Raw genomic sequence first — 135101 nt, 5'->3', positions numbered from 1 at the left:
GTTGCAATTCTGGGAAAAATGGATGCTGTGAACGAAAATGGAAAGTCAAAGCACATAATTAACACATTCTTTAGAAAAGAAAGCGTACAGAATAAGCTAAGGAAATTACCAGTTAGGTTTCGCAATCCGAAGACGTCTAAAATCGCGCAGACCTGAATGCAGAATCGGAAACATCTAACCTGTCAATCTCACGGTTTCGCCGTGAGTCTCACGGTTTTTGACATGGAATGACGGTCTCATGCTGACTAGTAATTTCTCCCACGCATTTTCTTCAAAAAAAAAAAAAAAATGAAAAAAGTAGTGTTTGGATTACATTAAATGTTGTATATTACTACCGAGACGGAGGGCTGTGGTTTTCTAACCTAAATACCACATTACCGAAACTGTTTTACGGTGGTAACAGGGATCATATTTTCCCGCAACATCAATCGGTCCGGATATAAAAGTATCCGAAAATGTCGTGGTCCGAAATCATGACAAATTACGTTAAAATATATTAAATAAGGTGGTAAATACATGTACAAGTACAATTCCCATAGGCATTTTTTTAAACGGAACGAGTTTTCTCAAATGGTTTTATCATTTGGTATTTCATTGTTGTTTCGTGTGCTGTTTTATCAGACTTTTTCATCGTTGTCAATATTATTAATCTGTGAAAGTCTATACCCATGTTTTAAATTGTTGTCGACACAATATATCTTACAAACATGCACTGAACCAAACAAATGTATGTGCGTAGGTTGGCTACTGACAACAACAAACCAAATAATTAAGAAATAATTTGTTGTCAAATAACCCACGTCCGATAGTTTAGATGCGCAGGGATTTAATCACCAGAGCAAAGCATTTGAAACCACGAATCTAATTTTCCGGCCGTGAGTTATTCAACAACGAAGTACAAGAATTATTTCGATTCTAACACGGTTTTACTAAAGATTATTCAATGTATTTTATTTTTCTGTGCACTATTTATGTGAAGTTCCGCCCATAAAAATAACTTTCGGCTGTTCTGTCGATCAGATCCGCGACTTTCATTCATAATTTTATTACCGGATTATTACGCTGGTGGAAAATGTATCGGCATGTTTGGTTTAGTTACAGCGCGTGCATCAGACGCGTCTTTTCGGGTGCGTCTTTAATCCGCTGTTCACAAGTTTTTGATTCTTGGTCTAACGTGCAATAAACCGGTCCTGACCGGTTTAGAGACTGCAGTGAATGGTTTATCACACATAATCGAGATAAGAATGTCATTAGGGTGTGTTAGCATGTCCACTGGTGTAATCGATTTCATGACATGGGAATTTTAATAGCAAACAGAATCGGACCGACTGTTAGGGATTTTCAATCAGTCTTTCATGACCCCAATCGGTCTAGGACCGACAAAACCGAAAAAAATATGATCCCTGGGTGGTAATGTATCATTATCACTACGCCACCGGTGTCTGTGTAAACAAAAAAATCTCCTGCAAAATGTCAGCAAGTGGCTCACCAGCGAAGAAAATTTTTCAAGCAAAAAAAGGGCTAATTTCAGACAAAAATAGTCTTAATTTTGCTCAGGACATTTTCAGGTGGGGCATGCCCCCGGACCCCCCTAGGTTTGGCGACTAAGTTTTTTTTCCTTAGCGCCAACCTAGCATTGTGTGAATATGTTTTGACACTGTGACCTTGGCCTTTGACCTAGTGACCTGAATATCAATAGGGGTCATCTGCCAGTCATGATCAATGTACCTATGAAGTTTCATGATTCTAGCCATAAGCGTTCTTGAGTTATCATCCGGAAACCATTTTACTATTTAGGGTCACCCCGACCTTGACCTTTGACCTAGTGACCTGCAAATCAAAAGGGTCATCTGCGAGTCATGAGCAATCTACCTATCAAGTTTCATGATCCTAGGCCTGCGCGTTCTCGAGTTATCATCCGGAAACCATTTTACTATTTTGGGTCACCGTGACCTTGACCTACTGACCTGAAAATCATTAGGGGTCATCTGCAAGTCATGATCAATCTACCTATAAAGTTTCATGATCCTAGGCCTAAGCGTTCTTGAGTGATCATCCGGAAACCATTTTACTATTTCAGGTCACCATGACCTTGACCTTTGACCTAAAAATCAATAGGGGTCATCTGCGAGTCATGATCAATGTACCTATGAAGTTTCATGATCCTAGGCCCAAGCGTTGAGTTATCATCCGGAAACCACCTGGTGTACGGACCGACAGACTGACCGACATGTGCAAAGCAATATACCCCCTCTTCTTCGAAGGGGGGGGCATAAAAATAGCAATATATTGGAAATTCAATTTTGTCTAGAAGCCCGGATGACAAAACCCTGTTGTCGGATCAAAAAATTGATTTGCGTTTCGCAATTGTCTCCCGCAAATGTCTCCAGACTTCGCAATGATCAATACACAAATAAACATAAAATTCGAAGCGTTTGGATTGAGAAATGAACAAAATGGTGTTTTATTATTTGAAAAAGCAGCAATAATTAGCATTGTATCGATCTTAGTACCATCAGAATTTACTTTGTTTACCGTCAGGGTTCGACACTAAGGCACGTCCGACAGACATTGTCTAGTAAGATCGGTGGTCGGGCTAGTAAAACTGTGGGCTAGCTTGTCCGACTGGTCGTACATACAAAATCTATACTGATTCATATAACTATAACTAACCGAAAACCTTTTTCTCTTGATGTGTAAAATAACAATTGTATCCATTATTTACATCAGAACAAAACTAGCGTATATAAATAAACGCGGAGCATTCACATGATTCATCGCTATTTATAGACGCGAAGGAGAGCTTCCCGCAGAAATAGCTTGTTTCCATTGGTTGTCATGAATATTAACCCTTTGCATGCTGGGAATTTGTAGTCTGCTAAAATGTTGTCTGCTGAATTTTTAAAATTAGCATTTTCAATTTTTTTCAAAGAATACTATCAGAATAGCAAACAGTTTGGATCCAGATGAGACGCCACGTTCTGTGGCGTCTCATCTGGATCCAAACTGTTTGTAAAGACCTTCAAAATTCCTTTCAGCACTGAAAGAGTTAATGATTTTCTACAGTGTCATAGAACTTTACATCATGTTTTTACGACTTCTATCCAAAATCGCTATCGTCGATGTAAACATTTTGGTGACCGCGTAGCAGACGAGAGAATGTAATTTAAAGAATGGCTTTGTTCAAGGTTGGATTTTCGTCCGACAAATAAGTTAATAAAGAAGAATCAGACGGTAAAACTGACACAGATTATGATGGAAGAGGGGCCTTGGAGCTGTGGTAGCATGGAGCACAGCGGTCAAGGAGGCTAGAATTTGATAACGTTTAATAAATGTCACCTGCTGTACAGACATCATTTGTTTAACTGGTGATAAACAGTGAAATTATAACAAACAATTTATGTTGTTAAATAGTTTTATATATTTTTTACTCTGTGCATCAAATAACTTTCTTGTGTTCACTATTAATTTTCTGATGAAACCTGATTAAACAGTTACACAACACAATTCTGTTTATTTGCTATGTCATTAATGGTCTAGTAGACATCAGATTCGGGCTAGTACATTTTAAGAGGAGCTGGTCCGATGGTCTGGCTGTAAAAAAGTTTATGTCGAACCCTGACCGTGCAAATTTACAATGGAGTGCGCCGAATAATGTTTTGATATCGCAGGAGAGTAAGCGTATGTATTTTCAAGATTTTCAAGTTTTCGCAATGTGGAATTTCATTCCAAGGGTGGTTGAACCTCTGCCTAAAAACCTTAAACTAATGAAGAGAAGCTTGAAGTACAGAGAAAATATGAAAAGGATAAGAGATAGTTTAGAAGATAGTAGTTTTCTTTTTATAAATGCACAATACATTGTGAATAGTCCGGAAAGTAAGCTGAACTTTATGTCAAATAACATTGTCGGACCACTTGAATCTTGGAGGACCAGTAAATTCTGAAAGCTGGTGGTCCTTTGGGTCAGTACGTAAAAAAGTTAGTGTCAAGCCCTGGTAGAACTCATCAAGGTGCATCTACATATGAAGTTTCAAAGTTGTAGGTGGAAGCACTTTCATTGTAGAGTAAAATGTCAAGGTTTTAGCATGACACAACACGACGAGCTGGCTATGACAAACCTCGGGGGTTTTCTCCGAAAACATCGAACTAATAAAAAACTACCACCGAGTAAAAATCTTACAACCTTAAGCTTGGATAAATTGGGTTATATTATAGAATTTACAAACAGGCCTTTTTCTGTCTATTCTGGGAAAAAGTACCTGGAAAAATTGGGATTTTACCAGTCCCGGTTTCTTCCGAATTGGGAAGAATTTTCATGGACAAAAGCATTGTTTGGGAAATTATTTTTCTTTTTTTTTCTTATTTTATGAAATGTTTTCATACATAGGTATTGCCTAAAAATGCTATTTAAGTATTAAACTCTTTTTTTACCATGCAACAAGCAGCTGCAGCAACAGTCATTGTCCACTGCTAACGTAAGTATGAGTATGATAATAAAACACAGTCTTTGTTACGTTTGAAGTTCAAATGATATACATAGCTTGATATGTCATTAAGTATTTTTTATGAACATTCAGTCGAACGACCTGCATCCAACATATTGTTATTCAAAATTCAAGTTGCCAAATGTCTGAAGGCAACCATTATTTGAAACACAAAAGTATAGCTAAACATCATAAATGTATAGTATTGAAATGTTAAGAAGCTGCAAAGGGTAGTGACTCTGAATCTGGCAGTGGAAAATGAGTCATATTCTTGGTTAAACCGTTGAGTAGACTGATTGGCGGTAGTATTTCCCCACAAAACATTCAGTTTTTGTGTGTCTTTCAGGTCATTTTTTTGTATTTTACTTCAATAATACTTAGAATTATGCGACATTTTTTTAAACTGCGTCAGATTTCTGTATTTTTTTACCTTAACTTACTCTTCCGAACCACAGTAACGTTGCAAGTTAAACTAGTCCACATTTATTTACCTCAGGCCATTGATAACGATTCTCAAACAATTTACAGTAATTAATGCGTACACATTGTTATCAATTGTTGTATACATACCTGATAATTCTGAATAATCCAGCACTTCAATATTTAAAAGCTAATTCTGACCGAAAATGACCGTAAATGTGTCTTAAGAAATGCATAGACACAAGCGTCCGTCATTGTTTGTCTGAAGTCTCAAGATCCCAAAATTGCATTATGGAACGCTCGATACTATGACATTTTACGCATTGGCATGTTAAAACACGGTGCCCAAATTATTTAAAACACAGTATCTACTGAGAAACGCATTTTTCGGCTCCATTATTTCGGTTGGAAATTGGGAATTTTTGTTTAGATAATTGCGAAAAAAACATCCATATTTGGCATTGGGAATGGGTCCGACTATCGTACCTGTGAGATAGGCAGAAAAAGGCCTGACAATGTCCAAGCTACAGTGCTTAAGTTCATTTTGAAATATTTCAAATTAATTTAGCTTTTTTCCAATAGCTTTCTCTGGATTAAACTATTTAAGATGTAAAACAAGTTTTAGTGTTGGAAGGGGAAGCTTGGTATTAGTTTATAGCCGTATGGATACATATGGCTGAATGTTACTGCTTCAATATGATTATCATAAAGTCTTTAAAGAAAGCTACAACAATCCATATTCCATTAAAATTTTCCTGTACATTTTTGCAAAGAAATATTCAACTTAGTCCTTTATAAAGGACACAGAGGGAAAGTTGAGAAAAAAAATCGGTTTAAAAATAATACAAGGCATTTCACATGAACAATTCTAGGGAACAGTTAAGCATTTGAAATGTTTGATTCCATTCATAAACCCATGTGGGACAGACAGACACAGTGATTCCAGTATACATTTAGCCCCAATCACTTGTGGTAGGGGAAAGCCATATAAAAAGATTCAGCTTTTAAATGGAGCAAATAATGGTTATAACATGTAATTAACCTTTAGTTTATGACGATTTATTGCAATTTCTCCCCAAAAGTGCTGGTCACATGGTATTTTTCCCCTTTTGAGAGGCTAAGGCTGTATCCCAGGTTTAATTGTTTGTTTGCCCTTTTTATTTCTTTAAACATATACAGGCAAATACATATAGTGCCAGCTGAAATTGAAATTAATAAACTTCTTTAAATGACTTAAGGTCAAGGCTATCTGTCAACAAGAAATACCTTTAGGTGGAATTGTATCCACACAAAATCCACCAAGATCTGCATTCTTTTTTATACTTCCTCTGCCACCAAGTCTGGATTGGTTCTTTCGTCTTTTCTTCTTTTTGACCGCATCTGTTTATACATACAAGGAAAACCTTCACATTCCTTGGTAGATTTTGATACAAAGAGGAATCTTAAATAATGCATGAGCCACAGTGCAATCTCCAGGGATTTTCTTAAGAACTTTTCTTCCACTTGCACTGGGGGCAAGTCACTATGAACATCTACTTGCCCACAGCGAAAACAGGTTGTCCACTTTCACAATTATGCTTATTAAAATATACTTTAAAAGATAAACATAAGAATGCAATCTGTTTATTTTATATCATGTAATCAAGGACAGGTTTTATCTCCTTTGTGACCCGTCGAAAAATGGTCTTTTCCACTGGAATTTTTTTCCCCTCAGCCGGTAAATTTTTGCCTCAATTTTTGTTTAACCTTCAAATATATAAGTAAACCAGATCCAGTGTAGAAAATAATAAAAATATTGCATAGAACATTAACCAGCTTTCATACAACTTGTTAACAGTACCGGCCAACTTCAAGTGACCCACTTCATTCAGAGGTTGGGGAAGAATGACCCACAAATACAATGTCCCTGAACCAATCTCTCAGTTTAAATTCAGTAATTTGCAGAATAATTTTAAACTAAACATATAAATAAACTTAAACTAAGATTATCACCACCAATATCAATGGGTAAACAGCAATAAATACGGCCTGGGGGCAAATACAATGCAATACAGTATATTACCTCGTGCACAAAAGAATCTGCTAGGCCCGTATTCACCAAACAATTCTTAGACTTAAGTCTAAGAATAAAGAAAATTGATTAGGTCGAGTCCGTCACGTCGAGTCCGTTAAGTCGGTCATGTCGGGTCCACTGTCCGCGTCGAAAAAGAGCATGGCTATCCCAGCAGGCATAGCATCCATCCGATTGGTCGCGAGCCCCATTGGCGGGTTTTCTACAAAGTTGTCGTTCGTTTCTTTCAAAGTCCATTCGGAATGGGAATCAGACAACTCGCCCCAAAGAAAATCTCACCCCAAGACAATTCGCCCCTGAAATCTGAACAAGCGTGAAATGTTAAACGACGTTTAATTTGACGGCATGCTTTCATTTTCTGTTCAAAGATTTTTTAATCAGACATATTGTATGATAGTTTGGTTTAAATATAGAAGAATAATTGAATGCTTTTGTGTTAGTTATGTTTTGTAAAAGTGTGAGTTGATGAAAATTAATTATGCCGACATGCTTTGATTGTCTGGACACAGATTTATGAGTAAGACATATGGTATCACAGTTTGGCGTGATAAAAGACTACATAAGGTTATTAACAAGCTTAACCAGACAACAATGCTCTTTTTAAAGTAATTGACCACTCGCCAGCTGTCAATCAAACTCACGTAATAATCAATCAGATTTCGTTTATTGCGGCCACATGGTCCGACAAACAAAGACTTACGGAGTAATGGAATAAGCGTTTTATGAAAACACAACTTAGTGGGCGGAGCGATTGCGTATTTGGCGACTGATCATTTAAGAGGGCTGTCTGTATATAAAGCGGGCAGTTTTCAGTGAATCATATGCCCCAGACCAGACCACGATACTAACCTGGCATATTACAAAAACACATAGGAATGCTGTCTTTGCTTTTATAACCAGAAACACTAACGTGTGCGCTCTCCCTAATACCAAATTTACTATCATCTCAAACTCAGCCCTCTCTTCTTTCATCAAATAAATGACCTATCAAAACTAGTCTGGCCCTTACAACACCACAGTCTCACAAGACACTTAACACAGCAATAAGAAAGAATTTACAAAGAAATTTTCTACCCCCAACGAACTAGTCATCGGCCCAATCAAACAAACATAGTCCCTTTCTTCTATCATCAAATACATGATCTTTCAAAAACTAGCCTGCCCTTCGCAATAACATTCAAACTATATACCAAATAGCAACAGAGAGAGCCCACGTTACCGTAAGATATGACACAAGACAGCAGAACTACACATGTATATAAGTACCGATACTAACACTATGTACTAATATGTCCTCCGCGAGAGACGTTAAACGGGGGTGCAGTGTATCGGTGCTATACACCGGGCACTTAAAAGAACCAGGGGCGCCTCTGGAATCGGGGCGTTTCCTGTATCCTGCTCGAACCCCCACTAACACCTCTCATGGGGCGGAGAGCACAATAACCACACTTGGGTAAATGAAAGCTAGAATACGGGACATAAACTATAATACTATGAGTTTTACAAATTAATATAAAACATAAATAAATCATATGATATAACAACGGCATTTTGAGATCATTTATTTACTTTACCTATCCAATTATAATAGCAAATATAACATAACTACAAAATAAATACATCCCAGCTTGATACATGGTCTGGATGTTTGGCAGGTGGGTGGGAAAGAACGATGGTGACTCCGGGTGGGGCTTTGGGGGGCTCCATGGTTGGTTCTTGACTGATCTGTTGTCGCGCGCAGCGAGAGGGTGGATGAGGGTGCTTGTCTCGAGGGTCTTCAGCGGTTGGGTGCTAGGGCCGGGGCCGTATGCGGGCGCGGGGGGGGGGGGGGCTCGGGCTCGCTCGGCGTGGGTGCGCTTGTGCGGGGGGCGGCGTGTTCTGCGATCTGGGAACTGCAACGATATACAGCCCTTCACGACTGACCGACGACCGTAAATAACCGACAGACATCTCCTCTTCCGCTCCAGACAAATGCACAACAATCACATACCACATACTATACACAACCATACACAGATCAACATCAAGGGACCCGGAACACATGGGCGTGGCACTCTCATACACATCACCCGTTATGAGTGGGGGGTTGTGAGAGCGTTATGTGTGTGTATTCCGGGTCTTACTTACCGAGTGGTGTTGGTATGTGGGTCGCGTTGAGTGTCTTGTACATAAGTAGTGTGCGGGACACTCGGCGGGATCCGCACCTCATCACCACCTTACGGTAAATAACACATTAAGGTCTCATTGGCCAACGTGCACGAAACTCTCTTTAAAATTAAATTATTTGGCGAATACCCGGGAAGCCGGGGTAAATTTGACCTACTTTGGCTCTAAATTAATCTTTTTCCCCTGAGAGGTCACAGGGGCAGGTCGGGCTACCATAACCTCGTGAAGAGGCCAGTAGGACCTGTAAATAAACTCTGAAACACACACAGTGAATCATAAATTGAACTAATTTATATAAATATTTCAAACATTTGTGCTTCTTAAATGTAGGATACAATAATTTTACTGTGAGAGTAAGTGAGTTTTGTGTTTCTGCAATGGCAGAAGTGGTAAAGTGCATACATTGTGGAAAGACAGTTGGGCAGAGGCAACGTGCTGTTTCTTGCGATGCCTGCGAGCGATGGCAACACTTAGGTTGTGATTCTGGTAAGTGAACTTATAATATAATTATTTGTTATGACTTACATTTTTCAGGTCAGGCATATAATGTTTTCCCATAACTTATGAATCTAAATCATTTGATACTTGCATATTATCGGGTAATCAACCAATGTCCGTTAATCCGTTGACACATAACAGATACCTGATAACGATAATAAAACATGTCATATAAATGTGGGAAGTCGCTTGACCGTTACCTTTGCGTTATATCATATGGGTAATGTACACCGCTGCTACACCCGATAATTAATTAAGCATTGTTGAAATCCAACATAAAGTGCTGATTACATAGGATTTAAAACAATATGTTTGTACTTTTACCTGAAATAATGAAATATGAATGAATATTATAATATTATGTGCATTTTATATTTATGATAAGAATTTACATCTTAACGTTTTATCTAATTTATACATAGTAAATAATCGTGATTATTTTTAACTAGCTTAACGCCCTTAACAATATTATTTCAGATATAAATTTTTACGTTTCGCACGTCGATTTTGGTATTTTCTTTACGAGTGAAACAATATAGCCAATACAAAATATCCTATTGATTACTCAAACACACTCTTTTACTATATAACATCGTGCATTTTTAACCATGGAATATTTTTAATATGTTATATAAGACTACTTGCTATACTGTCAGTGCGGAAATTGACCTTATTTCTTTATATCCACCTTCACATTTTATTAGCGCCGTCTTTAATTAGGCTATCTCTAATAAAGAACAGATAACTGTGAAATTAATAACAATGTGCAACGGTGATGTGGATACATCCTCGTTTTTAATTTTACATGTACACAACAATTTAGCCATAAATGAAATCAATTATTTTGGCAGTAAATCCAATTTTTCCAGTACAGTAGCCAGGTGCCTGTGTATTTAGCTGATAAGATATATTCACCACAGCAGGTTGCTAATACACAGTGTAGACTTCCCCTGTTTTATTATTGTATTTGTTATTTACCTGATTGGATTAAATGAGTCGCGTTCTGGGAATAATGGGCATAATGCATGTGCGTAAAGTGTCGACCCTAAATTGGATTTTTGCTAAAAAGACACTTCATTTAAACGAAAAATGTCATAAAAGCGGAAAGTGCCGTCCCTGATAATTCGTGCGGATTGTACAGGCTAATCTGGGACGACACTTTAAGCACATGCATTATGCACAGTTTTCTCAGAACACGACTCAAATAAAGTATATTCATTCGGGTCTGCTAGCGTTATGTTAAGGGTCATTTTATTTGAAAAGCTGGGTTTCTGTCATAATTTCCATCGTTTTGCTTGTATACACAATTTGATGAATTTATTGGCGCGATGGAGTATAAAACATGCTGACAGAATAGTATCAGTTTTTAATTATGTGTAATTTAATTCGCATCTTTCGCTTAACTCGAAGTTCAATGTCACGCGCACTTCACAAACATCACGTTTCATTGTATTTATTTTTATAAATTATGTACAAATATTAAATGTTATATACATAATTATGTTTTGTTTATTTACGTAACTAGAAAGAAATAATAAAACATTGCTATATATAAAGCGCTTTACTTTTGCAAAATTCTACAATAAATAAAGACATATCGTATTTTATTAAGTGCACGTGCTTGACATTATAAAATATTAGTATTTTATTGTAAAACAATCGAAATTTGACCTGAGATTTGATGCAAGTCACAATTTATTTAGCGGCCGGTATTCTGCTCTCGGCCGCTGATGGTGTATTGTAGTTTATACAATTATGATAAGAAACTGTAGCAGGCAACAGGCATCAGGTTGATAAGAAGAACTGATGTATTTATTGAACGCGAATAACATCAACAACTAATAATGTTTTGAAATTATAAATTTGCCCATAATAATTGTATAACATTATTCATCAAGCGCAAAGTGCATTAAACGCTCGCCCGCTGTTGGGTATTTTATATTTAGTAACACCTTAATACCATCATTTTTAAACGGAGAACTCTTTTTGTTAAGTGTACGTGCTTGAAGTAATGTTGCTCTTATTTATATAAGACTACTTGCTATACAGCCAGTGTCATGCGAAAATAGATCTTATTTCAGTAAATAACATTACTTCGGCATTGTAAAATTGCGTATTGTATGATTATAATATATAGACATTTATTTAATGTACTGATATCTAAATCAACTTATGATTTTACCGGTATTATGGCATTGAACGCGTGTATAAAAGGCACATATACTATTCTTATTAAATCATATTAATACTTATACTAATTTAAGTCATCACATAATCAGATTGCGCACTGCGTGTAATCAGATTATCACCTTAAAACGATTCCGATGGATTATTAAATCGAGCTTACTATTCAAATCAGTGATTCCTTGTGGTACAATCAAGCATGGGATAATGGCAGACATACCCATGGCACAGTTCATGATTTATTTTATGTAGCTCACAGCCGAGGATCGAACCAATGGTATCTGATATTTTGAAGCGGATATGTTGCCACTAGGCTATACGAGGTTTCAAGAATGAACATGGGTCAGTTACTCTATCGGTATAGAATCTGACGGTGTTTACAACATGATACAGAAGCATAAATATTACGTATCTGAACATCATTCTTTCATGTTAGTTTGAAAAAGTATGTGTATTTCTAGGTCTTTGATGTGCTGATTTAATTTTATTTGTTTACCTTACAGACTCTGGAAAATGGCCCTGAAGCAGATGAGACGAATTCCACACCAGAAACTGAGGAAATGTCAGATAACCGTTCACCAGACTTGAGTTTCGAGAACGAGGCAGATGGTTTGTTGGTTGAAAGCAGTGCATCACTACTAGACGTATCTCTAAGAGTGAGTTGTTTTATCGTTATACAAAATGTTGTTGAATAAAGATAATTTGAAACAAGATGCGTTTGTGAAACACAATGTCCCCCTAAATAATGTTTGACCTTGAAGGATGACCTTGACCCTTCACCACTCAAAATGTGCAGCTCCATGAGATACACATGCATTTCAAATATAAAATTGCTAGCTTCAATATTGCAGAAGTGACATTACATGAGCAATTTTGACCCATATATTTGACCTTTAAGGATGACCTTGACCTTTCACCACTCAAAATGTGCAGCTCCATGAGATACACGTGCATGCCAAATATCAAGTTGCTATCTTTAATATTGCAAGTGTATTCATAAAATAAGCGATTTGGGCCACATATATTTGACCTCTGACCTTGAAGGATGACCTTGACCTTTCACCACTCAAATTGTGCAGCTCCATGAGATACACATGCATGCCAAATATCAAGTTGCTATCTTCAATATTTCAAAAGTATTAATAAAATAAGCGATTTGGGACAAATATGTTTTACCTCTGACCTTGAAGGATGACCTTGACTTTGACCTTTCACCACTCAAAATGTGCAGCTCCATGAGATACACATGCATGCCAAATATCGAGTTGCTATCTTCAATATTGCAAAAGTATTCATAAAATGAGCAATTTAGGCCACATATATTTGACCTCTGACCTTTCACCACTCAAAATGTGCAGCTCCATGAGATACTCATGCATGCCAAATATCAAGTTGCTATATTCAATATAGCAAAAGTTATTGCAAAATGTTTAAGTTGGCGCAAACCAACCAACCAACAGACCAACCAACAGACAGGGCAAAAACAATATGTCCCCCACTTCTATAGTGGGGGACATAAAAAAATATTTGTAGTTCAAGGTCGCGGTGTTGTAGTGGATGAGATATCCGCCTAGCGATCGGGTGTTAGTGGGTTCACTCCTTACTTGGGAAGCATTCTAATTATCTCCTCCATGGACACCAAGTACTGGTTCTTCCCAGGAAACCGACTCGATAATGTCCATGTCTGCCTACCATGCTCGAAAGGGCACTTGGCAGTATAAATAGATAGTTGTTTTTCATGCTCTTCCCATTTTTAAAGAAAAAAACTGAAGAAGTTATCAGTTTGGTGATGCCTTAGTAAAATACAGAAAGACCTATAATCTTTACTTCAAACTGCATTTACTTTGCTTGTAAAAATGTATTTATTTATTTCAGCTCCATGACTATGGAAGGTTTACACCAGTACCCGCCATAATCCGTCATCAGTGTGAACAAGTGCAACCGGAGCTGATTTCTGTGGTTACTCAAACCGACGATACGAGAGTTCCCAGAAGTATATCAACCCAGACTTCTACTGAAACGTCGACAGTTGGGATACAAGTGGATCGGCCTAGCTTCACCTTTGAGGATATAAGGGATGATGACGATAAGGTGTTGTTCTACACTGGTATCCCAACTGCTGGAACTTTTGAGTGTTTATTTGATGAGGTCAGTGTTGGAATGAAAGCAGGGTTAGCACGAAAAACCTGTCCCCGGAAAATAAAGTGTGTTTATAAACTGAAAATAGTCATGCTAATATAAACTGGAAAAGTGGCTCCTTAAAACTAGTACAAATTAAGTTTGATAAGAAGCTGAACAAGTGAACTTTGTGAGAAATTCAGTATACAATTTAACTAGAAGTGTTTGACCATTGCATGTATGTATAAGTAATATACTATGTAATTATGTGAATAATACTTAATTTCACATTTTACAGTCAGCTTTCATTTGTGAAAATAAAATTGTTACTGATTATTATTTTCTTGTCTCATATTCCATACAAACATTTTCAGGCAAAAAAAGAAAATTGTGTTTCTGCGTTTGTGTGTTTGTGCCAATATATTTATACATGTTTTCTTGCTTGAAAGCAGTTTTGTAAGACCAAACAAATTATAAGACTGAAATTCTGATAAATATTGTACTGGATTCAAGTTTACATACATTAATTGACACAGAGCGTTGAAAACACAGATTTCTTTTGTATACCTAAGTAAATGTTTGTCTTTAAGGTTTAGTACTGCTACTGAAGACTTAATCAACAGTTAATTTATAATTGGGAGCAATAAACCCGTCAAGAATATTTATGCCCCCGAAGGAGGGCATATAGTGATCAGACTGTCTGTCGGTCTGTCCGTCCGTCACACTTTGCGTTTAGGTTTCGAAAAATCCTCATAACTGCTATGTCGCTTTGGATAGCAATTTCATATTTGGCATGCATGTGTATATGGACAAAGCTTTTCCATACGCACACAAATTTTGACCCCTGTGACCTTGACCTTAAACTAAGGGTCCGCGTTTAGGTTTCGAATATGCATTTAGGTTTCGAAAAAAGCTCATAACTTCTATGTCGCTATAGTGATCGGACTGTCTGTCGGTCTGTCCGTCACACTTTGCGTTTAGGTTTCGAAAAATGCTCATAACTTCTATGTCGCTTCAGATAGCATTTTCATATTTGGCATGCATGTGTATATGGTCAAGGCCTTTCCATATGCACACAAACTTTGACCCCTGTGACCTTGACCTTAAACTTAGGGTCCGTGTTTAGGTTTCGAAATATGCATTTAGGTTTGGGAAAATGCTCATAACTTCTATCAAGCGTATATAGGGGGCATAAGTCATCCTATGGTGACAGCTCTTGTTTAAAACCAAGATTTCTGATACAAGTAGCAACACCTGCAGAGTACTTGTCAGATGTAAAGCAGAAGTCATACCAGCAAAGCTTCCAAGGTGTCTATTAACTCAATGGGGTTCTGAAATGATCTATACTTGGACAAAAAGCATTGTGCACAGATTTTTAATAAGATGCAGCTGTTGATACCTCTGTGTTGATTTTCTTAATTTGGTTCATGCTTGCCACTCATTAATTTCATATCATTTTAACATTTTGAAACAGATTATTATCGTAAACCCTTCGGTTTTTCTCCAAACACAGGTAAGGTAATAAGTGATGGATAATAACATAGCAAAAGTTCTTTTTATGATTTATCATTTTAAGAGCAAATCAATTTAGCGGAATAACAATTGACAATCACGTTGTGATGGTATTAATGAACCGTACACAAATCGTTGAAAAGCATTCTACATGTACTACTGTAAAATTCATAATATGAACAGTTGATAAATATTTATACATTCATACACTTTTATGTACAATATTTATATGCTTTGTAGAGCTAAATGACTATTGAAACATAAAAAAGGAGGGACCTCAATGATGTCCTGTACTGTTGTTACTTAAATTATTTTCTGATCTGGCGTTAACTTTTGTTATTTAACCCTATTCCACTTGGAAGCACAGTGAAAACAGCATAAAACCAGAACAGCATGCTAGTAACTCGCAGTCTGTTCAGGTTTTATACTGTTTGCTGCTCATCAGTATTTAAGGGTTGGAAATGAAGCCTTTAAAACTTAAATTTAGTAATAAAGGTACTTTATTACATTTAACTTTTTAAGGAACTACAAAAGCTTGAAAATACATATTTAAGAAGTAAAGGGTTAATCTCTAGAGAAAAGTGAGACATCAAAATTATAAAAACATATTCTAGGAGCAAGGGTAAGCTTGCGAGAAATTCACAATTGTGATCTTAAATTCATATTTGTTACTATTCTTTAAAGATTGCACTCAATTTCTTTTAAATCTTTCAGTCTCTTGTTTCAGTAAAATTACTTCACCAAAATTGGATGCAGTTACACGTAATTTTCTTTCATCTTCCCAAAGTACGTTCTTTCCCTGACCTCTGGTTAATTTTTCAATACTTTGGCATTCAAGTTCATCCATTTGTAGCATATCCATCATTTTCGACATTTTATCCTTCACAGTTTCACTATTCAGATCTACGCTATCACTAAAGTTATATCCAATTTCTATAAACTTTGGTAATTTCACCTCTTCCTTCTCTTCTACAAAGTTCAAAAGCCATCCAGCTGTTGGGTTGCATATTTTCGAGTTTTGAACGGAAACTGTTCTCATTTACAGAAATCGCAAGAAGTTCTTTTCTGGTGTTATTTTCGACTGGCTCTAATTTTGACTCAAAGGTATGTTTCCGAAATGTAAATTCGCTAGACTTTTTAGGCGTTCGCTTTCTTTTCCGGGGATTATTAAATCTGTCCCACACGCATTTTTTTGAGGTTGATCTTAGAGTGCCGTCCTTCTTTTTAGCAGTGAGATCAGAAAGGGCATACATAAATGCACCAATATGGATACATGCTTCTCCGCTCCTGAAAATATATAAACATAATAATTAGACATACTTTCAAACTGCACTTTTTTTTTTGCTCGAGCATCTAAATTTTGATGAAAATTTCCCAGAAACTGGTCCATCCCGAGAATAGCTTGTGACCAGTATATAGATCTATGAAAATGATTGGTATAATGCCGATTCGGGGATCGTAACTACTAGTTCTTCTTGAATGCTCTGAGGGTTTATGAGTACATTCGTACACCTCACAACCCAGAGGGTAAATATAGCTGGGAGTTGGATTATTGCAACTAGGATTGTAACAGAGGCATGTCTCTTGATAAATTATTTATAACCTCGTTTCAATATTGCAAGAACTTATATGAAAAACTGTGTACACTCACCCGGCTGTGCAATTACATTCCGCTGAATGAACCTGTCCAGTGACCTTTGACAGACAGAGCCACACACTGTGATCTGGGTTTTCTTTCACATTTGCACTCGGTAGTGATGGTAATACTTTGCATTTAACAAAACAATGTTCCCATTTGTCACTTATGTCATGGTACAAAATACTGTGTTTATGTCTGTAAACATAATACAATTTTTTGATCTCAATTGTTTTTGTGTGTTCATTTTCAGCACAAAATAATTGTAGATGTCACTATCTATTAATGTAGGAAAGTCCATTAAGTCACTACTCAACGTTTTTAATACATCTGGATGTGGCAGCTTTTCACCGAGTGGCGTAAAAAGTTTTTCTGTTTTCCTTTTTTCATAATTTACTTCCGCATTCCTGTGCAGCTGTCGATCATTTAATCCTAGCTTTTGTACGCCTTTTGTCCTCAAGACAAGTTCATTCTTATTCCCTGACACATAATGATTATGAAATCGTAAATAATCCTTCAATTGTGCAACACTTAATTTGTCAATTTCGATGTCAGACAGATAACGATCGTTTTCTTTCTCATTCGACGCCATTGTTACTGGAAATCAATACTACCCAGCGATTCAATCGCACATTCTCGGCCCTTTCCGTCAAACATCGGATAAGTATTATGATAATCTGCGAGGGGTACCGAATGCCAGCGATTGAGAACCTCCAATTCCGGAGAATACTCAGGGGAGATATGCGACTTTCCGAAAAGGGCTCAGTGGCCTCCCTTATTCTAGAAGATGCCCAAGGGAAGTAACTGCCGTGAGGAGTTTGATCTAAAGTTTGCGAATGGGAGATATAGGCCCGACAATTCGAGTAAAATTACATACGCAAATTTGAATTAAAAAATAGTCATGAGGATGTTAAGCAGCCTTTTATTAAGTGGGTCTTCAACTGTCGGGTCCAAGTGCCCGATAATCGACTTTGGGACCCGACAATCGCTAAAGACCCAACAATACGGCGGTAAAATGGACGTTTGACCCACCATTTTACCCAATCTGAAACTATATATATATAGTTATATATATATATATATATAGTTATATATATATATATATATATATATATAGTTATATATATAGATATAGTTATATATATAGTATATAGTTATATATATATATAGTTTTATATATATAGTTAGATATAAACTATATATAACTATATATATAACTATATACATATATATATATATATATATATATAGGTATATATATATATAATATATATATATATATATAGATATATATATATATATATATCTATATATATATATATATATATATATATATATATATAAACAAAAACGCTGTATTTAATTTTTGCCGAAGCTTTCGACCTCACGGTCTTCATCAGCGGCCATTTTTTATTTACAGATGTTTTATTATGAACGGAAATGACGTCGTGAATTTCCGGCGTCAACGTTGTTTACGCGCCCTTTTATTTCATCAGTCGCGCAAAAGCAACGTTATCCGTTATTTGAGTTGTCATCATAATATAATGTTATATAACAAAGTCTCTATTAGTCTTGTTGTATTTAAACAAAAACGCTGTATTTAATTTTTGCATGTTCATGATGACAATATATATATATACTTTCAAATATTCATACATCACGTAAATCTAATATTCATTCAGCAACTTATTTATAATTATTTAATTATTATTTATTATTATTAATGCATAATTATTACAGAAGATCGTGTGTAGCATTTTCTTTTACAATGACAAAAATTAATTTATCACAAAATTCACACGACAGACAAAAGCACTCCCAAGACAGCCAATTATTAAGTCAATTATTATGAATGCTTGCTGTGTATTATATGCTTAAATACTTATGTATCGCTAAAAACAAATCTGAATGGGTGTACCATATAAGCTATGTGATTCAAACTATGTTTGCATAATGGCGTTAATTTAAATGTCAAAAATGGTCAAATTAAAGGAAAACAAATCAAGCAGTCCACATGAATTCACCATGAATGGTGACCTTCTGAATAAGTCTCAGTCCTAAAGTAGATAAATGTCAATGTCGAAGAAGGTTATGTAATGTGGGAGAGTTGAGAGTTCTTATACATGACATTTATTTAGATATTTTAGCGCTGTAGCGAGCAGTAATGATGAAAGGCGAAATGCGTAATTTTAGATTAGCGAATCATTTGGACCAAGAGTAATGTCACGGCCCGTAGCAAAACGGGTGATATGGGTATATTGATGGTGTTAAAACAGCATACTTGTAAGTATAATTTCTTTGTAAAAAGCATTATTGACGTTAAATTAAACATGTCTTCTAGGATGATGGATGAACGGACAGGCCAATGCTATATGACTTTCGGCATCAATAGATCCCGGAGGATAGGGCATAAACACATAACTGATACAACTTTAGAACATTCATATCTTATAACACATCAACGAAACCTTGATTAACAGAGTTTAAAATCTGTAAAGGTAAGGGCACATGTAAGTTGGATAAATAAAAATTAACTCCCCGACCATTTTCTTGGATTGTTGCATTAATATACATGTAAAATGGCACGGATAAGTTTGCTTGACACTGGGTCGCTTTTATTACTAATGACCAGATCAGATATTATCGGTGTTTTATGTAAATAATAAAAACCCAAGTTATGAGCTTCGTCTGGGCGAGTCTGGTTAACCACTTAAAGGGGCCTTTTCGCGTTTTGGTAAATTGACAAAATTAAAAAAGTATTTCCAGATTCGCAAATTTTCGTTTTAGTTATGATATTTGAGAGGAAATGGTAATACTGAACATTTACCATGCTCTAAAATATCCTTTACATGCACCTTTTGACGATTAAAAAACCTGAAAATTAAAAAGCGTTGCTCCGTTAAACGATTTAATAAATTGAAAAGTTCTGTTGTTGTCGTCATATTTTGTGAAACTACGAGGATTGCTTATATAAAGTAAAAAATACATACTCTTAAATCATGAGCACGGTTGGCCGAGTGATCTAAGCGAAAGACTTTTTACTCCAGGACTCCAGGGGTCAGTTGTTCGAGCCCAGTTGAGGGTATCTTATTTTCTTTTTTTATATATAGTATTTTTGTTGTTTTTTTTACTGGAGATTTGTATGTCCAATGTTTAAATTAATACAAAACATTTAATGACAAGCTTCAATGCATGCAAAAATCTGTGAAAAGGCCCCGTTAAGACTCCCCACTCTATCTAGCGAAACCCAGGTGTCGCAATTCTTGTAAACAAAGAATAGAACAAAGTAATACAATTCATTAAATTAAGTTTATGTCGATCTCATCACATTATATCTGGAATAATAATAATAGGCCGATTTCTAAAACTAAGTTCAATCGTATTGTAAACGTTTATTTTCAAGGGCTAAAAACATCACGCGTTGTTGTTGTTGTTTTGCGATTTTTCTTCGGTGCCCTAACTAATCCAATTAGATCTAGTGTCAGAAGCTGGTAATCCAGTCCACTTCTCGGCCTCTTTCAGGACAGCCGAGCTACATATCAATCAAGTGGTCATTCGTGATACATTTCGGTATAATTTCGGAATCCTCCACAAGTTCTTATTCAGAGTGGTGGTCAACGTGTTCGAGATGATATTGTTCTCAATCGTTAGGCTTACGGTTTATTGAAACATTAGAGTAACCATAGTCGCTTATTAGACACCAAACATACCGTGGCAATATTCGGGACAGGGTAGCTCCTGAATGCGAGAATGCGCAGGCTGGTTCGGGGCCGCGAATCCGCAGTTTACATAAGACCTGTTTTCACGGCCGTTAATCATTGGCGCAACTGTTTTTGGAGATGCATTTTCAAATTAGAAGACGATTATTCCGATGTCGTGCTAACGAACTGAAGTGTTTAAATAACGATGGAGAAATCTAGAGGGTGATACCGTTTCATATGGTTTTTTTTTAATTATGTTTAGCCTTTGTTTTGACGCCACATCCTGTTCTTAGCGCCACAAAAGCGGCCACTTCCTACGCATGGATTCCATCTCATTTGGCGAAATACTGAAATATCTAGACAAATCGACTAATCGACCAAAAAAGTACAAATGAGCATTAATCCGCAAAACTAGTCTCAAATCCTTTATAACGATCACATACACATTGCTCAATTTCATTAAGCTGTGAAATTTTTAACCATGAAGTTAAATGGGAGTTTAAACAATAGTAATTTTGCAACTACATATTTTGTAGTGGACAAAAAGACAAAGGGTGTTAATTTTACCAAATCTGGTCGCATTCTAAATTCATTTCATAACTATCACATAAACATTGAGGGCATGAAAGTGTTAAAGTTTGAGCAAACGCCAACACGTATTTAAAGAGGAGTTTAAACACTAAACTTCGGGACTATATGTTCTATATTGGAAGAAGAAATGGCCACTTTTTTGCCAAAACGTGTTGCAGCTAAAATACTTTTCTCTAAGAACAGCGATACATAAAGATTCATTAGTGAACGTAGGTTCATCTAGTCATTAAATGGAAGTTAAAACACAAACACTAGGGGATTATATTTGTAAGTGGAACAACAGACTGAGTGCTATAATTCTGATAATTTAGTCGCGTTAATTCCTTTTGCTTGATCATCTACACATTAAGAACATTCACCTTTGAACGTTTGAGCATGATCCACCTAGTATATAAAGAGGAGTTGAAAACGCAAAAGTTCAGGCATATGTATTCTAAAGTAGAAAACACATACAAAGGATCAGAATCGTACCAAATCATCTACACATTGAATGGCATTCAGCTGTTAAATATTGAGGGATAGTTACCAGATAGTTACAGAGGAGTTAAAATACAAGCTTAAGCGGTACACACAGGGACGTGACGAGGGAGAGGCATGGAAGGCAATTTGAACCGGTTGCCAACATGAGGGGCGCCTGAAGAGGGTTTATTATATTCGTGTTGGAGTTGCTTTTTAATAGAGATGCTTTTGCTTTTTTCAAGGACGATTGTGAGAAATTCATTGGACGCTCGCCTTAGTAGAATAGTTGTAAGTAAGGCTCCATTGATCCGAAAAGCATTACCGAAATTTATTGATCATGTAAAGTTAACAAATTGTAGCCACAAATAAACATTCAGGTCTCATGTATTTCGTGTAAGTTATGCTGTGGAAAAAGGACAAATGACCATAAAGTTATTACGATCACTGTTACGCGGGAATATGAATCCTGACGGAGGGCGAGATTTGAAGCTGTTAAGGCAATCTTTAAGGGATTAAGGGAAATAGTGGAATTGCTAGAGGAACTATAAAAACACGAATCTGTCAAATGACACTTGAACTGATTCAGACAGGTTGCCTGTGAATGTTCCGGAATTCAATTTCCTCGTGTTACCGGCAATCTATTTTTGGAACGACATTCTAGGAATAATTGGTCAGGTTTAAAAACGTCTTCATGATCCTATCATGAATTTCAAGGATGCAGCATCTGATCTTTAAGCATTAGAAATACCAATTTAAACTCAACGCGTTATGGGTTGCGTGACAGTACAAAAATAGGATGTGAAGAATGAGGGATTGAACTTCAAAGACAAACCACGAGAAGGAAACGGATGCGTAAATGATTGGCACGATATGCCGGGCTTTCTACAGAAGAGGAGATTTTGTGCGTAATTACGATTGCTTTAGATAGATCTCAAGAGGAAGTAACAACTAGACTCATTCACCTTAATGACTAAAACTAAAAATTTGGGTTTTTACTGATGTTCGCAATCTTGTTACAATCAAAGATTTGAATACGCTTCGCACAAATTGCTTTGATTTAGCAAATTTGTATGACACTGTTGTAGAATGCGACGAACTATTTAAAAAGATTCCAGACTGAAAAAAACTTACTTACTACGAGGGGTGATGCCTTACCATCGACACCTTTGGACTTATGTCTTTGAATATGTGGTATGGTGATGATGTCTTTCCCAATTTCCGCTTTGCTCAGCTAATTCTTTTACATGGCAGTATCGATAGCCGGTTGAGAGCGTTGATTCAGAAAGCTGAAGCTCATTCTCTTATATCTATAATCATCGATGGGACAAGATCGTCTCTGTAATTGTGTACTTCTCAGTATAGAGAAGGAAACCGTTGAAAATTAGACTCTGATGCTGTCATTGACAAAATTGAAGGCGAGACAAATCAATTGAGTATGATGATTTGTTTGGAATGGGTGGCTGTTTATATAGACTAACCGTTAAGATAATTTTTGTTGTCGTTGTGATTTTCTCCAAATTATCTTCTTGTTGTGTCTTTTTAGCTCACCTGAGCACAGCGTACTAATCGTGAGCTTTTTGATCGCCTTTGTCCGTCGTCAACATGTATCGACTAATGTGCTCTTATATTTCAATGGCACCGATGTTTCACAGTGAGTAGGGGGAGGGGGAAGTTGCACATTTTATACATTGTGCCCGGACGCCGAATACTGTCGCTACGTCACTGAGTATACCGTAAATACTGTTTAGTTTTCAGACACAACATTGGTTTCGTATCCGAAAATTAAGATACAAAAACTTTTTTAAGACAGGTGTCCGAAACAAACTATGCAGGTTTCGAGACTTAAGAGAGACTACAATATTGCATTGACGATTGGATATTGGTATGCAATGAGTAAGGCGTCACTTGAATCAACGAATAAAAGCATGCGCTTTTAAAATAACATTCCGCATAGTATGAAGAGCTTTAAATACCGGTATACCGGTACGTAGTTATTAACCCAACAACACAATTGTTATGGACCATTCGTCTACCAGGTTTAGTTTCCTTAAATTTTTAATCTGTGTAAAAACGCATGATCGAAGCGCCACAAGATAAGCGCAACTGGGCAGAAATCCGGTAAAATAGCATTATAAAATAAACTGTCCGAAAATTTAGAGTAATTTATCTCGGACGAAAATCCGTTTGTCAGAAAATTTAGACTCAGAAAACAAAATATATGTTGGCGAAAAACTGGGATGGCCAAAAAATTTGAGTCTCCGATTACGTAGAGTAATTATGGAATATGCCAAGACAAAAATACATATTTCTTCCTCGCAGTTAAAATTTCGTTCTTAAAGGTTGATTATACGAGTTTGTCAAATATTTATGAATTTATATAAAATGTGTAAAAAAACTTATTATAGAATCTACATATATTTCAATATAAATAAAAGTTAAAAAGAACATGCGTCGAAAATGCGAAATGTGCCAGATATTTAATTCAGAAATAGAAAATATCTGTAGAGTCGAATTCGACAGCATGTATATCATGCATGTACGATGCGAGTCTAAATTAAGTGTACGTGCAGATACGTTCATACGACACAAAGACACAATTTTATTAACGGATCGTTTTAATTTCCAACAACGATATCTATTCATACGACACACGCACACTAACTCCGATCCTAATAAAAAGACGAATGCTTCGGTTATTGTAGGAAAATATGTACGAAATATCTTAGTCACAATCGGCTCGGGGCGCTAAGTTATCTTTTGCAACATTTTTTTTAATTAGTCTTCAGTGTATAATTTTTGTTGCCTATTTTGTGTTATTGTTATATATTTTTATACAATTTAACACCTATAAAAATCGTACAATCTCCCTTTAAACACTATCTACAATTTGCAAGACTATTTATTTCGTAATTAAAGGCCACATGTCCAAAATACAATAAACAGACATGTCACTATGTACATGTATTAGTTGTGGATAATTTTATGTTTATACTTTTCTCATTAAGAAACACATATATAATGCATTGTTCTTCAATGTCGGATCATTTTTCGTTTTCATCAGATTAATAAAATCGATATATTCTGTTTCCACTACACCAAGAAAACGGTTAATGCTACGTTCTTCATGAAACTTATAATAATTAAAAAATACATGCAATTCGTTTTCAGTACCACAAGTGTTTTGTACATTTAGACGATGTGTACAGTACCTTGGATCACGTTCTATTCCAAGATGTCGTCCAATTTCAATTAAAAAAACGTGCGGTTGGAACATCTTAAATTTGCAATTGCTTTTCTGTAATATAAAGGTATTTTAAGCGGTCACCAGACGTTTTCACCCCAAACCATTTCCTTACTGTGGACGTTTCCATCCCAAACCGTTTCCTTCCCAAACCGTGTCCTCCCAAGACGTTTCCTTCCCAAAATAATTGACATGCGGACTTTTGGTATTGGATTAAGAAAAGATAATAAGGTATGTTGGTGCTTTTTATATTGGATTAATTAATGATAATTAGATGGTTTTTGGTGACATTTGATCTTATTATTCATGATTATATGGGTTAATATTTATAAATTGTTTTGTAAAATTAATTTGTTTTCCATATAAATGGGGCAATCAAAAAAGCATGAAAGTAACAAAAATATTAGGTTTGATACAGATATTTATTCTCTTTTTAATTATTACTTATTATTTATAAAATCAGAGACGTAGATCTACGTCTCTGATAAACAATGGCTGTTTGTAAAACATGCATGCCCCCCATATGGGCTGTCAGTTGTAGTGGCAGCCATTGTGTGAATACGTTTCTTGTCACTGTGACCTTGACCTTTGACCTGAAAGTCAATATGGGTCATCTGCCAGTCAGTACCTATTAAGTTTCATGATCCTAGGCCTAATTATTCTCGAGTTATCATCATGAAACCATTTTACTGTTTCAAGTCACTGTGACCTTGACCTTTGACCTGAAAATTAATAGGGGTCATCTGCCAGTCATGATCAATGTACCTATGAAGTTTCATGATCCTAGGCGTAAGCATTCTTGAGTTATCATCCGGTAACCATTTTACTATTTCGGGTCACTGTGACCTTGACCTTTTGACCTGAAAATCAATAGAGGTCATCTACAAGTCATGATCAATGTACCCATGAAGTTTCATGGTCCTAGGCGTAAGCGTTCTTGAGTTATCATCCGAAAACCATATAAGCATGTAATTAATCTGCATTAATTTCTTCAGTTTATATATACAATTTGAGAGAAAAAAAATACTTATTACATGTTTTAATATATTAAGAACGCATGTGATGGCATTAATTACATATAAACAACTTACACATCAAAGAAACACCTCAAATGGTTCTTAATTGGCTATAACGTAAGTTCACATTAACACATTTTGAGTAATGAATGGTTTTAAGTTTTATTTATAAAATTATTGTTATTTTAATTATATAATCATATACAAGTGAAATATTATTTGTAATACCCAATATTTTTTCTATTTTTGTATTAATATTTTAATTTTTTATCACTTAATTTGATCTATTTATTTCTTTTAAATTACCCTAAAAGGCCCATTAGATTTTTTTTTTGTCATTTTCAATAATTATAACAATATAGTGCAGACGTTTCCACCCCAAAATCTCAACATTTTGGTGTGGAAATGTCTGGGGAGGAAACGTCTTGGGAGGAAACGGTTTGGGGTGGAAACGTCTGACATTCTTTTAAGCGAGATATTTTACTATTTCTAGCAATGATTTATACACTATATGTTTCATATTTGGACGAGTCAAATAAACTCTCTAGTTTTGCGTCTAAGAACAAATAAGGCAATCTTTTAACATTTGTAAAAACTACATCAACATAAACATTCACAGTTTTTTAACAGAAATTGCCCAATGTGTCTTTCCGATTCAATCCTGGCGTTACAACTTAAAGTAACAGTTGACATGAACATGGCATTCAGCTGTGAACGTTTTAGTGAGCGTCGTTGAACAAACGCACAGCGACCTTTACTCATTTTTACGGACAAGCGCTATAGTAATCAATACACATCAGTCTTTTAGACATTTCCTAAAGAATATCTGACAACCCCGTGGTACAGAGCATTAAACTTCCTTTCTTTTAAGAGGGGCGGGGGTTATCAATAGGTCTTCCAGATCAAATCTGACAAGTTGGACAAATTCAAGTGGGAGTATTTTGCTTTACTCGTTATTTAAATGTTGCAACTTCATTTACATAAGCAAAACATTGCACTTTTCATTTTTTCTCCTTTAAACTATGAGGTTACTTTCAATTTATTACAGGTTTATAATGTAGTACACCAAAAAGAAGAGAAAACAATGCTGCTAAAATATACCGGTGTATCAAGCACTGTATTTGTAGATGAACAAATCTTTGACATGAATACGAACAAATAATGAATACTTAACAAGTACATGACTTCTTTAGCTTTATTCATCATAAGCACTTCTTGATGCAATCATTTACACATGTACATACTTTTGAAATAAATATGGTGTTTGTTTACTTAACATTTTTAAACAAAAATAACATTCTTATTTACCATATGTTTACAATAACTCACCAATCAATGTATAGACATTCATTATGTGACATGCATTAAAATGCCAATACATCAGTAACAATGTAAAAGCATGCTATGACAAAAGTTCATCAATTTCTTTCATAAGTTCATCGTGGTCTTGATTTTCATCCAATTGGAAATCATCGTCACTGAGATTCAGCAGATCATCGTCCAAATCCAACGTGACTGACAGCTTGGCCTTCTTTTCTTTGGATACACTGTTATTATAAACAATACCAACTTTAGAAGAGTGGTGTTCCAACAACAATGTCAAACTTATTTACTCAATTACTGTCAAACGGATATTTTCAGCAATAAAACTAACTTTCTTTGAAATATTTAATTCATTTTTACTGCAAACAAGATTGATGTAAAGCATCAGAGAAAATTTTGGACGCTCTATAAGGTATTAATTCCTATTGAATTGAAAAAAAAGCAAGGACTAAACAATGAAAATGTATGATAAACATTTGTTTCTCATCAGGCACTCTTTAAGTTTACAAAAAACGTATCATTACTTTTGGTTTGTGAACAAAATCATTCATTTGTCATAATGGTCATCCAACATGAAACGAAGTTTTTTATTATTCAATGAATTGTAGCTTTTTTTTCTGAATAGATATAAGGTGTAACTCTCTGGAACATCCATTTTTAGCTGGATTATCTTGTTAAAAAGAACAACAAAAACTAGCAAGCAAACAATTTTGTCGCAGGATTATTTTGTAAAAAAAACACAACAAAACTAGCAAGCATATAATTTTGACGCTTTCATTAAAGAAGTCAACACATTTGTACCTTTCAGTGACCGGTTGTTCAGAGGCCTGCCTCTTTATTGCTGGGGCTGACACAACAGTGGGGGGTTCACTCTCTGTCACGTGTGGAGTTCTTGAGGGTGTTTCTAAAGTCTTTGCATTTGATGACAAATTTTCAGTGGTATCTTTAATTATAGTGCTTGTTTTAACTATTGTGGGTACAACAGACGCGTCCATCTCAGAGACTATTACTGGTGAAGTGCTCTCCGACTGTGTTGCTTGCTGTTCATTTGATTTGTGCCTCTTCCACCTAGAGAGTTTGGATTCTGTCAGGACTGGTGTCTTCTTGTTGACATTCCGTGCCTTCACTGGACTGGTGAATGGCTGGTCAGTACTGATCTTAGATTCCCCATGAGATGGCAGCTCTTGCGGTGATAGCCGATCAGCAGTTCCAGACTTTGTGTTTTGATTGGAATCTAAAAGCATTGAAACAACTTTGTAACTTTTGTATTCTTTATATTAAAACAATATAATTTGAGGAATATTATCAAACTATAGCAATTGTTTTTATAATCCCAACACAGACAAAGTTTATTTTTTAGCATACCAAAGAGATATATTATACTTCATATTTGTCATTTATATTTGCCAAGTTTATGTTTAGGAAAACTACCGGTAGGTTCCTTAGACAACATGACATAATGTCCCAACATGCCATTTAAAGCCACACACCTCGCCTCTGACTTTGAAATAAAATACATGTTAATCAATACATATAGATGAAATTTGAAAGTGTGCAAAATTGTCATATATCTATAGCCTAGTTAGCATGCAATTTATTATTTTCCAACGGTACCACTTTTAAAACCGGAAGTACGATTTCTAGACGTTTACGTCCATTCAGTTCGACAAGCACGATTACTTTTAAGTTTTAAAGCCCCAAAAAGATGGATTTCTACATTGTAACCACCAGATATATTCTAATTGGTAGAGAGAAAATATGTTTCTTAATTATACTTTAATTTAATTTGCCAAATAAGGTGTGAGGCTTTAAGTCTAAAACAAGCATGGCTTTTGACCTGTTTGTGTGCTATTAACCTTTAGGGAAGGGCGTCGGTTGTTACACCCAACATGTTATGTGATAAATACACATTTATGCAAAGTTATTTTTTAAGTTAATCTATACATGGCTTAGATATGAGTGAGACTGGCAAATTCAAGATATTTTATGGTGGAATGTTACATCTAAATGAAACTTTGACCTTTGAGGCAAGACGAATCTCTTAACTATATACATGTGGCGGTTATCTGTGGTAAATCATTTAAAAATTGCATTATGAATTTACCGTCAAGACATGCTTTTTTATGGCCAATTTGAACTGAGAACTTGTGTGACCATGACCTGTACTGGAAGGGGGTAAGGTGTTACATGCCACCCGTTGTTTGAGGATTTACTTGTGTACCACTTTACTTAAAATCCAACAATATACAGCACAGTTTTGGCTGCAATAGGAATTCTCAAGCTATGATGTAAGGAGATAAGTTTTTCACATGACCAGTCATGACCATGTAATGGTTGACATTTGTGATATGTTAGTAAAAAATCAATCAATGTATGGCAAATCCATGGCTGAGATGGGAAGTTTCACAAAAACTCACAGAAAGACAGTGCAGACGGTGAGACATGCCACCTTCTTTAAAGGAGGGCATAAAAACCTATTTACAAAAATAAGGTCCAACAAAGCACTTCCAAGACATGGCTCCGGACACAAAAGTGCCTATAGTAAAAAGCATTTTTTTAAGATACAAAGGGCCATTACTCTGTTTATAACAGATGGTGCACAATGCCATTTGGCATGCATCATCCTCTTATGCATATATATACTCATACCAAGTTTCAATGAAATCCGCCAAAGCACTTCCAAGATATGGCTCCGGACACAAAAGTGCCGGACGGATGGAAGGACAGCCGGACGGACAGCCGGACGGACGGACAACGCCAAAACAATATCCCTCCGCCTCTGGCGGGGGATAAAAACAGGCCTTTGTTTTATAGTATTGTTAAAACCCGTGTATTTCAGATTAAAACAAATTTTTTAAATAAAATTCATTTTAATTATTAAATACTTACCTGTTATCGTATGCTTATACTTTCCAAGGGGAAATAACTCATCCGGAATTTTAACTGGGAATCCGCCACCTCAATACCGTAATACAGGCCAGGTTAAACATAGTGCAATGCAACCTAGCCAAAAATCGGTAACCAACCCTCAATATTCTTTCAATATATATACAAAAATATTAATCGAATAGCGGGGTGGGAGGTGGGACTTACCGATAACAGGTAAGTATTTAATAATTAAAATGAATTTTATTTAAAAAATTTGTTTTAATGTCATAAATACTGACCTGTTATGGTATGCTGATTTTGCAGCTGCGGTGGGAAGGTTCGTATATATTTTCCCAACACAGTAGAACCCATAAACAGGGTTATCAGCTAATGATATCAAGTAATCTTCGTTAAAACGGTATTAGTTATGACTTCTCGGACAGAGTAATATGTCTATGTCGTAAAGAAGACACTACCGTTAGTGAAACCACAACAAGCCCAAACGTATACAAATTGTATTGTTGGCACTTCAGAAAACGAAGATAAAAAGATGACAAGGTGGTCGGATTCCTCCAGTAAACAGCTTAGAGCACGTCAAAAAGTGGGGTGTGATTAATATATGCCCACAAAACAGACAGAGCTCTTAATTCATGCGGTCAGATCCTAAAAAGGAATGAATCCTTAGATAGGATAAGATTAACTTTCCTTAGTCGAGGTCTAACCCCGAGAAATAGAAGCCGCAGACACATCTCCCCCCCCCCTTTTTTGGGGGAAATGAAGAGTGTCTTTGAGAACCTCGAATGGACTTCTGACTAACACTGCTGAGATAGAACTTCAAAGCCCTGATTGCCCAAAGAAGTTTATCCTCATCTTCATGACTACCAGTTTAAGAAAACTTGGAAACTTGAAGGTAGAAGCCATATAGAGGACTTGATATTAAGCAAGGAATCCTGGCTGACACAACAAAGTGAAAACAACAATAGATCCAACTGGAATTGGTCGTATTCAACAGAAAAAGCATGAATTTCACTTCTCCATATGGTAAAAGCCATAATAAGAAGGAAAACCGTCTTAAAATTATATTGGAACTGTTAATAAGCCTGATGAAAAAGGTTCATAGGGAGCTCATTAAGCATCCCAACATGTTACACAAGTCAAAACCGCTTAAGAAGGTAAAGGAACGAAAAACATAGTGTTGACGTTCCATAGTTTGGATCAGTTCCAAAATAGGTAAGACAGCACAGAGTTGCGATGACTTACACAAAACAAGGTATACGAAAGCATAATCTCTATCCTTTGATGAAGAAAAGAACAAATTTCTTATCATCAAGAAAAAGATGAGAAAAACCTCTATGTATCTAGCAGAGTGATTAAGGTAATAACTATGCTCTCAATTACCCAGTAAAAAAATGAATTTCCATAGAACCTTTATACAGTTCTGATGGAATTATCCTTGCACAAGTAACAAGGATTGAAACTCTAACAGAAAAACGTTCTTCTGTAGAGATAACTAAAAGTTATTAATGGCCAGACATGAAGTGGCACATGTTTTGGATCAGTAAAAATATGTCTCAGTGAGATATGATATTTGACCTGTGAAGAAGTTTCCTGAAAATAATTGTACAGGAGACTTAAAGGGGCCTTTTCACAGATTTTGGCATTTTTTAACTTATTCATTAAATGCTTTATATTGATAAATGTAAACATTGGATCGTAAAAGCTCCAGTAAAAAATCAAGAAAAAAATTAAAAAAAGGAAAAGAACATTGCCCGAAGCAGGTTTCGAACCAGTGACCCCTGGAGTCCTGAAGTAAAAACGCTCTAGCCGACTGAGCTATTCCGCCGAGTACACATTCTTGACGTATTTTATACATTATATAAGCAATCTTCGTAGTTTCACAAAATTTAACGACAAAAACAGAACTCTCCAAATTATTCAATCGTTTCGCGTTGCAACGCTTTATAATTTTTAGGTTTTAAAATCGTCAAAAGATGCATATAATGGCTATATTAGAGCATGGTTAATGTTCAGTATTACTGTTTCCTCACAAATATCATAACTAAAACAAAAAAATACGAATCTGAAACAACTTTTTTCAATTTTGTCAATTTACCAAAGCGTGAAAAGATCCCTTTAAAAGGTCGTAGAACCATAATACCATGGTTCATTAAGTATATTTCATGAAATTATGGCAAAAACTCAGTTATTGCAAAAACTCACCAAGAAGGCAAGATATTCCAGATTATGTCAATGGACGAATGTATAACAATCGCACACCCTGCTGGATCGATTTCTGTGAACTGCATTGTTGACGTTGTTCAGCATACCGGTATACACTGCGTTATACGATCGCATAACGCTAATAACTAGCGTTTGATGATAAACAACATTCTTTGATATACTATGTACACCATGCAACTCGTCTGCAACTTCACTGCCGCGCATGCGCAATTACATTATTCAACCCAACGGAAAAATAATTTCGAAAGAAAGAACTGCAGGACAAAACGTCCAACAGGGCGTTGAGACGAACTGGTATGAGAAAGACGATAGAGAAAATTTGTTGTTCTTGCAAAGAACGAATAAGTTCCTGATTTCCAGTTACAAGGAGTGATAATATGATCACCTCCGTGTCTGTAAGTAAACCACGACCGATGTGTGATAGTTGAAACCATTACAAAGGAATCGTGAAAATGTGTTGTAAATGAAAAACAGCTAAACAGAATTTTCGCTTTTCAAGATGTAGATGTGCAGGTGATATTCGTTAGGATACCACATAATTGAGAAAATCAAGATATGTTGTTCTATGTGATCGTCCATAACCTTATCTGCTCACATCTGTATAAGATGTAAGGAAGGTTGTGGTAGAATAAACTATATTCTTGCCAAGATAATCTTCTAGTCTAGACACCACTGAATAGTGGTAAATAATGACAAAAAGATGGAAATCTGTGTCATTAAATAATCCCGAGATTAATACAATTATCTTAAAAATAAAGCTGAAACGGACGTAAGAAAAGACGTCTCAGCAGAAGGACCGGTGACCGGACCGGTAAATACCGACCGGTGACCGGAACCATTTGTCAAGGATGGGTGGGCAAAGAAACCACGGCAAGCCGAACTTTCCCACTCCAAACACACTTGAAAATTGGTAGAATAGGACAGTGTTTAACACTTATAAGTTTATGACCTATCTACAGAATATAGCCTCTTCTTGAACCAATAACAGGCGCCTTTAAAATCCTGGATAATACAGGTCGCGAAGTCATCGATTTGCGAAGTACGGAAATATGATTGATAGTGGTACCTCCTGAATCGGAGGTGTGATGGCAGAAAAGTGAAAACCCTAGGGGTAACCTTAAGCGGGTCCACGCTTGCCGGTAGAATGCATGGAAGTCTTAAATTCTGACTTGATTAATCCATTTACTACAAGACTTCTAACCGGGACGAATTCCGAAAGGAATACGACCAGTTATAGGAAGACGGCCTGTTATGGCCAGAAGTGTAATAGAAGAATAACTTTAAGATTGAGGTCCCTCCAGATCCTAGGATCTAAGATCTGAGTTCAATAGGTCCTAAGCCATCTACAAGACTGTAGCCGCTATGCGGTCAATCTGATAGGAAATCCTATGTATCTATCGGAACTCTTGTTGATTCCAGTAACTTGAAAATATGCACTGCCGTAGGAGCAATAGAAAAGCAGAAGTCGATACAAATGTCGTCTTGCTAATCCTGCTAGCGTCATTAATGTGTCCCAACTGTTCCGTGACACTGACTGCAAAGTCTGTAGCCGACAGGTAAAGGCGGTTAAAACAATTCATCCTTCGGGTCTCGAACATAAAATTAATAGAGGTCAAATAGTAATGTTCGACCTCAATGCTAGTCTCTGAGCCCACTTCAGCCGATCTATCTGCAAGACCAGTAGTCTGCATGTAGCCGGTTGAGATAGAAGTACAAATAACAGATATAGCATGATTTGGTAACCGTCGCCAGTAGAACATCAGTATTGAAAAACACAAAAAGTCATGTAGATTGTTGAATCCATAAAATATAGTATTCAATACAATCATAGCCAGGGGTTTACAACTATGTAATGTAGACGATACCCGTGATACTAAAAATTGACCGATGAAAACACAGTGGAATACCGGTAATTGGTAAGTGGTGACCGAACCGGACCGGTCAATGACCGGTAACTGTAGCCCGGTGAACGGACCAGTCATAATATGACCGGTGACGTTACCAGTTAAAGACCGAAAAATGGTGGAATCCATATGGTCTGTTATCAATGTCAAGCACTGCTCGGAAAAGAAGATCATGCCAAAAAAATCCAATCCGATGGCGATGAGACATCATTTATTCTGACCGGTGATCAGTGATCGGTGATATGACCGATGAATGGTGACCGATGTCCGGTGATCGGGACCGGTATAATATAACTGCGTCACAATGGAACTATCTGGTGCAGAAGAATGACCATCCACGAAGTCATCTGATAATGTTAACCGGAAAACAACGGTAGATTATCAGTATTAATAGGCATAAGTGTCCTTGTAGTCGTAGTGGAGAAAAGAACAGCTTATCCCGAAGCCTGAATGTTAAACGAACTAGTGTTCGTATACAACTACGGCTCGGTGACTGCAACATGTGTGAATGCCATAAGAAGAATCATCACACGTGGAATGGAGACATGATATTCCTAAAGGAACAAGAGCACCGCCTTGCGGGTGGAGACCGCTCATCTATTTTCTTTTTAAAGGTGAAGGGACTCTCATTTTCAATCACAAAGGAGGGAGGGGTGGAGTGAAGAGGGGTGCATTGTGTGGGGGTGTGGACATTTATTACATTATCTTCCGAAAATGCGAAAAAAAGGAAAAAAAAATAAATTCGGGAGTGGGGGGGGGTGGGGGGGGTGGGGGTGGGGATTCTTGGGTGCGATGGTTGGACGGTATTTCAAACATAAAATAATAAAAATAAATATTTGTGTTGTTTAACCGTTTAAAAAAAAAATTGGGGGGGGGGGGAGTGAGGTGGGGGGGGGTATAGTGTGAGGGTGTGGTGGTAATTTGTGAGATGATTTTGAAAAAAAAAAAAAAAAAAAATTAGGGGGGGGGGGGGATTCGGGTGGGGGGGTGGGGGGGATTCTTGGTTGGACGGTATTTCAAACATAAAATACTCAAAATAAATAGTTTTGTTTTTTAACCGTTTAAAAAAAAATTTGGGGAGGGGGTGGGGTGGGGTGGGGGGTATAGTGTGAGGGTGCGGTGGTCATTTGTAAGATAATCTTAAAAAAAATAAAAAAATAAAATAAAAAATAGGGGGGGGATTCGGGGGGGGGGGGGGGGGGGGGGGGGGGGGGGCACGGGCGATGGTTTGGGTGGAGTCTATTGTGGTATGTCAGGTAAGAGTAGTTTTGTCAAAGTATCAATCAAATCTAATCATAAATAAAGAAGTTATGGCAATTTTAGCAAAATTTAATAATGTAAGGTCATTCAAAGGTCAAGGTAAAATTCAACTTGCCAGGTACAGTAACCTCATGATAGCATGCAAGTATTTGAAGTTTGAAAGCAATAGCCTTGATACTTAAGAAGTAAAGGGGATCGAAACACAAAATTTAACCATATATTCAAAGTTACTAAGTCAAAAAAGGGCCATAATTCCGTAAAAATGACATCCAGAGTTATGCAACTTGTCCTTTTACTGTACCCTTATGATAGTTTGCGAGTGTTCCAAGTATGAAAGCAATATCTATGATACTTTAGGGGTAAAGTGGACCAAAACACAAAACATAACCAAACTTTCAATTTTCTAAGTATAAAGGGCCCATAATTCCGTCCAAATGCCAGTCAGAGTTACATTACTTTGCCTGCACAGTCCCCTTACGATAGTTAATAAGTGTTGCAAGTATGAAAGCAATAGCTTTGATACTGTAGGAATAAAGTGGACCTAAACACAAAACATAACCAAATTTTCAATTTTTCCAAGTATAAAAAGGGCACATAATTCTGTCAAAATGCTAGTCAGAGTTACATAACTTTGCCTGCACAGTCCCCTTATGATAGTTAGTAAGTGTTTCAAGTATGAAAGCAATAGCTTTGATACTTAAGGAATCAAATGGACCTAAACACAAAACTTAACCAAAATTTTCAATTTTCTAAGTATAAAAAGGGCACATAATTCTGTCAAAATGCATGCCAGAGTTATCTCACTTTGCCTGCCCAGTCCCCTCATGATAGTAAGTAAGTGTACCAAGTTTGAATGCAAAAGCATTGATACTTTCTGAAAAAAGTGGACCTAAACGCAAAACTTAACCAAAATTTTAAATTTTCTAAGTATAAAAAGGGCACATAATTCAGTCAAAATGCACGCCAGAGTTATCTTACTTTGCCTGCCCAGTCCCCTCATGATAGTAAGTAAGTGTACCAAGTGTGAATGCAATAGCATTGATACTTTCTGAGAAAAGTGGACCTAAACGCAAAACTTAACCGGACGCCGACGCAGACGCCGACGCAGACGCCGACGCAGACGCCGACGCCGACGCCGACGCCAAGGTGATGACAATAGCTCATAATTTTTTTCAAAAAATAGATGAGCTAATAAAATGGAGAACGTCGCTATGACCAGTAGGTTCATTAACGCCTACGTGAGAAGTGGCGACATCCATATAACTTCGATGCCTAAATATTGTTCGGCTACGCTGGAAATATTGTCTTCTACAATATTGTCTCCGTGAGCATTGACATGATCGCTTACGAGCGTATCAATGCCGAGAACTGCTCAATGAAGGAGAGGTATGTTCGATAACTATCCAGTGGTGCTCAATGCAGTCCGCTGATGTCTACGTGAAGGTTGACGACGTCCTCGTTTCCTGCGATGTCGAGATCTGGATCGGCCGAGATGTGAATCGGCTGCGATGAGACCGAGATCTTCTAGAATAACGTCTCCGTGAGTGACGACGTGATCGCTTACGAGAGCCGCGACGATGAGAACTGCTCGACGAAGAAGAGCGTGTCCGATGTCTAATCCTTGATGAAGACGATGTATTCAACGAAGAATAGGAGAATAATTCAATGAAGAAGACCGAGTTCTTCTTCTTGACCGGTGACTGGTGTTATCGGTGGCAGGCCTAACTGATGACTGTTGACCGGTGACCAGAGCGGTGATCAATGACCGGACCGGTGACCGGACCGGACCGGACCGTTGACATGACCGGACCGGTGACATGACCGGACCGGTGACATGACCGGTGACCGGACAGGTGACATGACCGGTGACCGGACCGGTGACATGACCGGTGATCAATGACCGGACCGGTGACCGGACCGGTGACATGACCGGTGATCGGACCGGACCCGTGATCAATGACCGGACCGGTGAGAGACCGGACCGGTGACATGACCGGTGACCGGACCGGTGACATGACCGGTGATCAATGACCGGACCGGACCGTTGACATGACCGGTGACCGGACCGGCCGGTCAGAGGTCGATCAATGGTCCGTGATCAACGTCCCCGGTGACGTACCGGTCATATCATGACCAGTGTTGTCACCGGATAATGACCGTATGGCGGATGCCAAATGGTCGGGCATTGGTCGATGTCCTTGACCAATGCCATCGGGCAAAGACCGGCTGACGGGTGTCGCCATATGGTCTGATGTTGACCGACTGTCTAAGAGACTTAGCATAGTACGGTCGCGATCGTGCCCGATACCCGGTGACTGATACTGCAACTATCATCCATGATCTGCGAAGTCACTGGGTATTTATCCACTCCTGTTTCTGCGACCATCATGTAGTCGAATATATGAAAAACAAGAGCAAAGCTTATTCAACCATAAACTGGTCACATACCAGATTATCATACGGCACATAAAATCATTATTTGACCATAATGAAAATTATAATAATACTGCCGTAGATCATAAATTAAACAAAAGTTTAATTCAAAACAGATTTAAAATAAAATGACGATCAATTAGATTATCATACGGAACGTTAAAATCATTATTGCACACAATGGCAAATGATAAACAATCTGTCAATAGAAGAACACGCTTTGCACCATCTCGTAACACATTAGAAGAACATGCTTTGCACGTTCTAGCAATGTATTAGAAGAGCACGTTTTGCACGTGGTCGTTCGCGCCTGAAAACACCCAGCATGGTAGAAATAAACCATTGTTCGATAAAAACAAGCATGGCTTACCTTTTACAAATGAAACAAAATCCATTAAATCCACACAAATTAATCCGAATGAGAAATAAAAAGATAAATAACACAATTTATCTATTCAAAACCCCAATCAACCAAGTGAAAAACAATATTTTAATTCAGAGCCGTAAAAGACACGTATACACCTGGTTGATCCGGAAAGAATATTGAGGGTTGGTTACCGATTTTTGGCTAGGTTGCATTGCACTATGTTTAACCTGGCCTGTATTACGGTATTGAGGTGGCGGATTCCTAGTTAAAATTCCGGATGAGTTATTTCCCCTTGGAAAGTATAAGCATACGATAACAGGTCAGTATTTATGACATTAAAACCATACCATCATCGTCCAGGCTGATGGGTCTGAATGCTTTCTGTGGCGAGGCCTGCTGGGCCAGCTGTCTCTTCCGCTTCTTCTCAGCCATGATCTCAGCAAATGTCTTCACCGTGGCATCTTTCACATCCACCTGCACACACAGAGGCAGACAAGTTTTATACTTCTTTTTTAATTATATTTATCCAAGTTTTCAAAAGTATTTCCGTCAAATCAGATTCACGATTTAAACTCCACACATTTTTTATGCTGGATTAACAGTTTTAGGTGCTTATAGTAGTGTAGCAGTAGACAAGTTCAGCATACTAATTCATGTTAATATCTAAGGGTATCCCATCATGATTATGTAATATGAATTTGTTAAATCTTTGCGCTTAGTGGTATTGTAAATATAGGACTCCATAAGCTTATGCTGCAATATTTTAGTTTTGTGTGTGACAGTGACATGAATATCATTCGTTAGTCTTAAATGAATAATGTTTAAAACTGGACCATATCAATCCCATAAATATCACTTGGTATTAAACAAAATATGCTTAAAACAGGGCCACATTGACAAAACATATTCAAACAAGCAAATTCGTTGAATTGATATCCCCTGCCAATATGCTTCTGGTCACATAAGTGTTATATTTGAAACTCAAAAAAGCGTTTTTTTCAAGATACGAAAGGCCATAATTCCGTTATTAACAGATGGTGTACAATGACATTTGGCGTGCATCATCCCCTTATCCATATATATACTCATACCAAGTTTCAATGAAATCCGCCAAAGCCCTTCCAAGATATGGCTCTGGACGGACAGACAACGCCAAAACAATATCCCTCCCCCGATGGCGGGGGAGAATAAGTGTAATTAGAATTCTTCCCATTATAATGCCACGCATTGATCATTACTTGTTTTCCTTACTTTTGGTGGTCCTTTTTGTAATCGGAGAGGCGGCCTGGTCTCTACCTCTGCGCCAGCCCTCGATAGTTTGATACTTGTGGATGTTGATGGAACAGTAGTTTTCTTTGGAAACATGTCACTGTAGTCTACGATTTCTCTGCTGATTTTCGGCTTCACTGCAGGCTTCACAGGCTCATCTGAATTTGTGAGATATTTTGATTGTAATATTTAAAATAGAAATAAACAAGACTATTGTAAAGCAATATAAGTCCCCTACCGGCTCTACCATTGTCAGATTTTTTTATTGATTTTTTTTATATTTTTGTTGCCATATCAACCAGAATTTTTGACGTAGGAACGAAATGAAATGACATGCATAATGTCCTTATTGCCATCTATCCATGTTTCAAGTTTCATGAACAAATATTAAGAACTTTTAAAGTTATTGCAGGATCCAGAAAAGTGTGACAGACTGACTGACTGACGGACACACAGAGCGCAAACCATAATTCCCCTCCAGTGAAATCGGTAGGGGACTAAGAACATGACAATGTCAGTTCCACGAGTATGTATGCCTTTTGACATAACTATTTTGGATCAGCGTGATATTCCGCATGCAATAATAAGTATATGTTTTAAATAAAGTTAAAGCAAAAAGATGACCTTAAGTAAGTATTTAAAAATGTATATAACGTAAAATAAATGAATTTAACTGTCAACAATTTCATTTAGGAATACCAGTAAAAGCGAACAACAACATTCAAATAACATTTGTTATGATTAGAAGAAACAAGATCTATCACTGATAGTGATTCATATCCCAATATACATTTTTGAAACATATGAAGAGCTGGATGATCAGAGCTATTTATTGACTGATGATGTTCAAGTCTGATTTCAACAATCCATCAACATATCAATACAATTGCAAGAGAAAAGTGTATGTACTGCTCTGTCCTTTATTTGAAACAATTGGCAAGCATCATTCTGTTTATATGGATTGTTTGTCATTATTAACGCTATTCCTTTTTTCATAGCAGCCAGTTAATATATAGCAGTTTCCTAGGCAAGTAAGTTACCTGGGCTAAATAAACATAAGAATAAACAGGGCAGTAGAAATGACCAATGGCCACATGTGTGCTGACTTGGACATTTGGCATTAACAAGTCTATTAACTTTGCTAGCCTGTAGGACAAGATTTTTCTTTCAAATACAAGTCAAGACAAGGGACAAAATTGTCACAAAACCAGGTTTTTAATAAAAATGTGACCTTAACCTTGGAGATATTGGCGTAATTCTTTCGCATGACACACCGTCCAATGATGGTGAACAAATATGCCAAATGATTTTAAAATCTCACAATGAATGACATAGTTATGGCCCGGACAAGCTCTTTATGGCCATTTTTGACCTTTGAACTCAAAGTGTGACCTTGACCTTTGAGATATCGACATAATTCTTGAGCGCGACACACCGTTCAATGCTTGTGAACAAATGTGCCAAATGATTTTACAATCTCACAATGAATGACATAGTTATGGCCCGGACAAGCTTGTTCCGCCCGCCAGCCCGCATTCGCCAATCTAATAACCAGTTTTTTCCTTCGGAAAACCTGGTTAAAAAGCACAATTCCTACCAGTTTTCTTTGATGGTGGTACATAGATCTGACGTTCGCGCCTGGCCTGACCCAATTTCACAACATTATTGGCAGTCTGTGGCTGATAGGGATCAGTCCCAAGTCGTGAAAGTGTTCTTTTTTGCAGGGCCTCTACACTTCCAAATGTGACCCGCACTAATGGCTCAGGGTTCTCAGTTGACCTTTGTTCTTCCTTGTCTGCAAACAGTAAACGGTGTTTATGATAACTTAATTATTGCAATAGTAATGCTATCACAATTAGGTGACATGCCATATTGCTTAGAACAAACTTGAAGAAATATGTGACAATAAAAATGAAACTTTGTACTTAAAAAGACATACAATTTGTTACAATATGGCTGTCCATTTAAAGGTCTGGGTAATATTGATCTGTAAAGCATGTATGAATTTGTTTTCAAAATTGAGGGGACAACAAGAAATATGGCAATGCCATGAAATTAAATTCCATGTTCAACACATATAATTCCTAGCTTAACAAGAGCTCTGCGGTTGGAGACTGATGCCGTCCAAACAGGGCCTTGACCTCAGAATTAGTGACCCCAATTCCAATAGGGGTCATCTACTGTCAAATGCAAATGTGAAGTATTAGGCCTATCTGTAAATTCGTTGAGTTATTGATCAGAAACAATTTTCACACTTAATGTGACAGTGACCTTGACCTAGTGACCCCCAATTTCAATAGGGGTCATCTGTTGTCAAAGGTCAATGCACATGCTAAGTATCAAGCCAATCAGTCAATCGTTGTCAAGTTATTGATTGGAAACAATTTTCACCCTTACTGTGGCAGTGACCTTTGACCTAGTGACCCCTTTTGCAATAGGGGTTATCTACTGTCTTTTTAGCAACAGTGACCTTGGCCTTAATCTAACAAGATATTCTATTTTAAGCTACAGTGGCCTTTACCTGACCTGACTAGGTCCACAAACAAAATCACAAAGTTTTATGATGTTGTGATATAAACACAGGTTTTCCCATAATACACACTGTTATAAACTGGTGTAAAATAATAATAAAAACAAAGTTGTGTGTTTTTAGTTTTTTACAATTATTATTTATCTAGTGTACGATTAACTTGGAAACAGCGTATAAATGGTCGTAAAAAATGTCACCAAAACATTTGTCATACAGGTCTTATAAGATTTTGCATTTTCTGCTAGACAAATCATACTGTCTATACCATGAGATTAACATAAAAGTGTTGTATAAACCTACTCAGAACTATTTTCCGCTCATTTTTGACAGTTGATATCTTTATGGCTCCAATGTCATCACCTGCAGAACAAATACTTCATTATAGAAATGTAAAATGTATGCAGCAAGACTGCAAGTTATGTTCTCCAGAATTAAGATTGAACATTTTGCTGTAGCAACACACATGTTACTAAGCAGAATTCTACAGTAACTCCAGTAGTTACCAGTCCTCAATCTTATGACTAGCTCCTACAGCTTGAGAATATGGAAATGAAATAAGCGAGGCTAGAAATACAGACATAAATAGTAATGAACAAGTCGATTTTTTTGTTTGGATTTTTCTCCATTCTCAACAGTATTTTAGTCACATCATAGTTGTCCATTTACGACTTTTCATGGGTCCGCTAGTTAACTAGTAGTAAGTGCACAGACCTATGCTAGTATCGGTAATAATGTACGAGAAGGTAAATACTTGCAGCATAAATCATATTTATGACTAATCTCAACACAATTAATGTGGCCGGGCCTGGAATCAAAGCTGCCGGTCTCACATGTAGTACAGCCCTTAACGAACTGAATCAGCGGGCACACCGGAAAATGTAAACTTCACTTTTTTTGCATAATTGAATTACTAATTGGGTTTGCGGATTGAACACTGATAAAGTTAACCTAGATACCCTGAGCTCTCTTGCTTGCTCTCTGCTTCCTGATCTCCTCCAGGGAAACGGGCTCCAAGGCCTCCTGTAGACGGGCTCTCTTCTCCGCCCGCATCTGCTCTAGCTGCTCTAAGGTCTTACCAGATAGGTCACCCACCAGAGTTGGGCTTACAGCTGTGGAGATCAAAGACAGAAAGTGTGTCAGTATAGTATAACCACTGATAACTAAAGCACATCTTTTATCAGTTACCTTTGAGGTTTTTACTTTAAACATACCTTGCCATTACATATTTTTTATTTGATTAAGTATAAACTTAAATTTGATAAGCTACATTAACAGTAATACATGATTTTATTCAATTAATCACTAAACTAGAGCATTAACATGCTAGCACCGCATTGAATGTCATTGAATTTTTCTACACATTGTTCCTAATTAAAATCATACATTTCACATCTTCTGATTCTTGTACCCGTTCCACAGACTCTTGTTTTGATCCTGATGTAGGATGTTCTGAAATGAATGAGGAAAGTTAATGTTTCAAATGGTCATAACAATTTGACATTGTTGTGCATTAAAGAACCAAATATCCCCACAATGACTCAGTGTATAATGCTGTAAAATGGCTGCTACAGTTCATTTCATGCAGACAAAGATATCAAATACAGTTTAAAAGTTTTTAATAGTAACTGACAACTATTTAGGGCCTTTTTCTGATCTGTTTCAACGCACACAAGATATATTAAACAGGTTTCTTGTTGAACATTTCAATGGTCCAAATATATGTACATAGTTAAACAAAGGATAATGCCTAATATTCAATTTTTAAGAATTATTATTAGTTGTAAAAGAGTGGTATGTATTCCACATATGTTTGGTCTTAATGTTTAAAATTTTCTATTTTACTATTTCAAATGATATCCAAATAATCATCATGTGCATTGATTTATCTTTTATATTTTCTCTACTACAAATTTTACACCTCATACCGTTGGGCTCAGTATTTTCCTCCAGTTCTTCCTCCAGGTACACCTCCTCCTCCTCTGCCAACTCTTCCTCCTCCTCTCCATCACTCCAGGCAGCTGCCACACTCACTTCCTCACCTTCACTGACCCTCCCAGAGTCACCTAGAAACGAGACATGTTATTGTGAACAAACAAATGAGCCGCGTTCTGACAAAACTGGGCTCACTGCATGTGTGTAAAGTGTCGTCCTAGATTAGCCTGTGCAGTCCCCTCAGGCTGATCAGGGACGACACTTTCCGCTTTTATTGTATGTTTAGTTTGAAGGAAGTCCCTTCTTACAGAAAATCAAGTTTAGGCAGAAAGTGTCGTCCCATTAATCAATTACCCATTTATTTTGGGTAACACAGTAAAAATAATTATTAAAGATATCTCGGATAGCTTAAAAAACGCAAATATACAAATAGTAATAAACAGCAAAATGTTTCTTCTTGGTGACACAAACGTAAATGACAACTGCTTTATTCTTTTCATGGAAGTTAAAAAGTACATTTTTGAATGCAAAAGGAAAGAAGTAATTCCAAATTTTCTGGGATTTAAGGCTAGCCTAAAATTATCTTTAAAATTAAATATATATGCAAACACAACAAATGAATCAAATAAAGGAATTTTTTAGATAGTTATAAGATTAATATGTAATTCATAAATGCATGAATAACAAAAATAACTGTTATTAACTGGCATTATATATGAAACTTGCAAAATGTGTTTTCTTAATCAAGTGTCACTATGTTGTCTGCATATTGATCATAAAGTTTATATTGATTGTGTTGTGAACTGCACTCTAAGTGTAAAATCAAACTTTGTTAAAAAGATCCATTTTTAATGACACTAGCAAATGTACTAGGTTTTATCTTTTTGAACACTGTAACCATAGTAGTTGTAAATCTGACTCTTTTCTTGTGTTACTATGTTGTTTGCATATTAATCATAAAGTTTATATCGATTGTGTTGTAAACTGCACTATAAGTGTTAAATCAAACTTTGTTAAAAAGGTCCATTTTTAATGACACTAGCAAATGTACTAGGTTTTATCTCTTTGAACACTGTAGCCATAGTTGTTGTAAATCTGATCCTTTTCTTGTTTAAGAATTAACACTTAATATTATTGTGCTATACATAAATAATTATTTGGTTTAAGTAAAAAAGGTAAAAAGGTTGAAGGAAGTATGATCCTAATTCAGCTTGAGTAATGATTGTATTAATATCGCGAAAACACATTACATATGGTAATTTAAGTATATGAACGATTATGCCTTTGTAAATTGTGTGTATATTTATATATTATGAATGAATAAAAGCATTTAAACAGGAAAAAAAAAAAAAAAAAAAAAGAGAAAGTGTCGTCCCTGATTAGCCTGTGCGGACTTCACAGGCTAATCTGGGACGACACTTTACGCATATGCATTAAACCCAGTTTTCTCAGAACGCGGCTCAAATAATCAACAGAATGATGTCATTTACTTACTGACATAAACTACTCAAATAAGTAGAACTTGTGCAGCTGATGTTGTTAATACCCATGCTTATTTAGCTTCATTCAAAGACACATACTAAGTAACTCAAGAGTGGGTAGATCGTTTAGCTTGAAAGAATCTTGTACGTCCGTAATTCACACTGACAGTGATGACATGTTTGAAGATTTAATTGAATCACTTGAGAAATAAAAAAGCTGACATTTTTCCCCATTTTGTGAATGGGGCGTGGCTGTTATGATTGGGAAATATCCCATCGATATCACTAAATTTCAGAATTTTTTTTTGGCATTTTTTGGCTTACACATACTACAAACTTCATAATGGAAATAAAGAGTTATTAACATTTCATTGACAATGGTTTAACTGATCCAGCTTCAAATCAGATAAAGTAAATGTTAACATTTATATCTTTATTGTTATTGGTTAAAATTTCAATTGGCAATTTTGGCAGTCCTTTGGAATAAATAATATATACTACCGGTATACGAGATTGGGAAGGAGGCTGAATAATGGCCCAAAATGTGACCCCCCCCCCCCCCAACTCATACTAAAAGTATTTGCATATTAGCCATCACGCAGCGAATGCCGATGAAAGACAATAAACCAAATGAAAAGATGACGATGTGTGATCAACATGCGTATTTATCACAAATTAATAAAGAATATTTTAATTGCTGTTTGTTGTTTGATTGTTTGCGTTTAACCACACTTATTACTATTTTATATGTATCAATTTATTTATTTTTAAATTATTGACACTATTGATTTATATACCGGTAGTTTACTTTTTAAGAACAAACACACACATAGAGTTTATAATTTTAATGTTGATATCAGAATAAAAAGCATTTTATTTGAAACAAGAAATATCTTTAAAAAAGATATACGGCGTTGATAGTTCAATGAATGAGATCAAGGATAGCGAATGTCTTTTTTTCTGTGCAGTTCTTAGCTGCATCACACGCAGTACGGGATGTTACGCGGAGTTTTCGCGGCTTATTTTACATTATTACATATTGCTGGTCATAAACCTATAGATACAAAACAGAAAACCAAAAGAAGAATGGAAGTGAAATTAAAACATACGAGTCAACCGGCCACACGAGAAGTATCCGTATTTATAGGCGCGTTCTTCGAACAAACCTGTTTTAGTGGTTTTAGTGGCATTGCTATTTGATTCGATTATTAACAGTATCGATAATCATCGCGCTCATGCTTAATACATTTGTCAATATGGTGGAATAATTATTGTTAAATTAATCAAAAATAATATTTACCATTGTATTGTTGAAAACCCATTAAGAATCTACATATTTCTGGTCTAAAGAAAATTCCAGGTCACCTAGTTCACGGATAGCGTATTTATTATATAACTATTATTTTACTGGCCGCGAACTCCGGTGATGACCTGTATATAAACTCTGACATCCATACACTGGCCGCGAATTGACCCGGGTTGAAATGCAATGTATTAAAGTGAGGCCTCGCTTCCACTGCTCTTTATACTTTTACATGTTAACATGTTGACAAGAATATGGAAGTAAGTACTAAATATGAGAACATAGTCTTTAAATATAAACGCGTTGCGCTGGTAATTCTCTGAAAATAAAAGGTGTACGCACAAACTGTATTGATGTCGAGAATTGAGTGTAAAACTGTTCTATCTATTAAGCCTTTTCATTAGAAATAAAATTGTTTCATGCAGTAAAACAGTGTTACAAAGACGCGGATATGTTTCCAATGTTCTGGTGGAATACTCAAATCAGCCAATGGAATAAATGAAGTGTATTCATTCGTACCTAGCCGCGGGAAATTTTATTTGAATTTTATTGGACACTTACAAAGGTCAGGAGAGGTGAAAAGCTGGCTTAATACAGCTTACGCCGAAAAAAAACAACAATCTGGAACCTCTTTCGTATAACACAAACAGTTTTTAAACGGTATTGACAGCATTTTAATAAAAATCATACCAACTAAAACACATACCCAAGAAAATAAACAAAAGTGACTAGTTTGATTTGCTATTTGATAGAATAAGACTAATTGGCAATTGGCTTCGTTGTAACAAACATTCGTTAACGGTTATTCGATCCCACTTGTCCGCTAATCATAACAATGAACGTGTGAATGGCATACATTAAGAGGGTCCATTACTGTCCCTTGATAACAAAAGACTAGTTAATTGGCATGTGACAAACAGGCCCCACCTCCTGCAGTGATTCTCAAGTGTGTTCCCGCATTCGTACCACGATTTTTCGCAACTTCGATTGATCGCGAATATGTATTACACACAAATCGGACATTGACTGACGCATTTTTTAAAAATTCAAAATAAAAAATCGGCGAATTTAAGTGCTGACGAAATCGTCATTTTTATAAAAATTACGAAATTTTGTGCTGTCGAAAATAAATGGTTTCACAGTATTTAAATGTGAACAACCAACTGACTATACCATTAGACATCTTACTAACATCAAAGTCAACAGTGGCAAGTATTCCTTGATCATATGTGAGCTATATTTGTATAACAACTTCTTGGGAGTCTTAAAAATACAAATATACAAAACTTAAGTACATGTAGCATTATGATTAAATGGGGATCTGCATACATGTATTATTATTCACAACTATAAAGTGCTTTTTTTATATATTTTTTAAATGTACCTTTTATCTTTATCCTTCTATTTTGGCTGTCAGATTCATCATTCTCACTCCTCTCTTTCTTCTTCTTAATGCTCTTCTTTTTCTTCTTTCGAAATTCCTCATATTCAGCCTCTCGTCCCTGTTGCTGCAACAATTTCTTTAAGAGCTTTTTCTTGTCCCGTTTTGACAGTTCTTGAAGCTCCTCATATGTAACATCTATGTCCTCTTCTTCTATCAACTTCATCAATTCCTCATCTAAGTCTCTCTTCTTTTTCCTGTCTTTCCTTGATTCAGATCCATAATCATTAGGATCAACTAATCCAAGTCTCTCTTTCAAACTTATTTTTTTTTTTTCTTCTTCAACAAATTGATTTTTTATAGTTATCTGTGGAACCATCAAAATATTTTTATTTTCTATTTTACCGCGACTTTTCTGATTATCACCAATTTTGCCGATTCTCGACAAAACACTTCCCTTATTAGACACTTTTGAAAGTTTGATAACTCCGCTTCTTGGTTGAGAATCTCCACTGGGTTTAAGTCCAAGTCTTGCTTTAATTGACACAGGCTTTGCATTTTGACTTTGATTTTCTTTTCTATCTTTATCAACACGGGCTGTGGTTGATTTAAGACCTAGTCGAGACTTTATACTAGGTTTCACTGCAAGAGAATATATACGACTCAAACAGCATTCTCATTTTGAAAAAGATGATTAGTGCAATCAAATTCAGAATCCACAAGTGGCAAAAATATACCTTGTTGTGAACTGTTGCCCTTGGTCTTTGTATTCGGCTTTGAAGATTTTTCAGCTGAATTCAAAGAATATACAATGTACATATTGCATCAGCCTTTTTCTTGACATTACAGGATACATTAAATGGACCCTTTCTAAATGCAGACAATTTCGTTTTCCCTAATTTGAATAAAACAATTCTAACATTAACAGAGACAAATTTCTAATAACAATCAAAAATTTATTGAAACATTGTAACAGCATAAAAATAAAAACAATTAGCTAAAACAAGAGCACCCCATAACCGGTGCCACGCTCGGCTACGGGTGCAGTTTTGAATAAATGAAAGCTTGTCAGATTTTTTTTATTTTTATTAGAGGTCACAGTGACCTTGACCTTTGACCTAGTGACCCCAAAATGGGTGTGGCATGTAGAACTCATCAAGGTGCATCTACATGTGAAGTTTCAAAGTTGTAGGTGGAAGCACTTTGATTTGAGAGCCAATGTTAAAGGGGCCTTTTCACAGATTTTGGCATTTTTTAACTTATTCATTAAATGCTTTATATTGATAAATGTAAACATTGGATCGTAAAAGCTCCAGTAAAAAATCAAGAATAAAATTAAAAAAAGGAAAAGAACATTGCCCGGAGCAGGTTTCGAACCAGTGACCCCTGGAGTCCTGCCAGAGTCCTGAAGTAAAAACGCTTTAGCCTACTGAGCTATTCCGCCGAGTACACATACTTGACGTATTTTATACCTTATATAAGCAATCTTCGTAGTTTCACAAAATTTAACGACAAAAACAGAACTCTCCAAATTATTCAATCGTTTCGCGTTGCAACGCTTTATAATTTTTAGGTTTTAAAATCGTCAAAAGATGCATATAATGGCTATATTAGACCATGGTAAATGTTCAGTATTACTGTTTCCTCACAAATATCATAACTAAAACGAAAATTTGCGAATCTGAAACAACTTTTTTCAATTTTGTCAATTTACCAAAGCGTGAAAAGATCCCTTTAAGGTTTGAGCACGACGCGGACGACGAGCTGGCTATGACAATACCTCGAGTTTTCTTCGAAAACGCAGAGCTAATAAACTACTTGTAGCAATATGCTACTAAATGTATTTCTTGCAGGCATCCAAAGATAGGTTTTAAGACGGAACATTCCCAAATGATGGACATGGGGGCCCATTCACATTAACCTAAACAAATCTCTGCCAATATTTCCCTGAGCCAAACCATCACTTGCAGCCTACCTTGATCCAGCTCGTCTCCACCACTCTCCTCTCCCATGTTCTCTATCTCTCCCTCCGCTATTTCCACATCCACGTCTGCCGTGAAGTCGATATCAGATCCATCCCCACTACCGGTCTCACTGGAACCATCAACCTCCTGCTCAGGATTGTCACCTCTCTCATCTACAGATGCTTGGGACTTCTTCTCATCCTGAGACTCGGGTCCAGATTTGTCTGACTTCTCAGATTCTGACATCTTTTTACTAACATTTTCCCACCTTTTACGCTTGTTTTCTAGAACTGAAGGATTTGACGTCAGCAAAAATCATTTAAGGAATTGAAAATAATTCTTCAGTGCATGAAAAATGTACCACTTAATAACAATGTCAGTATGATTTACATGTCTGATTTTTGAAAGAAAAACTATTTTACTTCAAGCAACATACATAACACTTATACTGATTTTCAAAACTTGTATTTTCCTACTTTTCTTTCGTTTGGCTTCCATCATGGAAAGCAGTGCCCTCTCTCTATAAATCTCTTCCAATGATTTAACTTCCTCCTTCGCTGCTTCATCTTTGTCAGCTTCTAAAAAAATCATGTTTGGATTTATTGAAGACATGACCATTTACACTTAACAATATCACAATTATATTCATTTTTGTATATAAAACGATGTTAATCCTTTTATTTCAACCAATTTTAAGGAGTTATCGGGGAAAATACCAAGCACTAGTTAAGTACCACTCCTTTATAATATAGAGAATGAGCAGTATAATAAAAATACAAAAAATGGTTTAAAGGACATTATATGCGAACAGACTACCGGGTACTACCAAATGGTGATTCCAATTAACCTTGAAACTTGTTAATGGAGGTATAAGTAAAAGCCTAATATTGTGATGGCAGTTGTTGACATTAAACATTTAGCCAAGAAAGCAAGCCCAAAATATGTTGATAAGATTTGGCTTTGTTTGTTTACTTCGTATTTTTCAACCCTATATCAGTCATATCACAGCAGTAAATTTACCAATTCATATTTTTTCCTGAAATAGATGGTTAACCAGTACTAAGTGCACATAGTACACCAGTACTGACAACTGCCCAACTTGAAACAGAGATGGGGCAGCATAGCCACAAAAAGGATTTCACAACCATTCCCCTAACTAAATACATGGCAGGCCCAACGAAACCTGCAATCCTAGGATAACAAGCAAATTCATTTGTCAATTTGGTATCCCCCGCCAAATAAAGTCTGTTTATGGATGGGTGTAGAACTAAAAGAAAATGTATTAGTGAAGGGTTGTACCTTTTGTCAATTTTAACTCATTTGTACCTGTGATGGGTTTGCAGACAATAAAATGCAGACCACTGCCTGATAATTGAGAACAATTACATCAGGACATTTTGAGAATCGATTTAAGTATGGTAGAATCCTTACCAAATTAGACATATTTAATCAAAATGTGTGATTTTGACCTTTAACTGTGACTTTGACCATGACCCTAGCAACCTGGATCTTATATTTGAAACTCAGTTAGATAATGGAGAACAATTGTGCACAGTTATTACAAAATCCCTTCATGCATAGTTAAGGAATGACTAAATAATGAATAATTCATCAAATTTGTTGACCTTTGACCTCAATGTGTGGCCTTGACCTTAGCCCCTAGGATTATGGGTGTTGTATATGAACCACCCACAGATGATTGAGAACAACTATAGCAAGTTTCATGGCTCTGGCTCATATGTTAATGGAGATATAGCTCTAGGCTTATATAAAAAAGCATTTTAATGTCCCCCACCACTAAAGTGGGGGACATATTGTTTTTGCCCGGTCTGTTGGTCTCTCTGTTGGTCTGTTGGTTTGTTTGCCCAAACTTTAACATTTTTCCATAACTTTTGCAATATTGAAGATAGCAACATCATATTTGGCATGCATTTGTATCTCACAGAGCTGCACATTTTAAGTGGTGAAAGGTCAAGGCCAAAGTCATCCTTCAAGGTCAAAGGTAAAACAATACAAAAATCAAAGCGGCGCAGAAGGGGACATAGTGTTTCTGACAAACACATTTCTTGTTTCAAGATACAATCGTCCATAACTCTGTTATTAACAAATGGTGTACAATGCCATTTATCATGCATCATCCTCTTATCCATATATATACACATAACAAGTTTCAATGAAATCCACCAAAGTACTTCCAAGATATGGCTCTGGACACAAAGTGCCATTTTTTCCAGATACGAAGGGCCATAACTACGTTATTAACAGATGGTGTACAATGCCATTGGGATTCATCCTCCTCCTCTTATCGATATATATACTCATACCAAGTTTCAATGAAATCCGCCAAAGCACTTCCAAGATATGGCTCCGGACACAAAAGTGCCGCACAGACGGAAAGACAGACGGACAGACAACGCCAAAACAATATCCCTCTGCCTATGGCGCAGCATTAACAACTGCGTATCGCACAAGCTAATCTGGGACGACACTTAACCCTCATGCATGAAACCCCCTTTTCACAGAGCACAGCATGGCTAAAATGTATTACATTAACACACACCTTGATCTGGACCCTTGCTGACAGTAACATCATCTTTCTTCTCACCGTCAGACTTCGTCTGCTCATCCACTGACTTCTCTTGCTGGGCGCTCTTTTTTATGGAGATAATCTTGCGTCCGGTGACCTTGACCTCCTCCAGCTTGGGCTCTCTAACTTCGCCCACCCAGTTGCGACTCAGTTTGTCTTGAGGCCCCCCACTACCTCTCCCCTTGTCAGCGCTCCTGAGAACGTAGTCAATAGATGCACATTTTATGATTCAGTACAGAAGAGTTTTTCATAAATTTGTGAATGATAATACAATACAAATACACATACCAAAAAGCTTAAATTTTAGTTGCTTTAACAATCAGTATTACCAGTAACAAAATCATTTTCAATGAAGAAAAGTGTGCGTTGAACATTTTGATTTATAAACCGTTTTTGTTCCATTCCTTTGCCTAAGTGACTAGTTGAATGTGACAACATTTAAATCGGACATTAAACTGATATTATAGATAATTTTTCATTATTTAGATCACTTAAAGCAACATAAATACCGGTACTCAAAATCAACAAATATTTTGTAAAATAAAAATCATGAAATAAAGTTAACCCATAAAAAAAACAGTGTTCTTTATAGCAATAACCACTAGATGTGGTCTGGTTACATAGATTTAACGAGACACAAAATGCTCGTTTTTTTTAAACAAAGCAGGAAAACGTGTTCCCATATACAAGATCCCACTCTAAAACCAATGTCACCAAAGCTTATATCTAATTTTTAAAATACCAATGTAGAAATCAGAGTCACTGATGCATACCGGGACCGCCTGCTGCGTTGGGGACTCCTGCTACATCGTCGAGGTGCGAACCTCCTCCTGTCCCTCCATGGTGGACTACGGCTCCTGTCGAGACTCCCCGAGCGCCGCCTCACGCCACCATCAAACCTCTCCATACTGGTAGACCTCTGTCTTGAAGGGCTGGGACTAAGGGAGCCCCTAGGGGACCGGCGCACAGGGCTCTGTGAATCTGACCGGTGATACAGCGGTGATCGACTGACAGGACTGGGTAACCTGTTGAATACCTGAGATGCACTGTTGCCTGCTGGCACATAACGCTTGGCATTAAGAAAGTAGTCCAATGGATTATTCACCTGAAATTAGATATGCAATGCAAACATGACCACCATAAAATTTAAGCACAATTTTATCAAACAAGAGCACCGCCTTGCGGGTGCAGACCGCTCATATATTTTCTTTTTAAAGGTGAAGGGACTCTCATTTTCAATCACAAAGGAGGGAGGTGTGGAGTGAAGAGGGATGTATAGTGTGGGTTTGTGGACATTTATTACATTATCTTCCAAAAAAGCGAAAAAAAAAAAAAAAAAAAAATCGGGGGCGTGGGGGGGGGGGGGGGGGGGGGGGGGGATTTTTTGGATGCGATGGTTGGACGGTATTTCAAACATAACTGTTGAAAAAAAAATTTAGGGGGGGGGGGTGGGGTAAAGTGTGAGGGTGTGGTGGTAATTTGTGAGATGATCTTAAAAAAAAAAAAAAAAAAAAAAAATTTGGGTGGGGGGGTGGGGTGGGGTGGGGGTATAGTGTGAGGGTGTGGTGGTCATTTGTGAGATGATCTTAAAAAAAAAAAAAAAAAAATTAGGGGGGGAGGGGGGGGAGGGCACGGGGGATGGTTTGGGTGGAGTCTATTGTGGTATGTCAGGTAAGAGTAGTTTCGTCAAAGTATCAATCAAATCTAATCATAAATAAAGAAGTTATGGCAATTTTAGCAAAATTTAATAATTTGACCTTGAGAGTCAAGGTCATTCAAAGGTCAAGGTAAAATTCTACTTGCCAGGTACAGTAACCTCATGATAGCATGAAAGTATTTGAAGTTTGAAAGCAATAGCCTTGATACTTAAGAAGTAAAGTGGATCGAAACACAAAATTTAACCATATATTAAAAGTTACTAAGTCAAAAAAGGGCCATAATTCCGTAACAATGACAACCAGAGTTATGCAACTTGTCCTTTTACTGTACCCTTATGATAGTTTGTGAGTGTTCCAAGTATGAAAGCAATATCTATGATACTTTAGGGGCAAAGTGGACCAAAACATAAATCTTAACCAAATTTTCAATTTTCTAAGTATAAAGGGCCCATAATTCCGTCCAAATGCCAGTCAGAGTTACATAACTTTGCCTGCACGGTCCCCTTATGATAGTTAATAAGTGTTGCAAGTATGAAAGCAATAGCTTTGATACTGTAGGAATAAAGTGGACCTAAACACAAAACTTAATCAAATTTTCAATTTTCTAAGTATAAAAAGGGCACATAATTCTGTCAAAATGCCAGTCAGAGTTGCATTACTTTGCCTGCACAGTCCCCTTATGATAGTTAGTAAGTGTTGCAAGTATGACAGCAATAGCTTTGATGCTTAAGGAACAAGAGCACCGCCTTGCGGGTGCAGACCGCTCATCTATTTTCTTTTTAAAGGTGAAGGGACTCTCATTTTCAATCACAAAGGAGGGAGGGGTGGAGTGAAGAGGGGTGTATAGTGTGGGGTTGTGGACATTTATTACATTATCTTCCAAAAAAGCGAAAAAAAAAGAAAAAAAATCGGGGGCGGGGGGGGGGGGGTGGGTGGGGGGGGGAGGGCGATGGGGGGGGGGGGGGATTTTTTGGGTGCGATGGTTGGACGGTATTTCAAACATAACCGTTTAAAAAAAAAATTGGGGGGGGGGTGGGGTATAGTGTGAGGGTGTGGTGGTAATTTGTGAGATGATCTTAAAAAAAAAAAAAAAAAAAAAAAAAAAAATATAAAAAAAAAAATTGGGGGGGTGGGGGGGGGGGGGGGGTGGGGGTATAGTGTGAGGGTGTGGTGGTCATTTGTGAGATGATCTTAGAAAAAAAAAAAAAAAAAATTGGGGGGGGAAGGGGGGAGGTGGGGGGGAGGGGGGGGGAGGACACGGGGGACGGTTTGGGTGGAGTCTATTGAGGTATGTCAGCTAAGAGTAGTTTCGTCAAAGTATCAATCAAATCTAATCATAAATAAAGAAGTAATGGCAATTTTAGCAAAATTTAATAATTTGACCTTGAGAGTCAAGGTCATTCAAAGGTCAAGGTAAAATTCAACTTGCCAGGTACAGTAACCTCATGATAGCATTAAAGTATTTGAAGTTTGAAAGCAATAGCCTTGATACTTAAGAAGTAAAGTGGATCGAAACACAAAATTTAACCATATATTCAAAGTTACCAAGTCAAAAAAGGGCCATAATTCCGTAACAATGACAACCAGAGTTATGCAACTTGTCCTTTTACTGTACCCTTATGATAGTTTTTGAGTGTTCCAAGTATGAAAGCAATATCTATGATACTTTAGGGGTAAAGTGGACCAAAACATAAATCTTAACCAAATTTTCAATTTTCTAAGTATAAAGGGCCCATAATTCCGTCCAAATGCCAGTCAGAGTTACATAACTTTGCCTGCACGGTCCCCTTATGATAGTTAATAAGTGTTGCAAGTATGAAAGCAATAGCTTTGATACTGTAGGAATAAAGTGGACCTAAACACAAAACTTAATCAAATTTTCAATTTTCTAAGTATAAAAAGGGCACATAATTCTGTCAAAATGCCAATCAGAGTTACATTACTTTGCCTGCACAGCCCCCTTATGATAGTTAGTAAGTGTTGCAAGTATGAAAGCAATAGGTTTGATGCTTAAGGAATAAAATGGACCTAAACACAAAACTTAACCAAAATTTTCAATTTTCTAAGTATAAAAAGGGCACATAATTCTGTCAAAATGCATGCCAGAGTTATCTAACTTTGCCTGCCCAGTCCCCTCATGATAGTAAGTAAGTGTAACAAGTTTGAATGCAATAGCATTGATACTCACTGAGAAAAGTGGACCTTAACGCAAAACTTAACCAAAATTTTCAATTTTCTAAGTATAAAAAGGGCACATATTTCTGTCAAAATGCACGCCAGAGTTATCTAACTTTGCCTGCCCAGTCCCCTCATGATAGTAAGTAAGTGTACCAAGTTTGAATGCAATAGCATTGATACTTTCTGAGAAAAGTGGACCTAAACACAAAACTTAACCGGACGCCGACGCCAACGCCGACGCCAAGGTGATGACAATAGCTCATAATTTTTTTTCAAAAAATAGATGAGCTAAAAATTACATTTCCTACACAAAAACTTTTACAACTTCAGGTAAAATAATTGCTACAGTTGTACTATTAAGTCCAGTAGTACTGTAATGCTACTGTTGTCTTTTGAAAAAAGATTTAATGTACTGTCAGAGACAGGATATGTGTAAAACAAATTAAAACAAGAGCACCGCCTTGCGGGTGCAGACCGCTCATCTATTTTCTTTTTAAAGGTGAAGGGACTCTCATTTTCAATCACAAAGGAGGGAGGGGTGGAGTGAAGAGCGGTGCATTGTGTGGGGGTGTGGACATTTATTACATTTTCTTCCAAAAATGCGAAAAAAAGGGAAAAAAAATCGGGGGGGGGGGGGGGGGGGGGGGGGGTGGGGGGGGGGGGATTCTTGGGTGCGATGGTTGGACGGTATTTCAAACATAAAATAATAAAAATAAATATTTGTGTTTTTTAACCGTTTCATAAAAAAAAATGGGGGGGTGAGGTGGGGGGGTATAGTGTGAGGGTGTGGTGGTAATTTGTGAGATGATCTTAAAAAAAAAAAAAAAAAAAAAAAAAAAATAGGGGGGGGGGGGATTCGGGTGGGGGGAGGGGGGGTGGGGTTGGGATTCTTGGGTGCGATGGTTGGACGGTATTTCAAACATAAAATAATCAAAATAAATAGTTTTGTTTTTTAACCGTTTAAAAAAAAATTGGGGAGGGGGTGGGGTGGGGGGGGGGGTATAGTGTGAGGGTGTGGTGGTCATTTGTGAGATGATCTTAAAAAAAAAAAAAAAAAAAAAAAAAAAAAAAAAATAGGGGGGGGGGGTTGGGGGGGGGGGGGCACGGGCGATGGTTTGGGTGGAGTCTATTGTGGTATGTCAGGTAAGAGTAGTTTTGTCAAAGTATCAGTCAAATCTAATCATAAATAAAGAAGTTATGGCAATTTTAGAGAAATTTAATAATTTGACCTTGAGAGTCAAGGTCATTCAAAGGTCAAGGTAAAATTCAACTTGCCAGGTACAGTAACCTCATGATAGCATGAAAGTATTTGAAGTTTGAAAGCAATAGCCTTGATACTTAAGAAGTAAAGTGGATCGAAACACAAAATTTAACCATATATTCAAAGTTACTAAGTCAAAAAAGGGCCATAATTCCGTAAAAATGACATCCAGAGTTATGCAACTTGTCCTTTTACTGTACCCTTATGATAGTTTGCGAGTGTTCCAAGTATGATAGCAATATCTATGATACTTTAGGGGTAAAGTGGACCAAAACACAAAACTTAACCAAACTTTCAATTTTCTAAGTATAAAGGGCCCATAATTCCGTCCAAATGCCAGTCAGAGTTACATAACTTTGCCTGCACAGTCCCCTTACGGTAGTTAGTAAGTGTTGCAAGTATGAAAGCAATAGCTTTGATACTTAAGGAATAAAATGGACCTTAACACAAAACTTAACCAAAATTTTCAATTTTCTAAGTATAAAAAGGGCACATAATTCTGTCAAAATGCACGCCAGAGTTATCTAACTTTGCGTGCCCAGTCCCCTCATGATAGTAAGTAAGTGTACCAAGTTTGAATGCAATAGCATTGATTCTTTCTGGAAAAAGTGGACCTAAACGCAAAACTTAACCAAAATTTTCAATTTTCTAAGTAATAAAAAGGGCACATAATTCAGTCAAAATGCACGCCAGAGTTATCTAACTTTGCCTGCCCAGTCCCCTCATGATAGTAAGTAAGTGTACCAAGTTTGAATGCAATAGCATTGATACTTTCTGAGAAAAGTGGACCTAAACGCAAAACTTAACCGGACGCCGACGCCGACGCCAAGGTGATGACAATAGCTCATATTTTTTTTTCAAAAAATAGATGAGCTAAAAAACTGAAATCCCTCTATAACAAGTAAAACAAGCAAATACTTTGAATTGATATCCCCGCCAATGTGCTTCTGGACACAAAAGTGTTATTTTTGAAACTCAAAAAAAAGCATTTTTTCAAGATACAAAGGGCCATAGCTCCGTTATTAACAGATGGTGTACAATGCCTTTTGGCGTGCATCATCCTAGTATCCATATATATACTCATACCAAGTTTCAATGGAATCCTTCAAAGCACTTCCAAGATATGGCTCCGGACACAAAAGTGCCGGACAAACGGACAACGCCAAAACAATATCCCTCCGCCTATGGCAGGGGATAACAATTGACCATGCCACAACATGCCAACAGTACCTACCTGTGGTGGCGGTTGACTAGAAGACAATTGTTGTGAGAAGGGAGGCAACACTGCCATGCTTGGAGGGGCAACTGTCCTGTTGCTGGCCTTTACAGGCGAGGTCTCAAGGTCTGACTCTGCAAGAAGTTAGTATTAAGATTTAGGTGTCCTCAGCAAGTCTGAAGACAAATACACAATTATTTTTTTACACATTTGATATGAGAATTATTCAATACATTGATGTTAATGTTTCATTGGTTTGACAAAAAATACTAGTATCCACCTGAAAACCATGATAAGATATTAGATTAAGTGGGTAAATTCGAATCTACCTCATACCATATTGCATATTACGAGTATTTTAGTAAAGAAGCAAATACAGCAACATGGTAAATTAAACAGCAAGTGTTGAGCGCAAGTACCTTCATTTGGGTTTATAATAATCGGCTCAATCTGCAACATATGTACATCGCCTGACTGGTCCAGTATGAACCGGTGGTCCGGTGTACCAGGCAGGAGCACTGGATGCCTGCCAGATAAGAAGGGTCTGAACCCAGGCACTGGAGAAGGGTGGCTGTACATGTGTGGTGGAGGGGGCCCACCATGCCAGCCTGGAACCAGGTGTGGAGGGGGGCCGCGAGGGGGCCACACAGCAGGCATGGAAGCTGTAGTATGCATAACAAGGGGGTGTAGGATAAAATGCAGTCAATGAAATTTGCAGTTCAAGTTAAGCAAAAGTTATTATATTATTACTGATGACAAAGAAAATGTTATATAACACCACTAATGACTATATGAAACTTTAAATCTGAGCAAGTCTGTTGAAAGACATTACCAGTGCAGGACTTGAGGGCTTATACTAGTTTCTATGGCTGATATCAGTAATGGTTTCATAGAAAACAAAGTTATGTCTTTTGAAATATTACCTTGGATAATGAATGAATTAGCAAGTGTTTTCAGTGATTTTTTTGCTCAAAATTACCACCAATTTCGGCTGCTTCCCAATCACAAAATTCCAGGTATTTTCCCAAAAATCTGACCAAAATTTCCTAAAAAAAGGCCAAATTACCAAAAAAAAATTTATCTTTTTTTTTTAAGAAAGATGTCTCTTATGACTAAATTATGATTTCTTAAGTCTAGATCTCAACTTTATTTTTTAAACATCCTACAAAATACATAACTTTAATTTAGCCCTTTTTGACAATAAATAATTCCCAAATTTGCCACTTTTATTGATTAAAAAAATCTCAATTGGACCAGACTCCTTTTCCCAAAATGGCTAAAAAAAACCTGAACATTCACTTAAAAACAATATTAATTCATATTTATAATGCTCAATTTTTCCCACTTTCATGGTTAATTGCGCTATTTTCCCCAATTTCACGGTTTATTGCGCTAATTTTCCCAATTCAAATGGCACAGGCTGTAACAAATAAAAGCAAAAAAATCATTTAACATTTAAACAAATGTAATAAATAAGAAACTTGATTGATGTATAAAAACAAACGGATAAGAGCCCTACCATGTGACTGTGTAACTGGTATGGCAATCAAGGGGGGACCTGGAATGGCAGCTATCACATTCCTGGTACCACGTGGCAGTGTGTGTCTAAACTGACAGGCTGGCCGAGTGCACCCCCCAGGCTGGCTCTCATAGTAACAGACAGGCTTCTGGAAATGAATGCATGTTATTTGTAGCAATCAGTTTCCCCACAGTTTAATCAAATTATCATTCTGATGACTACACACAAATCTGGCACATAGATTAAAGGGACTTGTTCCATCCAGGTATAATACACTTATTTGAAAGAATCATGTTTCATTCTGATGATATGACAAAATTAATCTGATAACAAAGATACTTGTCCCCCCCCCCCTCCAAAAAAAAATGCAAACTTTTGTCACAAATAGTGAACAATTATAAATTGCTCGAGTCTATAAGTTTCAATGGTTAAATATAAGTACACAAAATCTTATAACAAGTCCGTTTAAAATATTCAATAAAATAATTGTACTACGTCAAAACTATTTCAGGTACTTTTGATTGGGTAAATTACTAACAAAACAAATTTATTTAATAGATTACTCTGAAAATGATATTTTTCCTGATTTTTTGGGCAACAAAGGGTTACGAACTTTCAAAAAATGTTTTTTTACCAAAAACTGGTACAATGATAATACTGGATGAAATGCACAAATTCACCAAAAAACATTTGTAATTATGTTGTTAATTCTTGAAAATGTATATCCTAAGCTATATAAACTAGAAATACTACTTCAGAAAATTCACACAGAATAATGTTTACATTGTTCGTTTTAATTTCAACAAGCATATAGCCTCTTTTCCTATTTATTTCCAATTTATTCAGCAAACCAATACTTCTCAGCCACTAACCAGTAAAATTGACATTTTTACTAAATAAAAACATTTTCTACACTTTGAGACATTTTATTTAATATTTAATGTCTTAACAACACCCAAAAGCTAATAAATTTAGATATCAAATCATGCTAGTCAATGCTGCAACTTTAAACATACTGTCACCCTCAGCCATACAAAAGTCCCTACCAGTTCAGGGTGTCTATTTGGACACTTTGGAGTCAGGCATCCACCCTGTAACCACTGAGGACAGCTAATTGTTGAACTTCTGGCCTCTTCCACATGCCGGAACGGACATGAAGAACCCTGCAAAATGTCAGACAATGCATGGTGATAAAGATGTGTGTATCTTTTTTTATTTTTTATTATTGACCTTTCGAGACAGTTAGATATTGAAATAGTGCTGCTTTCTTGAAATAGTTTCATGGTCTTAAGTGATTATTTTACTTAATCTCAGAATGATAATCACCCTGAAATGACATTTCAAATCGAAAGAAAAATCAAACAACAATAAAAGCAGCACAAGTTCAACTTTTGAGTATATACTATGGCAATTGTGACAATAATAATATATAAGTGTCGTTGTTGTTAATTTATTAATAATCAACTAACTAATTTGATTTTTGTTCTGCAATTTGCAGGTTGTATGTGTTGGTTCTGTAGCTTAAATAAATTGTTTATAATGCAATTGTACATTGAAGGAAAATTTTAAAAAGCACTTGTTTCAATACATGCCTTGATACACGAAGAATTGTAGAAGAAATGGCAGTCTTGGCCAATATCGCCCATTCTTTTCAGCCTAGGAGGAGTGCAGTCTTCGATTTCCTGTCAGCATCCGGTGCAGGTCTTCTTATATCTTCAACTACCTCTGTTGTGAATCTTTAATAGGTTTGTCAACATACAAAAACTGGGAGTCCTTTACACAGAATATTGTCCACCACAACATTTACGATTCAATCAGACTTCATCACTCACACTCATGCATTTTACATACAACAATTAACACACCTTAACTAAGATCTAAATGTATTACATATTAATGTTTTTCAATTATATTTTTCAAAATTTGTTTTCACAATAATGCTGTAATTAGAATGTTGTAATTTTTGCACACAAAAAATACATATGTGCTAGGTTAGTTTTAATGCTAACAAAGAACAGGATAAATTATTTCATAATAATTTTTATCAATGTCAAAAACTTATTGTGTTTATTTGTTTATCTAATATTTAAAAATAATACAACAGTGTACATACTTTCAAACACAATATAATGACAACTGTATCAACCAAATGAAAGATTTTATTACACATTATAACAGGGATGCAAGTGAAATCTGAGTCAACCTAAAACTTAGTAAAAGGTGATTTTTAATTATGTTGGAGAAAAGGCACACTACATGTATATATCAGGGATTGAATACAAGCAATTGACCATAGTCGATAGAACTTAACACTTAAATCATGTCTTTTTTTTTTAATTTACATTTTGATATATAATGGGTTACAGTTTAGAAATTATATAATATTACACTTTGACCTTTTATGTTTGGATTCACTATGAACAATTGGAATCCAAAATTGTTTTGCTACCAAACACAAATCATAAATTATGTTTACACTTTTTACTTATTCCTTATTCACACATATATTTTAATTTGTGCACAATGTTGAAATATTAACCAATTAAGTATTGAAACTTAAGATACTTAAAAGATGTATCAATCCTGAAAATAAAAACACATGTTTATTATATAATAAAATAATTAACTTAGAAAGAATAAAAGCATTTAATTAAACTTAAATGTAACTAGAAATGGCGAGGCAGAGGCCAACGCGTATCCCCACGCCGTATGTTTGACCCAGAGGGTGCCCCAGGGTTGATAATGGGGCCATGCATGGTTGAGATTGACCGTATTGTCATAAGAGATGTTCAGTATCAATTTGAAGTAAATCGGTGTAGAAATGAAGAAGTTAATGTAAAATAACATGAAAAAATGAGTAAAAATCTCTGACCTGGCCCCACCCCAACCCCTATAACTTTTGACCCAGGGGTCAGATCGAAATTCCAAATAGTGCAGGGTCGCATATGTGCTCATAGCTACCATGTGTGTAAGTTTCAAGGTTCTAGTGCTTATAGCGTAGGAGGAGATAGTGGCCAGGACTGACAGACAGACAGCGGAGATAACCACAATATCCCCAACGCTTTTCAAAAAGCGTGGGGATAAAAAGTACGAATTCTAACTAAAAACATGACAAACTCTGTTTTCAAATACACCAATAAGACAGAAGATGATACCTGCAAAATAATAACAACTAACATTTAGCTTATCTTAACTTACAAACAAGAGATGTGTTTGTCAGAAATACAATGCCCCCTATTGCGCCGCTTTGAAGCCATATATTTGACCTTTGACCTTGAAGGATGACCTTGACCTTTCAACACTCAAAATGTACAGCTCCATGAGGTACACATGCATGCCAAATATCAAGTTGCTATCTTCAGCATTGCAAAAGTTATGACCAAGGTGAAAGTTTTGACGCCGCTTTGAAGCCATATATTTGACCTTTGACCTTGATGGATGACCTTGACCTTTCACCACTCAAAATGTGCAGCTTCATGAGATACACATGCATGCCAAATATCAAGTTGTTATCTTCAGTATTGCAAAAGTTATACGTTAAAGTTTAACCAAGGTAAAGTTTTGGGACAGAATGACAGACAGGCCAAAAACAATATACCGGTACCCCCAATCATTCGATCCAGGGGCGTAAAAAATGTGTAGCTTTTGATCAAACAAAACAAAAACCAATGAAAACATTTCTACACGAGCACTGATTTGTACCGGTATGCATATTTTCTCAAATTCGCACTCTTTCTCACACTTCACAAAAACACAAATGATTGATGGCTAACTTTCATGAGTCTTGACAATGAATCTTTTCACATCAACCTGGAAAAAAACACACAAAGTAATCAGTACATGTGTTGACACTAGAATACAATTTTTATCACTTTTCAATTTAAATAATACATATGCATTTTAAGTAAACGGTAAATAAATTGTTTGAATAATCAACAACTTTAATGGCATAATTTAGTGTTCATAAACAAAAATAATTTTCAATAAAACAAGCACTTTTAAGTCTTACCTCATTTTGTCAAACTGATGTCTGGTTTCTTTTGGCATGAACACACGCTAATTTTTAAAGTTATGCCCAAGATATTTTATTCTTAAGTTTTCGTATTTATGCTAAGGGACTTGCCTCAGACATTGCAATTTTGTTGAAATATATAATATTTTAAATACAAATACGCAGACAAAAAAGTGCATATTGATCATGAAATAATTTATTAAAGAACTTGACAAAATTACCGGTATCCAATTTTCTTTTTATTCTGTATTTATATGGTCAAAATTTAAAATGAAATGAATCCATATCTTGCATTTCTATTATGTGAACACTTAATTGAAGCATGAAAATGTAAATACAGAGGAACTAAAAACTTATTAACTGAGTAAAGATTGTAAATGTTATCAATGTTTAAATTTTAATCGACCATTTTGGGAATATGGTAGCGGACCTCAGTGATATTTTAACAAATTTTCTCAACCGAGTTCTTGGACTCCATAACTAGCAAATCTATGAGTCCCCGAATAGAAAGAATGAGTCCAGATATTAAACGATATTATTTTTTGAGAAATTTCAATGCATTTTTGGGACTCACGTAATTTGAAACTTTACATCCCCAGAGGTTTGTGTGAGTCCAGGACGCAAGACTCGCAGGTAAAAAAATCACTGGACCTTCCAATTGGGAAAATCATGTTATGAGTAAAATAATGCAGTTTTTTGAATGAATATTTTACAATAAAGAATATATGTGTTTTCAATATTTTATCAGGTTCAACTTATAGAGCTTAATAGGGAAATTAGCTGAATGTTCCAATATATTTTTTCAATATTGAGCTCCAATTAGGAATTGAGGGCAGTCCTTTTAAAAAATAAATATTTTGAGATGTGAAGAGGGCCAAATTTCAGCCCTAAATTTGACATAAAAACAACAGCAACATTGCTTATCTTTCTTATCTCACCCAAGGTGCAATACCTTTTTTTATGATAAAATTTGCAAACTGGAGCAATATAATTGGAATTTCATTTAACCGCTAAATCTGTAGTTGTAGGCTATTTTTTTTTTATAATTAATGATGGTCATGTTTATGTCAATTTTCTGTTAAATGGTCTCTATATTATAGCAAATCATACTCTTAAAGCATGCTGATGCAGTTTTTTTAAAGAGAAGTTTGTTTAAGATAAACAATACTGTTTTACGGTAATTGGTAGCGCGTTATACGACATCAGATTTTGTGGAGGAATACAACTCGGGTTCTCTCTAATATGGACCGGGTACGTTTAAGTATATTTACCATACCCGGGGTACATGTAAGTATTCTTAAGAGTACCCGGGGTACATGTAAGTAGTACGCAAGCCGACAATGACCAATCGAGCTTAATTAACCGTGCTCAGCGCCCGATACTGATTCAGACGTTCAAACCTATTCTAAAGAAGTCATCTGATGTTATACAAATAAAACCAGCAATTATAAAAATAAATAAATTTATGCTTATTTTCGACCAACGCTCCTGTTGTTAAGAACATATTGACTCCTGAACTACAAGATATGGCTTAAGCCTAAACAACTATGCAGTTTAGTTCAGCTTAGTGAAGCCATTTTGGTTCTTTTTTAGTTTAATATTTCAAGCCTAAAACTTAAACAAATGTTTGACCCAAATGAAGTCTAAATATATATCAATTTAAATACGAATACCGTTCGTTCAAACGTATATAACTGATTTAGAGGCTTAAAATGGTTAAACAAAGATTTTTTCTTTCTTCGCGCAAAGGCCGGAAATGACGTTGATCGGCTTGTTTTGTTCAAAACCGATTATAAACGGCTAACATACACTACATTAGAGAAATGTAACACCCATAATAACCAACACTTGAAGTTCCAATCGTAACACTTCGTCCATCTCCGGATTCTCCGTAAAGAGTAGCTCCTTTATGCAATAAAAGCCGGTTTGGTCCAGAGTGTTGAAGTTCCTCACTTGTAACACATGCAAAGATACACCAATAAAGAAAGTTTGGAAAACATCGTTGCAAGACTGCGGGATTTTTTTTTTATCTCGCGGCGTCGGTTATATGGCGTTATCACGTGCCACAATACGACTGCGTGTCCACCCGTTTGATTCCAATAAACACTATTTAATTACCACTGGACAAAAATACGAAACCGAAATTTCACAAACTTAATTTTCCTTTTTTTTAAGAATTGCTTCTTTGAGATAAAGTATGCGACACCAGTCTTCATTTTTATTAATTTCTTATTTGATTTCATGACTTCGCACAATAGAACCGAAAATATACTACAAGGTATCGATGTTTATAAAAATAACAATATTTCTGGAGGTATTAAATAACGATGCTTGGAGAGAATGATGGTGAGTGAGACTATTTTAAGGTACAAATCTGCCTTTTCCGAAAACTGTATTATCTCTTAATAAATTCGTCTACATTTAATAAACTTTGTGATTTTTACTTGTAATGTTTCAGAGATGATAATAAGCGAAACTTTGTTACATTTTAGGCCTATGCATGTCTATTGAAAAGTACATACCTGCTTTTGCCTTAATTTTGTAATAACTATTTCTTATTCAAATATCATTTTAAAGGTAATATCAAAGTCTATAGCCAAAAATGAGGTCTCTGATTTTAGCTGCAATTATTCCGGTGATATTCTTTTGCAAAACTTTGAAAAGATTTCAGGCCGAGTAACAATATTAAAAAGTGCATGTATGTTTTTTTCACTAAACTGTATTGTTTCTTTATAAATACCTCTGATGTACGTATCATTTTGAAGGTTTAATACACATGTACAAGTATAAGGAGACTTTTTTATTTTAACTTAAATATTTTCGGAGATATTCATTTTCGAATCTGTGTAACATTTCAGTCCGATGCAGATTTATTGAAAGTACCTATACCTGCTTTTGTCTAAATTATAATATTTCGTAATTAATATTTCGTACTTGAATATCATGTTATAGGTAATAAAAAATCTTTAGCCGCAAATGAAGTTTGTGAGTTAAACTTAAATATTTTTTATCGCAACTTTTAAAGATTTCAGGCCTAGTTGGACTATCTAAAAATACATATCCGCCTTTACCTAAAACTGCATGGCTTCTTTATGAATACTTCTCATTTTCGTATCATTTTAACGGTAATATACAAATGTTCAGGTATTAATTAGGAAAACTGTTTTCAATAGAAAAGTTTCGGAGATATTCATTAGCGAATCGTTGTTTCATTTCAGGTTGGTGCAGATTTATTGAAAAGTACAGATACATACTAGTTTTTGCCTAAATTTTAATATTTCGTTATGAATATTCCTTATATAAATAGCCTTGTAAATGTAATATAAAATTCGATAAACGTAAATGAAGCTCGTGATTTTAGCTAAAATATTTCCGGAGATATTCTTTAGCCAGACTCGGAAAGATTTCAGACCGAGGAAGACAACTGAAAGTTACATATCTGCATTTGCCTGAAGTTGTATTCTTAAGTAAAACGTACTAGTTATTTACGTACCATTATAAAAGTACTATAAAATGTAAAGCAATAATACACCTTGTGATTTTAACATGGGTAGTCTCGGAGATATTTCGTAGCGTATCTTTGTTAGATTTCAGGCTGATGTTGATTTATTTTATTGAAAAGTAAATACCTGCAATTGCCCTCAAATTTGCTATTTCTTAATTATCATTTCATATTTGAATATCAATTTAGAGTTAAAGGGACCTTTTCACAGATTTTCACAGATTTTGGCATTTTTTGAAGTTTGTCATTATATGCTTAATATTGATAAATGTAAAAATTGGATCTAAAAAACTCCAGAAAAAAAAAAGAATAAAATTTAAAAAAGAAAGAAAAATAAGGTGACCCTCAACAGAGCTCAAACCACTGACCCCTGGAGTCCTGGAGTTAAAGTCTACCACTTAGACCACTCGGCCATTCTTCCTAATACCATGTAAAATGTATTTTATACTTTATATAAGCAACCCTCGTAGTTTTACAAAAAATAACGACAACAACAGAACTCACCAAATTATTAATTCGTTTCGCGTTGCAACGCTTTTATAATTTTTCAGGTTTTTGAATCGTTCATTATTACTGTTTCCTCACAAATATCATAACTAAAACGAAAATTTGCGAATCTGAATCGTTCAGTATTACTGTTTCCTCACAAATATCATAGCTAAAACGAAAATTTGCGAATCTGAAACAACTTTTTTCAATTTTGTCAATTTACCCAAACGTGAAAAGACCCCTCTAATATAAAAAAGCATTAGCCGAAAATGAATTAACCCATTTTAACTCAAGAAGTTCAATAAATATTCAGTAAAGAAACTTTATAAGATTCCATGTAATGGCACAGTTATTTTATTGTAAAGCTCAAGTGCATCGCAGCCGCAACCACCACCACCGCCGGCCGCCACCGCCGTCGCCACCGCCGGCCGCCGCCGCCGTCGCCACCGCCGGCCGCCGCCGCCGTCGCCACCGCCGGCCGCCGCCGTCGCCACCGCCGGCCGCCGCCGCCGTCGCCACCGCCGGCCGCCGCCGCCGTCGCCACCGCCGCCGCCACCACCACCACCACCACCACCACCACCACCACCACCACCACCACCACCACCACCACCACCACCACCACCACCACCACAGCCACCACCACCACCACCACCACCAATGAATATGTTGAATTGTGATAAGCTGTTTAATGATTTTCTCTCTTAGATTTTCAGAATGAATTATTGTGTGAGTTATTATTTTGAAGTGGTACTGCTTAATTATTATATGATATTTTCATCGAAACGTGGAATAATTCTATTTAAAATCGAAGGGCAAATTAATAAATGCAATTCTGTTCAAATTCCAATTGTTTCTGGCATCATTTGATTATAATTCGATAAATTATGGAAAATGTCAGTGTATCGTACGAAATTCGATTTAGTTCAAGTATTATGAAATCGACAGGCAAAACACTCATTCGGTACCCCTCGCAGATTATCAATAATCGTACTTATCCGATGTTCGACGGAAAGGACCGAGAATGTGCGATTGGCAAAACACTGTTAGACAACTTATTAAACTTAATACATAAATCTTAAAACCCGACAGAAACAAAAAGGGGATGCACACCTTTCTACAGCCGTCGTAAGCCTATGAAAGGACCGCTTCAGACACAACATGTTATACGTGTTTTTTTCTCAGTCTACATACGAAATCTGACAAATATAAATTACCCAAGACTTAATCAATAAATAACATGGATTGAAATTAGTCTCCCTTCGGTTATTGACGAAGCCACAAATACCAAACAAGATTATACGTTTCGGTCAGCTGTAGAATGACGGTCTTAACTGTAGATATTTGTTGCCGAAATTAACTGATTGAATTCTGTCGTCAGGTAATTAATCAATCCGAAGAGAAACGACAATTACAGACTTGATCTTTTGGAGGCAAAAGTACGTTTGTCGGCATAGAAAAAAAACCTGCTTAGTCGGAAGAAACATACATTGACAAAGGCATTAATCTCTTTAAACTGTACTGTAGTCCACGTTTCTAAATATGTATCAGTACGATACATATGTTACATAACCAGAGTAACGTTTGTGTAAATATTATGTATCGCAATTAAAAAGTGCATATCTAAACAACTCACGGCGACCTTATTTAACAGAATGGTTTGTTTATCAGTGCACTCACTAAAACACACACTTAAAATGTATGCATCAGTATTAAGACGCACACGTGTGCATCAATTGCTCGAGGTTAAATTCAGTTGGTTCATGTTCAATTTAAGAATATAGTATGCGAAATAACATAAAATATAAAGTACATTTTCTAGCTTATTTTCAAAAAGAAATAATCCATAGTAAGAACACCTTATTTTCTTTCAAAACTAACGTGCGAATGGTCATTCTTTAGATATGAACGTAGATTCCATTATTGTTTTTTTTCTTTTTCATAAAGATTCTATTATTGTACGTACACTACACAAGTCTTTAGAATTCCAGTTACATCATGTGTGGCGATGACCATAACCTGCATGAACTATTGATTGTGATAACTCGGTTTCTTAATTGCATGTACAGGTAATGAATCGACGCGTAGAGCAAAAACAAAACATACTTTTTCTTGTGGAGCCAATTCAATCAACCTCGGTATGTTTTCAAAGACAATTTGTGCACAGTCTTATCATTTTGATGATTTTGCAAAAACAAACACACATAAAACAAGCACCCGTATATTATAAAGACAATATGCACAGTCTTATCACTTTGATGATTTTGCAAAAACGAACAACAACAAACACCCAAAACCGGTTCAAAAAAATAATGTCATATTTCTAATATTGGCCACTGTGATTGGTATTCAGATTTTTGTTTAAACGGTTCAAACACACACCAGAAACACTCTACCTTGAATATTGAAACAAATGCAATATATAATTATATATTTAAATTTTTATACGTAGTTATCTACCGGATTCATGTATACACGTATCCTTTTTAACAATTTGGAAACCTCAGCTTTAATGTACTGTTTGTGTTTGCTAGAATCTAGTTACACGTTTGTTATTAATCCCGTTGTCTAATTAAATAACACTTATCAGCCACATTCTTGGAGGTTAGTAGCAAACGTGCTTTGGATTCAAAGATAAGCACAATCTCATGATACGCGTCGCCCTTTAAAATGCAAGTTACTCTGTTACTCAAAACAATAAATGGGTGTTATTGCCACGCTAACAACATCGGGAATCGTGAGTGTGTATAATATTGCACTGATCGCCATGTCATCGTAAATGTATTTCATCCAGTCCCAGATGCAGTTTAAAGCTTATATCGTATTAACTTTCATCTCCCCGAGTGTAATCTATTGTTACGATTAAGTAATTTGGCCTTTTCGTGGCTTTGTTGACAATCAAGAAAGCAAAAGGTCTACGACCAAGCAAACCGTGCGATTTTTTTTTAAAATCATTTCTGGTAACAGCTTTGAGTTTAACTATATATAAATAAGACGCTTAAATGTTTCCAATAAAGCTGAAAAAGAAAATCAGACACAATCGTGATTAAACAAAGAAAACATCATATTTAAAGGCACAAAAATGTACATGCATATTCATGCAAAATATAACTTTGTAAAATATATGTGCCCACAAATGTTGTCTCTTGTTGAAACTTACATTTTTGTATCCTTTCTTTTGCTGTAAGTACTACTACTACTACTACTACTACTACTACCACTACCACTACTACTACTACTACTACTACTACTACTACTACTACTACTACTACTACTACTACTACTACTACTACTACATTACTACTACTACTACTACTACATTACTACTACTTCTACTACTACTACTACTACTACTACTACTACTACTACTACTACTACTACTACTACTATTACTACTACTAGTACTACTACTACTACTACTACTACTACTACTACTGCTACTACTACTACTACTACTACTACTACTACTACTACTACTACTACTACTACTACTACTACTACTACTACTACTACTACTACTCCTGCTGCTGCTGCTACTGCTGCTACTGCTGCTGCTGCTGCTACTACTACTACTACTTCTACTACTACTACTACTACTACTACTACTACTACTACTACTACTACTACTACTACTACTACTACTATACTACTACACTACTACTACTACTACTACTACTACTACTACTACTACTACTACTACTACTACTACTACTACTACTACTACTACTACTACTACTACTACTACTACTACTACTACTACTACTACTACTACTACTACTACTACTACTACTACTACTACTACTACTACACTACTACTACTACTACTACTACTACTACTACTACTACTACTACTACTACTACTACTACTACTACTACTACTACTACTACTACTACTACTACTACTACTACTTTACATATATATATAATACATATATTCTTAATATAATAAAAGTGTTATTGTTTCATTATCGGCACCTGAGTAATGTTTTATATCGTTGTACATGCGTTGTTTTTATGTTCTTACAATTGTATTAATGCCAAAAAAACACCTAAAAAATGTTTAGCTATTTGTGCCTTGGGATGCAGTCGGAAATGCGTATCGTTTGAAATATACATTAATAAATTATAATTAATGATGGTCATGTTTATGTCAATTTTCTGTTAAATGGTCTCTATATTATAGCAAATCATACTCTTAAAGCATGCTGATGCAGTTTTTTTAAAGAGAAGTTTGTTTAAGATAAACAATACTGTTTTACGGTAATTGGTAGCGCGTTATACGACATCAGATTTTGTGGAGGAATACAACTCGGGTTCTCTCTAATATGGACCGGGTACGTTTAAGTATATTTACCATACCCGGGGTACATGTAAGTATTCTTAAGAGTACCCGGGGTACATGTAAGTAGTACGCAAGCCGACAATGACCAATCGAGCTTAATTAACCGTGCTCAGCGCCCGATACTGATTCAGACGTTCAAACCTATTCTAAAGAAGTCATCTGATGTTATACAAATAAAACCAGCAATTATAAAAATAAATAAATTTATGCTTATTTTCGACCAACGCTCCTGTTGTTAAGAACATATTGACTCCTGAACTACAAGATATGGCTTAAGCCTAAACAACTATGCAGTTTAGTTCAGCTTAGTGAAGCCATTTTGGTTCTTTTTTAGTTTAATATTTCAAGCCTAAAACTTAAACAAATGTTTGACCCAAATGAAGTCTAAATATATATCAATTTAAATACGAATACCGTTCGTTCAAACGTATATAACTGATTTAGAGGCTTAAAATGGTTAAACAAAGATTTTTTCTTTCTTCGCGCAAAGGCCGGAAATGACGTTGATCGGCTTGTTTTGTTCAAAACCGATTATAAACGGCTAACATACACTACATTAGAGAAATGTAACACCCATAATAACCAACACTTGAAGTTCCAATCGTAACACTTCGTCCATCTCCGGATTCTCCGTAAAGAGTAGCTCCTTTATGCAATAAAAGCCGGTTTGGTCCAGAGTGTTGAAGTTCCTCACTTGTAACACATGCAAAGATACACCAATAAAGAAAGTTTGGAAAACATCGTTGCAAGACTTCGGGGTTTTTTTTTTTATCTCGCGGCGTCGGTTATATGGCGTTATCACGTGCCACAATACGACTGCGTGTCCACCCGTTTGATTCCAATAAACACTATTTAATTACCACTGGACAAAAATACGAAACCGAAATTTCACAAACTTAATTTTCCTTTTTTTTAAGAATTGCTTCTTTGAGATAAAGTATGCGACACCAGTCTTCATTTTTATTAATTTCTTATTTGATTTCATGACTTCGCACAATAGAACCGAAAATATACTACAAGGTATCGATGTTTATAAAAATAACAATATTTCTGGAGGTATTAAATAACGATGCTTGGAGAGAATGATGGTGAGTGAGACTATTTTAAGGTACAAATCTGCCTTTTCCGAAAACTGTATTATCTCTTAATAAATTCGTCTACATTTAATAAACTTTGTGATTTTTACTTGTAATGTTTCAGAGATGATAATAAGCGAAACTTTGTTACATTTTAGGCCTATGCATGTCTATTGAAAAGTACATACCTGCTTTTGCCTTAATTTTGTAATAACTATTTCTTATTCAAATATCATTTTAAAGGTAATATCAAAGTCTATAGCCAAAAATGAGGTCTCTGATTTTAGCTGCAATTATTCCGGTGATATTCTTTTGCAAAACTTTGAAAAGATTTCAGGCCGAGTAACAATATTAAAAAGTGCATGTATGTTTTTTTCACTAAACTGTATTGTTTCTTTATAAATACCTCTGATGTACGTATCATTTTGAAGGTTTAATACACATGTACAAGTATAAGGAGACTTTTTTATTTTAACTTAAATATTTTCGGAGATATTCATTTTCGAATCTGTGTAACATTTCAGTCCGATGCAGATTTATTGAAAGTACCTATACCTGCTTTTGTCTAAATTATAATATTTCGTAATTAATATTTCGTACTTGAATATCATGTTATAGGTAATAAAAAATCTTTAGCCGCAAATGAAGTTTGTGAGTTAAACTTAAATATTTTTTATCGCAACTTTTAAAGATTTCAGGCCTAGTTGGACTATCTAAAAATACATATCCGCCTTTACCTAAAACTGCATGGCTTCTTTATGAATACTTCTCATTTTCGTATCATTTTAACGGTAATATACAAATGTTCAGGTATTAATTAGGAAAACTGTTTTCAATAGAAAAGTTTCGGAGATATTCATTAGCGAATCGTTGTTTCATTTCAGGTTGGTGCAGATTTATTGAAAAGTACAGATACATACTAGTTTTTGCCTAAATTTTAATATTTCGTTATGAATATTCCTTAAATAAATAGCCTTGTAAATGTAATATAAAATTCGATAAACGTAAATGAAGCTCGTGATTTTAGCTAAAATATTTCCGGAGATATTCTTTAGCCAGACTCGGAAAGATTTCAGACCGAGGAAGACAACTGAAAGTTACATATCTGCATTTGCCTGAAGTTGTATTCTTAAGTAAAACGTACTAGTTATTTACGTACCATTATAAAAGTACTATAAAATGTAAAGCAATAATACACCTTGTGATTTTAACATGGGTAGTCTCGGAGATATTTCGTAGCGTATCTTTGTTAGATTTCAGGCTGATGTTGATTTATTTTATTGAAAAGTAAATACCTGCAATTGCCCTCAAATTTGCTATTTCTTAATTATCATTTCATATTTGAATATCAATTTAGAGTTAAAGGGACCTTTTCACAGATTTTCACAGATTTTGGCATTTTTTGAAGTTTGTCATTATATGCTTAATATTGATAAATGTAAAAATTGGATCTAAAAAACTCCAGAAAAAAAAAGAATAAAATTTAAAAAAAAAAGAAAAATAAGGTGACCCTCAACAGAGCTCAAACCACTGACCCCTGGAGTCCTGGAGTAAAAGTCTACCACTTAGACCACTCGGCCATTCTTCCTAATACCATGTAAAATGTATTTTATACTTTATATAAGCAACCCTCGTAGTTTTACAAAAAATAACGACAACAACAGAACTCACCAAATTATTAATTCGTTTCGCGTTGCAACGCTTTTATAATTTTTCAGGTTTTTGAATCGTTCATTATTACTGTTTCCTCACAAATATCATAACTAAAACGAAAATTTGCGAATCTGAATCGTTCAGTATTACTGTTTCCTCACAAATATCATAGCTAAAACGAAAATTTGCGAATCTGAAACAACTTTTTTCAATTTTGTCAATTTACCCAAACGTGAAAAGACCCCTCTAATATAAAAAAGCATTAGCCGAAAATGAATTAACCCATTTTAACTCAAGAAGTTCAATAAATATTCAGTAAAGAAACTTTATAAGATTCCATGTAATGGCACAGTTATTTTATTGTAAAGCTCAAGTGCATCGCAGCCGCAACCACCACCACCGCCGGCCGCCACCGCCGTCGCCACCGCCGGCCGCCGCCGCCGTCGCCACCGCCGGCCGCCGCCGTCGCCACCGCCGGCCGCCGCCGCCGTCGCCACCGCCGCCGCCACCACCACCACCACCACCACCACCACCACCACCACCACCACCACCACCACCACCACCACCACCACCACCACCACAGCCACCACCACCACCACCACCACCAATGAATATGTTGAATTGTGATAAGCTGTTTAATGATTTTCTCTCTTAGATTTTCAGAATGAATTATTGTGTGAGTTATTATTTTGAAGTGGTACTGCTTAATTATTATATGATATTTTCATCGAAACGTGGAATAATTCTATTTAAAATCGAAGGGCAAATTAATAAATGCAATTCTGTTCAAATTCCAATTGTTTCTGGCATCATTTGATTATAATTCGATAAATTATGGAAAATGTCAGTGTATCGTACGAAATTCGATTTAGTTCAAGTATTATGAAATCGACAGGCAAAACACTCATTCGGTACCCCTCGCAGATTATCAATAATCGTACTTATCCGATGTTCGACGGAAAGGACCGAGAATGTGCGATTGGCAAAACACTGTTAGACAACTTATTAAACTTAATACATAAATCTTAAAACCCGACAGAAACAAAAAGGGGATGCACACCTTTCTACAGCCGTCGTAAGCCTATGAAAGGACCGCTTCAGACACAACATGTTATACGTGTTTTTTTCTCAGTCTACATACGAAATCTGACAAATATAAATTACCCAAGACTTAATCAATAAATAACATGGATTGAAATTAGTCTCCCTTCGGTTATTGACGAAGCCACAAATACCAAACAAGATTATACGTTTCGGTCAGCTGTAGAATGACGGTCATAACTGTAGATATTTGTTGCCGAAATTAACTGATTGAATTCTGTCGTCAGGTAATTAATCAATCCGAAGAGAAACGACAATTACAGACTTGATCTTTTGGAGGCAAAAGTACGTTTGTCGGCATAGAAAAAAAACCTGCTTAGTCGGAAGAAACATACATTGACAAAGGCATTAATCTCTTTAAACTGTACTGTAGTCCACGTTTCTAAATATGTATCAGTACGATACATATGTTACATAACCAGAGTAACGTTTGTGTAAATATTATGTATCGCAATTAAAAAGTGCATATCTAAACAACTCACGGCGACCTTATTTAACAGAATGGTTTGTTTATCAGTGCACTCACTAAAACACACACTTAAAATGTATGCATCAGTATTAAGACGCACACGTGTGCATCAATTGCTCGAGGTTAAATTCAGTTGGTTCATGTTCAATTTAAGAATATAGTATGCGAAATAACATAAAATATAAAGTACATTTTCTAGCTTATTTTCAAAAAGAAATAATCCATAGTAAGAACACCTTATTTTCTTTCAAAACTAACGTGCGAATGGTCATTCTTTAGATATGAACGTAGATTCCATTATTGTTTTTTTTCTTTTTCATAAAGATTCTATTATTGTACGTACACTACACAAGTCTTTAGAATTCCAGTTACATCATGTGTGGCGATGACCATAACCTGCATGAACTATTGATTGTGATAACTCGGTTTCTTAATTGCATGTACAGGTAATGAATCGACGCGTAGAGCAAAAACAAAACATACTTTTTCTTGTGGAGCCAATTCAATCAACCTCGGTATGTTTTCAAAGACAATTTGTGCACAGTCTTATCATTTTGATGATTTTGCAAAAACAAACACACATAAAACAAGCACCCGTATATTATAAAGACAATATGCACAGTCTTATCACTTTGATGATTTTGCAAAAACGAACAACAACAAACACCCAAAACCGGTTCAAAAAATAATGTCATATTTCTAATATTGGCCACTGTGATTGGTATTCAGATTTTTGTTTAAACGGTTCAAACACACACCAGAAACACTCTACCTTGAATATTGAAACAAATGCAATATATAATTATATATTTAAATTTTTATACGTAGTTATCTACCGGATTCATGTATACACGTATCCTTTTTAACAATTTGGAAACCTCAGCTTTAATGTACTGTTTGTGTTTGCTAGAATCTAGTTACACGTTTGTTATTAATCCCGTTGTCTAATTAAATAACACTTATCAGCCACATTCTTGGAGGTTAGTAGCAAACGTGCTTTGGATTCAAAGATAAGCACAATCTCATGATACGCGTCGCCCTTTAAAATGCAAGTTACTCTGTTACTCAAAACAATAAATGGGTGTTATTGCCACGCTAACAACATCGGGAATCGTGAGTGTGTATAATATTGCACTGATCGCCATGTCATCGTAAATGTATTTCATCCAGTCCCAGATGCAGTTTAAAGCTTATATCGTATTAACTTTCATCTCCCCGAGTGTAATCTATTGTTACGATTAAGTAATTTGGCCTTTTCGTGGCTTTGTTGACAATCAAGAAAGCAAAAGGTCTACGACCAAGCAAACCGTGCGATTTTTTTTTAAAATCATTTCTGGTAACAGCTTTGAGTTTAACTATATATAAATAAGGACGCTTAAATGTTTCCAATAAAGCTGAAAAAGAAAATCAGACACAATCGTGATTAAACAAAGAAAACATCATATTTAAAGGCACAAAAATGTACATGCATATTCATGCAAAATATAACTTTGTAAAATATATGTGCCCACAAATGTTGTCTCTTGTTGAAACTTACATTTTTGTATCCTTTCTTTTGCTGTAAGTACTACTACTACTACTACCACTACTACTACCACTACCACTACTACTACTACTACTACTACTACTACTACTACTACTACTACTGACTACTACTACTACGACTACTACTACGACTACGACTACTACTACTACTACTACTACTACGACTACTACGACTACTACTACTACTACTACTAGACTACTACTACTACTACTACTACGACATACTACTACTTCTACTACTACTACTACTACTACTACTACTACTACTACTACTACTACTACTACTACTATTACTACTACTATACTACTACTACTACTACTACTACTACTACTACTACTGCTACTACTACTACTACTACTACTACTACTACTACTACTACTACTACTACTACTACTACTACTACTACTACTACTACTACTACTACTACTACTACTATACTACTACTACTACTACTCTGCTGCTGCTGCTACTGCTGCTACTGCTGCTGCTGCTGCTACTACTACTACTTCTACTACTACTACGACTACTACTACTACTACTACTACTAGACTACTACTACTACTACTACTACTACTACTACTACTACTACGGCTACTACACGACTACTACTACTACGACGACGACTGACGACGACGTACGACGGACTACGAAGACGACTACTACGACTACGACGACTACGACTACTACTAATACTACTACTACTACTACTACGACTACGATACTACTAATACTACTACGACTACTTCTACTACTACTACTACTACTAATACTACTACGATCTACTACTTACTACTACTACTACTACTACTATACTACCTACCACTACCACTACTACTACTACTACTCTACTACTACTACTACTACTACTACTACTACTACTACTACTACTACTACTACTACTACTACTACTACTACTACTACTACTACTACTTTACATATATATATAATACATATATTCTTAATATAATAAAAGTGTTATTGTTTCATTATCGGCACCTGAGTAATGTTTTATATCGTTGTACATGCGTTGTTTTTATGTTCTTACAATTGTATTAATGCCAAAAAAACACCTAAAAAATGTTTAGCTATTTGTGCCTTGGGATGCAGTCGGAAATGCGTATCGTTTGAAATATACATGTTCCTTTCAAATTAGTACGTATGTAATAGTGTCTCCATTTGTGAACTTATATTTACGGTGAAGCGTGCCTGGGAACAAGCAACAACATGCTTGCCCAACATGTTGTGCAGATTTGCCATCAAAACAGATTTGACAAAACTCCGATTAAGAAAATAATCAGCAATAAGATACGAATGTAATTTCTGTGGCGCTGGATTGAAAAAAGGTTGAACTTACAGGCACATTCATAGTGATGAGAAAAGGCAAATATGTGACACATGTGGGGAGTCGTACATACGCAGAAGTAGTCCATTGAAACACAAGGGAAATTATTCCAATTTAATGTTCATATTATTCATATTAAATCAAGTTGTTGCACGCTATTGTTGTTATTCAGTTCCGTTTCGTTTTCAATTACAATTTTTCATTGTTTCCTGTTGTACATTTAAGTGTTAATATGATTTCACATTGTGTCTTTTTCCGTCTTAATGAGGAGGAATACTATTTATCCCTCCGAAGGCGGAGTGACACGTTTTAGCGTTGTCCGTCCGTCCTTCCGTCAAACTTTTCCGCCACGAGATCTGTTACAACCGTTGTATTTAATTTCATGAACCTTACATAAAGTGTATCATCATACTGTGGTGGTTGATGCTAGAACCTGTCCTTAATAATCAATAATAAATATCCGGTAGGGTTTCTCAATCTTTTGAATTTGTGCCTATTTGTTCGTTATTTCAGTTTGATTTTTTATATAACCTGTTGGTGGTATTTACGGTATATTTTGTGATAATTGAACATTACAATGGTACGAATATGTATGTTAACTTCAATATCACAATGCATTCACGCATATCATCCATGTGTCACTTTTTAATCGCTTTGGCAGATCATTCTCTTGTTTTACTTTACATAGATGTTCGGACGCATTGGGCTTTTGTATTCTTATTCAGCGCCACTGTTCCTGTGTTTTGTTTCGGATTGAAAAAACCCACAAGTGTTGACTCGAAAAGCCAAGTTCACTTGTTTTGTTTTTCTTTTTGAAATTATGTTGAAATATTTATGTCCTATTGTGATTTTTTATTCTGATTATGTTATTTGTTTCTAAATTTTTTTTCAAAAAATTTGCGTTTGTGTAGTTAATTATTATAACCTATTAATGTACACTAAATTCAAGGCAAATTGTGTAGCAATCATCATACTTAAAAAGTATTTTGCTTTCCTTTTTAATGCAACCTTCTGGTTGTATTTTTTTGCATTACGGTTTATTCGTAGAGCCACAAGTAGCGTGTGCGCGCCTGCATGCGCTTGTGTGGAAATTATTTGTGCCAAAAATGAAATTAATTAACGGGCGAAATCGTAGTTGTTTTGTTTACTTTCCAAACTAATGAAACTGCATCGTCAACACAGTAGGAGTATTTCGTAAAAAAGATGGACCATTCATACATGGCTAGTTGTATGCTAATGCATATTCATGCACATTCACACCGAAACAAAAGTTTTATGTTCGCAATTCTATTACGATACACAACTTGTTTTCTATCCAGACAAGGAAGAAAATCAAATGTGGGCTATTTTACAATAATCTTTGACAGAGTTTTATGTTTTTAAAACAGTTTTTAACAGTTTACGGAAATATTGTAGTTAAATGCATATGCTAAAAACTCGCTATAAAATAAATGTTATAAACTTGACTTAAATGATAATAAAAAAATAAATATAATTCACAATCTGATCGTCAATGTGTTTGCACCAATTAATATTATCATCGTTCATTTCTGCTCTAATAAATATATTTGTATTGATCAATCGTATTGCTTTGTAAAAGGGTGATCGAAAAGCTTCAGAATTAGGCAGACCATTTGCAAGAGGTAAGCCTTCATTTGCATTTGAAGACTGATTATCTTCCCGGCGATGCTACTGGGGTCTTTTCTACAAGAAGTCATTGAATCTGATTAGCAGATCGACCTTGCCTGTGTCTCCGAAACGATAGGTAAATTTTCCTTCGTGTCATTCTGAAAAGTAAAATATATTTTTTCTCCAACACATGTAATATAAGGAGATATTATGTGAAGAAACTATATTTATGAAATAGCATGGTATTGATGAATTATATCAGCTTACATCCTTAAAAAGTTTATTTCGTATGAATGTACATAGTCTTTACATCAGATTCTTTTATAAACGACTGATTTCTGGAAATTAAATGAAAATATATACAAATTATACAAATATACATCTCAAAAGACTATTATTTCACCATTTCGATGTTATCGGCAAGGGTTTCACTAGTACATACAATTAAGTATTATTTATTGATTATACAATGTATACTGTTTTGCGTTTTTTCATTTTCTTTTGATAATAAGGTAAAAGACAGTCGTTGAAAAATCGATTCTATATTGCGTGGAATTTCTCCGTTGACGCATTTATTAATAGACTTGTTGTGACGCCTTTGCATTTCATTGACGTATATGATATTTATGTTGCGTACACATTATTCTTTGTTTACAATCAAAGCACAACATTTGAACACACGCGGCACTTGCATTACTACTTCATTATTGAAACAATAAAACTATATAAAATACGCGTACTATTTTAGCAAAAGTTTGTATATTATAACATATAATTAAAATTAATAATAAATATGATATAAAATTGATAATGGTTAAAACTATGAAAATATTTTTTACTTTGTTGTAATCTGTATTTAGATCAAAAATTAATATACAACCCTTACGACTTTTACCTAAATAAGTCAATGTGACAAAACAATTATAATATAACAGAACCGTATATACCAACACTACCTTATACGTTACACACAAAAGTCGCATAAGCACACTTCAATGAAAGTGTTTTACCCCTAAATCATGTTTAAAGCCTTAAAGAAAGGTTTCGTTCAGTGTATGTGCTAATAAGATTTATACAGAAATGTTGTATAGTGAAACAATCAAAACAACCAGAAATTACTGTTCTGCTGTTTAAAATAGTAAACAATAATTTTAAACCACCGATCTTTAACATTATATTTTAACTCTGGGGTTAGTGTAATAATACAAAATCCTGTGAGATGTCTATTCAAATATAAATTAAACTGCACGTAAACAAATAATCAGTGCTACAGCAGTTCACATCAATTTAATTCGAACATAATCGGTACGGTTTATGTTCTGTCAACACGAATCCGATTTACTCAGAAAACGTTTATTATTAATTCCCTGATACGCTTCAGGTCACAACGTCACAACTTCATATTTTCCATATGTAATTTAAAGTCACATACCTTGAAATGAAATACATGTTAATCAATACATATAGATGCAATTTGAAAGCGCAAAAAGACGAATTTCTACCCTGTAACCACCAGATATATTCTAATTGGCATAGATGAAATTAAATATATAGCATGGTAAGCAAGCAATTAAAAAAAATTCAAAACCGAAAGAAGGATTTCTATACGTATATGTTTATTTCGACAAACGCGATTATTTTTAATTTTTAAAGCGCAAAAAAGACGGATTTCTACCTTGTAACCACCAGATATGTTTTCTAATTGGCATAGATAAAATTAAATCTATAGCCTAGTTAGCAAGTAAATTATGATTTTTCAAACGGAACCTCTTTTAAAACCGAAAGTAGGATTTCTATATGTATACGTCCATTTCAACAAACGCGAAAAATTATTTTTAAGTTTTAAATCGCAAAAAAGACGGACTTCTACCTTGTAACCACCAGATATATTATAATTGGCATAGATAAAATATGTTTCTTATTTATATTTAAATTTACTTTCATTTTAAGGTGTATGGCTTTAATGTAAAAGCGACAGCATTAAGCGAAAATAAATGCATTTTTTCGCAAATAGAGACCCCTATAACCATACCTTTTCTTAAATAGCATTCTTAGCTGAATAGATTTAAAAGCTATTCATGTACAAACCAAGGAAGAACTTAAAATAATTCAATATCGACTGTTTTTGCACCTTTTTTCGGCCGTTTTATATTGGAATGTAACCTTTTTCAGTGCATTTTTGACGATGCTGCGAAGCAGCTCGTCTTAGTTATCATACCATGATATAATTCTTCATAATGGCGACCTATGAAAAAGACCGAGCCAGTCCGATTGAGATAGCTCGATTTTTCTAATCGGCATACCTCGCTGATAATCATTGATAAAGGTAAAGGAAGCTCAGCTATAAATAGGACAGCATATTCTGGGAAAAAGATTTAATAATAGTTTGAAAACATTAATTTCAAATCAGTTATATGTGTTGTATTTGACATTTGTCGTGATTTTGTAAATACATTGCGAATGGAAACGTGTATAATTAACGTTCAACGCACCATGAGTGTAAAGGAAACGAACTATTTCGAACCTGCCATTTGTAAACGTTATAGCGAATATGGTGTATAAACAACAGAATAGCCGAACGATATCTATGAAAATCACTGCTATGCGTGCTTTCACATTTTGCATATTCAATAAACTTTTCAAACAGAAATTACAGAGCCACATCAGTGCACATACTATGTTTTAATAATGTTGGATATTTTTTGCTGCTTTAAACACATATTAGGTCATATCGCGGAGATTTAGTTAACCTTACCATTTGTTCATGGGCGAACTCACGTATTTAAGTGCTCTAACGACTATGTGCTCATACCTACTTTCGGGAATCACCATAAAAGTATTTTCGTACTTAGCAAACAAACATGCCTAAGCTTATTGAATTAGAGAAAAACAACAATCAAAAGAGAAAAAATTATATGTTCATACACATGGGCATGAGAAATCACATCCGTACACAATTATCATTAACTTAGGAAACGAAATATAAAGTTTGGTATGATATACTTGTGAAATTAAAGAGCATGGTGTAATTAAAGAGCGTGTCAAGTTTTGAATATATCTGCTGAAACATTATGTTATTACCCACAAATGTTTTACTTTAACAGAACGTTTTTTTAAGATAAATGGTACAGAAAATACACGTCGAATATTTTTTTAAAGATATTTCTTGTTATATTTGATCAAGAATGTAACTCGCCTCCCAGATTCGCTGAATAGGTCAAGTTCCCCACGGGTACTACTTCCCCGTGCCCGCAAATGTTTTTTCGTACCCAAATTTATTTTCCTACCCAAATTTATTTTCCTACCCATTTTTTTCCTGCCCAATTTTTATTTCGTAACCAAATTTTTGTTCGTATCCAATTTTTTAGGGGCATATTTTTGTACCCAAAATTTTCATACACATTTTTTTCTCGCCCAAAATGTTCGTAACCACATACACAATTGTGGTGATGTAGATAAACCTAAATTGATGCTTTTATATCCATCCTTTTCAAGAGCATCGTCACACCAGTACTGTCAGTACTTTGATTTATTATAGTCTCTTACTTTATCATATTTCATGGAGTTAGAAGTGAACATCTTATCATGCCCTTTCACTACCTCCATCAGGTGAAACAAGAACAATTAACAATAGTCTAAAGTGTAAACATGCCTTCGAGTAAACTTTTGTTAAGTCTACATGACTCGATTATTTAGTATAATGTAACTTTCATCATATCTTAGTTTCATTTCACCAGTTAAAAAACCTGTATTGTATCATATGATTGCATAAGAACATGTATTTTAATTACATTCGGTGATTTTAGTAATAAGTGAAACATTTTCGTTAAAGATAGTTGTCACCTGGCTCCATTACGGATTCCGTATAGTGCTATCTATAATCTCGCCCTTCTTTCATCACGGGCGACACACAACACACGAAGCGATACATGATATTTTGCGGGACACACGAAGCGACACACGATATTTTCCGCGATTCACGAAGCGACGCGCGAGAATGTACCACGAAATATCGCCCTTTTGTAGGTAGCCCAAAATGCGACATATCGTAGTAAATATCGCGTGTCGCTACGTGTATCGCGCAAAATATCGTGTGTCGCTTCGTGTATCGCGCAACATATCGTGTTTAACTTTTATTATCAATACATGCTAGATGACGTAAAAATATCCCCTTTTTTGTCTCCCCTGATTTTTTGAAAACGCGAGACCCGACTAAGCGAGCAAATATAAAATAAAACAATTATTGATATAAAAGCATGTTTTTATTCTATTATGGCCCTCTTCGAAGAAGAAGGGGTATAATGTTTTGCAGGATGTCGGTCGATCTGTCTGTCGGTAGACCAGTTAGCTTCCGATCAATAACTCGTCAACGAGTTGGCCGATTGGCTTGATACTTCACATGTGCATTGGCCGTGGACAGAAGATGATCCCTATTGAAATTGGGGTCACTAGGTCAAAGGTCAAGATCACTATCCCACTTATATTGTTTTGCTGTATGTCGGTCGGTCTGTCTGTCGGTAGACCAGTTCGTTTCCGATCAATAACTCGTCAACGAATTGACCGATTAGCTTGATACTTCAAGTGTGCATTGGCCTTGGATAGTAGATAACCCCTATTGAAACTGGGGTCACTAAGTCAAAGGCCAGAAGTCACTCTCACACGAAGTGTGAAAATCGTTTCCGATCAATAACTCGTCAACCAATTGACCGATTGGCTTGATACCTCACAAGTGCATTGGTCCTGGATAGTAGATGACCCCTATTGAAATTTGGGTCACTAGGTCAAAGGTCAAGGTCACTATCACACTTGTGTGAAAATCGTTTCCGATAAATAGCTCGTCAACGAATTGACCGATTGGCTTGATACCTTACATGTACATTGGCCTTGGACAGTAGATGACACCTATTGGAATTGGGGTCACTAGGTCAAAATTCATGGTCACTGGCACAATAAGTGGGAAACGCGTTTCTGATCAATAACTCGTCAACGAATCAACCGATTGGCTTGATACTTCCCATGTGAATTTGCCTTGGACAGTAGATGACCACTATCGAAATTGGGGTCACTAGGTCGACGGATCAATAAGTGTGAAAATTGTTTCAGATCAATAAATCATGAACGAATTGACCGATTGGCTTGATAATTCACATGCGCATTGACCTTGGAAGTAGAAGACCCCTATTGAAATTGGGGCCACTAGTTCAGAGTCCTGTTTGGGGGTTAATGTCTCCGACTGCGGAACTCTTGTTATGTAAGCAAATCGTTTTAATTTGTATTACTAGTATGTCCGCTATTACTAAGGTGTTAAATATTCATTTATAAATTTTGGTCTGTGCCTATGGCATTAATTGCATTGATTAATTAATGGCTTTCTGCTCCTTAGCAGGCTTTTTAGCAAACATGAATGTCACTGGTAAATACCGATATACCTTTTTGATTATCAAGGAGGTACTCGACTTAAAATAGATCAAAGTGCTTAAGATAAGTTTTGGTGTATCTGCATAGCATAATCACAATTTAAATCCGCGCAATGTCATCTTTCAAGTTTTATTTTTACTTAAAAGGTAATTTTTGCCATGTAAAAAACCTATCTTAACATAACAGAAGTGCGCATTTAAAGGTAACAAAATCTTTACCAATATTGAAAAAAGAAATGTCTTTTAACTAAACAACGACGAGTTCTCGAATTTATATAAATATTAACAACATCCACATTAGCTGCACTCAAAGCTGAAAATAAAACTAAATAAAACAGTACACTAAGTAGCAAGAAAAAGCAAATATAATGTCGGTCATTGTATGTTGCTAAAACATACTAATTCTACTAATTGGCTGTAAGATTATGGGTTGGTTTGCTAGCTATTGCAACCTGATTATTTGGGATGAAATAGTAGCATTGAGACTTGTTTGCCAGAAAGCCTGAGCATTTCCCTCTATTGTTGAACGACACAATAAATTAAAAGTGACTTCTCTTAGGCCACCAATTACTGAACAGTATTTGCATAGCGCGTTAATGTTTGACAAGGATGTTTGTTGTGAAGGACGTCTAATATTCTAAGAGCGTTTGGTTATCAAAAGAAGTATTGAGAATGTATCCAAATGATACAAGAAGACTACTTGACATCGTATGAACAATTTATTCAGCTACTGTAACGATGGTGAAAATACTGTAGATGTAACGCATATGTGTCCAGATCTAATAATATAATATTGTAATTATTGCTAACGATAGCTCATTTTTTAATGCAAGTAAGCAATTGAATATACAGAACAAGACAATAGTACACCACGATATTAAACATTACAATAAATTAAAGCTGGGATCACCCTGTTGGAACCAATTGGAATTAAAAACCTTTCGAAAGCATATCAAAACCTTATTCTTAATCTAGCAATAATCCAATACGACTGATGGAAAACATGTAGAAACAATAACATTTAACAACGGACGCATATACACGTTAAATTAATTACAAAACCTTATTGTATCGCAATTCAAATTTAAACTTCAATAAGATTATATAACTATACCGACGGCAGCTATGAAGTATGTATGCAATAAACGGTATTCATAAACTATGTCATAAACATGTTATTGAATTAAAATGTTAATTTTAAGAAATTTAGTTTAGCATTGCCAAACTATATGTTCCGTATATGAAACATACACACTGTTCTGCAAGGACATGAATATTTTACAACAAAGTAATCACGTGAACAAAATAAAGAATTTGTACCATCTTTTTGTAAAGTTTTGTAACATAAGAAATATTGTTCACGTTTGTATTGTTTATATTATGTGCTCTACTTTCTGGAGAGAGAAAAAAGAAAATTCCAGTCATGATGTGTTCATGGGAGTGGTCCTGTTAGCGTCTTCGAAACAGCGATCCAGTTATGGGGGTTCTGTTCGCGTCTTCGAAACAGCGATCCAGTTATGGGGGTCCTGTTAGCGTCTTCGAAACAGCGATCCAGTAATGGGGGTCCTGTTAGCGTCTTCGAAACAGCGATCCAGTTATGGGGGTCCTGTTAGCGTCTTCGAAACAGCGATTCAGTTATGCGGGTTTCGTATAAACGTTTAGAACGTGATATTGCAGAATCAACTTAGTGAGCAGGAACTAATCACATAATTTTTTTGTAAAACATTGACTGAACAATATAATTACGAATTTCAGATGCTATACCAAATGCTCGAACTCTCATATCAGTCCTATGTGATTTGATGTATAACGTTTGATGAAAAGCATGGGGATAATGAAAATCGCCCTACTAGATGTAGTCAAACAAGTGGTTTATAAACATATTGAAGTACTTTCTTCTCAACATATATGACAGAAGATTTAACATAAATAATTCAAGTGTACGTGAAATTTAAATATCTGTCTAAGTTGTTTATTCTAATTTGATCAATTGTCACATTTAATTAAACTTAAATGGAATTTGTTTTATAAGGTATTGTATTCTGTTACTTGTTTAAATATTGTTCAAACTACCTTTGTTGTTTTAATGTCTATTTTGTCGCAGTTGTAAACAACAAGAATTCGTGTGATAATACCGTGACATTGTCATTAAGAGGAGTGGTTAAAATAGTTAAGATTGCGATTTACAAAGTATAAAAATAAACCAAACAAATCGAATATCTAAATATGTATCGTTCATGTGTCTTCGCCCCTGCATGACATTTATCTATAGATGCTATATGCATCCCTACGCACAGTAAAGCTCTGCGCAAAAAGTTGAATTACAATTTAGAGACTTAGTCCTATTGATAATTATTGCCATTCAGTAATTTCCGAATCCAATTAAGTATGTTCGTATGGGAAAAATAGCCATTTGATCTGTAAGTGTCTACTCCAATGCACAGCTTTCATTTTGTTATTTTGTACTGCGATTCAGAGCGATTGATTGGATTAACCAGCACGAATATATATGTCAGAAGTGAATGCACGAAATACAAAGCTATAAACATCTATACTTTCATCACGATATCGTAATGTTCATATCAGTTTCTACAATATAATATTTTAAGATAATGAATGAATGTGTATTGTACATTTGCAACTGTTGAAAGGTGTTTCAAGTGCTAAATGCAAAGGCAATTACCATGATTTATTTCTGTTCAATTTTTTATTAATTTCTTAATTAGTTTGTTCTGTCCTGTTTAAATAACCTTTAAATCATCAACATATACATAAAACCGAAGGCAGGCTTCAACCAATAACCTTATCCAATCATATATTAGTTAAACCGGAAATCAAACTAGGTCTGAATTTATTATTAGGAAACAACATCCTTCTAAGACAATTCACTTGGTTATTACGACAATTTCAGCAATTATTTAACGAAATGATTGAGCTCCGTTGACTAAAATAGCATCGCCACTGTGATCAACAGAACTACAGTGAGATATAATGTTTATATAGCGATCGTTTTATTGATTTGGAACATTTATGTATGAAATTATCTTTGATGAGGCGATAAACTAAAGGAAAAACGTTCGCAAATTATTGAATTTATCGCTCACTGGTTATAATTATTATAGATTCGAAACAAACAAATACTATGTTCTTATACGGCTAATTCAATGAAATCCATGCTTGAAAAAGTTGTTCTTGTTTAATTTCAAAGAGAAATGATTTGCATATTGGTGAATTTACAAAAAAATTTAGTCCATATGTTTGAATTCAAAGTAAGACATTAATTGTATTTTAATTGCTCGTGCGTTTACTTCCGTTGGCTATATATAATTAATTGCCTTAATGCATTGATTCTCGTTGAAAGGACGTTTATAACAACATATAATATAGTGTAAGAGACGAAGAAATATACCAGGATAGGTAAACGTTTTACTGATATTCGTTGAAGCGTTTCTTTTTAAACTTGATCAATTCTGTTATGATCAAGAGTCAACTCTTATAACTTAAAATGTAAAGAAAACTTGTAATGTGTAATTGAAAGTTTTTTGCACGAGCATTCATGTAATCATGTTTTACAAACTATTAAGGCTGATCATAGCAACGTGTTTCGTCATATGTTCTTAAAATAAAATATCGTCATTTTTAAATATACGTAAATATTTTTGGGGGATAAGGCAATACTTTTTTTTTATCTGTCAAGTTTCACAAGTGGATGGCATATTTCAGAATATCCCCTAATCTGAGAGCACGTGTATTTAAAAATAAACACGTATCAGAAGGTAATATAATATATTATGAAATGTTTATATTATATAAGATTTCAATGAAACAGAACATATTTAATTTCTGCAAACTAACGAACGGTTTAATTCCTATTCCTATCCTGATTAACATAGCAACGGGATTGACTATTCTTTGGTGTAATTTGTTCGTGCCTACGTGTTAAACATCTGCAAGATTAATTAATTGTCTTTTGTATATTTAACACGCTATATATCCAACATAAATGTCACTATGATACAAATAAGCTATTTTGATTGTCAATTCCTGGCATATATTCGACTTTTAATTAATCATAGGTCTTAAAATGGTTTAATGCGTACCTATTTAATCTTCCTTTATTTTCGTAACATGTCAACTTTTAAGTCTTTATATTAACTGCTGCGGGTTTCGCAACAAATTAAGGCTACGAAATGAAATGATTTGTAACAGAATTAAAGTGCAATAACATGAAACACAAGTAGTTTTTATCGTTCCTCCACATCGACAGCGATGCTACTACACGAGGTCTGCAAAACATGGTATGTGCTTTCATAACCCGTTTAGAAGAATAAATGCAAGAGAACACAATAATTCAGCAAAACGATGGCATTGTATAATGAGATGACACAACCGTCGATGGACTGTAAATAAGAAATACCATTTCCATCTATTGTTTTTAACTTATTAAATGTAATGGTAAGTCAGATAGACACATTTGACTCCATTAATTGAAATCAATAACGATGTAGACTTTCTGTATAAAGATTATTTGTTAATTTGAAATAACCCAGCTTTATAAAGATAAAAATTCATTTCAATTTATTCCTGTGCAGGTGTGTTTCATGATATTAAACACAACACCGTTTTTTGTGCGGTTCAAAAGAATATTCTTAATAGTTAAATGACTATATACTTATTAATCTGCAACTCTTTTTTTTCCAATGAAAACAGCTAAAACAATTTTATTATCTGAGTTAATCGTTATATAGGCTTATTTTTTCGCATTATCGTTCATGTATTTGTTTAGTTTAAACCTATTTTATTTTAGCTCGATTGCATCGAAAGCCCGAGGCTTATATAAACGCTCTCAAGTCCGTTTCCTGGGCCTAAAACCAGTACTTGGTGTCTTTGGGAGAGATCTAAAGAACGCTCCCGCGGTGGGATCGAACCCATGACCTCCCGGTCGCTAGGCGGACACCCTATCCATTACACCACGGCGACCTTTATGTATTTGTTTGCCAAATGAAATATCTCGATCGTGGTCAGATCATGATAGAGACATACTGTTGGTTGGTACAGATTCATGTGCAAGTGAGCATATACATACTGTTGGTTGGTACAGATTCATGTGCAAGTGAGCATATACATAATGTTGGTTGGTACAGATTCATGTGCAAGTGAGCATATACATACTGTTGGTTGGTACAGATTCATGTGCAAGTGAGCATATACAATAATTTAAAGTCTCTTTTAATAGTCCATACAAAATACTCGCAATACCACACTTATGAAATTGAGTCAATATTTTCGTTGCATTTATCTGTGCCAAATTAGCGTTGAATCACCTACGCTGTGTGTTCACAGCGTGCACATCTCTATACCACCAGAGATGTTTAAGATAAGAGAATAAAGATCCAATCAACATGATCGTCTTTCCTCTGTCGGCAGATATGAAGAATACAATCATTTAGTAATAAGATTGCGTGAGGTTTCAGTGCTCCTAACTTCTAATGCGTTAAATTAACAATAGATTTGTATCGATGTTAATTTTATTATTAGAAGAATTTTGGCTTTTCTAGGCAGATACCTGTATATCAAGATGTTAAACTTATATTTAGTTTACTGCTTTATAATTGTTCATCATGCAATCAATTAATACTATTTGCCTATTTGCATACAACAATGGTTAAACAATTCGAAGTAGTGATGACTGAAAATAACGAGGTAGCTTATTAACAAAAGAAACGTATTTCTGGTATTTACAAAACAGAACAAAATCGTAACCACCAATATGTTTCATAGGTTCTATACAAGCTATTTACAAGATGTGTACGCTCCTAATCTTGTAAAGTAATGAAGTACTACGTTTTGCGTTTATCATTTTGGTGTATTTTGCAAGGGTATATTTATTAGCATAAACTATTTCAATGAATTAACTTTATATATTTTTGATAGAACTTTATAATTATATTCCAATATAGATGGACTTTGGAAAGTGTGTGTTAAAGGACTGAATACAACATTGATAGTTTATAATCACATTCGTTCGTCGTCAACATTCTATACAAGGCATACATTAAAGTTTAATGTGAAACAGTTCGTAATCATTTTTTTTTAAATACACGTACCGAATATGACGAATATAATTATACTAAGCTCTTACGGTCGGTGAGAAACAATCGCATACAAATTAACATGTTGCAATCGAAAATATCGTCAATTGTTATACATTATTATGGTGAAACATAATCTGCAAAACAATATTATAATAATGTTTGTAATTACATCAACATATCATTCGTGTTTAGGCATGTATGAAAACAAAACCATGGCCAAAAGTCATTTTATGTAAGGTCTGTATTATATTATAATAATTTAACATGGGATTTTAAATGATATTGAAAATGTGCGTGTTCTAACCGTACAACATAAATGACAGAAATGCTTTAAATGAACTTTATTTTCAACTTTATATACAACTTTAAATACCACTGTAAACCAATCACATTGATATATTGGGTTAAAGACGTCTATTAAGTATGTTTATCTCAGATGCATTTCAACGCTCAAGACTTTATTGCGACTAAAAGAATTTTCTTCAAACACTAACTCCCCCCCCCAAAAAAAACTTGTCCTAGTTTGTTTCATTTCACTTTGAGCTTCATTACATTAAATCTTAATACAACATATGCCATTAAGAACGTATAGTAAACTCAATAAAATTGCATAATAGTAAATGTTAAGTTCATATATTGTTTCAATAACAATACAGCTTCCTTGTTTAATGCAAACGTACGCTAAAATGTTATGATTCAATAAAGTAAAAAAAACATGTCGATAAAATGCTACAAGAAACCTTTTTAATACACAACTGATTAGTTGTGTATTCTGAAATTTTAAAGAAACATTGATGTATGCAACATGTTATATGGTTATACTTGGCCGACTTCATAATGAGTATCTATTAAACCTTCTCAAAATGTTCCTAAATGTATTGAATGCATCTGATACAGAACATTGTGGCTTATTTCGGATTTAGACAACCGGCTTCAGAGCTGTCAGCATTGCCAAAGGAAGGAAATGGAATTATCATGTTGTGGACGAAACATGTTCGCAGTGAACAAGTTGATCCCAACGCGTTAGTTGGAACATTTTCAATTAAGAATTTTGATACAAATAATCCCTTTTTCTAGAGATACTTACATGAACACGTTGTCTGATAAGATACATTTATTTGACGGATTATTTTGTTTTTTTATTTTTCCAAATAAAAATGCACAGTGCATCAAAAGGTTAAATTTTGCTTTTATTTCAATACATATTTGTTTCCAACTTATATGCACGCAATGATGTTTATAAAAGTGCATCACATTGTGAATGGCATCATCATATAAATTTAAACACGGGATCTAAAATTTATAGTACAGATTTATTAACTAACACATGATTAAATAAATTTATCGCATTTTTGTATATATGACTATCACTTTATTAATGCAAATGATGTAGATTATACATTTAAGGTAGCGCACCTCTAATGATTTCCCGCGATTTCTTCGAAGGTTGAAGAGCGTACTATTAGGTGCCGTAGCCTAGTGGTTAAGGCGAGAGACTAGAAATCTTTTGGGATATTCCCGCGCAGGTTCGAATCCTGCCGACGACGTATACATTTTTGCGACGCGTTTTCTAACGTAATTTGATTTAATATGGCATATAAGCTATATTTATTGTTAAATATGTTGCAATTTTTATGCACATTCTTCAATTATTAAAATTAAAACAACGTAATGGCGAAATTGGGTTATTTACTGTTGAAAATACGAACAATGCATGTTGCATTTTTATTTTTATTTCAAAAAGTAAATGTTAAATCTGTCTAGTTCTTGGTATTTTTGCTGTATATAGTGTTTCTATAAAAACTAAGTTGAAAATATTACTTAAATGATACTATTTTGAATTTTATGACACTTTGTTTTTAACCGACCCAATTTTTACTTGGCTGAAATCACTTACATTTCATGGCGCTCTTCCTTAGATAAAAATTTGTAAAAAATAAATGTCTGTAAAAGAATACTTATTTCATCTTGTTTAAACTTGAAACACCTTTACAGCATCTGTACACACCAACTGCATGCCCATATTTGGAAATTTGAATGAATTATGGAACTTTTATATACCCCAGGGGTAAAAATAAACTGGACAAAAGCCGAGCGTGGGGGTGGTTTTGAAAAAATCGGTATATTTTTTTAAAAAGCATGGAAAGCCTACCTACAAATTTGCATGTAGTTCAGTGAAATGATGCTGATTAAGAAAATAATTAATTAGATTATATTTGGATATGTGCCCATTAGAGGTGCGCTACCTTAAGAAAATTGCACCTTCCCATCGCTTAAATAGCCGTCTAAATGTTTAATTTAAAAAAAATGCATTTCCCCATTCACGTTATGATAAGAATTATGAACAGGTTATACGACACTCAAACCTTTTATTTCAGTATAAACATGATACATTGTTATTAATTAGCGTCGCACTGAAGTGTAATATGTTTGTTTTTTTCGCTTATGGGAGGAGAAGTTATTTTACGGATCAATGTATATATTTTTGCTGTCAGAATATCTTGCATAGTGGTGATTTTTTGTGTAAATTAGTGTAAATAAGTACTGCATTTGTGCCTTTTACATTTACTACAACATTTATTGCCAATAATGCAAAGCTAATTTTTTTAATTAATAACTGATCACAGGGACTGGGCAATAATAAAAGATCACAGGGACTGGGCAAATACGCGAACCGGTGAAACTTTCTGGCTTTGTATAAAAACAAAACTTCTTTGTTCCACTATCATAGCAACCACCTAGTTACTAATAAAGGCGCTATAGAGAAGTATTATTTATTGTAATAAGAAGTCTTGATAAAGGAAACAACCGCTTATCAATGAGGAGCACCATCACAGTACCCCAGTCTCATTACTATCAAGTCCTCCTTCAGTTTTTTTTTTGAAGAACCACATATAGAAGGCCGCAGGCCTTACCCGTATCTTGCCAGTGGTATGGACCCTTTGGTATAGACCTTTAACCCCGCTCACTATCCAGCGTCTGAACTTCCGGGTTTACATTTAAACCGACTATTAATAGCTTCTTAATATCTAAGTTAGAAGGTGATTTTTCTAGCGGTTCCGTAGTGTAGTGGTTACACGCTCGATTCACATGTGAGAGGCCCAAGGTTCCAGCCCCAGTAGAATCAAATTATTGTATTTGTGTTCTATGTTAACTTTTTGTTTTGATGTAGGCATTTTAGTTTAAATAAATATGCTGTTTTATTGTAACCATTTTTTGATTGTATTATGCCCATGAAATATATGTGTGAGAGGGTGGGGGGATCGTAAACACATTAAAACTTTTACAGTGTTTTCATATCAATGAGTACTCGACCCCTATCGTAAATGAGCAACGTAAGAATAAGTTCAGAATCATCTCTTTTTGAAGATGAGAAAAATATGAAATTACGCTTACAAGATGAAGCAGATTTTTTAAAACCTACACAGTTCTGTTCCATTAATGAAAACTGCACACGGATGCCAGTAAAAAAGGAAACCAATGCAAATAATGAAATATTTGGGAGTTACAACACAAAATCATAGATAATGGTTATTTGTGGGTTATAACACAACATCATAGATAATGGTTATTTGGGGGTTATAAAACAAAATCATAGATAATGGTTAAACCAGTATCTTTTTCTATTTTGTTTAAAATAATCGACCAATATATTAATATTTACAGTAGAAAAAAATCGTTCCATGTAACTTCACTGAGTGCCTTTTACACTGAAATTCCCGACGCCATTTGATGCTTTGCATCAATACTTATCTTGTACTTTTCTCTAATTCAAATATACATGAGTATGTCTTTTCAGGCGCATAATCCGTTAGAAACTTTGAACTACAGACACGGTTCAATTAAAAGGAGGTCAATAGAAGCGGAATTTGTAATGTATGTTGGCATCACAATTTCCAAAAGCTGCTATTAACTATCAAAGTGATTAATTTATAATAAAACTAAATCTCAAGTATTTTTTTCGTTTGTTAAAAAAACGTCACAATCTACTGAGTCTGAAATTTATAGATTGTGAGATCTGTTTAAAACATGAATAAAGTATTTAGTTTTCATGATGTACCATCACCAATCGTACTTTTCAATACACATTTAAATATCAAGATTGAATATGGAATATTGATAATAATTGCTAAACATTTATAAACACGTATTTTTTTGACAAAACAAGAGCAAGCACTATATATTTGTTTATATGTAAACAGGTCGTACAGTAAAACGACATGCATGTCACACAGTATAAATATCAATGCCGGTGTTTCCAATCTTAAGTTTTACTTAAAATGAACCACGAAAATCAGTTGACACAACTTTCAAAGATGTCATCTTGGCACACACACACACACGCGCGCACATAATTCTTACAAAAGATTTCTTAGAATACAGCACTTGTGCTTAAACATAAATTGCAAAGTGCAGAATGGCATGTACAATATTCTAGAAATAAAGGGAAAATAATATTATAAAATGCATAACTCTGGACACGAACTAGAATTGTTATCTCACGGTCTTCAAATAGTGAACGACCTCTGATTTGCATTATAACTGTTGCTATTAAATGACAAGTGATGTTTTGCCGTTGAGCATTCTCGTTGTATTTGAGAATTAGTCTCTTACAACTGCGTGTTTGCGCTGCGGGAAACGCATAGAGCAAATTTATAATTTTAAATATCTAAACTTTAAAAACTGGATCATTCCAATATTTTCGAGTAGCTTTTTTACAAATCGAAAATGCGAATTTAAGCTTTCCGTTCGTGCTATTGTAAGGTAAATGAAAAATGTTAAATGTTCTTACGTGCGTTGCTCTACTCAGGCATCATGAAAACCAACAGTTGAACACACTTTGTTGAATGATGCTTGGTCATAAAACATGTTTTAGCGTGCAGTTATTGTTTAGCTTATTTAGCATCTTATCCAATTAGGAAATCGTTTAATAAAGCTTGTCATGATGGTCTCCTCCTCGTTTCGTATCGGTATCGGCGTTTACAGACTTATTTTTATATTTTAATTTAGTGAACAATGCTTAAATAATGGTAGCATATAAAGGTTGTTATTTTTAATAAATGATCGTCCATCATTATGTGTTTGTTTTACTCAGTAAGATTAAATTGTTAACACCCAAGTTTCCTTCAATAATACTGTTTCGAGTAAATATCACACAGTAATTGTTAATATATATTCGCTGAAGTTCTATGGGATTTGTTCCAAGTGAATCCAGTATCCACAAGATATAATGTAAACAACAACAACAACAACAACAAAATCAACACAATATTGCCTTTTGAAAGACAGACATCCCCATTTATTGAGACTTAAAAAGAAACTGTTTTCATACAACAACGTTTGGATTGTAATCAACAACACGGAATTAAAAAATATAAACTCTGTTTGGTTTAAACACTATTTATTTAGTTCATTGAAAGTACATATAAGCAATACAATACAAACATACATTTTATATTTGAGCAATATGCTAGGCAGGTAGAATTGCAGTATTGCTCTACATAAAGGCTGTAAAACTCTGTTTAATATTCTCAATATTTCTATGTTGCTACATACATGTCCTTTATATTCATGTTATTAGTTATTCGATGCATATGATTTATTAAAATCGAGACTTTGGTTAATTTCACTCGCTTCCTGTCATCTTAATCCAAGTAAAACGTATTTCTCTTCTGACGCTTCAAAATTCAAAACACAAAGTAATTAATGCACACTTATTAGATCTGTATTACAAAACAACACCAAAACAACACCATAACAAGTCAATCTGGATGGATGAAAAAAAACTACGTTAAGTAAAATTCATCCAAAACCTGACTCTAAAATTCTTCAATTAACTGCATCTTAATTTCTTTTGTTTAATTGTCTTTTTATACGACCTGTAGTTGATTGGTCTTCTAGTTTTAATGCTTAACCATACTGGAAAAATTTGATTGAATGATTCCCTCTGGTTAATTGAACTCAATATGAACAGTCGATTTTCCCATAAAAATATTAATTATATTATTACATGTCGTTGTACATTAACTAACACTTATTATTTTATTTCGTGTGTTAGGTGTAATAATGAAGAGGGCTGATGCCAGGTACAGGAAATGTCCGCGAAATTCATCACGAACTTATCTGTGACGGGATCCAAGATTGCGACACCCATATCAAATAAGTGCATGTCTTTGGAAACTCTTTTGTGAGTAGTTTGAGGGTTTTCATTCGTCGTGATCCGTCACTCCGGTATGATTTATGGCATGCGGTTTAGCCGATGATAGTTGAGTTGGTTACAGTGACAAATGCTCCTTATCAGCCGCATCAGTCGGTCGTTCGTCTATGAATTTCTCGGATGAAGTTTGTCACCTTTCACCGTGGGGTCAGCTACGTTTGTTCAAAAACAGCCGAGATGAAGTGGACGCGGCCCTGGAATAGTCAATTGGATTCAGTTCAGACTTGTATTTAAATATCTTAGTCCGATTCGATTCAGGCTTTTTCTTTTTAGGCTGCTTGGTTTAGTATCTCTTCCTGCCAGTCTAAACTACGTGTTATATTTTTGACTGACTTTGTTATAAGTTTGGACTAAGCGTGTATGTGTTTAACATTAGGACATTTATTGTGTTATCATTTCAGCAGGGCTTTCACTGCCTCATTACGGCTGTTGCCACTTTTTAGCGACGTAAAAAAAGTTTTATGTCGGTTATTCCGACTTTCTTCATATAATCAATTCCTCATTAAGGTAAATGTAGATTTAGGTATTATCTGATGTTCATGATCTATTGATGGCTGAAATTTGGTAAACAGTATTACAACTTTGGCATTGAGCATAGTATGACATTTACATGTCTATACATACATACATTAGATACGTAACTTCGCAACTCTAAAAATATTTATAAGCTGTTTGTTCATATAAAGAACAGCATGTTTGCAGATGATTTACAGCAAATGTGCATTTGTATCTAGAGCACGCATTCAATTTTTGATAGTCATGAATAGCCATGATTGCTCGTGAATATGCAATCATATTTATGTCTTAGTATACAACAGTCATGAACATGAGTGTGAAAATATGCACTATTTTAATTAGTGTGCTGTAACAACATTGATAACGATATAGCGGATCTTATAATCATTCTTATGATTGGTCTTCGCGACAGTTTGTCCGAGTCCTAGATCATTGTTTAAAATCAACGCGGGGCCGTAATTTCGCAGAAATTAACCCCACAAAGCTTGTCCATTGTAAAAGCGCCGTCTTTAACTTTAACACGCTTCAGTGGTTTCATTTGTGCAATTAGGTATGCCACTAACGTTAATATAATCAATTTTTAACAACTTAAACATGTTACATTTATGTCGGATAGTTTTCATTTCGGGCGATGCTACTCACCACCAATCTCAAGACAGAGGGCGCACCCACACTCTGACGCTCTTGTACAAGGTGGTGAAAAGGCAGTTACCGACCATTGAACACTTTTAAGCCACTAAAGCCCAAGCTTACAATGAGGGCTAATAAACACGATGTTTACACTCATATTAATTTTGTTTTTCTTAACGTTCACACACTTGCATTCAAGTAATGATGATTCAGATGGATTGTTTAAAGGGGCCTTTTCACAGATTTTGGCATGTTTTGAAGTTCGTCATTAAATGCGTTATATTGATATATGTTACCATTGTATATAAAAAGCTCCAGTAAAAAATCAAGAATAAAATTTAAAAAATAAAAGAAAAAAGGTAACCCTCAGCAGGGCTCGAACCACTGACCCTGGAGCCATGGAGTAAAAAGGCTCCCACTTAGACCACTCGACCATCCTTCAGGATACAATGCCAGGTGTATTTAATATTTCATATAACAAATCCTCGTAGTTTCTAACAATATAACGACAACAACAGAAATCTCCAAATTATTAATTCGTTTCGCGTTGCAACGCTTTATAAATTTCGAGTTTTTAAATCGTCAAAAGATGCATATAATGGCTATTTTAGAGCATGGTAAATGTTCAGTATTACTGTTTCCTCACGAATATCATAATAAAAACGAAAATTTGCGAATCTGAAACAACTTTTTTTTCAATTTTGTCGATTTACCCAAACGTGAAAAGGCCCCTTTAACGTCAAACCTATTGTTTGCAATTAAACTTTTGTTAACTTTACATGAAGGTTTTAAATTGATTTGTATGTTTTATGTTATGTTAATTAACAACAGATCGTGGATTAAAGGTCTTTGTCATGTTTTCGTTCTGAGCTCGAATTCTAGTCTTATCATTTTGTTTCTTTATGACTTGTATGATGATGTGTAGACCCATACAGTCTGTTGTTTTCATGATGTTTGTATATTATTTTCACTTGAATGTGCATTTTAATAATCGCATTTTTTCCTGCGGTCATCTCCCGTACTTTATGACCGGTGTGTTTTCCGTACCGGTTCCCCCATTTATTACAACGTAGCAAAACACATATATCATATCATATACACATGCATTTTTAGTAATTGTACGCATGAAAAGATAATATTTTTCTGTTGCGATAACACTTGTTTTTATCATAACATTACATTATTTATGTTTAACCCTAACATTTTTGTGTTTTGGTTTAATAATATTAATATGTTTGGACATTTTGTCCATAAACATCGATCTTTTTATCCCTGTTTTGTATACCCATTAATGGTATAATTATTTCGCCCAGCATGCCTTTTAAAACAGAGTGGTAACTTACAATTCATGTTGTGTTTATAAGTACACGTATCTTCGTACACTGTACACATTTCCGTTTGGTTTTATGCACGGGTTACGAATGTGTTAACATTAACATCAAGAATACATGTTATTAAGGGTTGGAAGTTTCGTATAAGTGTTTCAGCTTTAAGATAAGCAATTATGTTTTTTTTAAACTTAAACTGTTTATGGCATTTTATAATAAATGCCCGTTTTCAGTCAACAAACTTGCATTTGTTCTCTGTTTCACGATACAGGAGTTCGTCTGGTTTATGACCTTTTCATAACCACCTAGCTCAAAACATACAAGAATATGCAGGCAAAAAAACAACAACAACACCAACATTTCATTTAGGCTATTTTTCGGCGTAAGCTGTATACGCCAGTTTTTCACCTTAGCCTGACCTTTGTTAGCGTCCAATAGAATTCAAATAAAACTTCCCGCGGCCAAGTACAGATGAATACACTTCATTGACTGCATTGGCTGATTTGATGATACCACTAGAACATTGGAATCATGTCCGCGTCTTTGTAACACTGTTTAACTACGTGTTCAGCATGAAACAGTTTTATCTCTAATAAAAAGGCTTAACATCCTTACATGATTATTGCACTAAATGGTGCAGGAAGGAAAATGCTGAAATTACTGCACTCAATGATTGGAAAACAAAAATATTTAGTATGGCCATGAATAAAATATGTTTTTATGATACACATCCTTTGGCCCTACCACATTCACCTAAATTTAATAAACAAAATCTCTATAAATTGCTTGAAGACTTAAAATCTAAATTCGTCTTAGTTCCTGCTGATAAGGCTGCTAATAATGTTATCATAATATGACGAGTGTTTTATGTTCAAACTATTTCACAAGAACTTTCACAAACTACATCATATTGTGAGTACAATAAGCAACCTAATGAAATTATTACCGACCATATTGCCCAATGCATAAAGTTTAATGTAATAGTCAATATTACTGACAAGAAATTGCCATCACTTTACTGGATACCTAAATTACATAAGACGCCATATAAAAGTCGTTTTATCGCTAATTCAGTGTCTTGTACCACCAAACAATAATCATTGTATCTTACATCTGCATTGAGTGCTATTAGATATCATTAAGCTAAATTTTGTACTAAAGTTTATGAAAATAGTAATATTAACCTATTTTGGTAAAAAAAAAACACCTTAGAAGTAATTGATAAAATTGAAAATAAAAAATATAAGGTGTCACAGGTAAGTACTTATGATTTTTCTACACTATATACAACGCTTCCTCACGCTTTAATAAAGTCCAAACTTGTTTCTTTGATTGAAAAAACTTTTGCTAGAGAGAAGTGTTTGTATCTAGCTTTAAACACTAAAACAGCTTTTTTTACTAATCAGATATTAGATAATTAAATCATTTGGACTGGTCTTGACTTTTGTGAAGCACTTACTTTTCTCTTGGATAACTTGTTTGTTGAATTTAATGGTAAAATATTTAAACAAATTATTGGCGTTCCTATGGGTACTAATTGTGCGCCACTTAAAGCTGACCTTTTTTTATATTGTTATGAAAGCGAATTTATGTTAGAATTATCTAAAACTAAGCAAGTACATTTGATTAATTGTTTTAACCTTACTAGTAGGTACATTGATGACATACTTAATTTAGATAATCCATTATTTGAACAATATATTCACAAAATCTACCCCAAAGAACTAGTCTTAAATAGATCGTGTATATCCAATACAGACGCTGCGTATTTAGACTTACATTTTACTATTAATAATAATTTGATCAAAACTAGTTTATACGACAAACGGGACGATTTTAACTTTGAAATTGTGAATTTTCCGTTTCTAGATGGCAACATCCCTAAAGGACCTTCCTATGGTATTTACATTTCGCAGTTGGTACGTTATGCCATAGCATGTTCGTGTATTAAAGATTTTATTGATCGTAATCTAATATTAACTAAAAAATTGCTAAAACAAGGCTTTTTGTATCATAACCTAAGAAATAAATTTGCTAGATTTTTCTATAAGTATGGTGATTTAATTTCAAAATATAATGTTTCTTTAAAACGGCATTTAAATAATGGAATCTCCCATCCATCATTTTACGGAGATGTTTTGAAGCGTGTCCGCAAATTAAAATATGTTAAACCGAATGTTCATATTAAACTTTTCAATTTAATTAACTTGTTTTTATCAAAAGGATACGATGCTTATGTACTTAAAAACACGTGTTTGATGGTTTTCGATTCACTATATCTTTCTTCCCTTAAAATTTGGAATCATTAGTGATATTATAGGCATTTTTCACTGTTGAATAAAATTGTGTCATTGTGTCGTATGAACAAATCTGCATGAATACTACATTATAGGCATTTTTCACTGTTTAATAAAATTGTGTCATTGTGTCGTATGAACAAATCTGCATGTAAACTACATTTGGACTCAAATCGTACATCAAATCATTTCTGTCTTCAGTTGTCAAAACACCTATATACTGTTTGATTCCAATAATGTCGCTTTAATGGAATTACCATTTTTATTCATTTGCTTCTTAATATTAAATCACCATAACTTGTTTTATTAGTAGCACAGCCCCATTAATATTTTTATTAAGTACTGCCCTTGGAATGTGTTCACGTCATTATGTCATTATGGGTTTTTGTGACGTCATACGACCGACTTTCCCAGTTGTAATCTACATGCATAGGTCATTGGGTTTATAACGTTCCATTTTATTTATATTTTTTCTCTGATAGGCGTTTCTTGTTTGATTTAATTATTTTTATTTTTTTAGCAGTCACATAAACAACCTAGCTATGTAATATGGAATTTTTACACCCATTATTGCTGCTTCTTCCTGTATTTGCGCGATGATTATCTGAGATATTAACTCTTTGATGCTATATTCTAAAATATTTTCTATAAAGAAGGAATGTTGTTGACAATTGTTAATAGTTTTATTTGATCGTTCGTCAAAAAGTTGTAACTCTGTTACTCTTGTATCTTCAATGCAATTGAGTAATTAAATAGTAATTAAATTGAATGCGTTTTAATTCCCTTTCATTATTGTTTAATTTGAGTTACAATGCTATGACGTTAAATTTTATTTACTCTTAAATGTATTATGAATATTGCTGGGCCAAGTGTGAGGTTGAGCGCTCTGTAACCAGGTTTAAACCCCCAATGCTTTGCATTGACCGTTCCAAGGCGGTGACCCCAGTTTTGTGCTGTTTTGTACTGTTTGGGCAATCGGTCACTTGCCTTAAATAAAGTACCAACTAATTGTTTTTAATGAAAATTCAATACTGCTCCAGCAGCTGGAGTTTCACTTCTTTATATTAATAGATAGAACAGTTTTACACTCAATCTCGACATCAATACAGTTTGTGCGTGAACCTTTTATTTTCAGAGGATTTTCAGCGCGAGAACGATGTGTACTTAAAGGCCATGTTCTCATATTAAGTACTGACTTCCATATTCCTGTCAACATGTTATATGTAAAAGTATAAAGGGCAGTGGAAGCGATGCATCACTTTAATGCATTTCATTTCAACCCGCGAGGTATAAGGGGTCAGTTCGCGGTTAGTGTGTTTGAATGTCAGAGTTTATTTACAGGTCAGACCTTATGTGCTGTTCGGAGTTCGCGGTCATTAACATAAAAGTTATATAATAAAGACGTTATAGCGTGAACTAGGTGAACTGGAATTTTCTTTACCACCAGAAAGATGTGAAATGAAGATATCCAGCGATATTATTTTATGGCACGTCAATAAAAGATTCTTAATGTGTTTTCAACAATACCATGATAAATATTATTTTTAATTAATTAACAAGAATTATTCCATCATATTTTCTAATGTATTATTGCAGCATATTGACTAATGTATTAAGTATGAGCGCGATTATTCTCGATACTGTTAATAATCGAATCAAATACACGTAGCAATGCCCGATAAACCACTCAAACAGGTTTGTTCGAAGAACGCGCGTATACATATTTAATATATGTAAGGAGACTTCGCGTGTGGCCGGTTGACTTTGGTTTTCTTTTTTTATCTATAGGTTTATGACCAGCAATATGTAATAATGTAAAATAAGCCGCGAAAACTCCGCGTAACATCCCGTACTGAGTTTGATGCAGCTAAAAACTGCACAGAAAAAGATATTAGCTATCCTTGATCTCATTTTTTAAATCTTTACCTTCCATAAACTCCAACCACAACGCCGTATATCTTTTTTTAAAGATATTTCTTGTTTATAAATATACTTTGTCAAAAGTCAAAACGCAGTATACCATAAACACAAAAGTACATTGAAAAGTCACACTTTATTATGCATAAAATTCAAGAAACAAAAAGCAATATAAATGTGTTCCATTCTGAGTAAATTGCATATGTATACTGATGTTTTAATCGTGTTCGAAAGCTGCACATGTTAACTTGAAATTCAAACCATATATAAACGCAGATCGCGGTGATTGAACTTGTTTGCTACACTGAATCGCATTTCATGTATATCGCCACATTCTGTCGACTTCAACGTTCCCATTTAATTCTTTTTGAAAGTTTCTTAATAAATTGATCCAAATAATGTATACATTTTAACAAAGTATTTGCGTTTTAAGTAACTGTACATGCATGATCTCTTGAATGTCATCATCGTGCTTACAATTCGTACATGTATTGCTGACTCGATCAAGATATTTATTTTGATAGTTATATTGTGAATCTATATACAATTCTATCTGAGACAATTTCAACAATTTACACTGAACGGTTGACTATAAAGAAGTACGAGATTGCGTTATTACAATTTTGCTATAGAAAAACAACAACTTGTGTATTTAGGAAATGAAATATCGCTGAATTGTATTCATTTTTAAATGCTTTCATTAATGTTTTTTAGGGCAAATGGTTATTGTACATTCGACTTCAATTAGACGTGGTATTGTCAGAAACGTAGGCATCAATTGTATGTGCAGGAGAATCGCTATCAGATGAGTATGTTTGCGAAGACGATCCCATTTGCATTGAATGTTGACCACCATTAATTGCTTTTCTTTCATCATGCCTCCTTTCGTATATGGATTACATTCAATGTCCTGTTATGTTGTTGTTCTTCTCCTGTACCACAGTTTTCACGAGAAATAACACACGCTTGTCAGATAACAATTGAAATAACTTTTTTTTTAACTGTCAGGCCATGTTTCTTATCATTTTTAGATCAACAAAAATATTCTCGAATTTCATCAATTTCAAAGACACCAAACACTCCTATTTGCGAATTTGGATTAATAAAATAATATCATTATTATCAAATGTATTAACGAACTGTCATAAATTGGCTTCTATTCATATTAGCTGAGACATGCTAGATTAAGAGATAAATAGAGAATATGTTCATTAGAAAGGCAGACAGATAGATGCCAAGTCTTTAACCATATTTTTATATTAAACGAGACCGAGTGATGCGCATATGAATCAGAAGAATACCTTAACGGTGAACTTGAAAATATTATTCCTTTGTCTCTGGGATATTTCTCGAACCTAATACATGTTATTGATTCAAAAGCAAAAGGTATAAGACGGATTATGGGGTTTTGTAACATTCAGTAACAACTAATTGTTTACATAACCATAATTTATTATCAGAATTTACATTATACACATATACATTATAGAGTTTTTAACGCTGTCACAGTTGCGTACTACTGTGTAAACCATATCAAGTATAAAAAGTCAATAGTTAAAAAAATGTTAACAATGTGGTTTCAAGTTGTGCTAGTATCTAATTTCATATCGATTTGACAAACATGAAACTCTAGCTGTAAGGGAGCACTACATCCCGATTATGAATAGCTGTTTCCTCAGATCTATGCTTTCGAGGAAAATGGTGCGCTAGGGAAGCAACCAGGTTTTTATTAGATAAAAGTAGTTTGCCTCATGTGAAAGAAAAAACTCAAAAGCATAGAATCAAACAGAACCATGATCGCTGATTTAGATAAAATGTAGTTTATTACATTATGTCTACTGATATGTTTTTACTTTAATTGATGCGATGACGGTTATTTTTTGTTATATTATAGGTTTTACTTATTGTTGGGGTTCGATCAACCATTAACAAATGTAATTCCCCATGTCATTTTAGAAGATGGACATTGTTTTATGCATTTGTATGATGTTGGGCTTCGTTGTTTTGCTTGCATAAAAATAAATGTAGTCACCTCTTAGTAATGAAATGCTGTGGCAACTGAGGTTTCCATATGTTAAAATAAGAATCGCATTTCTAAAACAATTAAATACAACACTTAAGTATGTATGAGTTACATTATATGTTTTTGAAACTACTAAGGTATAATAATAATAATACATAATTACGATGATATTTTGGTATATATTGCCCGTAACGAAACAAAGCGTAGTACTAATCATTTACGTCGCATTCGGGGCATGTCATTTTACAAAAGCTGTTAAAAAAGACGTTCAAACGATTTTTGAAGCATTTTATACATAATCATTTGAATATCAGGAGCATCGCGCATATACCAATCATTGATTTTTTATCAGTTCAAAAGTAGTACGGGGTACAACACTTGACAGACGTATGGTCTGGCAAATAACACTTCACTCAGATTAAAAAGTGAATGGCGTCAAAACGAGACATTATTCTAAATATAATACTGGTATCCATTAACTCTTAAAAATACATGTCATGAGATAAAAATTTCGCTATTTAACCTGTCCCATTTTGTAACATAAATTCTAACCAGTATCAAGTTAAAGCTAGATGCATTTCCAAATGAGAATGGATGAAATGTTTTCCTACAGCAGACCCTTATGGTTCAAATGAACATATGGTTAATGTAGAAAACATCTATTAAGATATTGCAATTAATGTCTTTACGTTTTGTTTAATAAACGTATGAGAAATAAACGTTCGCATGGTGATAATATAAGGGGTAAATTGAAACGAGTTATTTCAATAGTTGATTGTAATGTGTTAATCAATAAAACGGAGGTAGACACAAATTGATAATGTTCCCTTTCCTTTTCATATTTAAAAAATATTTGACTATGCGTGTGAGAGCATTTGTTTAACAAAGTGATCGTCCATTTAAAGAATTCGCGTTTTTTATGCAGGCTGTTACGTACTTTAATCTCACCACAGAAAGTAAAAGTCTCAAAAACAAAAATACGATTTCCCTTGTGAGTATCTCTTGTCAACATTATAAACAACGCCATAACCCATGCTTACACAGATTAACTTATTTCACTGATTGATCATACATTTGCTAGAGAAAAGCTTAACATATTAAAAAAAAACACACACATTATTTGAACATTTTGTTTAATCCGCAACTGTCTTCTCGATAATATTTTTGTTTAAGTCCATATGGACCTATTTAAACATATTATTCTTGTACCTATTTTTGTTTTGTTTTGCCATTAACGACACCTAATACTTAGTCAATTAAAAAATAATCAACTATAGTTATTGCATTGTTTTAATCTATTTAGTGGATATATAGATGATTTTTTAACATAGAAGAAAATAAACCTTTCAGAAGTTTCCATTAATGGGTCGTGTTTATCTTCTATCGACGCTACACTCCTAAACTTTCATCGTTATATTGTTGGAATAAATAACAGCAGTCGTTATGACAACCAAACGATTTAAGTTTTGATAGTGAAAATGTCCCGTCCTTAGATAGATATCTTCCTCGAGGTCCTTCTAATTGAAGTTATAGTTCACCATCAAAGCAATATGCTTCGGCTTGTTCTTAAATTTCGGATTTCATTGACCCCAGTGTTGCACGAATGATGGAATTGTAAGAAAACGGTTACTTATACCATATGTGCATATGGGTGTGTTTAAAGCTATTGCGGAATGTTGACGTATAATATAATTAAATGATTTTCATGACTCTCATTTATTTAACGAACTAGTATTCAAAACATTGTTTATGACTAACGTAGTACAATTAGCTTACATAAACAAAAACAGTAATTTGGTAATAAATACAATTTTCCATAAAATAGTTCATATGATATTCCAAGCAAAAGTATAGAGCAATCATTATGCGGACGTCATTAGATGTCAGACCAAGCGATCGTAATACGTCAGCAATTAATTTATATTAGGTCTTACTGACATATGAAGTTCATTCCGATACTATTGATTTAACTGATTTCCATATTATGAATATCTTTGTGTGCAAATCATATTCTTTTTATTCTAACTGGCTTAAGAATTTGCGGTTTATGAAACAATTTCATTTGTTCTTTTTCGCACATGTCAACGATATAGTTTATTTACGTCAATAACTTCGAAAAACCCTGTTCACATTATTGTCATGAGCCACATTTTAATATTAATTAACGTATAATGCCATCTGTGGGGTCAATACATAATCAGACAACTTATCATACGTTTCAATTAGATAAACACAACTTTGGTATGATAAGATATTTTGAAATCTTACTAAACATGTATTGTTCTATACAATATATCGAATAAAGCGTATATACTATTTTTATTTCATTGCCTGCTTGTGTTGGACACAAGAATTGTTTAACAAAGCTAAATAATGCACGAATTTTAAAAATATGGTAACAGTTATTTTGATTTATAACACGAGAAGTATCTGTTTATATACTGTATCATTCGAAGAACGCTTGCTATGAAGCATGATTCGCTGCACAATGTATATCATTAAGGCACACTTTGTGAACCTAAAGTGAACCTAAAGTATATCTTCATAAAGTTATACTATTATTAATACACAAGTTCTCTGATCACCCATAGGAAAAGATTTTAATATAGGCATTACCATAATTACCATAACCAAATTAATTTTGATGCTCAGCCTCATTAAGCAAAGCACAGCAAATGGATCTCCACCAAGTTTCTTGCTAAAATACAGCGATTAAAAAAAGCCGCACTCTGGGAATACCGGGCTTATTGTATGTAATTGATTGTACTGAAGTCTAGATTGTATTATAAGGAAAAACTCCGTACACTCGTAGAGAAGTGTCGTCCCGAATTATCCGGATTGCGGACTCTCATATATATAATTGTATGAATTAAATTTCCAGACCTATACTTAAATGAACAATGCGTAGGGTGTGAGCACTCCATGCAAATGTGATAGCATCGACAAACCTTACCACCAGTGTGTGGATTTCCGCACTTAAGGAAACGTTGAATTATATTATAATTCATACCCAATATAAAATATACACATCAGTGCAATATTTGCCCACGGTAAGGCGTAACTCTAACTCCCTGACATAGAATTAAAGTTCCGCTACAATAAATAAATTAAAACAGAAATTGTAATGTCCTTTTCAAATAAGACAGATGCATTCGCCATAAAATGGCCTAATAATTAGCCAAGATTTTACATATTCACCATGTGGTTAGTTTTACATATTTAAGTGCTTCTTTTTTATTTATTTATTACATACCCAATATGAAGATGAGAACGTCAGTTTTCGTTCGAATTTAATAAATATGTTTGTTGCACCAAATTTGTAACAAGTGCCTCGAGTATGGTCAGCTATCGTGTTAGGTGGCTCTCCGACGTTCAACGAATACAAAACAACACAATGGGTTACTCATCTTTAAATTAAAGTAAACTATGATGTATTGCATTCATGGTGCTGTAACATTTCATGCCAAAATATCGTGGGGTCAGGTGAAAAAACTAAGGTTAATATATTCCTTTTATCACTTGTTTATGTTTATATGCAACCCTTCATTGATATTCCAAGTTGCAACCGCGCAAATTTAATGCAATTAACGCGTAATATGAGTGAGGTATTCGATATTCATCAATTATTGAAAGTAATTTATCACGAATAAGGACAAAAATAGGTTACCGTTGACAGGCACCGCTATTTAACTAGCTGACAATCTCTGAAGCTCACATATTGTATTGGTTTCCTTATCATGTATAATTTTATGTAATGAATACAATTCCATAGATGGATGATTGCCTATAAATTATGCTTTATCGAAAAACAAGTTCCAATAATATTATTAATTTGTTAAATTCAGGATATGTTGTGTCTTCGGTGTATTTCAATTGTATTGAATTGAATTAGCAAATTAATGCTGATTTATTTTCTGATACGGATATATGTTTGGCTGCATGCAAACACTTGATAGGCAGCTTATTCACAACAACAATAGAGATGGCAAAACCCTCAAGCTCTTTTGCACAATTATGAAAACTAGAAAGTCGAATAACTGTAAAACAAATTGATACAACTTAAGTAAATGTACTTAAAAAATATTACACATAACATTGCTATACATACCCAAGTTCTATTCGTTATATAGATAACTAGCAAGACGTGAATTAAGTATATTATTAGCACGATATTGTTAAGGAAAAAATCAAGTAACGTCTGTGGACCGCGTAATTTGTAGTACCACTTGGTTTGTTCATAGTTGTACAAAAATATAACCTAGCATACAAGACGAAACATGTTGAAACATATTACTTTGTTTTATACAATTTGTCTTTATTACTAAGACCGAAAAGAAGATGTTTCAAAGCTATTGGTTTAAAGTGGATGGATGGTCAAGGAGGATTGCAGTTTCATCAAGACAAGAGCATCGGCAGAAAAAAAAATCAAATAATCTTCTATTACAACACGGTGGCAATAAGGCATTTCTCTTTGATGCTATTCTACAACTGTTAAGCAAAGAAGTTAAAATTTGTTTGGAAATGATCGTGCATGACGAATATTACGAATTCGATCCCCATCTTGATTGTGCATCGGAACTTGTCTTAGCATTCGGTTTAGGGTTTTTTAAAGGCACAAAGGTCGGATCTTACTGACTTTTGGTAGAGGTTTCAATAAGTTAATGAGTAAGGACAGAAAAGAGCGAGAGATCACATAAGATTCATATAAATTGTTTCGAATGAATTTGAAGATGATAAACCGGAGAAGGAGAGGTCTTCGTGCATACATATGAAAACGTGGGAAATTTATGTCATGTCAAACGTTGCAAAATTTAATGTTTCCATATGTATGTGGCATATTTGTATATATATGTTGTATATTTCCATTTTTGTGTGGTATAATTGCATATATATTTTGTATAAATTCATATAATTACGTTAAAATCAGATATATGTATTACATAACAAATATATGTTGTATAATTTTCATATTTATGTTCGATATTTTCATATATATGTTATATGTATGCAATATTTTAATACATATTTGGTATTATTCTTATATTTGTGTTGTATAATTTTCAAAATATGTGAGTGTTATAAACTTTCATATTTGTGTGCAATATAAGTATGGAAACACTGAATTTTGCAACGTTTGACACACCATAGGAATTTAACAGCTCGGATGCAGTTTGCGTTTAATTCGCTTGTTCTTCAGGATTTGAGTTAGGATTCATTAAATATATTGTATTTTTTGCAGTTTATGGAATATGAAATTTGATCCAAGTGTGATCATAAAAAATATTATCACAATTGAATTAAAATTGATATTCCACCAAATCCATCAAATTTTCTTTTTAATGCTACACATGATTATATTTGTTTATCCTTCCTCTGTTGCAAACTTTGACCTAATAAAGCAGGGTCGAATAAACTAGTTGATATCCGGCAGTACCTCGCGTGACCGCGATCTACCTTAAGAACGTATTCCTGTGCGCCGACTAACATGTTCGAATATTTTACCTTTGAACTGTATTGAGGCGCATCATGAATGGTATCGTTTTATTTTATGATCCTATTGTTTTGTTTCTTCTTTAAAATATTACCGAACCAACTTTCCGTATTTGTTATTTATCCTACAGCTAAATGATTATATAGAACACAATAGGACCCACACAGAAAAGATAAGGTTTATCCCACAGATACTTTTAGATAACGTTTATCCCACAGATATTTTTAAAACATGAACATAGGGACTACTTTTTGGCATTTCACACCTGATTGCGTCATTCAGGTCATTGGGTAATTAGAGGTTAATACCTCGTTGCTTGAAGGCCATAAGTGATAATCGACCTACGGCCTTCGGGGCGATTATTCACTCCAGGGCCGATTATCACTTCCGGCCCTCAAGCAACGATGGTATTAACGTCTTTAATTTTAAATGCCCGTTAACTGTACTATTTATAACAGACCCAGCTTTCCGTTCTTTAATTTTCATTCAATTGATCACGCAATTTATGACGTATCTCATGTGACGTAATAATACTAATTTCTGTGAAGAAACACAGTTTTAGCTAGACTCTCTAGATTTTAGGGACAACAATTCCGTCATGGAGGATTTCAATTTAACAGTTAAATATTTTTTAGCATCGAACGAATCAAAAACGAGTCAACGAGTGTGTGTGTGTTTACGAAGAAATATTTTAATATTATGAATGTTAATAACAGTGTTGGGATATAAAACTGGAATGTACTGGTGAGACTGCATTTTCGATTTTGTTAAAATGTCGAATGTACTCGAATAACGCGATGTTTTGTTGAACAATTGATGGATTAATTTTAAGAAAGCTGTCAGTGAATTGTCAGTCGATCAAAGAATGTCTATCCACAAAGAATTGCCTGCTTACACCCAGTGCTTTAAAATGGAAAAGATGGATGGCGATGAAGAAATGTGTCCAGAATTTTAACTCGTCATGGAAGCAAATTCAACTTTACGAAAATAAACATGGTTATTACACAACTTCGGTGAGTAGAAAAATATCCAGTAGATGTTTTACTTTTTATGTCAGTAAGTAAAAAGTGTGTAAAAAGAAGAGTTGTTATTAAAATAACAATATCGGCGGGTATAAATGCTGAATTATGCTTCACGTAGTGTCCATTGTGTACACACCGGTCTTACTAACGCGAAATAAATTGTGGTAGCACTTCTTTTACGATTGAAAAGTGAAAACGAAAGAAGGTCAGGAAATCGTGCCTCTGATAATCGCTATCAGTCTTAATAGAGATTGAAAATCACAATATAACATAATTGAATAACATTTCTTTACACAACATTCCGTTTTAAACACACAATAAAACACGATTTTTCTTTCATTATTAACATTTTCATTCCTACGCAGAACTACTTTGGCGGAAGCATAATTCCCAAACCAGGGGAATGTGATGCGTCTTAGTATAGAGGTGACAAGAACGTAGTTAGGTCACCTTCTATGTATAGAATGCGTAGGTGTCTACACATTTTGTAAATTTCAAAATGGCAGCCGTTTCACAGTGGTGAAACAAGAATTGTAGATTGAACAGAACCGTCTGTGTTCTACTTGAGTGTGTAACATTTGGAACGCTGATTAAATTTGAATCGAGGCCTATAGCGATATTTTTTCTCGTTACTCTTCTTTTGCGTGGAATTCTTAAGGACTATTTCGAGTTCCGTAAACGGGAAAGATCATAATTAATATTACTACGCAATATATTATTCGGTCAATTGAATGTGTTTTTGCTTTTATTTTATTAATTAAAGACTACTATTTTGATTGCATCAGGAATAAATTAAATTAAAAAAATACTGTATGATAAAAAGAATACTATGTAAGTGTGTACTTAAATTTATCCCACTCGTCTCAGAAAGGCTTACAAGGCTCGGCAAGTCTCGCGATGTTAACCTTTCTTCACTCGTAGGATAAATTCACACTAACATAGTATTCTCTATTTTCATTTACTTTATTTCGCAATTTAAGACGTACCTAGTGTGACGTCATTTCTCTGACGAAACATACTAGTTTAAGCAAGACTCTCTGGATTTCAGGGACCATTAATACTTTTTTAAGCACCACCAAATCCATTATGTATTTCGGATTTATTGTTGTCATGCTTAATTGTTAACTTCGATAGCTATATTAGGAATAAAATAACTCGCTCCTACAGGATGACAATTTCGTGAATCATGTTTTGGGTCAGACTCAGAGTCTGAGAGTGGTTAGCGGTCGATACAAACGCTATCAAAAATAGTGTGGTTTAAAATACAATTCGATAAAGGGATGGAAGAACAGAAAACGGATTCCGATAAAAGGATGGAAGAACAGAAAATGGAATTGCATATAGTTGTAAATGTATTGTCATAAGAATTGGATTAAAGTTGTCATTGAGGTAGAATCTAAATAAAATTGAGTTTTTGTTTTGCTGTTGCATTTTTTTTCGATTTCTACCAAGAAAAGCATCACATTCTCGATTCGATTTTTTTTTTTATTTCTTCTCATATTTTCAATTAAAATGTATGAAAAGGAACAGTTTAATGGGAAACTATTTTTTACGTGACACAATAGGTAGTTATTCGGTCGTCAGTGTACATGTGGGAGTCCCGACCAAAATAATTATGTAATGTCAATTAATCATTTGTCTTTGATAAAATGTGTTAACGGCATAAGTTAACGTGAAGTGTTTCAATTGTATTGCTTATGACATAAGTTTAAAAGGTCCACACCCTGACATAAAGAAATGGTCTTATTTCATCACATTTATTAACAACAAAATGCATCACCAAGGGCTATTTCTAAATCTTTAGTTCTTTCGATTACTTCTTAGTAAAGACATTTCATGCATGGAACGAAAAAAAAGTGGTATATTGACCGAATAAAAGATGTGCGAGTTCGTGCATCACACATGTACCTAATTCTAATGATAGTGAAACATCATAAGTGTATCATTATTAGTTAACCCATTTAACATTCGTTGACAAAAAAACACGCTTCGATAAAGTTTTTATAAAATAGCATTCAACCTATAAAATCGGAACTACATTTTTTTAAATGTATTTTTCCTGTTTATCGTGATGCCATGAGGTTAATTGCTATTTATACTGCACTGATCTTGATCAAAAGTAAGATTAAGGTGCCTAATAATTGTTTTTATCGCCAGATATTTTAATCCATAGTTGTATCCATTTGTATTAGTTTTTGTTGTTTACTTTCGTGATTTATCGTTTTGCTTAGCAATTGTGTAAGTAAGAAATCTTATGCCTATAAGGCGATACGCCTATCTTATATTTTTTGTAGAAGAACATACAAACTGATATATCTTTATTATAACATATACTGAGAGCGCAATTACCATTTGTCTTTTATTCTGTAAATTATGTTTGTTCTCATAAATTCTTGGTTGAACATGATTTATAACCTTCCTCGTAAATACTTGATTCAACGGTATGCTCGGTTCATTTCACGCAGTCAAAATGAACTTGTGTGGATATCAATAGCCAGAATTTAGCGTCTCCGCTACATTTTAGAGACCTAGCGAATGGAGTTTAAAAGATTCTAGTTGTAAGATTGTTTAACGTAGTGCAAAACAAAAAAAATCAAAACGAGGTTCATATAAACATTGGTTACAATATATAAGCACACACACAGAGGTTTCGTTTGAAAAAAAACTTTAAAAGGGATATAGCAGTATCGAATGGTATTACTTTTATGTTTTAATGTAAAGTATTACTCTACCAAACGTTCTGTTACATTATGCCTGAGTTTTAACAATTGTAACGGATAAGAGATCACAATGTGACATAGACTAGTAAAGCATTTTACTAAAATATATGTTCCACTAAAACAACTACCGGTAAGTCAATATAATGATCGTGTATGTTTTAATTTCCTTATTGTCTAAACTTGAAATACTCCTGGGATCACATTCCTGTATAAACTTTTACATCAAGCTAGCTTTAAACTCATTTTCGGGAATTCATGCGAGAAGCTAAAGTTTCCCCTAAACTCATCTCATGTTATATTAACATTTTTATACGTTTTATTTTTAAACCAGCAAATATATTATTGATATATATTAATATATTATGCTGCTCTGCAAAATTAGCTTCACTTGTGATTGAAAGAAATAATCATCGTTCCATCTATATAATTTTATGTTAAATACTTAAACTTATATGCCAGAATAACTCAATGGTGTTTGAACCTACACTTATGAATGGCTGCATGCTTTAATAAAATATTGTTATACAAAATACCAATACATACATGCAAACGAAGAATATAAACAACAACAACAAACAAGTTAAAACATGCCTGCTTGAAAGAGCATTGTTCTGTATGTATTTCAAGACAACGAACTGATTTATTACACGAATCTTAATGACGATTATTAACACAACAACGTGGTTACATGTGATTGGGCAATTCTTTACGCTTTCGTAAAGTTAGTAATAAACTACTTAATGTCATGCGCCTTAGTAAATTGTTTCCTTTTTAATCCCGAAGAGTCCGTTTCATAATCAAAGTATTAAATCATTCGCATGGTTCATTTGAAACTAAGCAAAATTTCAGTTGTTGTTACTACTGCCTTGAATTTACTCAGTTAAATTTTCAGTGTTTATGAATAAATCAGATCTTTGCAACGATTTCAACAAATATTGTGTTCTTAGACGTGTTTCATTTGATACATGCACGTTATTATGTACTTGAACAAACATAAACGTGCGCATAGGCTATTTGTCCATTATTGAAATAGATCTCACACGTGTCAGTGGCATTTGCGGTTCGCTCTCGTATGATATAAAATTACTGAGAGTGTTATTTAGTTAATCCCATATCCCATCAGGTACTAAAAGTGTACCGATTATATCTCACCGACTACCCTTTTTCTTGCTGTGTTTAACATATTATCCTATTTTGTACCATCACATAAATTTATGACAGAACCAGCTTTCCGTACTTTTATTTTCATTAAATTTTCTATGCAATTTATAAAGTATCTCATGGGACGTACTTGTTAAAGCTCGACTCTTTTGATGTTAGGGAAACAATTCGGACGATGTTGTTTATTTAAAAGTATTTTTTAAGCTTCGAACGAATCCGAAACGTATTCCGGATTTTGTGTTTGTCATGCATGGTTGTAAACTTCGCTGGAATAACATAACTTTGTCCAACAGGATAACGATTTCGTAATCGTGTTTTGGTCAGAACGGTTAGCCTTTGATACAATTATTAAAAAAGTGTGGTTTTAAATAAATTTCGAGAAAGTGATGGCAGAACAGAAAATGAAAGTGCATATCGTTGTAACGTTTTTTTAATAAGAATAGTATTTGTAAAGTTGGGATTGGGGTAAGCGTATCGTTTATACTAAATTAAGTTTTTTTATGAACCTTGTTAAAAGCTGAAATAGTGTTTTCATTATAATCTACAGCACAGTTTCAGTTGCAATCGATATATGTATCACCAAAACGGTGAGCTACGTTAAGTTACAATTATTTATATCGGTTGTTCCCCATACATATGCAAACATCATAAAATAACAAAATTTATCTATTGGTTTATCGAACAGACGCCATTTTTTACGTTACTACTAATGATTGGCGTCGCCATGAAGTGCGGCGACTCGTATGTAATACTTTTTTTTTTCGCTTATGGGAGGAGAAGTTATTTTACGGATCAATGTATATATTTTTGTTGTCAGAATATCTTGCATAGTGGTGATTTGTTGTGTAACTTAGTGTAAATAAGTACTGCATTTGTGCCTATTAAATTTACGACAACATTTATTGCCAATAATGCAAAGCTAATTCCTTTAATTAATAACTGATCACAGGGACTGGGCAATAATAAAAGATCACAGGGACTGGTCAAATACGCGAACCGGTGAAACTTAATGGTTTTGTATAAAAACAAAACATAATCAAATTGATTTTGTGGTTTTTCTAACAATAGCGCAAACTTTTGCTGTTCGAGTTTTGGTTAACGCGTATTTTCTTCAATTTCACAAGACGACAGCGATTACAAGGATTATTGCGTTATTGATAATCGTTACACTACCGTCACTTATTAATATCTTAGTTAGAAGGATATTTTTCACGCGGTTCCGTAGTGTAGTGGTTAGACGCTCGCTTCACAGTTCAATGTTTTAGTTCAGTTCAGTTCAATGTTTTATTAGAGTCTCATTCGCAATACATATACACTAAAAATACATATAAAAGCACAGTTACATGTATGCGACCAATCATAATATAATTTATAAGATACTATATAATTACATACATATATACATTAACAATTATTTACTAACAAATGAATTCCACATCGTTAAAACTTACATCTATTAAAATAAGTTATTGTAGCTAAGACTATGTGGCTTTATTTACACTTGTCAATATTGTTCATACATTAAAATACCATTTGTTTTTTTTTTTTTTTAAACCTAGACTAGTCTATAAACTATTTACAAATGTACAGCATAAAACTTAAGTATATAAAATTCATTTTGAATATAAAATATTCCTTCTTTCTTTGAGAATACTAAAGCAGGATTTGGCTGATATATAAAGCAACCTCTCATCTGTAAATATGTATTTAAGTTTCTCAGTATCTGACATGTTGTGATAATTTGGTGTTTCAATTAAAATGTCCATTAGACTTTTCCTGATATTCACATATAAAGGACAATGAAAAAGTACATGTATCTCATCCTCCACTATGTTTTTACAATGGAAACATGTTCGATTACCCAATTCTATATTTTATATCGACCAGTTTCTAATCTAAGCGGTGCCACACCGCATCGAAACTTAGCTAATGCACTTCTATACAAAAAGATGTGAGGGGCCCAAGGTTCGAGCCCCAGTAGAATCAAATTATTTTATTTGTGTTCTATGTTAACTTTTTGTTTTGATGTAGACATTTTAGTTTAAATAAATATGCTGTATTATTTTTACCATTTTTTGTTTTTTTATTATGCCCATGAAATATATGTGTGAGAGGGTGGGGAGGGGGTCGTAAACACATTACAACTTTAACAGTGTTTTCAGATCAATGAGTACTCAAACCCTAACGTAAATGAACAACGTAAGAATAAGTTCAGAATCATCTCCCCTTGAAGTTGAGAAAAATATGAAATAACGCTTACAAGATGAAGCAGATTTTTAAAAACCTACACAGTTCTGTTCCATTAATGAAAACTGCACACGGATGCCAGTAAAAAAAGGAAACCAATGCAAATAAAATGAACTATTAAATATTTGGGGGTTACAAGTTACAACACAAAATCATAGATAATGGTTATTTGGGGGTTATAACACAACATCACAGATAATGGTTATTTGGGGGTTATAACACAAAATCATGGATAATGGTTATACCAGTATCATTTTCTATTTTGTTTAAAATAATCGATCAATATATTAATATTTACAATAGAAAAAAATCGTTCCATGTAACTTTATTGAGTGCTTTTTACACTGAAATTCCCGACGCCCTTTGATGCTTTGCATCAATACTTATCTTGTAGGTGTATGAAATGAATTGGGTGTATTATAAGTACACCATGGCATGGGCACGTTCCCTCTCTAAGCCAATGGCTAACGTCAATTTTGTAGGAAGTGAGATATATTAGGGTAAACTAATCATGAATCGGACACTTTTTTTCTATTAACGGACTTCAGTTATTTATACCGTAACCGATCCTAATGATCGACTTGCACCCGAGTAAATACATCAAGGACTGTTTTGACTCATATTGGACCGGGATTCAGCTGCTTTTAAGGCAAAACTGTAAAAACACGTTTGTTTGTATACCTGTGATGTTTGAATGTTTATGCGACAAGGGCAAGTTCAAACTTTCACGATTTATTATTACAGAACAGTTTATCTTACAGGTTAAGTATACAAAATATGTTGCAAGTACATTATAATATTAAAATAATAAAACGTTCATTCAGACAATTAGAAATGTCGTTGCATAAATATACAATACTAAAAAGAGTTATTTTTTATATATGCACTTTTTTATCATGGGCAATTTTAAAAACTAGGTATGAACATGACGACAACAGGTGTATGCTACAAGTGACATTGCCCAAACATTTATTAAAAGACTTTCCATAGGTCCATAAAACAAAACAAAACATGCGTTATCATATTGAAAGTCAAAATACTAAAGTTTTTCGGTATATACTCCTGTCAGTGATCCATCTTTATACAATCTGTATACTGTGCCCATCCACTCAGTATACAAGTTCGAGTAACGTATTTTGTTCAAGAATAAAACGATGACCATATGCTCCATGTTGATCGACGACAAAAAATGCAGCCCACCCCCCTTAAACAAGACAAAAAACACAACAACAACACAAAAAACAACAAAAAAAAAACTCACAAACTAGAAACAAAAAAGAAACTTAGAATACTTTGTGTGATAATGTTAAAAGATATTCACCGTTTTATTCTCTTCGGGTCATAATATGTATCACAGACAAAATCCTTCATGCACTGTCAAATAAAGCAAAGATGCAAGCTCCAGAGGGGGTAATCACGTGATTATCAAGATGGCGACGTCCATGCCGAGGCCAGTATTTTTTGCCGTTTTATACTCTTTAATAACTTGTTGTTGTGTTTTTTTTAGATCCGCCCACTTTCTCAACATATTAGCAAGAAAGTTACTGGCGTTTATTTCATAGTAATATTCGCTCCATATCACGACTTTACTCGGTGCGAAATTTCTTAGCGGGATGACCTAATTAGGGCTCAACTAAGAAAATTTGCGGGGAGTAAAGTCGAGATACAAAGCGAATTAAAATACGAAATAAACGCTAATCACTTTTAACTTATATGGCTGGAAAGTGAGCGTCGTTTAAAAATTAAACAAGAGAAATAAAGGGTATAAAACGGCGAAAAATAACTGTCTCGGCGTAGACGTCGCCATCTTGGCTATCTCGTGATTACCCCTCTGAAGCTCTTATCATCATGATGATTTTCGTGACGCCTTTTCCTAAGCTCTTGCTAATTCGCGCATTCGTTTTAAACAATGTACCTTGTTATATTTGAAACATCGCTTATAATCACCTTACATTTTGGTAATGAGTTTGTATCAACATAATGAAGTTGACTGGTGTATATACAATTAATGACTTAATTTATCAATCATAATGCTTTATTTGCAGTGGTAAACGAAACCACATGGGTGCTTTATAAAATGAATTCACTGCTAACTCTAGGACAAACAATCGCACGCATTTGCTATATATACTATGTCTTGTAGTTAGTTGACAACTTAATAACTGACACTAGTCTATGATTATTAAGGATTGATTTTGAATTAATGTTTAACCTCGGACCAAGATGCAACAAATAGTTAAATATTAGAAAAAGAATTACAATTTAAATGGTTTAAAGGGGCCTTTTCACGTTTTGATAAATTTACAAAATTATTTTTGTTTGTTTCAGATTCAAAGTAATGTTGTAATTATGCCATTTGTGAGAAAACAGTAATACTCAACATTTAACATTGCTCTAAAACAACCATTATATGCATCTTTCGAAGATTTTAAAACCTGAAAATTATAAAGCGTTGCAACGCGAAACGATTGAATAATATGGAGAGTTCTAGCTGTTGTTGTCGTTATATTTTGTGACACTCCGAGGATCGCTTATATAAAGAATAAAATGCATCACTCAATGTATTATCACTGATGGCCAAGTTCTATAAGCGTTAGACTTTAACTCCAGGGGTCAGTGGTTCGAGCCCAGATGAGGATTCCTTTTTTCTATCTTTAATTTTGTTCTTTTGAAACAGGAGCTTTTTAGATCCAATGTTAACATTTATCAATATAAAGCATTTAAAGTCAAACTTCAATACATTACAAAATCTGTGAAAAGATCCCTTTAAACGAAAGTACGTGATGCCTTTGCAAATAATCAGCATCTCAAAGCGATTCGTTTTTATCTTGAATAAAAGAGACCAAAACAATTGCATTAACCAATAAACAAAACGGTCAATAGGTTCTGTTCATTGTTTTGAGTGCTGGCAGCACTGGTTCCTACAAATCGTCTAACAAAATGAAGCTGCATTGACAGATCTTCAAAACGACAATAATGCCTCTGGTTCAGATGAACTAAACACGTATAATTAACAAACTCAGCGGTAATGATTTTCTTGGGTTGTTTTATGAATTTCTTTTTCCAGCAAAGTTGTACACATGTAAATATTTCATAATTCTAACCGTTGCACTAAATGTTTACAAAGTTTAATAAAAAAGTGTGATGTTTTAAATATGTATGGTAAATAACTAGTTTCTATAGGTAGAGCAGTAATCAATAGTTTTACAAATAATTACTGAATTGTATTAGACTGAATCTCAATCGTTTCCTATTTAATGTATTGCGGTGATCCGGCTTAATGTTTACATTTTATCTGATTACAAGACCTATTGATTTGTTAAACCTTTTAAAAAACTTGTTGTTTGTGTTGTTGTAGTTTGTTTTTACTAAATTGACACACTTGAGCAGTAAATTCATACTCATCACCTAGCAAATTAAATGCAAATGCAAAGAAAAAATAATGCTTGAGGTATTCTATGAAAATGATATTAATGATCACGATAAATCATATGCAAAGCGGAACTCGATCGCCATAGACTGATAACACAATTTGTCTGGCTGAGAACCGCTGTATCGTGCCGATTGTGTTTGTTTCATTATCGCTTGTTAATTGTAAGTCATACATAAAATTACAAAATGGATAAAAGCGTTTATCGACAAAATGCCAATACTATAATTAATGAGTAAAGAACGTAATCTGTAGCGCCATCTTTCCACGGGTATGGTATCAGTGCACATTTATTAAATAATGTTGTAGAAGTGGTGTTGTTATCATTCGGTCTCCATGCAACTTACCCATGACATCCTAGTTTCTGTCCGACTAGTAATTGCCGTAACCTACATATGCGTTTTCAGAAAACATGAGTAGAGTAAGAAACACGAATGGAGGAGATTAATAAAGGCCAATTTTACGACAAATGGGAATCATTGAAACAAAAAAAGGTCTGCGTTTACTTAAATATTGTGCTTAGGTTTTTGTCGTTATACCTAATGAATGCGATTGAGTGTCTGTATACATGTTTGATAGCTTTTTTTTAAACTAGGTTTGATACATTTTTTTTATTATGACAGAAATAATAAATTGTCGGAATTTTAAATCTGATAGGCAACCGATGTTATTTCTTGCAAAATACTATTATTTATAGTTAAGTCAAAAATTATCATCGCAAAACTACTTAAGCACACAGTTACAAAGCAAACAGTATAAGTCTATTTATATATTGCCATTTTCTGAAACAAAATGTCAACGTCATAAAATATTACAAGGAAGAATTTTAGTGTTTATGACAAGGTATAATTTCCCGATGAACCAACTACGTATGCTTATTAAATCATAACTACTCATGAACGCTCTACTTTATCATTAAACATATGGCCATTACAGGGGACATACAGGATATACATGTCGAATAAAATTCGTATATTTGAAAATGACGTCATGTCGAGAACGATAACGTTGTGCCGATTGCAGCTTTTATAACGTTGCGATTAAAATAATAAAATAATATTTCCACGTTTCATCGATGAATACAGCCTAATCTATGCATACACGCCATCTGCGTATATGTATTTAAAAAATCGTTATTTTTCAGAAACAATATACACCGATGAAAGGCAGAAAAAAATGCTAATACATTCTAATGATACTAGTTTTATACCATAGTATACATTTAAAACAGAGTTATTCAATTGAAATATGTTGTCTTGTATTGCTTTTTTATTTAAATATCGTTCTTATGAAGACACTATTTACACGTTAATAAATATGGGCATAGTGTGGGATTTGCAGCTCCTTTAAACCGAATAAAAAAAACAATGCATTGACCGTTCCAAGCGTTGATTACATTTTTATTTATGTTTTTGTGTTTTAAATGCACGTGCGAGTATTGTTTAGTGCATTTATCTTGTGTCTCCCTAATAAACAATTATTTTTGAGGACTCAGACTTGAATTAAATTACTCCCGTCGATCTAAAATCTACTGTTTCGCCTTTTACAGCACTATGTGTATACCTACGTATTTAATGCGACGGTACGTTTTAAAAGAAATAGCATCGTTATTCAAACCAAACACAAGCATCAATATTACAAATATTTGTAAACCCATGTTTTTTTCAAAGAGCCTACTTATTGTGCAGCATGTTAAATAATTCATAAGTCTTTTATATTGTGAAGTTTTCATTTTTCTGTTCAACTTAGTCATTCCAGTTTAGTCAGTATATTGTGAAGCTTTCATTTTTCTGTTCAACTTAGTCATTCCAGTTTAGTCAGTAAATTGTGAAGCTTTCATTTTTCTGTTCAACTTAGTCATTCCAGTTTAGTCAGTATATTGTGAAGCTTTCATTATTCTGTTCAACTAAGTCATTTCAGTTTAGTCAGTATATTGTGAAGGTTTCATTTTTCTGTTCAACTTAGTCATTCCAGTTTAGTCAGTATATAGTGAAGCTTTCATTTTTCTGTTCAACTTAGTCATTCCAGTTTAGTCAGTATAACAAGCAGCATTTTTAATAAGTCGTAACTCTTTTAATAATGTTTGTTTTTTAATTGTGTTACTTTTCAAAATCAGTCATTCAATTCTTTTAATTGTAACATTTACATGTTTCAATCAGTCATCATTTTAATATAACTACATAATCAATTTCCGTATGATGTGATGCAAATTTACATAATTATATATTTTTCAATAATGTGATGTTATTTTACTTTCTTGTGTTTAGTTGCTTTAGTCTTGTTTTGCTTGATTGTATGTTGTCTATGATGATTTAGTTTTAGTTAATTGTGGCTTCATTGGTTATATACATTGTATTTCCACGACTTGCACTATATAAAAAACTATATAAAACACAACATAATCACCGTTTATTAGCATATCATTGCTACCTTTTTTTATCACAGAACACAAGTACAGGTTTCATATTTTGACGGTTCAAATAGCTTTTGAGATGCACTCTGAATTGTTTTGATTACGTGATCCGTTATGGCTCTTGCTTCTTTAACAAAAATAAGCGGTATAACACATTTGTTAAACGCATTATATTACATATGGAAAAATACCCTTGTTACTGTTAACTGTATTTATGTTTAAATTACAAGTATTTTATAAAAAAACTCGTCTTATCAATAAATATAAATATAAATCAGATACACATACACATAAATATGAAAATAAAATTATTGTTGTATACACATGTACAATGTGAACAACATATGAGTACATCAAATTCTTTTTTTGCGAAGTCAACGTTACGCACATTACCATCGTTTTCGCACTTTTCAACTATCATATTTTGTTTATAAAGAAAGCTCATCCATTTATCTGATAAAAATCTTTTCTCTCAACCAATCAACACAAGTCTTCCATCACAAAAAGACAAAAACGAACGGTCACACACTGTCCAGTCAACCGATCACTTTCTTACGACTTCTCCAGCGCTCATATAATGTTCAAGTTTTATGGCAAACCTAAACACCAGACATGTATTTTTGTCTCATTGGTCCGTGTCTTTGATGTGGAGTGACATACGTATGTTTAACATGTATCTTAAATGCAAAACGCCAACTTGATAGTTTTGTAATAAGTATGTTACGGATAATATCTCACACAAGTGAAAGTAGTGTTTGTGTATTTGCATGTCGAGAGCTATTTCTTTTCAAGACTTCCAATCAGTAATCAAATTGGCCATTTCTAATTTGTCTTCTGGGCACATGGACTTTCTGATGATTTAACGTCACACGAATTCGACCGAGCATCATGTGTGGTCTGTTACAGAGAAAAATAGTATCCTTAAACAAATAGTTAATTCTGTGAAATTTTCAGAACAGTAAGCATATTTCAATTAAAGTGAAAACAAAATAGTTGTGCACACTTTTCAAACCACATGCATATATATTTATTGAAAAGAAGAAATACAAACATCTTCTTGCTGCAAAACCATATAGAATAAAAACAAGTATTTGACAGAACATATTTTGAATAGTCCTTGGTAATTACTTACTTGTGATGCGATGTGACTGTTTACTATTGCTCATTTTGCTTTTTTCGTTTCCATCACATAGCCCATACATACATTGCTTCCGAATCTGCATACTCTTTTCCGTTTTGTACATTTTAGCGAAACAAATCATATCGGATATACCTCTTACCTTGGTTTCAATGGCAAACGGTACTCTAATATAAAATGTTTTGAAATATGTCATGCTGGATATATCATAGTTGGTTTTTTCCTCAAAAATACTTTTTCAATAAATCTTATATCGGAAGTAACAAAAGCGTGTGGCTTACGTGGTAAGAACTGGAATGACATGGCGGATATTGAACAAATCGCGCAAAACTTATATTAAGTATTAAAAAAAAAACATGAAAATATCAGCTCGACGAGATTTTATGTTTACTTTTTCATCATTTTGGTTTTTGATTATTTTAATGTGTAGTGTTTGACTGTTTTCAAATTATGAATGCATGACTTTCAGGTCAAGGCTGGGTTGTGTTGTTCTCGTTGATATTTGATAAACTTACGAGCTTTAAAGCTGCTATGCGGCTTCAGTAAGTGGTATTGTGTTTCAAAAACATATTTCTTGTTTATAACGAGTGATTGTTTCTTAGGCGCAATTTTTGCATCAAGTAAACTCTGCGGTCGAGAGAAGTGTTCGTTGTTTTTTACAATTTCCCACACAATTTCATTAAAAAAAAATTAAGTACATCCCTTATATATCACTGTCCCACTGTATCCACGAAACGATATTCAGAATAGTGTAATTCCAAAGGCGAAATTAACTTAACATCGTATGTTTGAAGATTGCTTGCGATAGATGTGCGCTTAGAATCATAAACATACACAACATATTATTACACTTCAAAGCAAGTCGTTTTGATTTTAAAAGGTTTGCAAACTATCCGTCAGATTTTTCTGTTGTTTTTGGACGATCAAATAATAAATGCCATTCGGATACTTAACACAAAATCAAATACACAAATCAAAATTTCTCTCCTAAGCAAATACTGTTTCGCAAATGTTACATAAAATCTGAAGAAAGGATTTATGATTTGAAAGTGCTATCAAAGTGGCTTTTTATGATCGTAATTATTACTAAAATAGTTTGACGTGCGCTGTGTAGATGCTGCAGAACGTATTCGAATAGATAAATAACAATGCTTTTATACTTCAGTACTTCTAATTTGATACTTAGTGCTTAAGTATAGTTTAATCAATACGTCATTTACAAGCGGATCGTACCTTAAATTTCTCGCTATAACATCTCCCGATATTTGTTAGTATTTTATTAGATAAACAGGAAGATGAGACAGGACATATTTGTACAGCTTGTTATGCACTGTTCTTCGTCGTGCTTTTAAAACCATTGATACACGCACGCATACATGGTTTCAATGTATTAAAACAGTAATTCATTGCTGTTGATTTAGTGATGCTCGGTGTCTAGATTCAACGCTATGTAGACGTTCTTTACCTCCATGTTCGATTTCATTAATATGGTTATTGCTCTTTATTAAACAAACGAAATCAAAGCAGCTGTGTATGTCTCCATGTGAGGTATATATTACTTGAAGTGATTTCTTGTTTTGTTACTTGTTTACATTTATTGAATGGGCATTCCCGGATTATGTATTATGTAAAAGTATGTTTCGTCCTCTAATGTACACGCAGTAAGTATCTTGCCCTAAATAAAAGACTACCGGATATTCACGATTATATTTATGGGGTTCAATTATTCATATATTTAGGTACTCTTATTAATGAACTATGTTATTATTTGTTCATCAATTTGATAGCACCATATATAGATGCATAAACGTGCATTTAAAATGCAATATACAACCAACATATTTTTGACGATGCTGCGAAGCATCGTCTAAGTTATCATTTCATGAAAAAAAATCTTCACAATGGCAACCTATGTAAAAGTCCGAGCCAGTCCGATTGAGATAGCTCGATTTTTCTAATCGGCATACCTCGCTGATTATCATTGATAAAGGTTTAGGAAGCTCAGATATAAAAAGGACAGCATATTCTGGGAAAAGATTAAATAATAGTTTGAAAACGTTAATTTTAAATCAGTTATATGCAATCCATTATATGTTTATAGATCAATGAAACAACTATGCATTTTCTGTATTGTATTTGACATTTGTCGTGATTAAGTAAAATTGCGAATTAAAACGTGTATAATTAACTTTCAACGCGATCATGAGTGTAAAGAAAACGAATGATTTCGAACCTGCCATTTGTAAACGTTGTAGCGACTTTGGTATATAAACAGCATAATAGCCGTGTCAAATCTGTGATACTCGCTTTTCTGCGTGCTTTCTCCTTTTGCATATTTAATAAACTTTTCAAACATAAATTACAGAGCCACATCAGTGCGCATACTATGTTTGACAATTCATTCGTTTGATGGATATTATTTGCTGTTTTAAACACATAAGTTAACCTTACCATGTGTTCATGGGCGAACTCACGAATTCAAGTGCTCTTACGACTATGTGCGCATACCCACTTTCGATCGGGAATCATCATGAAATTATTGCCATACTTAACGAACAAACATGCCTAAGCTTATTGAATTAGAGAAAAAGAACAATAATCAAAAGAGAAAAAGTATATGTTCATGCACATGGGATTGTGAAATCACGTCCGTACACATAGCATCATCAACTTAGGAAAGGAAACAACGAAATATAAAGTTTGGTATGATATACATGTGAAATTAAAGAGCATGGTGTAATTAAAGAGCATGTCAAGTTTTGAATTTATATGCTGAAACGTAATGTTATAACCCACAAACGTTTTACTGTAACAGACAGTTTTTTAGATAAGTGGTACAGAAAATACACGTCGAATACCTTATTAAAGATATTTCTTGTTATATTTGATCGAGAATGTAACCCGCCTCCCAGTTTCGCTGAAAGGATCAAGTTCCCCACGGGTACTACTTCCCCGTACCCTCATTTTGTTTTCGTACCCTTCATTTTTCGTACCCAATTTTTTTCGTGCGCATTTTTTGTTTCGAACCCAAATTTTTGCTCGTAACCAAACTTTTTTTCGCACCCAATTTTTTTTCCTACCAAATTTTTTTTTCGTAACCAAATCTTTTTACGTACTTTTTTTGGCATAATTTTTGTACCCAAAATGTTCGTACCCATGTTTTTCCTACCCAAAATTTTCGTACCCACATACACAATTGTGGTGATGTAGATTAACTTAAATAGATGCTTTTATATCAATCCTCTTCAAAAGCATCGTCACACCAGTACTTTCAGTACTTTGATTTATAACTAAGTGCGATCAATTATACGATCAGACAATTATCTCAACACACGTGAAGCCAGGCTTTGATGGTTCGCTTTTGCTCACATTGCCGGAAATGCTGCATATAAGTCATACCGTGTGGCACGAAATGATTCAGTTACACGCAATAGTATTTAATGTAACATGTAATTCAAACAATCAGTAAACTATTAGTTTGTAACCCGATCATGATAAAGATACAATGTTAGCCAATATAATGGGAATCATGCTCGTTGATCTGATTAAGGACGGTTTGTGTAATCAAATTATTACTAACAATGCATGTGTATTTATACCTTTATATTTAATTATTACATCTGATGCTGTCGACAGATCTACCAAAACAAAAAAGCAAAATCATGTGTAAATGTTTTTTTAAGTTAACTCAACCACGACATTCTGTAAAGATACGATGTTATTATATAAATAAAACGAACAGCAAAATACCATTATTCTCATGACTTTGTTCTACCTAAATGTCAATCATGAATTTTAAGCAATTAATGTTATTTGGAAACTTAAGTTTTTTTGTTTCTTGTTTTTTTTTTGTTATTGACCGAAACAAAAACTGCAGAGCGAGTGACATATATCACAAATACATTCTGTGGAAACTTTTCTTGAAGTGAATCTGCTGGTGAATGTGAACAGATCGGAACGTCGGCTTGCCTAAAACTTGGCTGCATCTACAAAAGACATTAAATGATTTAAATAAGTTTGCTATGCGATTGATTTATTAAGAATAAAATACCATGTTTACATACATTTTATTGAATTAATAGCCATAAACCCACAAATGCTAATGACATCGAAAGGCAATTATTTAACAAAAATGCATAAATCCTTTAACACAATCGAATTGTCATCGATAATATTTTCGTCGCTAATAAGCGTATATTTTCTGTTAACGATATGTTGAAATCCTCCTAGGTTAGGTTAATCTTTGCATACGTTTTTATTTTATTAGTACTAAGCCTTTTATTAACGATAAATCTTTAATTAAATTCTTAAATACATAATTTAATGGAGTTGCTTCCCATCAAATCTGACGAATTATATGATTTGAATTTAGCGACAAGTACGTTTAACGTCAAATGTACATTTGTAAAATCTTATACAAACCGACACTGTCATCCTACGAAGTTTGGTTATCTGATCGTTTTCCTAGTCGAGAAAAGAACGAGTATCGGTCAATACCACCCCGGATGTATCTCGACGGTATTGCAGTTTTCATCTGGGCAAAATACCAAGGTATTGCTATTGATCGTCGTTTTCGCACATACACATTCTCATCACTTTCCTGATCGCCCGACCGTTTTCCAAGTTGACTCATGAACCCCATCGGCATACGTTTTCCTAATTGGCTAACAAATCCCATTGGAATCCGCTTGCCCAACTGACTGACGAAACTCATGGGCAGTCGTCTGGTGGCCCTTTTACCTAACTGACCGAAAAAGCCCATTGGCATTCTTTTTCCAAGCTGGCTTCTGAATCCTAGAGGTGCTCTTTTCCCGAGTTGGCTGTAAAAGCCTAAGGGTGCTCTTTTCCCTAATTGCCCATAAAACCCCATTGGTACTCGTCCCCTTTTGCCAAGACTCCCAACGACAGAATGTCGATCGATCCTCCTGCGATTGTCTTTATTCACAGCGTCGTTTGATTTGTATTCAAAACCACCTAGATTATAATCACTGCCAATGTCATATGGCATCAACTTCGTTTTATCAGCTTTTGTACTGTGTACAAGATCGTGTATGTTATCTTCTAAATTGTGGAGCAACTCTTTTTCATTAGCGTTGATAATGTTCATATCCCCAGTATCTCGTTTTGAAACTTTAGCAAAAGTGCTGTCAACGTAGCTTGATTTTTCTGATTTGCTTGCAATAAGTCTTGCACTAAATATTAGAATGAGGCACGGCACATGCATACTGAAATCATTCTTCATCCGGATGTAGCACAACATGGTATATTCGGTTTTAGTCTGAAAACAATATTTTTGTTCAATTATAGTGTGCAAAAACAATAAGCAGTATACAGAAAACTGAGTATATTATCTCGAACACTAACTTAGTAAATACATAGTAAAATATATTTGTTTTATCTAATAAAATATTATTTGAATGATAACTGTATGATTTATATAGGTGATGTTATGATGCGTGGGTAGTTGTTGGTCACCTGCATAAGATAAGTACTTGATACATATGTATATGTAGCATTTGCAAGTTCGTTTATGATGGTCATATCAAGCATATTATGTTCAAATTATGGTGAATAAAGAAACTTGAAATACTATGGGTTGAAATAGACTGGGAGGCGACTTTAAAGTCAAATTTCAAGTAATTCATCAATTTTATGTAAGCATGTTTGTTTTGACAAGAAGAGTTTTTACTACATTTGCAGTCAATGCATCTGCTTTAAGTTTAAATCATTTATGCGTGTAATGTAATTCGTAGAATATATTCGTCATGCGATTGAATGTATTTGTAATCAGGCTTTGTAAAACCATCTGCGTTTGTCTTAACATGCGCATCAATCTAATAAAGATTGCTTTAATCATAAAACAAGTGTTTTATTGACAGATTTGGCGTATGACTATTATATAAATAATCATTTACTTATGTCAATAATACGATGTGTTTTCATCCCCACTTCATAAGTGTCAGAATTAAAATTAACGATCATTCATTTGGATTTGTAATCGGTTAAAACTATTCGTTTTATCATTTGAAACAAGTGTTAATAAATATTGCATTTTGAGTGAGATGAGAAATACAGTTTACTATTGCGCACGGACAATTCATTCGGTGTTCGTACGCTTTAAATTTGGTTGACGGCAAGTTAAGCTTATAACCTTTATTTGTTTGATCTATTTTTACATGACTTATTTTTTTAACCCTTAATATATGTATTTAATGTTTTAATGTAAAACAAAAGTATGTGCACAAATAATGTGAATATGTTTGATAATAACTTTGCTTCTAAAATAAATGTAATATGGATCTGAATTTATTAAACTGTTAAATGACCGTTTCAGTTTTTAGCAAACGGGTCCTAATTTATATTTCTTTTTACAACATAATTCTTAAAAGATAACTGCATATTGCATACTATGTGGCACATGAGGGCGTTCGAAAATAAATGATTGATATTTCTAAAGAAAACGTTATATAGCGAACTATGTTTACCATTTGCACAAAAATTTCCATGTAATAATCTTAATTGAATATCAAATAGTGTTTTTAAAATAAAAGTGTTGGCCTGAGATGTTACAGAAGAATCCCTGCTAAAATGTTAATGTTATGCTCAGATTAAAAATGTTTTGCATGTGTTATAAACGGATAAAAAATGTTTGTAGTTATATATTTTTATGTACAAATATTTTTATATTAAAGATAAATTCTTAGCTTTAAGCGATTGTCTATATTGTGTATAAATGCTACACGATATGTTGACGACCCAACATTTCTTGCTGAAGAACTAAGCAAAGAGGTCGTCTGGTTGACATAAAACGTATTTCGTTCTATCATAGTGAACAATGGAGAAATTGTATAAAGTCGATTGAATGCTCCACGACTAACATAATAAAAAGCCACTTAATTAAATTTATTAAGAGGATCGTGGTAAATGCTCCTACGTATGTGTCGGAAGCGGAAATGGCATTTTGAGTCGAATATACGAAGTCGCAATCACGATATAGCGACATAAATGAATGAGCTTTTTACTTTTCAGATGTGGTTTTATCAAAGGCAGCACAAATGCATTAGGTAGGCCTTTATTCAAGCTAGGACGGATCGTCTTTGAAAATTTAA

At 34.5% G+C, this 135101-nt stretch overlaps 2 protein-coding genes and 1 long non-coding RNA gene across 7 annotated transcripts in view; all 3 read right to left on the bottom strand.

Moving 5' to 3' along the window:
- Nucleotides 1–15491: 15491 nt before the first annotated feature.
- LOC127866931 (uncharacterized) lies at nt 15492–18045 on the bottom strand. The gene is made up of 2 exons (XR_008043166.1): nt 17105–18045; nt 15492–16740 (listed from the first exon to the last, which is right to left on the bottom strand). It is a non-coding gene; the product is annotated as an uncharacterized LOC127866931 (long non-coding RNA).
- A 9233-nt stretch (nt 18046–27278) lies between these two features.
- Nucleotides 27279–73649, bottom strand: LOC127866930 (E3 ubiquitin-protein ligase RBBP6-like). Of its 4 annotated transcripts, none has more exons than XM_052407795.1 (21): nt 73529–73649; nt 62365–62508; nt 61819–61935; nt 60773–60920; nt 59673–59915; nt 59272–59387; nt 53714–54045; nt 52914–53134; nt 50830–50931; nt 50365–50643; nt 49127–49180; nt 48393–49031; nt 44218–44355; nt 43676–43741; nt 43249–43401; nt 42593–42652; nt 41360–41557; nt 39745–39920; nt 38841–38967; nt 28222–28654; nt 27279–27644 (listed from the first exon to the last, which is right to left on the bottom strand). In XM_052407795.1, the coding sequence occupies exons 2-21, from the start codon at nt 62416–62418 to the stop codon at nt 27500–27502; spliced, it is 3801 nt and encodes a 1266-aa protein (XP_052263755.1). In that variant the 5' UTR covers nt 62419–62508; nt 73529–73649; the 3' UTR covers nt 27279–27499. The 4 variants fall into 4 exon arrangements, with proteins under 4 accessions (XP_052263755.1, XP_052263756.1, XP_052263757.1 ...); XM_052407796.1 differs by lacking the exon at nt 73529–73649 and adding an exon at nt 66458–66578; XM_052407797.1 differs by lacking the exon at nt 73529–73649 and having other exon boundaries at nt 50830–50928; nt 62365–63157.
- A 57898-nt stretch (nt 73650–131547) lies between these two features.
- Nucleotides 131548–135101, bottom strand: part of LOC127870269 (buccalin-like) — a 6968-nt gene continuing 3414 nt past the window's right edge. Inside the window, exons 2-3 of one of the 2 annotated variants that reach the window (XM_052412901.1) lie at nt 132415–133270; nt 131548–131978 (exon numbers count right to left, since the gene is read on the bottom strand). In XM_052412901.1, coding sequence (XP_052268861.1) covers nt 132428–133252 — 825 coding nt within the window. In that variant the 5' untranslated portion in view covers nt 133253–133270 and the 3' untranslated portion in view covers nt 131548–131978; nt 132415–132427. The remainder of the gene's footprint in view (nt 131979–132414; nt 133271–135101) is intronic. The other variant, XM_052412902.1, reaches the window with a different exon arrangement.

This window comes from Dreissena polymorpha, chromosome 2 (genome assembly GCF_020536995.1).
Source record: "Dreissena polymorpha isolate Duluth1 chromosome 2, UMN_Dpol_1.0, whole genome shotgun sequence".
NCBI classification, from domain to species: Eukaryota; Metazoa; Mollusca; class Bivalvia; order Myida; family Dreissenidae; genus Dreissena; species Dreissena polymorpha.
Note: the sequence above shows the minus strand (reverse complement) of the source record. Positions and strands in the feature narration are given on the sequence as shown.

Coding starts and splice junctions, on each gene's coding strand:
- LOC127866930 (XM_052407795.1), bottom strand. CDS start 62,418: ATGGGCGATATTGGCCAAGACTGCCATTTCTTCTACAATTCTTCGTGT. Junction 38,968..39,744: donor TACAAAAAGGACCACCAAAA/GTAAGGAAAACA, acceptor CTGTGTGTGCAG/GTGGATGTGAAAGATGCCAC. Junction 28,655..38,840: donor CATCAGCCTGGACGATGATG/GTATGGTTTTAA, acceptor CAATGCTTTTAG/ATTCCAATCAAAACACAAAG.